The sequence below is a fragment of the Myotis nattereri genome (genome assembly GCF_964212035.1).
Source record: "Myotis nattereri genome assembly, chromosome: 4".
In the NCBI taxonomy this organism is placed as follows: domain Eukaryota; kingdom Metazoa; phylum Chordata; class Mammalia; order Chiroptera; family Vespertilionidae; genus Myotis; species Myotis nattereri.
Window position 1 is genome coordinate 74,081,061 of NC_138079.1, and position 144,179 is coordinate 74,225,239.

Below are 144,179 nucleotides of genomic sequence, written 5' to 3' on the forward strand. Positions count from 1 at the left end.
AACCAGACCCACCGTAACAAACTGAACCAAAGTTTTGAGACAGAGACCCATGGGACGCTGCTACCCAACTCGTCAGGGAGCCAGCTCTGGACGTCTTTACCTTCATTCTAAAGCTAGTGTCAGACCAGAGACATGCTGGAACCTTACCAAGCTGACATTTTAATCTATGTAACTAAATCCATCAGTGGAACACTAATGCTGTCTACATTATTTTTCCTTTCCTAGTCAGTTATTAGCAGCCAGAAAAAGTCTGTCTCCAGGAATTCACTTCCCCCAGGACCTGAGTCATGTGCCACAGGGTGTAGTGAGAAAAATGTGAGGGCCTATCTCTGGGTCCAGAACTGGGTCAGCGACTGTGGACCTATGGCTTCTCCTCTCTGGACCCATCCTTCATCAACGAACCAACTGGCTTGGCTTAATGGATTCCAAATCTCTTCCACCTTTAAAGTTTCTATGGTCATTGTCAGCCTCAGAAAAAAACAAATTATAAGCTTGCCTCAATTCTCATTAATGTGTGCATTCATTCATTTATGTAAGCATATTTTTAAAGTACTGGCTTGCACCCAGGGTTTGGAATAGAGTAGTTGACAAGCACACGTGTAATCAATCAGTTTGCTGTGGCAGGTGCCACCAATGAAACCTATGGGAGATATGAGGGTATGTGATAGGGTCTGATCTCATCCTGTGAGTGAAGGCATGCATTTGAGGGGTCTCAAGGAGAATGTGATCATATCTCATGTGTAGAGAAGTGCTCTGTGGAGACTGGCTGGGAAAGAGGCATGAGAAGGTGTGGGGAGACCCAGTAGAGGTGATTGCAAGTCTGTTTGAGAGGCGAGCGTGACTTGGACTGACATGGTGGTCTGGAGAGGTGTGCAGGAGACAAGAATCCACACAATTTGGTCATGTTTTGGATATGGGAGTGAGGGGGAAGCAATCGTCAAAGGGACCCGTGGGTTTTGGCACAAATAGATCCTTTTACTGGGATGGAAAGACTAGAGAAATGGGCTTGTAAGAAAAAGATAAAGGATTAGGTTTGGGATAGTGTATGTTTTGGGTGCCTGTGAGATATCCCAGTTAGAAGGTACCACAAGGGCTGTGGAAAACATGGGTCTGGAGTTCAGAAGAGAGGTCTGGGCTGAGAAGGAGTCAGTGGTTAGGAAGTGGCAATGTTCTGAGAGGCAAATGTAAGCCTGATGGGTAGGCCCCAAGGGAATAAGCAACCTCCCCTTGAGGGCCTTGATGGGGAAGCCTGGCAACACAGACAGGTTTAATGATGGCGGGAAAGCGAATGAGGTTCATCAGAGAAGACTTTGAGGATGTGGGAGACATTAGGTCAGAGTGGGACAGTTCCAGGTGGCACATGTAAGGATTTGAGGGATGTGAAGACAAGTGGGGGCTGAGTTAAAGGCCAAAGAGAGAATTAGAGGAATTGGGACTGTGAGTGAGAAATGTGCACCTTGGCTTATGGAACTAACCTGAGAAACCTCTGTCTACATTTCTAAGAGACTGACACTGGAGGCCTGACCTTCCTCGGTAGCATAAATTTTATACACATGGTCCTTGGGTACTTTGTAAAAAGAGTGGGTGGCAAAGGTAAAGTCTATTAAGTTTTATTCAAGAAAAATGGGAGCTAAACAGGTACAACCACCCCCTTTAGTACGTGGGTTGGCCCCACCTCCCAGGCTCCAGGGGAACAGCTTGGCTCCTCTCCACTCGGAAGGTAAACGCTTCCCAGGCGTGAAGTGACCCTTGCCCTTCATAAAGCACATAATCCTCCGAAAGTGGGTTCTCAAGTTTGAGGTTGGTTGTGTTTATCAAGTAACCAAAAAAAACCTCAGCTGATTTGGGTTGTGGTCAGTGGCTGCCAGATTCTGCTGAAAAAGGGGGGAGGGGGCGGCGAGAGATCAGGCTCACCTGGCCTTGTTTGTGCCTTAGCAGAAAAGCTGCCCATAATAAACTCTCTCCCGCACACACTAACAGTTTTTGACTTATAAAACCATTTTATTATGGAAGTATTCATAGGCACCTAGTGTAAGCTGAATTGTGCGGCCCTGCCCCAATTCATATATTGAACTCCTAACCTCCAGTGCCTTAGAATGTGGACGGCTTTGGAGATAGGGCCTTTAAGGAGGGAGTTAAGGTTAAATCAGGTGATCTGGGTGAGCGCTAATCCAGGAGGGCTGCTGTGCCTATAAGAAAGGAGGAGACACCTAGAAGAAAGACCGCGTGAAGGTGCAGGAAAAAGGCAGCTTTTTACAAGCTGTGGGGTGAGGCCGCAGACTGCAACCAGCCCTGCTGACAGCTGGGTCTAAGACTTCGACCTTCAGAACTGTAAGCAAATGAATTTCTGTTGTTTGAGCCACTGCGCTGTTTAATCCCCCCGTGGTATTTTGTTGTGGCAGCTCTAGTCAGCTACTCCAGTACCCCAACATGAAAAGCATAGTGTGATGAATCCCGGGTACCCCCCACCTAGCTTCGACAATTGCCAGTCAATAGTTTGCTAAGCGTGTTTCATTTTTACCCTCTCGTGTTTTTCCTGGACATCATCGTTTCACTGGCAAGCATTTCAGTATGCACCTCTGTTGAAGGCTGTTATTTCATGTAAGGAATCCAACTTTCGTTTTTCACCTGGGCCATATTCAAAATTTCCCGCTTGTCTCAAAGATGGTGTAAGTTTGTATGGTTACAGGTAGTTTTAATCAATTCAAGTCCAATTCATGTATTTGGTTGTTGATTCTCTTAACTCTTTTGTTCTATAACCTCAGTCTCTACCCGTTCCTGTGATATAAATTCATGGGAAAAGCTGAATTATCTATCTGTCCTGTAGAATACCTCACATTCTGATTTGGCTGATTGCTTCTTCCTGGTCTAGTTTAACTTGATCCTTTCTCACCGGTATTTTCTGGAACTTGATAACTATATTAGAGGCATAATTAGATTGAGGTTCAATATTTTAAGATTGCTTCATTGGGGCATGCTTTTGAATTTACTAATGCTAGAGAAACTAGTGACGTTCCCTATTTGAAATACTCTGAACAACACAGAAAACTGCAGCCAGCAGAGACGGTGATTTGGCATATTAAACACCAGATAAAGAAAGGAAAACAAAATGAGAGAACTAAGCTAAGAAGATGCAAAGGTCCCCATTTTCACTAAAAATCTGCCCTGGGCCAGACCCTCCTGGCTGCATGGAAAGACCATCATACACCTTCCAAGTCACAGGGAGTCAAGTTATTTTGTTTTTCTCATTTTCTTTATTTTTTTTATCTTTAATTTCTTTATTGGTTAAGGTATTACAAATGTGTCCTCATCCCCCCCCCATTAACCCCCACTCTCCCCCCTACCCCACTCATGCTCTCATCCCCCTGTTGTCTGTGTCCATTGGTTTGGCTTATATGCATGCATACAAGTCCTTTGGTTGATCTCTTCCCCTTACCCTCACCCTCCCCTACTTTCCCTCTGGGGATTAATAGTCTGATGGCTGTTTCTCTGTCTCTGGATCTGTCCCTGTTCATAAGTGTATGTTGTTCTCTATATTCCACAAATGAGTGAGATCATGTGATATTTATCTTTCTCTGACTGGCTTATTTCGCTTAGCATAATGCTTTCCAGTTCCATCCATGCTGTTGCAAATGGCAAGAATTCCTTCTTTTCTCATTTATTTTAAAGCCATGTTGGTGCAGTAGCCGCTTAGCTACAAGCATGAAGCCTGTAAACAAAAGTGTGTCCCCGCCACCTCCTCGCCACTGTCCTTCATCTTTGCGGGCTTCCTCTCCTGTTGCTTTAGTGCTTCGCCCCTGGGTTTCCAGAAGTCTGTCTGCCCCTCCCAGGGAATCGGGCTTCCCTGAAGCTCTGTTTACAACAGCAGAAGACTGGAAATGACCTCCATGTCTATCAAAGGGGGGTTTGTTAACTATATTATGGACCACTGAGCAGCCTGTATGATTGTCTAACCACTAGGCTGAACACCTGAAACTAATACAAAATAATATTGAATGTGAACTGTAATAAAAATAACAACAACATGAGTATTCGAGAGGCATGTCAGTGAGCTAACACAAATATTTTATTTTTCTGAATTTTGCAATGTTAGTGGTATTTGGCAGTTTTTAAAAATTTGTGCCCTGTGATTTATTTTCTCCTTCTAAATAAAAGCTTTGGTGTATTTCTGTAGAGCTATGTGTGCTAACAAGACATCGTCTCCAAAATATGTCGTGCAGTGAAGAAAGCTAGATTTAAAACTGCATATAGAGTAGGCTACCATCTGTGTAATACAATGTTTATGATATGCATGGAGTATTATTGTAAGAATACATAAACTAGGAAGTTGGAGGACCAAGGGGCTAGGGGAAAGATAGATTTGCTTTTAATTGTGGACCAGAGGTGCTTTTTGAGTTTTTAGCGATGTGTATAAATTACTTTTTAGAAAAATAAACTAATTAGATTAATTCCTTGGCTAGCGGGGTGGACGGACTGGCTGTCAGTGACGCTGCAGAGCTGAGCCGTGGCTCTCGGCTCTCGGCCGTGTTTATCGAGCCCGGGGGGATGACAGACAGCAGTGGGTTTTCATTGGAATCGCTTTCAGCTTGCATTTGACCACTTTGAAGAGGGAAACCAAACAGACGTTTGGAACAGTTTTTAAGTATCAAACGTGTTCTGGTTTCAAAGGATTTTAAGTCACAAATAGATCTTTCTCTGCACTGACATTCCCCACTTTGAGAAACTCAAACAAGTAGCTGTACACCTCCCCTGCCCGCCCCCCCCCCCAAAAAAGGGTATAAATTATGATTACTTCTGATCCTACATGTAATGTCAAGTCTGGAAGAAAGAAAAAGAAACTTCCAAAATAGTCTGTGTTAGTGTTTCCATAAAACATGCCATGCACTATACATTGCAGGGCACCCGCCAAGGAAGTCTATAAATAGAACTGTGAAAACAATAACGGGGGCCCACAGGGCCTGGTCATTTTTAAAGATATGAGAATGAGCTCTTGGCTCTATAATTGTAGAGCTGTTAAGGAACCTGCCAGCAGAACTTCTTATTTGTGTGGATTTTTTTTTTTTCCATTACAGTGTGTGTGGAAAGACATTTTCAAACAAAGTGTAAAAGCCATTCAAGAAAACGCAAAGCCCCAGCTATGAAGCCTGGTAAAGTGGTCCAGAAAATCTGTATTTACGAATTTGAAAATAGTCACTGAGAGCTTTTATTAACCCACCAGCTCCCATGCTGTGGGGAAGCCTCACTGTGGAGGTGGGCTCTATAGGAAGGATGCCATAAGTAAGACAGAGGAGAAAACAGGTAGACTTCAAATAGTCATCACAGATCAGAGGCTTAACTTACCAGGGCCCTGAACGTCCTCCATTAGGGGGGACAAGAGCCTGTAGCCACGGAAGGAGATGCTTGCTGTCTCTGGGCCTCTGGGGTCTCCACGATTGTAGGTACCACAGCCCAGGATGACGCTGGAGGAACTGCCTTCCTCCTTGTCTGGCCCTTCATTTAACAGTGAAACCTGCCAGGTCAGCGAGGCTCAGTGGGTGAGTGTGGACCTATGAACCAGGAGATCACAGTTCGATTCCCGGTCTGGGCACATGCCTGGGTTGTGGGCTCGATCCCCAGTGTTGGGTGTGCAGGAGGCAGCCGATCAATGATTCTCTCTCATCATTGATGTTTCTCTCTCTCCCTCTTCCTTCCTCTCTGAAATCAATAAAAATATATTTTAAAAATAACACACACAAAAAATTCAGTGAAACCTGTTCTATACCCAGCCCAAGTATGGGAACTACTGAGTGCTGAGACCTGGGATTCTTCCTGCAGTTCTTTTCCCTACTAGTTAAGCAAGTTCCTCATTCATTCTTTTGGGTTAAGGAATTGACACTGGGTATACCAAAATGTTATGACAAGACAAGCACAGTGTGGTGATCGAAGGCCCCTGTCATGGAACCAGAGGACCTGGGTGTAAATCTTGGCACCACCACCTGTTAATTGTGACACGCATCTCAGAAGCTGGAGGGAGGGTTGGAAACTATACAGGCATACCTCGTTTTATTGTGCTTTGCTTTATTACATTTCACAGATGTTGTGTTTTTTACAAATTGAAGGCCAGTCTCTCTGCCAGCAAACATATTATAACTTGCCTTATTGCAGTGGTCTGGAACTGAACCCACAGTATCGCCAAGGCATGCCTGTAATGCCATCACCTGTAGCCAAAGATCCCTCACCCCAGAACTGGCCCGCCCCCTTCCAGGGCTCCTGGATCCAGTGGGAGGTCAGGCACAGGAATGATCAGAACGTATGGGAAATGTGACCTATTTCCGAAGAAGACCAAATGGGAGATCAGGTGGCTCACTTAGGGAGGGGAGGGCTTCAGAAGAGGAACATAGTAAGGGAAGAGCATTGCAGTCAAAGAGGAAGCACCACGTGGAAGGTTTGGAATGCTTGCACTCCTAGCTCACGATGTGACAGTGACTTATCGATCACCTTGCATGAGGTTGCTACTTTTTCCTTGGAGAGTCCCAGGAGGGCTGTGATGTATGCAGTGCTTCCTTTAGCCAGGGCCTGCCACACTGTGGTGGTAGCAGGGCTGCATTCTCAGCCCTCTTTCTCGATGCCGGGACCCTGTCAGCTCTTTCCTTCTCTGCCCTTCTGCTTCATCTTTTCCCAAGAGGAGGAACTACTAACCTGGACAGCTTGCAGGGTATTTTTATAGAAGTAAATGTATTGGGGTAATATTGGTTAACTAGTGGCCTGGTGCATGAAATTCGTGCACATTGAAAGGGAACTAATTAGAGGATGTGAGCATGAGGCAGTCCACGTTTCTGAAATTCAATGGCATGAATTTTAGCTATTACTTTGCCAAATAAATGGAATTTACAGATACCATTTAAAAGAGCATTCAGCTTAATATTAAAAACTCTGGCTACCAAGTCAGGTCTGTTTTCAACTTTTTGCCAGCATTGTAAATTGTTTGCAATATCTGTCCATTTGGGGTTGCATGTCATGGTTATGAATAAATCGGGCTTGCCATACTTTGTTACAGTTGCCATAGCATCCTGATATCACTGCTGCATATTTCTGGGACTACTCTCAAAAGATGATGGAAGTATTATCATTTTACTAATCAGCACATTGTCATTTTCAGATCTAGATTTGAGATAATCCATCAAACCACTATATTTTTCAACTCTCAACTTAGATTGGTTTGCTTTGATGAAATTTATCCAATTGGCCTCCATTTTTTAATATGAATCCACAATAAATTGTTGAGTTAATTTTCCTGCATTCAAAATAGGATTGAACATGTCCCACACAGAGAGATGAAATCCGTAATACTGCATTTGTGTGACTCATGTCCTTACATTTTGTCTAGTATTATTGTTGATTACACTGTTGTCTCTGAGTCTTAATGCAATATCTGTTCCCCAGCCTTTTTCACCATGTGGAAAAAGAATAGGATATGTCATTGCACCTAATGTAGGAAACAGGATATTGATTTGTTTTATTTTAGTGGCATTTGGATTATTGGGATCTGGTTTACAGTGAATGAGCAAGTCCCTTTCAAAAGGAGGTTCTGCATCTTCGTTTCTGAATATGACAGCAACCTTTGTTACATGGGGAGAATTATATCTACCTGGATCACTGTTACAATCATATTTAGACCGCTCGGCCACGCTACCACCTGCCTACTGTTACGATCATATTTAATTGCCATTGTTACTTCTGTGGGAGCAATACCTTTTGCTGCTGCTTCAGATTGGGCTTCCTTTTCTACCTCATGTAGCATCTTGTACGATTTTGTTAATTCATTTATTTCATGCATGAGGTGGTTGATGTTCATCATGAGTCTCTCTGAGCAGCCCTGGTTTTCTGGTATTGCTAATCTTTTATTTATAGCTTCGGCTGTATACAAAATATAGAGTTGAGCAAACTTCTGAGAAACACCATCTGAAGGATGTAAAGTTCCAGTACGGTGATAAACTTGTCCGTGTATTCTAAAACAGTATGGTCCATATCCTGATGGTGATACAATATTTGCACCCATGGAAGCAAAAGCAAAAGAACTATTTATGGAACAAATATTTTCCATGAAATTTTTACTTTCAGAATCTTCGTTTGTCATTAATCTTTTTAAATATGCCGGGTAATCTGGAAAATGTATATCATTTGGACAGACTTTTCCTTTGCTACAACATCGAGTAAATTTCCCATCAGATGGTTTTTCATCAGAGAAATTTAGTGATAGGCAAAATTCACATCTAACAGTCATTCCACCACAACTATGTTTGAGAATTGCATCCTCATGTACTCCATTTTTGCTGAGAAGGCAGTTCCTACCAGAATTGGTAGTACTTGTTGATGACTGTTCTCTAGACATATTCTGTCGTCACCACCACCTTCTTTCAACTTCAAAGGCACATTGGTCTTTAGACATTTTCTGTCAATGACACCGGTGTTTTTTGGCATCAGAGCAACGTTTTTCCAGTACCTGATCTTCAGATACATTCTGTCGCAGGAGCCGCCTTCTTTCAAGATCAGATGCATGTTGCTCTTCAGACATTTTCTGTCAATAACGCCAGCATCTTTAGGCTGCAGAGCTACAATGTATCAACAGTTATTCTTTAGACACAGTCCCACCTCTTTCCTGTCACGGTCTGAAATGCAGGTGAATGAGAGTCCTGGCTGTCAAGCCGCTGAGAGCTGTCTGACCAACTGCTGATTCTGTGGGGGTGGGAATTCCTCCTCCCTGCTGTCAGTTTCCACAGGTGTGATGAGGAAGCTGGGGGGACAGAGGGAGCCACACCCTCCAAACTGCCCTTTCTCTTGCTCGGCTCTATGCCCAGCGGCCTCCTACTCTGCTCTCCATTGGCGAAGGTCCCGGGAGCCCGCGGGTGTGGCTAGGCACGGTCGGCCTTGTCTCCTGGGGCCAGCAAAGGTCCCAGGAGCACGTGGCTGCCATTGCCTCCCAGGGCGCTTGACACCTGCATATGCAAATTAACCCGCCATCTTTGCCAGGTTAATTTGCATGCTCACTCCTGATTGGCTGGTGAGTGTGGCTTGTGGGCATCATGGAGGGATGGTCAATTTGCATCTTTCTCTTTTATTAGTATAGAAAACATTATATAAGTTTCAAGTACAGTTTACAACAGGGGTGGGCAAACTTTTTGACTCGAGGGCCACAATGGGTTCTTAAACTGGACCGGAGGGCCGGAACAAAAGCATGGATGGAGTGTTTGTGTGAATTAATATAAATTCAAAGTAAACATCATTACATAAAAGGGTACGGTCTTTTTTTTTTTTTTAGTTTTATTCATTTCAAACGGGCCGGATCCGGCCCACGGGCCATAGTTTGCCCACGGCTGGGTTACAGTGTATCATCTGTGCATGACATTCTGTGCTCAAAATCTAGTCTCCTTCCATCACCATATATGTGAACCCTTTACCCTCTTCTGTCTCCCCCTCACCCTCCTTCCCTTCTGTTGTCTGTGTCTAGGAGTTTGTTTTATTTGTTTCATTGTTGCTTTCTGTTTTATATCCCACATTTGAGTGATATCATATGGTTATTGTCCTTTTCCATCTGACTTATTTCATGTAACCTGATACTCTCAACATCCATCCATAATGTTGTACATGGCAGTATTTTATCCTTTTTATGGCTGAGTAGTATTCCATTGTGTGTGTGTGTGTGTGTGTGTGTGCCTGGTACACAGTAGGCAATAAATACTTGCTAGTTAAAAGAATGAGTACTAGCTAACAATTAGTAAGCCCCTCATCAGCTGTCTGCAGGATATTGTGGGAAAATTAATGCAGCTTTTAAGATACTGCTGCAAGTCAGACTTTGAGCTCATGGGTGTTGGCACTGTTCTTTCTCTTACGGAAACCAGGCTTTCTGTGGGCTCATATGTGTGACACCATCATGACAACCCACAGCATCTTAAAAGAGCTCACAATGGCTTCACTGGTTCCATGGTGTTCTAAATAAAGGAGAAAAGAATGCTTATCTAAAAAGGCAGTGCAAACTTATGAAGTAAGCATTTATTCTGGGTTTATGTATTAAGGTTTTTGAGGCAATGTGGGAACAGAATTGTATTTACCCTTCATATTAGAAAAAATGTAAGAATAATTTCACTCCTTCTCTCCAGGAAACCTAGTCTTTGGGCTACTCCTTTTCAGTCCCTACCCATCACCGCCTCCTAGTGAAACCATGACCTGGGCTTGCTTCATGCTATGTCCACAGACATATGGGCGGGCGCTCCCTCCAAAAAGCCAACTCTTACTCATTAGGGGTCAGGCACTAACTACTTAAGCATTACGTATGTGTTTCATCTTTGCAACCATTCTCTGAGGCTGGTTCTTTTATCAGCCCATTTTGCAGAGGAGGAGACTGAGGGAAAGAGAAGTGTTGCCCACGCCCTTTAGCTGAGAAGTGGCGGAGTCAGGATTCAAACCCAGGCAGCCTGAAGCCAGAGCCTGCCCAGCTCTAAATCTTAGCACATCCTCTTACTTCATCATTATCTGTCCATAGAGGGGACACATACTCCCAGGCAACCAAATCTCCCCACCTCACCACCCACTCATACTGTTAATTTTCTTTTTGTTGGAAGTAAACTTAAGGATGACATCAACTTGGATATTTCACTTCAACTCAGACCAAAAAAAGTCACATCTTTTTACTCTGTTTAAAACCATCTTAGATTTTTGTGTAACTCGATACCTTAACAAAGAACCATGAAGAAGAAAAAAAAATCAAAGCTATGTGTTACTGTTGCATTACCCTCGTGGCCGCTTTGGTTCTACTTAAGAGCTTATCATTTTCCCCCATAAACCAGGCTAGGGAGGAGGCGATACGTCTTTTGGCTCTTGAACACTGCTCGCCTCCAAGCCTCATTATGGCAAGTCACTTTCTGAAGCTGGGCTGTAGCTCTGGACAAATGATTGTATGACGCTTTGAATAAACATACATTTAGGTTATGCTGTTTCTTGAAATGATTTATCGTCATTTTCTTCTTTTAGTCCTGTTCTCTGAACATAAAAGACATGAGATTTGCTGTATATACAAACCAAATCCCCTGTTTGCTCTGATTAAGCATTCATGGGCCTTTAATACAGCACAGGCTTGAGATTTGGGATTATTTCCTTTGGGAGTGGTGAAATTAAAGACATTAGCCAACAGAGATAAGCAGGGGCACCAGAGTTGAATTGCCATTAAAGTAGATCTGGTGGGCAACAAAAATAGAAGGGAGGAGAGCTGTCTGCATGCTCTTTTCCAGCCACGGTGGAGCAAGGTCTCTGGTCCTGTGACTCACAGCCTCTCAGAGTCTCCAGAGCTAATGGCCTGGAAGATAGAGGGACAAGGGGAAAGTTGTGCTAGGAGATGAGTCCATCCCTGAGTTCCTAAGAATCTTTGTACCGAGGAGGGCTTTGCTGGGAAAGGAGGGCGCCTCGGTGTGGAGAGACTCGGTACTGCTGGGCTGGGCACAGCTGGTGATGCGGACTACCATTAAATTAGCCCAGAACCCCAGAAATGTGGAGAGAGAAACCACCGTCTTCTGTGGTCCCCACCGGTAACTGTACAAAGAGGAAATATTCACAGGTAACTCCAATTAGCAGCTTTTTATTTTTCACTATTTCATAATTGGCTGATCTGTCTGCATTTTCATCCTATTTGTGGATGTTGTGAATGGATCTTGTCACGTTCTCCCAGAAGCCAATGCCTGCAGTCAGCTAGGGCCATGGGGCTGGGCAATGTATCCTGTTAACTCATGTGGACCAGATATGATGGAGCGTTTTTTTTGTTGTTGTTAATCCTCACCCAAGGATATTTTTCCATTGATTTTTAGAGAGTGCAAGTGAGGGGGAGAGACAGAGAGAGAGAAACATTGATGAGAGAGAGAGAGAGAGAGAGAGAGAGACACATCAATTGGTTGCCTCCCACACGTGCCCAGAACAGGGCAAGGGGTCGAGCCTGCAGCAGAGGTACATGCCCTTGACCAGAATCGAACCCAGGACCCTTCTGTCCTCGGGCCGATGCTCTATCCACTGAGCCAAACCTGCCAGGGCAATGTTTTCTTTTTTTATTTCATTTTTCTTTAAGAATTTGCTTCTTTTAAAAAAATAAATATATATACATATATATGTGTGTGTGTGTATATATATATATATACACATATATATATATATATATATATATATATATAGAGAGAGAGAGAGAGAGAGAGAGAGAGAGAGAGGGAGAGAAAGAGAGAGAGAGATATTTCAGAGAGGAAGGGAGAGAGAAACATCAATAATGAGAGGGAATCATTGATTGGCTGCCTCCTGCACACCCCTTACTGGGGGTCAAGCCCACAACCCTGCATGTACTCTTGACCAGAATCGAACCCAGGACCCTTCAGTCCACAGTCCCAACATTCTACCCACTGAGCCAAACCGGAGAGAAAAAAATGTTTTCTTTTTTAATATCTGAGTCATACGCATTGTCACTTCAAGTTAGAAATATTTAACTTTTCTGGTTCTTTCATTTAAAACCAGACCAGGAATGTTGCCTTCTGGGGCACATGCACATGCATTAAAGCTGGAAAAGCCAGCAGCCGGGGAGTGGGGGGCAAGACAAAGCGGCCTTGCCCTTGTGAGCCATGAGAATCGGGAGAAACCCCGATTGGGGGAAGCCTTGCATTTAAAATTTATGACTGATTCCATTATTTGAAATGCTTTAAAGAGCAAAACTAATCCATAGTGATAGCCAGCAGATCAGAGATAGCCTGAGCCAGGGACACGGGGAACAGGAGGACGGACTGGGAAGGGGGCAGGGTGTGTGTGTGTGTGGGGGGGGGGGGGGTGTAGAAATGTTCTACATTTAATTATAGCAGTTGCACAAATTAAATTTATAAAAACTGTACACTTAACTTGAGTGCATTTTATTGTACGTAATTTACACCTCAGAGTTGATTTAAAACATGTAGACTGGCCTAAGTTACTGAGAAGCCATGAGAAGCCTTTCTAAGTCATCTTTTCTTTTAATATAAAAGAAAATAGTTGAGCTAACACTCCAGGAGTCATTAATGGTAGAATGGATCCCCCCCCCCCCCACCCCCCAAAAGAAAAATAATATATATCCATCAGCTCTAAGTGCCGCGGCTGACAGGCCGGGCTGCTGCTGCCAGCTGCTATCGGAGGAGTCTGGGCTGGCTCGGCCGCGCTGCCTGCCCTCCCCCAGGCTGCACATCGCTTCCCTTGCGCACGGTGGTGTGGGTGGTTTGTTTCATTCTCCGTGATGGATCGCAAGGCACCCGAAAGAATTGCAAGATGTGCTTTATCCTCCCCCATGAACATGGAAGAAAGTATCCATCAACTTCGTGCCCAGGGTGTCTTTCTTTTCCATTCCCAACTGGCAGTGAGGCGGTTAGATATGGAGCAGGAAGGTGCCCGGAATCCAGGCTGGGTGGGCAGGTCCGAGGAGCCGCTGCAGTCTGATCCCTAGCTGGGGCCCTCCCAGACCCCAGGACCCAAGGCCACACTGGTGTTGCCCCCCACCCTTCCCTGCTGCCCTCTCCCTGCACCCGATGGTCGCCCCACCGCAGGGGCACACAGCACCCTCGCCCCTGACCCCTCATAGAAGTGGAGAGTTTGGGTTTTGTGATTCAACAGTTGATAGTGAGCATTCCCCCAGAGGAGAAGTAGCCAGAGCCAAGCCATTTCTCTCTCTCTGTGGTCCCTCAGGCTCTGGGGTGTTTACACTGAGCTCCAGGCTGGGGAAGAGAATTTACAGCCTTATCACGGAGGGAAGGGCTGTCGGCTGGCTGGGGGATGTGCGTCTGGCTGGCTGGTTTTCCAAGGGAGATTTTTGGCTTCGTATAGGCGGCTGGTTAATTTATTCTCTCTCCTCCTCTGCCCCAAGTTCCTCTTTGATGCGTTCTCTGTCATGTTTATTGGGATAACGAGGATTTATTTTTTTCTTCCATTCCAATATTAATGTCAGGAAGTTATTTCTATAGGAAAGTATTCTCTTAAAAACCACAAATTTAATCAATGTAAAGATTGCTTGCTATAGGTCAGTATTTCTTTTTAAAAATGTATTGGCAATTAAGATGAGACACGAGAATATTTAAAATAATGTACATACAAGGCATCAAGAAAAGGATACGGTGAATACACAGTGTAAGTAAAGAACGCGACTGCTTCCTGTATAAGATCTGTGAGCTCCTCTGGGACCCAGGGTCTCTCCCTGATCCCACCTTCTCCCATCCTGAGGTTTCAACGAGTCCCTCACTGTTTCAGTATGTAATTTTACTTTGTGTTTCCATCTGTAAAAATGTACTTTATAGAATCATGTACAAATTCTTTGTTTTCAAGGAGCATTATGTTCATCCATTTGGCTGCATGTAGCATGTTATAATTCATTCATGCTCACTGTGTGTTTATCTTGTCTATGGTGGGTGGACATTTGGGTTATTTCCAATTTCTCCTGTCACTGATGGTGCTGCTGTGAATATTTTTATATATTTCTCCTGGTATTCACTCTAGAATTCTCTAGGCCTAGGGTAGAGAGCTGGGAGTGGAATTACTGAGTCATCCGGTGCCCATAAGTCACACAAAGTAGGCGAATCTTCACTCACCGATAATGCCAAGGGGTTTTCCATACTGATGTACAGATCTATTCTCTTGCTAGCAGTATATGTAAAAATTGTGCATAACTTCACGTATTTGATATTGTCAGATTTTTATTTTTTTTGTGTGTGACAATTTAGTGGTAACAAAATGGATCCTTCTTGTGAGCTTGTGATTGCATTTCTCCAATTACTGATGAGGTTGCACATCTCTTCCTTGGCCTTCTGGATTTCCTCTTCTGGGAAGGGTGTGTTTTCCCCTTGTGAGTTATATGCTTTGCAAATATCTTCTCTTGAAAATATTGTCATGTACTTTCACTGTCTTAATGGTAAATTTTGATGAACAGAGTTTCTTAGTTTTAATGTGGTTTAATTTATCAATCTTTGCCTATATAGTTTGTGGAGTATTTTGCATGTTACTTAAGAAGCCCTTCCCTGACCCTAAGTTATAAAGGTAGTATCCTATAATGTCTCCTAAGGGTTTTATAATTTTACCTTGCACAGTTAAGTATTCAGTCTACCTGGAATTGATTTTCGTAAGATACAGACCCAATTTTATTTTTTATCATATGGATGTCCAGTGTCTCAGCATCATTTATTGGAAAGTCTCTGAAATACAATGGCCATGATCACACACTAAGTGTGGATGTGTTTTCTGAGCTCTCTGTTCTGCTCCTTTGATCCATTTATCTATCCCTATTTCATTACCATAGTGAATCAGTCATTATATCTTCATTGTAAATGCTGATATTGATTAAGTTCAATTACCCCCTGGCCTTTTTATTTCCTATACTAGAGGCTGGTGCACGAAATTCATGCATGGGTGGGTGGGGGGCAGAGAGGGGAGCCCTCAGCCCAGCCTGCACCCTCTCCAATCCGGGACCCTTTGGGGGATGTCCGACTGCCTCTCGCAATCCAGGACCGCTAGCTCCTAACCACTCACCTGCCTGCCTGCCTGATCGCCCCTAACCCCTCTGCCTGCCTGTCTGATCACCCCTAATCACCTCTGACTGCCTGCCTGCCTAATTGCCCCTAACTGCTCCCCTGCTGGCCTGATTGCCCCTAACCACATCTGCCTCATCCAGCACCTGGGACCCAGGATTCCCTCCTCCAGCCGGTCACAGGCACCCTGAACCCGGGCTTCCCTCCCTCTGGCCGGCCGCAGGCACCCAGGACCTGGGCCAGCTTTGCCCAGGCCGGTCTCAGCTGCAGGGGACCGTGGGCAGGCAGCTTTGCCTGGGGCCACAGCCGCAGGTACCTGGGACCACTGGCGGGCAGCTTGTCCGTCTCCTAGGCCACAGCCACAACCACTGGTGCCTAGGACCACGGGGCTGGTGGCTTGTCCCTCTCCTGGGCCACAGACAACAGCCGCTGGTGCCCGGGACCGCAGGGCGGGCAGCTGGTTTCTCTCCTGGGCCATAGCCCGGCTGGTTCCCATTCCTCTCTCCCCAATGTTGAGTGTCTGAGCCATTATGGTGTGAGGGCTTGAGGGTGTGACGGCCTGAGGGTGTGATGATCATTTGCATATTAGCTCATTATTATATAGGATAAATATTAGAATTAGTCAGTTTCATAGGAAAAAAACTTTGAGGACTTATATGGGAGTCATATTGAATCTAAGTAGCAATCAGGTGAACACTGATACCTCAATGATGTTGAACTTTTCAGTTAATGAACATAATATGTGATTTGATATAAAGTTTCTCTAATGTATTTCAAAAAGCTTTATCATTTTCTTCATAGGAGTTTTACACATTTTTTCTTAAATGTATTACTGGAATCTTTATACTTTTAATGATATATTAATGGCATCCTTTAAAAAGTTCTATTTAACTATTTAGTGTTGGAGTATAGAAATGCAGTTGATTTTTGTATGTTGATTTTTTTTTAATCCAACAACTTGTAATTCTTTATCAATTATATTTTCTACACAGTGGTTTTTATCTGGGCGTATGGATAGTTTTATTACTTGCCAATTTTTATACCTTTTATGTATTTTTCTTTCCTCATCTTTATTGGAGCAAGGATGAAAAGAATTAATAATAGCAGGCAACTTTATCTGACTCTTATAATCATATGGTGTTTCTCCATTACTGTGATGAATTTCTATAATTGATTTTCTAATGTTAAATTAACCCTGAAATCTAGGCAAAAAAACAACAACAAAACAAACAAACACCAACCCTCAACTTGATCATATTATATATCTTACATTCTGGCTTTGGTCTGCTAATATTTTTCTCAGGATTTTTCCATCTAATGTTCCAAGCCTTTTATTTCTTAGAAGCAAAAAAAAATGTCACCAGTCTTTACCCAGTCTCAATAGTATTGGACTTTAGAAGCATTATTAAAACTATATCCTACTTTGTGACTTCAAACATGCTTCCTAATAAATCTTTCATGAGCATCCTGGGAGCACCATAGCCGGTTGGCATTTCACTCCCCTCGTATATTTCACATCTTTTGAATGTTATGCCTTCAATTTATTATTTGAACAACTTTTTAAGCAGCATGAGAAAAATCTAAATTTCTTGGACTGCACAAAGGTGATCTATGGACTTACAGTATTCTCACCAAGTTCCCAAATACCTTTAGTCATAAAGAAGTTTCCAAATTTTGTATCCGCATAGATGATGGTCAGTTTATTTGTGTGCACCCAAATAACTGTCCTCATTAGATTGCCCTGCTTCCCTGGCATTTCCTCGTAATTGAGCCACGCGCCTTTTAGGACAGCCTGCTCTCTCTAGTCTGCCGGGTTTCATGTCCCAGCGTCAAGAAGGGTTCAAGAATCTGGAAAAGGGGCTGCGCGTAGATGACATAGGAATCCAGAGACTAATAAGAGTCCAGAGTTGAGTTATAATTTTGAAAGGCATTGGGGGTCAGAGGACATTCAGCTAAAGGAACTGAAGACTCCCTCCTTGTCTAGGACCCTTGCTTTTATTAACACAATTTGTCCTAAGGCAAGGTGGAGATAATACACTTCAAAGGGTAAGGTTTTAAAGGGTACAGAGGCATTGTCAGCTTGGGGGAATTAGCCTACGGCTGTTCAGGTGTTTGGCCAACAGGAGGCAATAGCAGGTAGATTAAGATGCCCTTTAACTGTCTGGCAGCCACAATCAGTTTCCTATTCAGGTTTGGGGAAATGCCTTTAGCCATTCCCAACAGGTGACTGACTACATGTGTGACTCAACCCTGTCGAGTCCCCAAAATCTCATCAACCTTTTGATGAAACTCTTGAAATCATGACATGCTGGAATGGGTCACCAGCACTCATCCTCATCGGTCCTGTCCACAGAGCAGGGTGTGCTGCAGAAACAGGGACCATTCCCTGCTCCTGGAGAAAGATGCAGCGTGGGCAGTGTCTCACTCGGGCCTTCATGCTTCTCAATTCTCACTGCAGAATTCAAAAACACTTGCTTAGCTTTGCCGTCAGACTCCCCACAAGGGAGAAAACAACACTGGGCTAAAGCTCCATGCTCTGGACAACAAAGCAAGCAGCAGACCCCTCATGTGAATTCATGAGATGGCGCGTCCTTCAGGAGATGCGTTTGATCTGACCTTCTCCCTGGTGTCTGTTTCTTCCCCTTCCAGTTCACTCGGAGAAGAATCGGACCTTTCATTTTGTTAGTGATCCCTTTGGGTCTGGGATCCCTTGTATGGCATTGGGACTGAGACCCTCCATTTTATTAGACGTGTCAGTGGACATGGCTGTTTGGAAATGAGAATGATTGAATGGGGCCATTATGTAGAAGAATTTTTGAAAAGTGAAGGCATAGCTAAAACAAACACTATTTTTAAACTGGGATCTACTGACCTTGGGAACCAAAAGTCATTATTTTCCAAGTAATTCTGCACAACTTGCCATTGTTCATCTCAACACTGGTGGCAAAAAACATACTGTTCACCTGGGACCCCTAATTGGCTTGGCTGGTAATGGGGACCCTGGGACCAAGTGCTCCCAGTCTAACTCTTCTTGGTTTCCTGCTACAGGGTGAAAGGGGGGGCAGGTGAGAACTCCTGGCCAGAAGGTGTCTCTTGAGGGCGATAGGAGAAGCCCTTGAAATGAACTCATAGAGCTGGGGTGGGGAGATGGGCGGCTATATGTTGATATTGTGATTTAAACTATTTTAATAAATTAAAATCTCTTAATATTAGAGCCACATGTGGACACCCTAGCTTATGCTGAGTTTAATAGACCATACGTGATTATTATATTATTTTGAGTTTGCTTTAAAATCATCCAGCAGAGAGAGAAAAGTAGAGGTGAGGAATCCATGACACCAGAATGACAGAATGGGGGCCATTATTGAGGCTGGAGGATGGGTAGATGGGAGTCCATGATACAATTCTCTCTACTTTTAAGAAGGTTTGAAAATTTTCCTACTGAAAATTTTTTAATTTCATGGATTAAAATGGGAAAAGACGAGATCAATCTTGTCTTGTTGATCTAGGTCAGCATTGACGCTGTGGTGCATATTCAGGTCCCTTCAGGAATGACAGCAGGTCCTCTAGTTGCTGGGAGCCCTCTGTCACCAGCCCTTTACATGGGTTGTCTTTGCTGGAGAGAGAGAGACACTCCATAGTGGCTCCCTGATGTGGGGTCAGAAGGCCTGGCCCCCTCACTCCACCATCCCAGCTTCAGCTTCCAGTGAAATTGCACTATGGCTCCTTTTCTCCCTCTGGCCAATCCTGCACCTGTCCCACCCCCTCCACAGGGGATAATCCCAAAAGCACTTCCTAATAAACCTCCATGCATATCTCCGATTCACAGTCTGCTTCCTGGGGGAACTCAGCTGTTGACTGCTATAAACACAGAATCAGAGAGTGCTGATGAAAGGGACCTTAGTGCTTCCTCAACGCAAATCCCTCATTTTACAGGTAATGAAATTACACACAAAATTACCTATTCAGTACCAATTACTTCAATGGTTGATACCAGGACTGAAATGGTGGAACCCACAATTTCTAACTCCCACAGGCGAATCCACTGCCCTGTTCTAAAGATTTCACTGGCTCATGTGGGCCCAGTTTGAAAATGAGGTGAGTTGCTTAGCTGATACTGTTTGGACTTACAGTGCTATTGATGGCTGAGAGAAACTGATATGTCATATAGTTTTAACTGCTTGTAACAGAATAGTCCGCTAAAGGTCATTAGCAACAAGCATAGTTATTTTCATTCATTCATTAATTCATTAATTCATTTCTTTATTTAACTAGAGGCCCGGTGCATGAAATTCATGTACGGGTAGGGTACCTAGGCCTGGCCAGTGATCAGGGCCCATCGGAGCCTTTCAGATGCTGGCTGGGGCCTTCCTTTGTTCCGTGCCGCCCCCTGGTGGTCAGCGCACGTCATAGTGAGCAATGGAACTCTCGGTCTCCCGGTCAAACTCCAGAAGGGACAATTTGCATATTAGGCATATATATATATATATATATATATATATATATATATATACACACACACACACACACATATACACACACATACACACACATACACACACACATATATATATATATATATATACACACACACACACACATATACACACATATATATATTATTTAAAGTATTACATATGAATTCTTTTCCCCCCATTGACCTCTTTCCACTCATTCCCATCCCCCTCCAGCACATGCCCTCACCACCCCCTACTGTGTCCATGGGTTATGCTTATATGCATGCATACTAGTCCTTTGATTGATATCTCTCTCTCTCTCTCTCTCTCTCTCTCTCTCACACACACACACACACAAACACACACACACACACACACACACATACATACATACACATACATCTCTGCAGCCTCTTCCCTGCCTTCCCTCTGAGGTTGGATGGTCTATTTGATGCTTCTATGTCTCTGGATCTATTTTAGTTCATCAGTTTATGTTGTTCATTATATTCCACAAATGAGTGAAATCATGTGATGTTTATCTTTCTCCGACTGGCTTATTTCGCTTAGCATAATACTCTTACCATTTGCAACAGCATGGATGGACCTGGAGAGCCCATTTATTTCCTTGTCCACCTGGAAGGTGAGTGCAACAGTTAGAGATGTCATCAGAAGCCCAGCTTCTTTGTATCTTCCTGCTATAATATGCTCAGGATGTTGGATTTTACCCTCAAATCCCCATCAAGCTGCTGTAGCTCCAGGTATCACATTCACCCACACAACATCAAGGCAGGAAAAGTGTATATTAATTGTTATTACTGTAATTAGGGAGAAAAACCTTTCCCAGAGCTCTCAGCGAACTCCTTCTCAGACCCCCCTGGTTTATCTGTTACTCAGAATGCCTAGCAGAGTTCTTTCTAGCCTGGTAAATGTTCATGATTATACTAGTACACAGTGTCCCAAAAATGTACACACACTTTAAATGATTATAAAGTCAGTGTTTATTAACATACAGTTCATTTTCAAAATTTAAAAGAACCTACAGAAATGAGTGATTTATTTTATTTTTTTGTCAATGCTCCAGGCACTGCTGATAATGGGAAGCAATGGAATAGCAAACATCAAGAATTATTTCTTTTGGTATTTGTGCACCCTCAATTCATTGACTGTACCATAAACTTTATCTCTTATGTATCCCCGTAAAAAAAAAAATCTAGTGACACTTTAGGATAAATTTTCTTTGTTCAAAGCTTAGCTTGGCTTCACCTATTATTTCAAATTTGTTCACCCTAAAGAGGAGTGAAACATGAGTTATCAGCTGTTAAAGTGTGTATATATATTTCGGGGTACCCTATATTTTTAGACACCACAGATAACTCACTAGGCAGGACCCAATTGAATGAAAGTTCATGATGTATACAAATAGTCACCAGTCATTTTCCTGCATTTAGGGGAAATTCTTCTCCCAAAGGTTTGGTTTTAAACCATCTGCTTTTTATCAGTTACATGACTTAATGTAACACGGATATTGGAATAGAAATGATCCCAACATTTTAAGATGAGAACGGTGTTAGAATTTAGATCCATAAAGTCACGTATTTATTATTACATTCAACAAATCTTTAGGAAGCCCTTATTCTAAGCCAGGCCCTATGCTTGCACATAAAAGCCAAGGCACGTGAAAGAAGCCCCTGATGGAGCCTGCATGCTGGGGAGGCGATGAGGTGACACTGCTCTCCATGGTGGCAGCCAGCCCCCTCTGGTGCTGACTATGCACCGGGTACCGTTTGAAGCGCAGAATATGCACCGACCCAGTTAGTTCGCCCCACAGCCCTACGTGGTAGGCACTGCAAATGTCTTCCGTTTACAGATGCAGAATCTCAGGCACAGAGGTGGGTTTATCATATGCCCAACATTATACAGCTGGTAAGGATCAGCCAGGATCCGAATCCATGCCCTCTGCTTCCCGAGCTACCCTTTCAATAATCAGATAATCTTGTAGATCACTGAACATGATAACTCTTCTAGGAAATCAGGAGGAAAGGTCCATGGCACTGTTAAGCATAATTTAAGAGGAACTTACCCACGTAAGAGGTTAGGGAGGCTTCCCAGGGTAGGGATGGTTAGGAGGCATCTGAAGGCAGAGTGGGCATCATCTAGGTGAAAAGGGACTGGAGGAGTGTGTGTGTGTCTGTGTGTGTGTGTGTGTGTGTGTGTGTATTATTGATTTCAGAGAGGGAGGGAAAAAGATAGAAACATCAATGATGAGAGAGAATCATTGATCGGCTGCCTCCTGCATACCCCATACTGGGGATCAAGCCCACAACCCAAGCATGTGCCCTGACCAGGAATGGAACTGTGACATCCTAGTTCATAGGTCAACACTCAACCACTGAGCAACACCAGCCAGCTAGAGAAGTATTTTTAATTATTATTTTTTTTTAATTTCAATTATAATTGGCAAGCAATACTATTTTAGTTTCAGGAGTACAACATAGTGATTAGACATTTATATAACTTATGAAGTGATCAACCCATTAAGTCTAGTACCACACATAGTTATAACATTACTGACTGTACTCCTTATGCTGTACTTTATAACCCGTGAGTGCTTTAACTGGCAATTTATACATGATAACTTCTCCCCTTTTCCACCCAGTTTCCCAGCCTTCCCTCCCCCCAATCTGGCAACCATCAAAATGTTCTCTGTATTTATGAGTTTGTTTCTGTTTTGTTTATTCATTTATTTTATTTTTTTAGATTCCACATATAAGTGAGATCATAAGGCATTGGTCTTTTCTTTGAACTTATTTCACTTAGCATTAATACCTGCTACATCCATTCATGTCACGAATCGTAAGATTTTACTCTTTTTATGGCTGAGTAATATTCCATTGTATGTGCGTACCAGATTTTCTCTATCTAGTCATCTGTTGATGGTCACATTCATCTATTGATGACATTGCTTCCATATTTTGGCTATCTATACTAGTATATATAAAAGCCAAGCGACCAGAATGACTGGTCACTATGACATGCACTGCGGCCGGCCAACGTCCCATGGCCCCTCCCCCTGGCTGGCCAGCCCCAATTGGTTGATCTCTCCTCCTAACCCCCACCTCCCCTACCTTCCCTCTGAGAATTGATAGTCTGATCAATGCTTCTCTGTCTCTAGATCTGTTTTTGTTCATGAGTTTATGTTGTTCATTAGGTTCCACAAATGAGTGAGACCATGTGATATTTATCTTTCTCTTACTGACTTATTTCGCTTAGCATAATGCTCTCCAGGTCCATCCATGCTGTTGCAAATGGTAGGAGTTCCTTCTTTTTTACAGCAGTGTAGTATTTCATTGTGTAAATGTACCACAGTTTTATAGCCACTCATCTGCTGATGGGCACTTAGGCTGTTTCCAAATCTTAGCTATTGTAAATTGTGCTGCTATGAACATAGGGGTGCATATATCCTTTCTGATTGGTGTTTCTTGTTTCTTGGGATATATTCCTAGAAGTGGGATTATTAGGTCAAATGGGAGTTCCATTTTTAGTTTTTTGAGGAAACTCCATACTGTTCTCCACAGTGGCTGCACCAGTCTGCATTCCCACCAGCAGTGCACGAGGGTTCCTTTTTCTCTGCTTCCTCTCCAGCACTTGTCATTTGTTGATTTGTTGATGATAGCCATTCTGACAGGTGTGAGATGGTACCTCATTGTCGTTTTGATCTGCATTTCTTGAATGATTAGTGACTTTGAGCATGTTTTCATATCTCTTGGCCTTCCTTATGTTCTCTTTCGAAAAGTATTTAGGTCTGTTGCCCATTTCTCTTTAATAAATTGTGTTGGGAAAATTGGACAGATACATGCAAAAAAGAATGAAACTAGACTACCAAATTACACCATACACAAAAATGAACTCAAAATGGATAAAGGACTTAAATGTAAGATGGGAAACCATAAAAATCTTAGAGGAATCCACAGGCAGCAAAATCTCAGACATATACCAAAGCAATAACTTCACCAATACAATTCCTAGGGCAATGGAAACTAAAGAGAAAATAAAGAAATGGGACTACATCAAAATAAAAAAGCTTCTGCACAGCAAAAGAAACCATCAACAAAACAACAAGAAAGCCCACTGCATGGGGGAGCATATTTGCCAATGTTATCTCCAATAAGGGTTTAATCTCCAACATTTACAGGGAACTCATACAACTTAACAAAAGGAAGGTAAACAACCCAATCAAAAAAATGGGCAACGGACCTAAATAGAGGAATATTTTAAATGAAGAAAATGCCTTTTTATGGGAAAGAGCAAAGGGAGATCCAAGAAACTACTTGCTTCCCTCCCCCCTCCTCCCCCCAAAGAAGTGTAACAGAGTCTTTATATTTCTGATTCCTGTTTGCAAAGCATTCTCATATTTGCTCTTGTGTTTAATGCTTACAACCTAAAGTGGGTTTCAAGATTTAATTTAACCAAGGCCAATGAAATAAGGCAGTAAGTCTTCTTTCAGTTCCCATATCACCAAACTTCAGTGGCTTAAGATCTCAGAGTAGGGAGAAACCACCCTTGAAGGACAGCAGGAAGCACGGGGCACACAGCAACGGGGCAGGTAGATCAGCAGTGACTGGTAACACTGGTGCCTGAAGAGCGATGTTTTATCTGGATGTAAAAATGAGGTACTAGTACCGTCAAAATCAGAGCCAAGACACAGTTAGTATGAGAACCACCAGAACTCAAACATTGCTCATCATGCTGTTAGGACAGGGCCACACAGCTTCAGGAAGGTGTGAAGAACCAACAAATAGGAGGTAAAAATCAAAGAAAGTCAAGTTCTTTTGAAGAAAACTATCAGTGCTTATTATCAAAAACATTCTGTGACAGACAATAAGCTTCTAAGTTTTTACCATCCCGCAGAAAGCAGGAAGGTTTTATTTTACACCGACCTTGCAAACAGCTCTCTGCTTCCTAGGGAGGAAGAGGAATACCCTGGGACCTCAAACAACAAAACTGTAAATCATGGAGGCTTGGCTCTAGAATCCTAATGTGCTTCTCTTTCCGATTCCACATTTACATGTTTATCTTTCCCCTAATCCACTCTTAAAGTTATTTTGAAATCTTCCAAACATGTGTCATAATTGGGCTCAGGAAAAGCTAGTCAAGGATTAAAATGAGACAAAAAGACACCATCACCCTGGCTGGGTAGCTCAGTTGGTTGGAGCGTTGTCCTGCTGTGCCAAGGTTGTGGGTTCAGTCCCAGTCAGGACACATACAAGAATCAAGCAATGAATGCATAAATAAGTGGAACAACAACAGTCTCCTCTCTCTCTCTCTTCTCTCTCTCTCTCTCTCTCTCTCTCTCTCTCTCTCTCTCTCTCTCACCAATAAGTAATTTTTTTTAAAAAACAACACTATTCAATAAAATAAAGCTGCAGATAGTGCATGCAGGGGGATACTCCATAGAAGGATAATTGAAAGTAGTCGGACATTTTTTCAATATCCAAATGGTGTAATTACATTTAGCTGTCTGGCATGCATCCCCAGTAGCTACTAATAAACAGGATGCCTATCGTGAATGCCTGCTGGCATTATGAGAGGACATAGGTGTGAACATTAGACCGGGAGCTCCCCTGCTATGCTATGAACTCCTCCAGGCAGGGACTCTGCTACAATCACCTTTAAGCAAACTGTCACAGGCTGCATTAGCACATAAAGAGGGTCAGTACATGTTTGCCACTTGTCTTCCTTGTTTCCTCTCCCCTCTCTCTCTCCTTACCTTTTTTTCAGTGTCATTATCCCGTCACTGTAAAAAATGTCTCCCTCCTGTTTTTTCTTGGCTTCAACACATGCCTTCCTGCCTGACTGTGAATCCACAGGCACCATTTAACCTTAGCAGTGGCAAGGGGACCGAGCCAAAGAGAAATATTTCTTCACTCTAAATCCTGACGCAGGTTGATGAGAAAGATTGTAAAATCATTTCCCCAGGAGGTCTTTGAAAACATAGAATGTCTGAAATGATTCAGGGGTAAAGATCTACCTCAAATATTCTTTTTAACATATACGTTTGCACACACACGTTTTCTGTATTATAAAAGTTATCCACGTTGATTGCAGAAAACTTTTACAATCTAGGGCAGTATCAAGAAGAAAATAATAGTCACCATCCATAATCATACCATCTAAAAATAGCTACAGTTTGTGCTTTGGTGTATTTTCCTCTATTTTTTAATGTATCTACCCATATACGATCATTCTTTCATACAGCAAATCCTCATTAGGTTTCTACCAACATTCTGTGGAGAAACAGATAATAAATAATCATCATAAAAGGGAAATTACGCAGCCCTGGTTGGTGTGGCTCAATTGGTTAGGCATTGTCCCATCTGAGGGTGGCTGGTTCCACTCCCAATCAGGGCACATGCTCCGGTTGTGGGCTCCATCCCTGGTAGGGGACATGCAGAGGACAGCCGATTGATGTTTCTCTCTCTCCCCCTCTCCCTTCCTTGCTCTAAAAATCAATTTTTTAAAAGTCTAACAAAAATACGTGTTTTTAAAGAAAAGAAAACTACGCACTATGGTAGAAGGTGTTAAGTGTATGGAAAAAATTGTGCTGTTTGAGTAAGATAGTTGATGATGAGGCAGAGTAGAGGGTATTGCAATTTTTAAAAATAGGGTAGAGAAATAGCTTTATTTTGTCAATGAGATCCTTTATTTTCTCCTTTAAAATTTTTTTATTGACATTAAACATATTCAGGTGCACAGTGTAGTATTTGATATTTGCATATATTGTGAAATGATCATAAGTCTAGTTCACATTCATCACTATACTCAACTGCAAACTTTTTTCTTGTAATGAAAACTTTTAAGAGTTACTCTTTTAGCAACTTTAAAATATGCAAGACAGTATTATGAGCTACTAGAGGCCCTCTGGTGGGGCACGTGGCCTGCAGGGATTGGCCCGCTGTGGGAGCACCGCTCATCCTGGTCACCCCAGCAGCTGTGGACCCGCCCTCTGAGTGGCTGCTCCCTGGTCTGGCATCTTCCATGGACCTGGTTGCCTCTCCAGGGGGCCTGGTTGAGGCCGGGCCCAGGGACAGTAGCACTGAGAGGCGGCAGAGTAGGCCTCAGTCCTGCGGTGGCCGCAAACCCGCCTCCCAGCCTCTGGGGTCAGCTCTGCAAGCTGGGTGGCGGCGCTGCACGGCCTGTGGGCGTCCAGAGGAGGCGGCAGGGAGTGAGGAGGAGGAGCCTGGGGTGAGGAGGCAATCATCACAGCCTGGATTCCTGCCTGCTGGCCCCGGGTTTGCAGCGGGGGCAGCCGCTCATCCTGGTCAGCAGCACTCCCACTGTGGTGGTGCACTGACCACCAGGGGGCAGCGCCTGCATTGAGCGTCTGCCCCCTGGTGGTCAGTACACATCACAGCGACTGGTCGACCAGTCGTCTGGTGGTTCTGCCATTCGGTCACTGGACTTTTATTATATAGGATAGTCACCATGTTGTATATTATATCCCCATGACTTATTTATTTTATAATTGGCAATTTGTACCTTTTGCCTCTTTTCACTTATTTTGCCCACCCCCAAACCCAGGCTTTTGGCAAACACCAATCTGCTCTCTGTATGATTTTGGGCTTTTGTTTCGTTTTGTTTTTTATTCCATGTGTAAATGAGATCATATGGTATTTGTCTCTGACTTATTTTACTTAGCATAATGCCCTCAAGGACTATCCATGTTGTTGCAAATGGCAGCATTTCATTTTTAAAAAAATATTTTTAATTATTTTTAGAGAGAGCAGAAAGGAGAAGAAAGAGAAACATCAATCTGCTGCCTCCTGCATGCCCCCTGCAGGGGATCGAGCCTGCAATCTGGGCATGTGCCCTGATCAGGAATCAAACCAGCACCCTTTGGTGCACAGGATGATATCCAACCAACTGAGCCACATTGGCCAGGGCTAGATTTCATTTCTTATGGCTGAATAATATTTCATTATTAATATATATATGCCAAATTTTTCATTATTTCATTATTACATATCAATAATATTTAATTATATATATATATGTGCCAAGTTTTCTTTATCCATTCATCCATTGGTAGACACTTAGGTTGTTTGCATATCTTGGCTGTTGTAAATAATGCTGCAGTGAACTGGGGTGCATATGCTTTTTGAGTTAATGTTTGCATTTTCTTAAGGTAAACACTTGGAAGCAGGATTGCTGGGTCATATGGTAGTTCTAGTTTTATTTTTTTGTGAAACCTCCATACTGTTTTCTGTGGTGGTTGCACCAATTTATATTGTCACCAATGGGATGCGAGGATCCCTTTCTCCACATTCTCACCAACACTTGTTCTTGTCTTTTTGAAAACAGCCATTCTAATAGGTGTGCAGTGACATCTCATTGTGGTCTTGATTTGCATTTCCCTGATGATTAGTGATGTTAAGCGTCTTTTCAAGTACCCGTTGGCCATCTGTATGTCTTCTTTGGAAAAATATCTATTCAGATCCTCTGCCCATTGTTAAAATCAGATTATTGTTGTTTTTTTGCTATCAAGTTGTGTGAGTTTTTTATATATTTTGGATATTAGCCCATTATCAGATAGGATTTGAAAATATTTTCTCTCAGTAGGTTGCCTTTTTATTTCACTGATGGTTTTCTTTGCAGTGCAGAAGTTTTTAGTTTGATGTAGTAACCCTTGTTTAGTTTGACTTTTGTTGCCTTTGCTTTTGGAGTTAAATTTTTTAAAACTATCTCTAAGACCATTGTCAAGGAGCTTACCCCTATATTTTCTTCTGGTTTTATAGTTGCAGATCTTTATACCCAGTTCTTTAAATCATTTTTGAGTTAATTTTTGTGTATGGTATAAAAAAGTGGTCCAGTTTGATTTTTTTTTTCTTGCATATGGCTGTCCAGTTTTCCCAAATACCATTTATTAAAGAGAGTGTCTTTACACCATTGTGTATTACTGACTCCTTTGTTATAAATTAACTATATATACATAGGTATATTTCTGAGCTCTCTATTCTGTTCCACTGATCTGTGTGTCTGTTTTATGCCAATACCCTACTGTTTTGATTACTAGAGCTTTTAATATAGTTTGAAACCAGGGAGCAAGATGCCTCCATTTTTGTTCTTCTTTCTCAAGATTGCTTTGGCTATTTGGGGTTGTTTGTGGTTTCATACAAATTTTAGGATTGGTTTTTCTCTTTCTATAGGAAAAGCCATTGGAATTTTGATAGGTATTGCATTAAATCTGTAGATTACTTTGGGTAGTATGGACTTTTTAACAATATCAATTCTTCCAATCCACAAGCATGGGATATCTTTTCATTTATTTTTATGTTCTTCCATTTCTTTCATTAATGTCTTATAGTTTTCAATGTACTGGTCTTTCATCTCCTTGGTTAAATTTATTCCTAGGTCTGTCTTTCTTTCTTTCTTTCTTTCTTTCTTTCTTTCTTTCTTTCTTTCTTTCTTTCTTTCCTTCTTTCCTTCTTTCCTTCTTTCCTTCTTTCCTTCTTTCCTTCTTTCCTTCTTTCCTTCTTTCCTTCTTTCCTTCTTTCCTTCTTTCCTTCTTTCCTTCTTTCCTTCTTTCCTTCTTTCCTTCTTTCCTTCTTTCCTTCTTTCCTTCCTTCCTTCCTTCCTTCCTTCCTTCCTTCCTTCCTTCCTTCCTTATTTATTTTTATTATTTTTTTAAATCCTCACCCAAGGATATTTTCCATTGATTTTTAAGGAGAGTGAAAGAGAGAGAGAAAGACAGAGAGAAACATCGATGTGAGAGAAACACATCAATTGCTTGCCTCCTGCATGTTCCCTGACCAGGGCCTGGGTCAGGAGAGGAGCCTGCAACCGAGGTACATGCCCTTGACTGGAATCGAACCTGGGACCTTTTGGGCAGGCCAACGCTCTATCCACTGAGCAAAACCAGCTAGAGCGGTATTTTATTCTTTTAGATGCAATCGCAAATAGAATTGTTTTCTTATTTTCTATTTCTGATTGTTTAGTATTAGTGTATAGAAACACTACAACTTTTTGTATATTGATTTTGTATCTAGCACCTTTACTGAATTTGTTTATTGATTTTAAACGTTTTTTTGTTGAGGTCTTTAGGGTTTGCTCTATATAATATATCATCTGCAAATAGTGGCAGTTTTATTCATGCCTTTCTGATTTAGATGATTCTCATTTCTTTTCTTGCCTAAAAGCTTTGGCTAGGACTTTCAATACTATATTGAATAAAAGTGGTGAGAGTATACATCTTTTTCTGATTCCTGATCTTAGAGAAAAGGCTTTCAGCTTTTTGCCATTAAGTATGAAGCTGGCTGTGGGTTTGTCATATCTAGTTTTATTATGTTGAGGTATGTTTCCTCTATACCCACTTTGTTGAGAGTTTTTATTATGAAATAAGGTTGAATTTTATCAAGTGTTTTCTCTGTATCCGAGAAGATTGTATGATGGTTACCCTTCATTTTTGTTAAGGTGGTGTATCACATTGATCCTTGCATCCCTGGAATAAAACCCACTTGATTGTGGTATATGACCCTTTGAAAGTATTGTTAAATTTGTTCTGCTAATGCTTTATTGAAGATTTTTACATCTATGTTCATTGGGGATATTGAACTATAACTTTCTTTTCTTGGGGCATCCTGGTCTGGATTGGGTAGCAGGGTAATGCTGGCCTTATAAAATGAGTATGGAAGTGTTTTCCCCTCTTTTATTTTTTTGGAGAAGTTTCAGAAGTATTAATATTAATTCTTTGAATGTTTGCCAGGATTCACCAGTGACGCTGTCTTGTCCTGGAAATTGGTTTGTTGGGAGGTTTTTGATTACCAGTTGAATTTTCTTACAAGTAATTGATCTGTTCAGATTTTCTTTTTCTTCGTGATTTAGTCTTGGAAAGTTATATGTTTCTAAGAATTTACCCATTTCTTCTATGCTGTCAAATTTTTGGTGTTTTCTAGTTCATCGTAATCTCTTATTTTCCTTTGTGTTTCTGTGACGTCTCTTCTTTCATTTCTGAATTTATTTGAGTCCTTTCTCTTTTTTTCTTGGCGAGTATAGCTAAAGGTTTGTTAATTTTGATTACTTTTTCAAAAACAATTCTTAGTTTCATTGATCTTTACCATTGACTTTCTAGTCTCAATTTCATTTATTTCTGTTCTGATCTTTATTTCCTTCCTTCTGTTAACTTTGGCCTCCATTTGTTCTTTATCTTGGTGTAAAGTTAGGCTGTTCATTTGAGATATTTCTTGTTTCTTGAAGGAAGCTATGAACTTCCTTCTTAGAGCTGTTTTTGCTGCGTTCTGTAAGTTTCCCTTCTTTGTATTTCAATTTTGATTTGTCTTAAGGTATTTTAAATTTCTTTCAGTTTTTTCTTTCACCCATGTTTAGTAGGTAGCATATTGTTTGATCGCCACATTATTTTCCAGTTTGCTTCGTGTAACTGATTTCTAGTATCATAACTTTGTAATCAGAAAAGATGCTTGTCAATGATTTTAACCTACTTGAGCTTATTAAGACTTGTTTTGCGGCCTAGCAGGTGAGCTACCTGCAGAATGTTTCATGTGTGCTTGAGAAGAATATGGGAAATGTTGCACTGGATGGAATGTTCTGTAGACGTTTGTTAAATCAATCTCTTCTGATGTGTAGTTTAAGACCAATGTTTCCTTATTGATTATTCAGGGGTGGGGAACATTTTTTTCCGCCAAGGGCCATTTGGATATTTATAACATCATACACGGGCCATACAAAATTATCAACTTAAAAATTAGCCTTCTCTGTATGGTCAAACATTTAATTAACCCCTAATGCCCTGGCAGGGCCAGATCAAATCATTTTGAGGGCCATATATGGCCCATGGGCTGGAGGCTCCCCACCTCTGATTCTAGATGATCTGTCCGTTGATGTAAGTGGGTACTAAAGTCCCCTACAATTATTTTTTTTAATATATTTTATTGATTTTTTACAGAGAGGAAGGGAGAGAGAGAGAGAGTCAGAAATATCGATGAGAGAGAAACATCTATCAGCCGCCTCCTGCACATCCCCCACCGGGGATGTGCCCACAACCCAGGTATATGCCCTTGACCGGAATCGAACCTGGGACCCTTCAGTCTGCAGGCTGACGCTCTATCCACTGAGCCAAACCGGTTTCGGCCCCTACAATTATTGTACTGCTATCTGCTTTTTTCTTTAGGTCTGTTAATACTGGCTTTACATATTCAGGTGCTCCTATGTTAGGTGCATAAATATTTACAACAAGTTATAATATGTTATAAAATTCACATATGCCCTTGTACAACTCTTATTATCTTCTTGTTGGATTGACCTCTTGATCATTATGCAGAGCCCTTCTCTCTCTCCTATTACAGTGCTTCTTTTAAAGTCTGTTTCTTTCTCATCGTCATATAGCTGCCCCAGCTTTCTTTTGATTCTCATTTGCGTGAAATATCTTTTTTCATCCCTTCACTTTCAGTCTCTGTGTGTCCTTACATAGATGAATCAGGATTGCAATTTTAAATGGAGTGGGCGGGGGGGTGCCTTATTGAAAAAATGATATTTGAACAAAGATGTAATTGGGGATAATTTCAGACTGGTAACGTAATTTGCTTTGATATTAATATTATTATTTTAAACATGCTTACTTAACAGGTACACATCATTCTTATGAATGAGTATAATTTTATTTAATCTTATGGTTGGACATTTATATCAACTCCACTTATTTATTCTATAGTAGAAATTCTTACATATAATATTTGTGGCAAGTATTGCAAATAATAAGATAAAGGTAAGATTTAGCTCAGAAAAGATGAGGCAATACCAAGACAAGAATGTTAACTTTCTGTTAAATATGTTGCAATAGTTTTCCCAATCCTCATTTAACTTTAATCAGTTTGTATGTGTTTTTAAAAGAACATTTGTTAAGATTTGGGTTAAAATCTATATATTAATTTAAAAATTTTAAAACACAGGAAAGCAAAAGAAAAATTTAAATACCTATAATTACATCTTTCAGAGTTAACTTATTTTGTCAAACTATACACTTAAAGTTTGTTATAATTTTCATTGAATTAGAAGTGGATGTTTTCTAAGTATTTAAGTATTTAATTTATAAGTATATTTTGAGGATGGTATTTTTAAAGTATTAATTCACAACCTAATTTTGTAATAAGTGTATGCTATTCGTTTTTTGTCATTCCATAAGCTTTCCCCGTTTTATAAACTGAATTGTCTAACATCACTATTATAAAATTCACATTCGCCCTGGCACACAACTCTTATTTCTTTTTATAATAAAGACCTAAATCTGTCATTTGTGTTGCAAATATTTTCCCTAATTTGTTGCTTTCATTTTAATTTTACTTACGTTGTTTTTTGACATAAAGAAATTAAATTTATCAATCCTTTCCTTAAGGGATTCTTCCTTCACCTTTATGTTTTAGAAGACCGTTAGCACCCTGAGTTACTGTTTTTAAACTCTTTTCCCCGGTGGGAATTCTTTTGGCCTAAGGTATGACATTTACTGAACCAACTTTATTTCTTTTGGAATAGTTAGGGTTTAGCTAACCTTTTCTAGGCCTTTTTTTCTTTATTATTCTGTCAGTCAGGACTGATTTTAATACTACTTCAAACCATGTGTAAAAGCATAAGTGGTGCTTCTATTGACATTCCAAGTGTTGACATATTGAGCATAGGAAATGGATGGGTTGGAAAAGGCCAAGGCACTGTAGCAGGCTCTTCACATGTGGTATGTTATTTACTCCTCACAAGGCTCCAGAAGGGAGGTGCCATTAGGATCCCTCCTTTACAGATGGGGAAATGGAGGCCTAGCAAAGTAGAAGAAACATCCGTGGTTGCGTAAGAGGACTTCTCAACATTTTCCCAGCGAAATTCAGTCAGTGCGGTAGAAAATAAGGATAAGGCCCTAGCTGGGTTGGCTCAGTGGATAGAGCATTGGCCGTTGAAATGAAGGGTCCTGGGTTCAATTCTGGTCAAAGGCACATACTTCGGTTGCAGGCTTGATCCCCAGCCCCAGTTGGGGCACGTGCGGCAGGCAACCAATCCATGTGTCTCTCTCACATGGATGTTTCTCTCTGTCTCTCCCCCTCCCTTCCACTCTCTAAAAATCAATGAAAAAGTATCTTCAGGTGAGGATTAACCAATAATAATAATAAGAAGAAGAATACTTATTGGATATATCATATGGCATCTTTAACTTCTCTTCTCTAAGCTAGTTTAAGTCACAACTGACCAGTAACAACCACATTTTATGATGATACTAGTGACCCAGGGCACGGATTCATGCACAATGAAAGGAAATTAATTAGAAGATGGCTGGTGGGGCAGGACTGGACGAGATGGGCTGGACATGCCTTATAGCCAACCTCCTGCAGCCCCTCCCTGGCTTCTATGGAGTGAGCAAGGTCCCTCTGGCAGGTGGGGTCCATCGGCCTGGCCTGCGGGATTGGGCCCAAACTGGCTCTCCGACATCCCCTGAGGGGTCCTGGAGTGCAAGAGGGCACTCTACAAAGTTGCTGTCATACAAGATATGGAACACAAACACAGGTGTGCAGTAAACTAGATTCGGGGCCGACAGTAAACAACATAATCCATGGCCGAAGGTGGAATTGCACAGCTCTGTGAAGAATAAGGCTCCTTCCTCTCTGGTTTCAGGGTGGGTCACCAGAGAACTGCTGCTGCCAAGTCACTGCAGCTCAGCAGCTCCTGCATTGAGCATCTGCCCCCTGGTGGTCAGTGCGCATCATAGCGACCAGTTGGATGGGCAGAGGGACACTTAGCATATTAGCCTTTTATATATATAGATGTATTGTATAAATCACATTCACCCAACAACTGATGCTTGCTTACAGCATAATCCTTTGAGAGAGGCACGGTCCAGGTCATTGCCATTGGGACAGCTGAGAAAGCAGAGGTGCTGAGGTTAAGTAAGTGGCAGAACTGGGATTTAAAACCACAACTTCTATCTCTGCCATCAGTGCCTCCCCTGAGCTACACGTTGCAAGTTTGGTGTTTCTCTTTGGGATTGTATTTTATTCAAACCTCAAAGTATGATGACGTTGTTATTACTGCTGCTATCTGACCATCTCTGACCTTTTCAGCAATGAATATGCTACATTTTAAATTCTCATTACTGTAATGATCTGGGCCATCTGATACTTTATTACACATATTGAACATGAAATATGATAGGTGTTCTTTCATCTAGTAGTCCATCTTTTAGTGAGTGAGTTATATAGTTTGGACTCTTCCATTTAATGTGTCCCTTGAGAAGACATAAAATTATATTATGGCAATAAATGTATCATTACAGATATGATTCTTTAACACTTCATTAAAACTACCTTCATCTTTTGGTAGTACATATAATTACCCCAAAATGGCTTCTCTTTATGTAGAAAAATAGAATAATTTCAACAACGGCATTAAAAACAACTCCTGAGCATTTCCCAGGGAAGAGCAGTAATTTTAAGGGGAATAATTAATAAAGGGCAGTTTTACAGTTTTCATCTTTCATGTCCTATTCAAATGCTGCCTCTCCTTTGACCTTCCACTCTGAAACAGTTTTCTCCTCTGAGCACCATGGTAAGAGTCTTTAACGTTCTGTTAGAGCACTATCCCACAATGTACCGTATATAGCAGCTATTTGTGCGCACGTCTATTTAGATTACAACCCCCTTCAGGGGGGGATCCATATCTTAGTCTTCTTTCTCCCGTCATATTTAGTCAGTTGCCTGGTACACAATGTTGAATTGAATAAGAGGTCATCAAAGTTAAAATAGTGAATAAACATTAATTTAAGGGCTTTGGGTGGATACAGGCAGTCCTCCGGTTACGTCGGACTCTAGTATGTCATTTCGTGGTTATGTCGCCACCTCCCATTTATTTATTTTAAAAAAAATGTTCCGTCATTTCGACGTATGTACATATGTGCTTTATGTTTTTTATTATTTATTTGCCACAAGTAAAGGTCAGGAATTGTTATCTTTCTTTTAAATTTTTTTACTGTTTCACTTCATTACTGCTGTGTATGTGCTCCATGTGAGGGACTAGGTGCTTATGTAGGTGGGTTCCGACTTATGGCGAAAATCGCGTTCCGTCGCACCGTAGGAACGGGTCTCCCACGTAACCTGAGGGCCTACTGTATGTAGTTAATGTACGGAGCATGCCAATTCAGATGCAAGCTAACCTGAAAGCTAGTTCTGAAATAGAAAGGATACTTTAAGTATTTTTAAATAAACAAAATATTAAGAACAGAATATTAAATATGTTATGGTAGAAACAGGATATGTGTAATAACATGAAATATCTGTAAGTAAATTAATACACATTTTCCACTATTTTAAGATTTCTGTGATACCAAAGTATCTACAGAATCCAATGCAATGGCAACAAAATGCGTATTTTTTCATATTCAGTAACTTTAAAATTGACTGTTAATACAGGCATAATGCTGGTTAAAGGGTCAAGGTGATATTTATGCTTCTCCCTTCAGGTAATTTTAATAAAATGTTACAAGTGAAAATATGTGTGATGCAAAATTGTGTCTTCAAACCTTAGAAGAAAGTCCTTCCAGAAAGCTCTATCTTATGATAGCATATCAAACCTGTGAATACCTTAGAGATCACATCATCTAAGCGACTCATTTAATTATATTATTAATAAATAACACTGAAAGGAAATATTTATTACCAAAGGTTAGACAGTGAAGTTAGGTTCTTTCCTATTCTAGAGGCAATGATGAATAACAGTTTCTTGAGTGTTCTAAAATTTTTCTATTCACAAACACCCGGTTAAGCTATTTAATAACACCAAAGCAAACAAGCTATAAAATTATGATGGCTTGCAGTAAGTCTTTGAGATAATTTTCTGTTAATATATAAAGACCTATATCACTTTGCTTTCTAATATGAAATATTTTAGACAATGGTAACAGCATAAACATATAATAAACACTCTTAAATAAGGGTAAATCAACCCCATAGATTTAACAAGTATTAACATTTAAAAAAATATTTGTCTTTTAAGAAAAAAATAAAGTTGAAGACCTTTGTTATTCCTCTTAATCCCATTGGCCACCCCCCTCCTTTCCTTTCCCTTTCTGACCATTCTCCTAAATGTTTACTACATTGTTCACATTCCTGTTCTTTTTTAAAAAAAAAAAAAACTTTTATTACATATGTATGTTCCATAAGCAACTTGCAGTACCATTTGATGTGTAACTGAATGTCACATAATGAAATTGTAACTGGTTTGTTGATCTGTCTCTATTCCAGAAGATATAAGCACAACTTCATTTCATTTTTCTTCACTCACTTCTTTTACTCTGTTAAATCATTCCTAGACTTAATTATATTCTGGACAGATGTCAGAACTTTTCAGTCATTTCAGCTTATTAAAAATTCTTTTAAAAATCTTAATTTTACCCTTTTTAAATCATAGCTCTTATATTTTATGGTACTTTATTAAGATATAATTTATATATAGTAAAATCCACAAGTATTAAGAATAATACTAAGGATATTAAGAATTCCACTGCAATGGAATACACAATACAGTGTGTAAATTATAAAAGTATATTTCTACATATGTATCCATCTATGTGATCACCACTCAGGTCAAGACAAAAAGCATTCTGACCACTCCCAGAAGGTCGCTTGTGTATCTTATGTGGTACTATCCGCTGCCCTCCCCACAAACAGAAAGTAAACACTATTCTTACTTTGGTCATCATAGCGTAGTTTTGCGTATTCTTACATTTCAGATAAATGGACTCCAGTCCATATAATGTCTGACTTCTTTCACTCACATAATGTTTTTGAAATTCATCCATGTTGTTATATATGTCAGCAGTTCTTTTTCTTTTTAGTATTATTTCGTGGTATTTTGTGGTGTAAATTTCACGTGTAGAATAGAGTATTAAATATAGTCACCATACTGTGCATTAGATCCCCAGAATTTATTCATCTTATAACTAAAATTTTGTACACATTGACCAACATCTCCCTGTGTCCCCACCCTTAGCAATCACTATTTTACTCTCTGAGTTCAGTTGTTGTTGTTTTTAAGATCTTACATATAAGTGATGCCATACAGTGTTGTGCTTCCTATGGCTGAATAATATTCTGTTATATTCATACTAGTGCCCCAGTGCATGGATTTGTGCACATTGAAAGGAAATTAATTAGAAGGTGGCTGGTGGGGCGGGACTGAGCAAGATGGGCCAGACACACTCTGGAGCCAACCTCCCACAATCCCTCTTGGCCAGCTGCACCTGGGGGGTGCCGCAGCTCGAAGGGTGTTTTTGGAGTGAGCGGGGTCCCTCTGGCAGGTGGGGTCCTTCGGCCTGACCTCTGGGGATTGGGCCGAAACCGGCTCTTTGACATCCCCCGAGGGGTCCTAGATTGCAAGAGAGTGGTTCTCAGGTGACGCACCCTGGAATTGGGCTCCCTCCTCTCTGGTTCCGGGGTGCATCACCCAAACACCGCCACTGCCAAGTCACCACAGATCAGCAGCTCCTGTGTTGAGCATCTTCTCCCTGGTGGTCAGTGCACGTCATAGCTACCAGTCAGATGGTCAGATGGTCGCTTAGCCTTTTATATATCTAGATATCCCATTTACTTTATCCATTCATCTGTTGACAGACACTTAGGTTGTCTTGGCTAATGTGAAGAATGATGCAATGCACATGGGAATGCAGATATCTCTTCAGGATACTGATTTTGTTCCCTTTGGTTATATACTCAGAAGTGGGATTGCTAGATCATATGGTAGTTCTATTTTTAAAGACTATTGTGATGATCATATGAGTTTTAGCCTTCATTCTGGTAATGTAGTATATCACATTTATTGACTTGCGTGTGTTGAACCATCCTTGCATTCAGGGGATAAATCCCACTTGATATTGGTATATGATCCTTTTAATGTGCTCTTAATTTGGTTTGCCAGTGTTTTGTTGAGGATTTTTGCATCTATGTTCATCAGGGATATTGGCCCGTAGTTTCTTGTAGTGCCCTTCTTTGACTTCGGTATCAGGATACATGCTGGACTCATAAAATGAGTTTAGAAGTGTTCCATTATTAATTTTTTGGAAGAATTTAAAAAGGATTAGTGTTGATTCTTCTTTCAATGTTTGGTAGCATTCACTAGTGAAATCATCTGGCCTTGGACTTTGTTTTTTTGGGAGGCTTTTGGTTACTAATTTAGTCTCCCTTGGTAGGAACCAGTCTGTTCAGATTTTCTATTTCCTCCTGAACCAATATTAGAAGGTTATATTCTTCCTAGAAATTTATCAGTTTTCTCAAGGTTGTCCTATTTGTTGGCATATATTTGTTCATAGCAGTCTTTTATGATCCTTTGCATGTGTTTAGTATCAGTTGCAATGTCTTCTTCTTCATTCTGATTTTATTTGTGTTTTCTCTCTTGTTTTCCTTACTCTAAGGATTGGTCAGTTTCATCGTTTAAAAACCAGCGCTTAGTTTCACTGAGTGTTTCTTTTGTCCTTTTAGCCTCTATTACACTTACTTCTACTCTGATCTTCATTTCCTTCCTTCTGCTAACTCTGGGCGAGTTTGCTCTTATCTTTTTAGTTTCTTCAGATGTCAGTTAGGTTGTTTACTTTAGATGTTCTTTTTTTTCTTTCTTTTTTTTTTAAATATATTTTATTGATTTTTTACAGAGAGGAAGGGAGAGAGATAGAGAGTTAGAAACATCGATGAGAGAGAAACATCGATCAGCCGCCTCCTGCACATCTCCTACTGGGGATGTGCCCGCAACCCAGGTACATGCCTTTGACCGGAATCGAACCCGGGACCTTTCAGTCCGCAGGCCAACGCTCTATCCACTGAGCCAAACCGGTTTCAGCAGATGTTCTTTTTTTTTCTTAATGTACATATTTATCACTATAAATTTTCCTCTTAGAAATACATTTGCTGGTACCATAACTTTTGATATGTTGTATTTCCATTTTTTGTGTGTCTCATAATATTTTTTATTTCCCTTTTTATTTTTTATTTCTTCTTTGACCCATTGGTTGTTCAAAAGTGTGTTGTTTAATTTCTATATACTTGTGAATTTTCCAGCTTTCTTCATGATACTTGATTTTTGGTTTCATATTATTGAGGTCAGAAAAGATACTTGATATGATTTCAGACTTCATAAATTTATTGACTTATTTTGTGACCTAACATATGACATCCTAGAGAATGTTCCACATATACTTGAGAAGAATGTATATTCAGCTGTTGTTGATGGAATGTCTATAATATCTGTTAGATACATTTGCTCTAAGGTGCAGTTCAAGTGCAATGTTTCCTTATTCATTTTCTGCCTGGGTGATTCATCCATTGCTGAAAGTGGAATATTGAAGTCCCCTACAATTATTCTGTTGCTGTCTATTTCTGCCTTTATATCTGTTAATATTTGCTTAATATATTTATTTAGCTGAACTAATGATGGTGCTTATATGTACTACTGTTATATCCTCTTGATTAATTGACCCCTGTATCATTATACAGTGACCTTCTTTGTACCTTGTTGCAGTATTTAACTTACAGTCTGGGGGTTTTTTTTTGTTTTGTTTTTTGCTTTTTTCTGATATACGTTAGGTACCCCTGTTCTCTTTTGGTTTACTTTTGAATACAATATCTTCTTCTATCCCTTCATTTTCAGCCTCTGTGTATCCTTAAAACTGCTGAGCCTTTTGACAGCAGCATATAATTGGGTCTTGTTTCTTTTTTTTTTTCCATTTAGTTATGTCTTTTGATCAGAAAATTTAATCCATTTACCTTTAAAGTAATTATTGATAGGTAAGAACTTACTATTGCCATCTTGTTAATTTTTTCTGACTCTTTTATAGTTCCCTTGTTCCTTTGTTGCCCTTTGGTTGTCTTCCTTTGTAATTTGAAAGTTTTCTGTAGTGATATCCCTCCAGTCCTTTCTCTGTATCTTTTATGTATCACCTGAAGGTTTGTGCTTGGTGGTTATGATGAGGCCTACATAAAATATCTTATAAGTCTATAATCAGTTGATAACAACTTTAATTACATACAAATACTCTGCCCTTCTACTCCCCCATTTTGTTTTTGATGTTATGATTTATATCTTTTAACATTGTATATACATTAACCAATTATTGTAGCTACAATTATTTTTAACACTTTTGTCTAGTGTTCAGTGATTTATACACCACCATTATAATATTAGAATATTTCGAATTTGATTGTGTATTTACCTGTACCAGTGAGTTTTATACTTTAATATGTTCTCATGTTACTAGTGTCCTCTTGTTTCAGTGTGAAAACTCACTGTAGATTTCTTGTAAGACAGGAATCCTTACAAGATTCCTTGTTATAATGAATCCTCAGCTTTTGTTTCCTTGGGAAAGTATCTCTTTCGCTTTCATTTCTGAAGGATAACTTTATTAAATATTCTTGGTTGGCAGTTTTGTTTTGTTTTTTTCTTTCAGCACTTTGAATATCTTATCCAACTTTCTCTTGAGCAATCTGCTTATAGCTTTAGGGGACGGGAGTTGGGGGGGGGGGCACGACATTCCACTGTATGAAATGACTTTTTCTTTTCTATTTTCAAAATTCTCTCTGATTTTTGAGATTCTATTATAATATGTTTTGGTGAAATCCTCTTTGGATTGAATCTGTGTGGGAACCTGTGAGCTTCATGTACCTGGATGTCCATTTATCTTCCCCGATTTGGGAACTTTACAACCATTATTCCTTTAAATAAACTTCCTGCCTTTCTCTCTTCTTTCTCTGGATTCCTGTAATGCAAATATTGTTTCACTTGATGGTGTCCCTTAATTCACATAAGCTTTATCCATTCTTTTTCATTCTTTTTTCTCCATTGATTGGATAATTTCCAATAGCCTATCTTATAGTTCACAGATTCCTTTTTCTATATGATCAAATCTATTGATACTCTCTATTGCATTTTTTAAATTTCTATTATTATGATCTTAAACTCCAGAATATGTTTCCTTTTTTAAAATGCTTTATATATCTTGGTTGAACTTTTCATTTTGTTCATGTACTGTTTTTCTGATTTTGTGTTATCTGTGTTCTCTTGTAACTCATTAGATTGCCTTAAAAACAATTATTTTGAATTCTCTGTCATTTAATAGTTCTTTATTTCTTTGATGTAAATTACTGGAAAATTATTGCATTTCTTTGACAGAGTCATGTTTGTTTTTTAATTTTTCATGTTACTTGTAGCTTTGTGTTGATGTGTGTGCATTTGATGGAGCAGTCACCTCTTCCAGATCATAGACTGGTTTGGGGAAGAACAGTTATTGTGGGTGGGTGCCAGGGTGCTGGCTGAGTGGGGTGTGGTGGTTCCAGGGAAGTCCGAGTGGTAGAGTCTCCGTGCAGCTCTGTCAGCTCAGATCCTCAGAGGTCAAGACAGTGGTTGTCAAGACTATTGGTGAGGTCTGTGGGGTCTTTGGTGGTAAAAGCCCCTGAGGACCTCCTGATCTTTTTGTCTCCCACTGGCAATGTCATGGCTGAGGGGATCCTCTTGGCTTCAGGTCTGCTCACAGGTGCCCTTGTGGTGGAGGTGGCATTGTGTCTGGTGCACAGGTGCCCATCAACTGGCCATGGAGTGAGCTCTAGAGCATGGGTGCTTGCAGAGCAACAGTAGCTCTGGGGTCTGGGGCACTGGCTGGCTCACAGCAGTAGTTGCTCTGGTGTCTGAGATGCAGGGTCATGCCAAGCAGCCATGAAGCTGGGGGCTAGAATGAGGCACATTCATAGAGAGCAGTTCTGAAGTCCGGGGCCCTCCCTTGCTCTTAGTGGCATTGGCTCTGGTGTCTGATACGTGGATGCATGCAAAGCAGCTATAGTCAGGTCTGAGGTTTGGGTGCATGTGGAGCAGCTGTGGCTCTGGGGTGTGGAGCATGTGTGGGCTCTGGTCCCAGCGTGTGAAACAACAGTTCCTTCTGGAAGGAAGCAGACCCTGTCTGAAGGGTCCTTGTGATGATGACCATTGGCTACCTCAGTGGAGAAAGCTGCCCATGTCTTCTGTGGAGGCCTCTGGGGATCCTACCCATGAACACTACATAATAGGAAGATGATTAACTTTATAAATAACTATGTACAATTTTATACTGAACAAAGTACTGCCACATAGTTGGGGTGTGTGTGTGTGTGTGTGTTTGTGTGTGTGTGTGTGTGTGTGTGGTGTAGTGTGTGTGTGTGTGTGTGTGTGTGTGTGTTTGTGGTGTAGTGTGTGTGTGGTGTAGTGTGTATACAGCTATGTGCTGCTTCCTGATGGAGATCTGAGAGATGCGTTGCTAGGTGAGTTCATCATTGTGTGAATGTCATGGAGGGCACTCACACACACCTAGACGGCACAGCCTATTGCCCCTAGGCTGCAAGCCTGTACAGCATGTTACTGTACAAAACAACACAAGATAAGGCAAGTGCAAAAGAAAGTGATACAGTTAAGAGACGCAATAAACAAAGATGTATGAGGCTGTTGCCAACACGGCACACTGTTTCACCCCAAACTTGTTTTTTAGGTAGAAAGAGTACACTCTACAATTATAAAAAAAATACAACATAGTAAATACATGAACGAGTAACATAGACATTTATTATCCTTATCAAGCATTGTGTACTGGACATAACTGTATGTGCTATACTTTTATCCAGCTGGCAGCATGATGAGTTTGTTCACCCAACATCATCACAAACGTATATGTGCTGTGCTGACATCTCTCGGTGATATGAATTTTTCAGTTCATTACAGTATACATAGGGTGTCCCAAAAAATGTATAAACAACTTTGAATGATTATAAAGTCAGTATTTAGTAACATACAGGTTCATTCTCAAAATTTAAAAGAATCTACAGAAATGCATAATCATTTTTGTCAACACCTGTTTTCAAACTGATGACCGTCGGGTCCAGGCACTGCTGATAATGCGAAGCCATGGAATTGCAAACATCAAGAATCATTTTGTTCTGTGTTTGTGCACCCTCAATTCCTCAACTGTTGCCAGTTTTGTACCATAAGCTTTATCTTATGTATCCCTATACAATTCTGGTGGATACATTTTCTTTGTTCAAAGCTTAGTTTGGTTTCATCCATTATTTCAAATAAATTAAACCTGAAAAGGATGAAAACTAAGCAAGATATCAGCTGTTAAAGTGTGGGAACAAGTGTTCCCCCCAAATGTACACACACTGCGAATAACTATAAAGGTAGCATTTGTATTTCAACTGCATTTTCAAAATTCCAGTAGCACTTTAAGGTGAATTTCCTTTGTTCAAAGCTTAGTCTGGCTAAAAAGAAACATCAGCCCTGACCGGTTTGGCTCAGTGGATAGAGCGTCGGCCTGTGGATGCAAGGGTCCCAGGTTTGATTCCAGTTAAGGGCATGTACCTTGGTTGCGTGTGTGGTGTAGTGTGTATACAGCTATGTGCTGCTTACTAGTGGGGCGTGTGCAGGAGGCAGCTGATCGATGTTTCTCTCTCATCGATGTTTCTAGCTCTCTATCCCTCTCCCTTCCTCTCTGTAAAAAACCAATAAAATGTATTTTAAAAAAAAGAAACATCAATTGAGCTATCTGCTATTAAAGTGTGTATACATGTTTTTGGGGACACTCTGTAAGTGTGTGTGTGTGTGTGTGTGTGTGTGTGTGTGTATGATTAATTTCTTAATTTAAACTCCTTCATTTAGTAGAAGGGCACACCATTGGGAATTGCGACATGTGTACATTTAAAGTTTGGATTTGTGCCAAACATACCAGATTGACATTGCTTCTCCTGTGTATGTACACTGCTGCAATCATAGACATGTTCAGATAGATCCACACAGTAACACTGAAGTTCAAGTGGTAATATAAGAGGCAAAGGATAATAGCAGAGCCAGTGAAACCACCTGGCAACTCTACAAACCTTAGTAAGTAAACGGTAGCCCTAGCCGATTTTTCTCAGTGGTGAGAGCATCGGCCTTCGGACTGAAGGGTTGCAGGTTCGATTCTGGTCAGGGCGCATGCAGGAAGCAACCAATTGACGTGTCTCTCTCACATTGATGTTTCTCTCTGTCTCTCCCTCTCCCTGAAAATCAATGGGGAAAAATACTATCAAGTGAGGATTAACAGAGAGAGAGAGAGAGAGAGAGAGAGAGAGAGAGAGAGAGAGAGAGCAGAAAAAGGTAGACCAAAGGAAAATCGGGGTATGAGCTCTTCTCTCCACACTTTTCCTTTATCTTCTTTTTTTGAAGTTTTTCTAAAGAATCTTTCAAAGACAAATTGTAGATGTCATTTGTTCCAGGCAAACATCCATTCACAGGGAGGTAAAAGAAAGGGGTGTGCATTGATAATAGAGGAAGAGATGGTAGGCCAAATGTGGACCGGCAAATACAACTTTCATTGGTGAAAAAAAGACTGTGGGCTAAATTATTTCTGAAGACTATTTATAAAATTAATATCCTTTATGCAAATTTATCAAATTTCAGTTAGTTACCTAAAAATCTTGTTAGTAACCAAGGCAAGACCATTAACCTCATCTGCCAACAATGAAGCTAACTCGGGAATTGAAATTTCCTTCTTCAAGGCAATGATCAAATGAATACACAGTCAGCTATACCATCTCATTCAGTCTAAACAGGATGACAGTGATATATGCTGGACAATGCCTCTAATTCACTAATTGACATACCACCTCAGGGCATCACTTTCAAACGCACTCATACATTCTGAACTGAATTCAAGTAATGCAAATATAGTCCTGCTTGAAATTCAGAATTTCTCAAAAACAAAACAAAAAACCCTGAAATGTTTAGTAAGCAAATCTTTCTCCATTTTTCAGATTACAGAAAGAAGGTGTAGAAATGAAACCAGTTCTTTAATGCCTAATCCTGCTCAATCTATTCACTAATCTGGTAATTTGCTAAAGAATTGAGTAATGCATTGCAAACCTATAAGGCACAGACCAGTGATGGCGAACCTATGACACGTGTGTCAGAGGTGACACGCGAACTCATTTTTTTGGTTGATTTTTCTTTGTTAAATGGCATTTAAATGTATAAAATAAATATCAAAAATATAAATCTTTGTTTTACTATGGTTGCAAATATCAAAAAATTTCTATATGTGACACGGCACCAGAGTTAAGTTAGGGTTTTTCAAAATACTGACACGCCGAGCTCAAAAGTTTCGCCATCACTGGCATAGACTCTCTATTAGGCTGGCATTCACTAAAATTTACAATAATGTGAAAGTAGGATTTTGCAGTAATACTTCATTTGCTCTAGCCAAGTTTTACTCTAAAATATTGAGGAAAATTCAGCACTTGTCTAACATGTCTGTATGCTTTTGACTGGTTAACATGTTAATCAAGAAAAGGGCTGTGCTGTCCAACTATTAGATAAGCTATTTGGAAAAGAAAAAATATTTGTCTATGAATTTGTGGATGAAATGTTTCCAAGAAGAAATTACAAATGGGCCCTATTTTAGTTCTTTCCTATTTTGAATGACAGACCTAACATTCTCAGGAACCTTAAGAATATAATGACTATATCTTTCAAAGCCTCCAGGGATTATTGTACATTAACGTATCAGAGTCAGCAAATTATTTATCTATAGGTTAATCTAATTTCCACCCCCTTCCATTTGAAAGCTAAACTTCTGAGTCTCCACTTCAGCAACTTTATATCTGAAGCGCCTACATCTGTAAAAACATTTGTAATGAAAACACAAAGACAACCCCCCGAGAAGCAAATAAAATGAGATTTAAGTATATAGCAGCCTTCCTACAATTACATTCCTAACAGTGGATTCTAATTGGATGCCAAATAGAGGTTATATAACAGAATCAGTGGGCACTCTAGTTCTTTTGGTTTCAGTGAAAAAATGTAGATGCTCACACAAATCTGCATTTCCCCATTCACACCAGGCTAGGCATGACATCTTTCTCTGAGTAATGGAAGTGGAGGGCCCACTGGATAGGAAGAAGCGTGATTTGTGCTCTAGGGCAGGCGGCAGGAAAGTCCATGCTGAGAAGTCCGGGCTCCAAGGCCTATGTCACAGTTGCCAAAACACAAATATCAAAGACAGATTGAAATTTCAAGTCATAACATATTAAAATTATTCAACCAGACTTTATTCAGCATCCCCACACAAATCATTTTATCAGTTAATAAGACCATCAGACAACAATAAGATGATAGCCAACAAAAAGATACTAAGCCTATGTTAGGGAACTAGTAATTCATTGTGAAAAAGTCTAATTTCTATGCATGGTCTGGGCCAGAGGTCCTCAAACTTTTTAAACAGGGGGCCAGTTCACTGTCCCTCAGACATTCCACGCATGCGCACTGCGGGCCCGGGACGAGTCGGCTGCTAAGCAGGACAGGCAGCGGCGGCAAAAACACCCGGCGGGCCGGATAAATGTTTTCGGCGGGCCGCAGTTTGAGGACCCCTGGTCTGGGCTATCTGCTATATTAAACAATCAGTGGTTTTGTTCTTTTTTGAAAGGTTAACAAGACCTTGATTTTATAAACCTGAAGGCAGTACAGTTCCACATTTCAAGGTCCTCCAGTTTCCTTTAGAGGACAGCATGAAAATGTCGCCATTAGTTTTCACTTATTTCATACTTTGTTCACAAAGGTGCTACAGACATATAACGAAGTGTCTAAGCCATTCATTCCTACATTGAGGACTGAGAAGATACTATCTTCAAAAATGGATTGACAGGCAACTCGTCACAGAAAACTTTTAGCATAAGAATAGTGGGTAGCAGATTTGAGGCAGAGTTTGAAGCAAACTTTTCTTTTTGTGGTGAAAGAATATATATGACATAAAATGTTAACCATTTTAAGTGAATAATTTATTCACTTAAATATATTTACAATGCTGCAGAACTATTTCCACTATCCAGACAATATACAAGCTTTTGTTCATTTAATTTTTCCATCACCATTTATCCCCTCTATGTCCTCTTCTACCTCCACCCACCCTTCTCCCCTCACAATCCCCACACTGTTGTCCATGCCCATGAGTTCTTTTTTTTCTCAATCCCTACACCCGCACCTCCACCCCCAGACCTGCCTGCCTGCTATCTATGAGTCTGTCTCTTATTTTCCTTGGCAGCTCAATTTGTTCATTAAATTCCACATATGAGTGAAATCATATGGTACTTGTTCTTTATGAATGCAGCAAATAATGAGTGCCTACACGAGGCAGGCACTATTTTATTTTAGTCTTGGCATATAGCAGAAAGTAAGAGAGACCTCACTTCTGTCCTCATGAACCTTCTGTTCTGGTCAACTATGCTTCTCAGTATCCCCAACCTCTATGAAACATGTGGGAAAGTGTACCATTTTGATAAGAAACCAATGGCGCATATCTGGTGTCAGTAACCCATTTTCAACATTACAGGATTGCTCAGAGATGTTGCAGCAGAACATTATCTTCTTTCACTATTATTTTTGGTCTCTGCTTTATTAGGTAGCAGATGGTAGAAGAGTTGGGCTATATTCTTACCTGATGGACAAACGTTATATCCTTATGTCAGCCTCCTGCATCTCTATTATTTATTTCAACATCTGATAAAATGTTGTATACCACAGAAACTTGTCATAAAAATACTTTGTTTTCTAATATTTCCAATTTTAAATACCAATTTGAGATTTCATATATATGAAATGTCTGGAATAAGCAAATCCATGGAGTCATGAAGTAGATTAGTGGTTGTTGGGGGTGGGAAGGGGGAGAATGGGGAGTGATTGCTAATGAGTATGGGGCTTATTTTGGGGATGATGACAATGTTCCCGAATTAGATAATAGTGATGGTTGTACAACTGTATGAATATACTAAAAACTACTGAACTGTGTATTTTAAAATGGTGAATTTTATTTTTGGTATGTGACTTTATTTTTAAAAAATCAAGTATTCAGTCAAGCTGGACATAATAGTAGTGAGAGGTCAAATTTCAAAAGTCCACACATCCTAGCAGAGGACCCTTCTTATAGAATGCAAGAACCAGAGCAGTCCATTCTGAGGTGGCCGAGGACATGCAGTATGTATTGGGATTATCTGAGAACTCAGATTCAGGCAGGGCAGTATCTGGACAGAGCGGTGAGTGAACAAGAAAGTCATCTGATCACAGTAGATGATCTACTCTTAAGATGTTCTGGGCCCCAATACATCCTTAAGTCATCCTCAAACTCCCACATCTGCTAGAAGCAACAGGAATCGGCTGTCGATAGAAAGTCCTGGATATACTTATATAGGAACTCTTCAAGTTTATACAGACATGGCACCACGCATACCTGGTAGACATGGTACACCCCTCCCATACAGTGTGTGCCAACCTTAGACGTGGAAACTAGACTTTCTCCATGAAAAGGGAATCATATTTTAAAGATGAATTTTATTTCACATTAAAATAGTTGATGAAAGATCTGCAGTTATATGTAGTAATGAGGAAATTTATACATTCACCACTCACTTGCTCAATTCATTCATCTGCTGTGGTCATACTCGACTCCCAGGGAGTCACTACTTTTAAAGCAATCAGTATAAATATGTTCAATACCACATCCAAATGAAGTGGCTGTTGCTGAAGGTGTTAAAATTTCACACTTCCAATTTTTAAAAAGACTTAAAAAAACATATACAATGTAAGCACTTACAAACCAAAGGTACAAAATGACTTGATAGGGGAAGTGTCAAGCACTGGCCCACTTGGTTTAGAACAAAAGTAACAGACTGCTCAGAAACTCAAACATGCATACGATTACCATTTTATTTGTTAAAATACATAGCCAAAGGATAGCTTTACAGCAGGCAAAATAAACCACACATCCATTTTAGCAAAGTCCTTTTTGTTTCTTTAAATCTAAGGCCCCCTCTAGTGTTTGAGAAAAGTCACACACAGTACACAATGCAATTGAAGGCAGTCACTGTATTTCACCCGAGACTTTCCGAAACAAAAAGAATACTCTGTTCAATTCACGTGGCACGGAATTCGGTAAGAGATAATGTCTAACCATAATTAATGTTTCAAATTCTTGTTATGATTCACATATTCATTATTTTCTCATTCAGTAATTTCTTTCTCTGTTATTTACTGCTGGGTTGTTTTCAGATTAATACTTTGTTAATAAAGAAAAAAAAACATATAATGCATGCAGGGACTTTAATTTCCCAAACAAGAAACATACCTCCTTGGAAAGCAACAGAAAATTAATTTAGTGTTACCAAATGGCCTATTCTGCTTTTACAGAAGTTATCAGTAAATAGTATGTATCCCACCTGAAGTACATACTTAAATTTATTATATTTGGGAATCAGAAATTTCAAACTATATATATTTAAAGACTCACCAAATTGGGAAATTTCTAATAAGCCTTTTCAGTACCCTTTAAAAGGACGTGGGAAGTGCTCTGAGGACAAATGTTGGCTCTGAAGAATATGTAAAGGAATTCTTAAGTTTATACAAACATGGCACTATGTAAATCCAATGATTTAATCTCATGTACTTTTTAAAAAGACTGATTAAAATTAGAGGGAGAAAAAAAATTTTTCATTCTACTTTCCCAGCTCAAGTCTTTTTTTAAAAAGTACCTATTTCTATATTACAGAGTTAACTAGTCATACTATTACTGAAAAACAAAAAGAAATCTCTATTTTCAACAAAAGAAAATGATGCAATCTTGAGCAAGAGGCTGACAAAGACCTTATTAAGCTGCTACTTCACATTCTTAAAAGTTAAGAGCACACTGAAAATTCAATAGGGCTTGAAACAAGTTTAATCTGTATGAACTTTAAATAAAGGACTAACTTGTCTCTCAATATTACCATATGGCTTCTTTGCATTTATCCTGTTTCCTGTTTTCAAACGTGTCACTTGCTAATGTTAGAAGTAAAAAAGACAGGACATCTAAAACAAGTTAAATAAAATTGTTTACATTTGCAATTGGTCTAAACAATTAAGATATCTATATTCAAAATGAATAGGACACATTTTTAAAGTGCAACATGTACTCTTTTGGCTCAACATGAAAATATATAACTGCAGTCATTTCTCCTAGGACAAATTTATGAAAAGCTGTTTTGAAATCTCAGCCATGAAATTATAAATTACAAGGAACACTGAAAAGGCATTTAAAATGAGTATATAAAATGCAATTACAAATAAAACCAGAATGGGAGAGGTAGCACAAAGTAAATAAAATCAAATAAATACTATACAATAGCATATACAATTTTTGCTTATAAAAAAACTGAAAATTGCATCTTAAAACATCCATTTTGCCCTTCATTTAAGGGTTTTACAATGAAATTAAAATTTAGACCTGAAGTCTGTAAAGATTTTCCAAATGTTATTAATTACTGGTATTGCTTTTTGCCAAAACCTCTCTGATCTGTCGGTCAAGTTCACTTATTATTCGATCCTCGTGATTATACACACCCGTCCTCATCAAAGTATCCCTCTCTTCTATTAGGCGAGTCAAATAATCATCCAAACCTTCTTCCAGGGCATCGCCATGTGGACCATCCACTTTTCCACTTGCAATCTCTCTGGAATCCTGGCACTGTTTTTGTTCTTGTTGCCTTAACCTGAGAAGTCAAGAACAAACACTACTCTAGTAGGCAACAAATATTGTTTTGGTTTTCTTAACAATGCCATTTAAAACAAAATGATTTAATGGTAAAACACGTTTTTAGTCATATTTTCAGGAAGAAAACGAAAACCAGTGTTACACTTGGCAAGTCAGAGTTAGCACACTTATAAAAGACAGTTTTAAAAACAATACTTGTTTTTCTAATAATAAAATACATGAAAACTGTAGGAATTTTGGAAATGTTAAAAAGAAAATAAAAATCATCATAATCTTATCCAGGGATAACCAATCTGAGCAATAATTTTTTTTCAATAAAAAAATGCATATATATTTTAAATACATATTTTTCTGAAAAAAATATTACATGCAGTGCTGTACACTATTTTTTTTCACTTATTAATATAATGAATGTTTTTGCCAGGGCATCATTAAGTGTTCTTCTAAATGGCTTCATAACATCCCATCATTTAGATGCCCCATTATTTAACCATCCTTTATTGTTGACCTTTAGCTTGTTAAACCTCTGATATTATTACTATTCTGACATAACATTTCCTTCTAAATTCACTCAAGAAAACTTTTATATGTACCAAACAGTGCTGGTTTTGGGGGATACTGCAATGAATCAAGAAAAGACCTTACTATTATAAAGTTTATTTCACTAATTACTATAGGAAGTGAAATTCTATAGATGTGAATGCCTGATTCAAAGGGATTGTACATTTTAAGACTTTTACAGTTATCTTCAAATAATGTTTGTGATGGCACAATTTGTAAAGGCCAGGATCATGTTCTAATTAATTTGTAACATCTTCCAAGTCTGCAACATAGCAAATAAATATTTGCTGAGTTAAAAAGCCTTATAGCATGACCCTGTAGACCTTGACCTTTTCCAACTGGTACTTATATATTAATACTAGAGGCCCGGTGCACAAAATTTGTGCACTCAGGGGGGCCCTCAGCCTGGCCTGCTCCCACTCGCAGTTCGGAACCCCTCAGGGGATGTCTGACTGACTGTTCAACTGCTGGTTTAGGCCCGCTCCTCCTAAGCCAGCAGTTGGACATCCTTAGCGCTGCTGTGGAGGTGGGAGGCTCCCGCCACCGCTGCTGCGCTCGCCAGCCATGAGCCCACTTCTGGCTAAACGGTGCTCCCCCTGTGGGAATACACTGACCACCAGGGGGCAGCTCCTGTGTTGTCTGCTCCCTGGTGGTCAGTGCACATCATAGCGACCAGTCATTCTGCCATTCAGTCAATTTGCATATTAGTCTTTTATTATATAGGATACTAAATGTAGCTATTCAGCTATAAACCTACCTAATATAGGCCTGAGTTTTCCCTGCATCATGGAGATGTCATGGGATATTTCACCAAATTTGGAGGAATACAAATGAACTCAATTGTATTCCCCCCAATTAATATGCCAAGCCCTATTCCCCAATGTGATGGTCTCTGGCTTTGGAAGATGATCAGAATGATCAGGTTTAGATGAGATGATGATGATGGGATTAGTGCCACTGTGAAAAGAAGCACCACAGAGCTTGCTCACTCCCTTCCCACCAGGTGAGGACAGTGGGAAAGCAGTTGCTTACAAGGCAGGGAGAGTCCTCACCAGAAAACAACCATGCTGACCTTGAACTCTGTCCTCCAGAACTGCGAGACAATACATTACTGTTGTTTAAGCCACTCAATCTATGGTACTGTATGGCACCCCAAGCTAAGACAGTATGCTTTCCTGAAACAAAAATACTATCTCTTGAAAAACTAAGTTAAAATGTCTTCCCCCAAACTCATCTCCAAAAAGATTATAATTTGTTCTTATGCTGCTTCCTAAAGATGATTTTTCTAACATGAAATACCACTGAAATTCAAACTCAGATGAGCAGGCCTCAGAGAGAAGAGCAGTGTAACATAGTATTTAAAAATACTACCTCTGGAATCAGATTTGAACTCTGGCTCCAATGATTTACTAGCTGTGTGACCTTGGAAAGGGTACTTAACTTTCTTTAATTCTTGGGTGTCCTAATCTCTAGAATGGGGATAATATCTTTCTCAGAAAGTTACACTGAAGATCAAAGAAAATGAGACAGGCATGTGAGGCATTTAAAATAGCTGCTGCCATATGGTTAGGGCTCAATAAATAAGAGCTATTACTTACATTAATACTATAAATCTGGAATGTCATATACTTTTGTAATTAAAAAATCAGTATAATCAATTACCTTGAAATAGTAGCAATAATCCTGAACTAGCGACACAAAAATAAAATTTAAGACACCAATTCTATGAATGTAAATGAAAAAGCTCAATAGATTTAGTATAGCTTTATTTGTGACAAAAATTTTGAGTATAATAATGGTCTTTGGCATAAGTGTTCTATTGTACAAATCAGCTACATTTCATAGTATATGATCTACTTTATTCTTGAAAGACCTGACATAATTTCCCTGGACCAATGACCAATTAAAAGGTTGCTATTAGAACTTTCCTTTTGTATGAAAAAGCAATGTAATGTTCTAGTTACTATACCTGTTTAATTCATTTCTTATATCCAACAATTCTTGTCGCTCGGTTTTTACTGTATCTTTTTCCTCAGAAGCCAAGTAACGCAGTCTCATCTGTTCCAATTCTTCTTGCTGTTTTTTAAGACGAGCCATTTGACTTTCTTGCTCCCGCTGGAAAGAAACAAACAAGCCAGAACCCAAATATTAGGAATAAATATACATCATATGACTTTAACTTGTGATTATAATCCTACTTGACAGTACCCATGATATAGCCACACACTGACAATTCTATGACACACATATTATCCAGAAATGACCAGTTTTAAAAAAAAAAACCCCACCTCTTTCCATTCCTTTTCTTTCTGTTATAAGCCATAATCTTTAAAGGCCCAATCAATGAAGTTAGCTGAAAGATAAAAGAAGTTGAAGGCAAGAAAAGAGTCTGCTGACAACACAATAAATTGCTACAAGGATCAGTGGCAAGAGCAGCATCTAAGAAATGGTTAATTATACAAAGATGTACCAAGAAAAATTCAGTAACTGTCACTATTTCCACTGTCACTAATTCCACTCCTATCTTAGGTAACAATACGCCTTTTCACTCTTTTCTCCAGGCTCATACAAAAACCTATGCATTTGACATAATTTCTTTAAAATACATGTGTAACATTCCACAGAATGAATATTCCATGATTTTTTTCAACCACGCTCTCAGTAACAGACTTTTGGTACAATAAGCAATGCTGGAATAAAACACCCTATCATCTAGTATCACTCACAAATATTTCTATATATATATATTTTTTAGGGATGGGTGCTTTTCTTTCTTTAGGACACAACCCCAAAATGGGAGAGGTATGTGTCAAAGTAAACATTAAAACCAACCACTCAACTACCATCCAGATAAGAAACAAAAAATTATCAGAATCTCAGATGTCCCTGTTTCCATCCTTTCGCAAACATAACCACTACCTACTTTCTAACACCACACATTTTGACTGCTTCGAACTTATATAAATGGAATTGGACAGTATGTACTACTTTATGTCTGGCTTCTTTCACTTAACATTGTTTTTAAATTCATTACTATTACGTGTAGTTGATGATTCATATTACTATTTGGCATTCCGCTGGATGAATATACAAATTATCCATTCTACTGCTGAGGAACATTTTGGTTAGTTTCCGGTTTTGTATAATAAAGCTGATAGAAACAATATTATACATGCCCTTTGGCGCATATTTGTATGCAGTTCTATTGGGTATATAATCTAGGATTCAAACAAAGGGTATGAAAATTTCAGTAGTAGTATATACTGTCAAACAGTTTTCAAAGTAGTAGTACAAATTAATACTTCTATGTGAGCATTTCAGTGTTCAATGTTCTTGCCAACACTTGGTACTATCAATTTTTTTTTTTTTCATTTAAGCCGTTCTTTTAGATTATGTAGTAGTATCTCATTGTGATTTTATTTTGCATTTTTCAAAGACAACTGAGGCTGAACATGTTTTAATATTTTTATTTTATTTTATATATTTTATTGATTTTTTTTACAGAGGGAAGGGAGATAGAGAGTTAGAAACATCGATCAGCTGCCTCCTGCACACTGTCTACTGGGGATGTGCCCGCAACCAAGGTACATGCCCTTGACTGGAATCGAACCTGGGACCCTTGAGTCTGCAGGCTGACGCTTTATCCACTGAGCCAACCGGTTAGGGCATGTTTTAATATTTTTGATTGTCATTTGGGTATCTTCTTTTACAAAGTTCCTGTTCAACCATTTGGCACTTTGCTCTACTTTGCTATCCATCTTTCTTTATTAATATGTTTGTAGTTCTTTATATACAGGGTAGGGGAAAAATAGGTTGTTTGTGTGGGAAATAGTACAATAACTAATAAATAATATAAGAATAAACTCTATGTCCAGTACTTACAACTGTAAACCTACTTTTGTCCCACCCTGTAAACTAGATAAGTCCTTTGTCATTTACTTAAATTCCAGATAGTTTCCACTAGTGTTTGTCTTGTCTTTTCACTGCTGTAATGGTATTTTTGACTTAATTTTAATACAGCCCAAATTTATCTATTTTATTTTGACTAGTGCCTCTATGTCCAAGTTTTTGCCTGCCTCAGTCTTAAAAATACTCTTATGTTACCCTTTTAAGTATTCATTTAGATCAGTAATTCATATGCAATTGGTTTTGTGTGTGGTATCAGATCAAGTTTCCTCTTCTACCCATATAGAGCTCAAAATGACCTAGCAATATTTACTAAAAGACACCCCTTGCTTGGCAATATCACCTGCCATAAGTCATCTCTGTCCATTATATGTATAGGTTTGTTTCTGGACCCTGTAACCTGATTTATTTCTCCATCTTTCATTAAAAGTACACTGTCTGTTACTATAACTCATATAATAATAAATCTTGATATCTGAAAAAGTCTTCTACCTTTGGCTATTCTTTAAAATTCTTAGTTATTGTTGACTCCTGCATTTTCATATAAATATGTTTCTAGGCCTGGAGGAAAAAAAAACTCCTGCTGGGATTTGATTATGCTGAATCTACAGATCAATTTGGCCAAAACCATTGATTCTTTAATCATTGAACACGGTTTATTACCTCTCCCATTATTTAGGTCTTCTTTAATTTTGTTTAATACTTTATCCTTTTCTATAAACTAAGAGTAATTGTGTTTCAAGATGCTATGGAAGAGTTTTAAAAATTTCCTTCTCTAATTGTGTCTGTATAAAGAACTGAAATTGATCTTTTCATATGGACCTTGTTTCCGACAAACTTACTAATAAATTCATTAATTTTGGTAGGTCATAGACCCTTGGTTTTCTGAGTATATAACAATGTCATCTGTAAATAGTAGCACCTTTACTTTTTCCTTTGCAACTGATACGCCCTTTCTTTCTCTTGTCTTATTATACTGGCTAGAACCTCTAGTACAGTGTTGCTAATGGTGATAGAGGGCATCTTTCTCTCATTCCTGATCTCAAGGAAAAACTTTCCTTAATTTAGTTGGAGAAAGATAAATATCACATGATCTCACTCATTTGTGGAATATAATGAACAACATAAACTGATGAACAAAAACAGATCCAGAGATAGAGACCCATCGATCAGATCGTCAAACCTCAGAGGGAAGGCAGGGGAGGGTGGGGGGAAGGGAGAGAGATCAACCAAAGGACTTGTATGCATGCATATAAGCCTAACCAATGGACACAGACACTAGGGGGTGAGGGCATGAGCGGGGAGGTGGGGGAGCAATGGGGGGGATAAAGACACATGTAATACCTTAATCGATAAAGAAAAAATTAAATTAAAAAGATAGGTTTTATGTAAATATCCTTTATTAGATTAAGAAATTTCCCTTACATTCTTAGTTTGCTAAGAATTGTTATTATGAATGGACACTGACTTTTTCTACATTTTTATATGATTACTTAATTTTCCTCCCCTTTAAAGGTGGTAAATACCCAACTTTGCCTTTGTTTAATAAATAAAGTTGATTGTGATGTTTACAAGTTTTATATCTATGTTCTTGAGACTGATCATATTTTTGTTCTTATAATACTCTTATCAGGTTTTGGGATCAAAGTTATGCTGGTCTCATTAAAAAAAAAAAAAAGAGAGAGAAGTGTTCTCTCTTCCTAATTTCCAAAACAGTTTGTATAAGATTAGTGTTATTTATAAAATGTTTACTAAAATTCAAATGTGAAGCCATCTGGGTCTGAAGACTTCTTTGTGTGAAGGTTTTTTCACTACAGTTTTAATTTTTCTGATAACTATATAACTACTTATATTTTCTGTTTCTTCTTATGTCAGTTTTGTAAGTTGTTTTTTCAAATTCAAATAAAAATTTTTGTACCATCCTCTTATCTCTAATCTGAAGAATGTGTAGCCCAGTCCCCCTTTTTTATTCCTGTATTAGGACCTAGTAATTATTCTCCTTTTGTCTTTGAACACTTTTTGCCAAGGGGGAGGTTCCTTTAAAAAAAACATTTTCCTCCTATTTCATTAAGTTCTACTTGTCTTCATTATTTTCTATCTTCTTATTTCCTTTACTGACTGTTTGAAAGGGATATTTAGAGAAAACTTTATGCTTTTCTTGTTTTCTAAGTGAACTTGAGGTTACAAATGTCCCCTAAGCAGAGCTTTCATTAAGTCTCGTGTCTTATGTCTATTTCATTATGAAAAACATTTTCACTGGGTACAGAATTTTAGGTTGGTATTTTCTTTCAGTACTTTGGGGCAGTGGTCGGCAAACTGCAGCTCGTGAGCCACATGTGGCTCTTTGGCCCCTTGAGTGTGGCCACGAAGTTTCAATAGCACTGTACGTGCACACCCGCACGTGGTATTTTGTGGAAGAGCCACACTCAAGGGGCCGCAGTTTGCTAACCACTGCTTTAGGGCTATTATTCCACTGTCTTATGAATTCCTTCACTTTCGTTGAAAAGTCATCTGTCAGTCTTATTGCTGCTCCTATGAAGGTAATGTCTCCCTCCACCCCCACAGCTTTTTGAGAATTTTACTGTGATTCATCTAAGATATGATTTACTTTAAACTCTCCTGCTGAGAGTTAATTGATATTCTTAAGACAATATCTTTTTCATTTTTACTAGTATAGACTTCTCAGCCATTATCTCTTCAAATATTGCTTCCTTCCCCCATTTTCTATTTTCTCTTAAGTGTTGCTATAGGCTGAATATTTGCATCTTCCCAAAATTCTTATGTTGAAACCTAATTCCCAACATGATGTTGTTAGGGGATGGGGCCTTTGGAAATTGCTTAGGTCATGAAGGCAAGCCCTTATGAATGAGATTAATGTCCTTATAAAACAGGTCTGACAAAGCTCCCTAGCTCCTTCTGCCATATGAAGACACAGTAAAAAGATGGCCATTTATGAACTGGGAAGCAGACCCTCACCAGCCATAGAACCTGACAAGTTGTGTACCTGATCTTAGAGTTTCAGCCTTCAGAAGAATAAGAAACAAATTTTCGTTTATAAGCTATGGAGTCTGTGGTATTTTGTTATAGCAGCCCACATAGACTAAAACAGGGGTCTATAGTTAACAAAAGGTCGTCAGTCTCACATACTCTATCCCCGTGGTCGGCAAACTTCAGCTCGCGAGCCACATGCGGCTTTTTGGCCCCTTGAGTGTGGCTCTTCCTAAGCCTTAGGAGTACCCTAATTAAGTAAATAACAGTGTACCTACCTATATAGTTTAAGTTTAAAAAATTTGGCTCTCAAAAGAAATTTCAATCGTTGTATTGTTGATATTTGGCTCTGTTGACTAATGAGTTTGCTGACCACTGTTCTATCCCATGTTTTTTGATGTTTTCCTTTTTTTTTTTTCATTTCTGCTTCAGCTTACACATCTTTGCTTCTGCTATGCCTACTCTCAATTCATCTACTGAATTCTTACATTTCACTCACAATACTTTTCAGTTCCAGAATTTCTACACGATTCAAAAGATTCCACTTCATTAATAGATTTCTCTGTCATCATCTACTTTCTAGAACATAGTGATAGTAGATACAAACTTTGTATCTGGTGATGCCAAAATCCAGATAAATCAACAAGTAATTTCTTTTGAGCAAAAGCCATAAGAATGGACTCCACAATAAGGACATGTAAGTGGTTAATAAACATGAAAAGATGCTCAAAGTCGGGGAAATGAAAATTTAAGCCACAACATACTATTTTCACACTCACCAAACTGGAAAAAATTAATACATCTAAATAGCCATTAGACATGTTGTGAAGAATAACAATTATACACACTTTTGGGAACTGCAAATCTGCACAACCACTTTAGAAAGTAATTTGACAATATTTAGAGTAGGAGAAGAGATGAGCAAACCCTACTAACAAAAATTCTACTTTTAGATATAAACACTACAGAAATTCTTACATGTTTCTACATGTCCAAAATTTTAGTGTTGTTTACCAATACTTTAAATATATCTTATAAAGAAAATATGGTAAGGGACCCACATCCTACCCAAATGAATAATAAATACTAAATTCAGAAAAGTAATTACCTTAAGAAAGGATGTAGTTAAGAAAGGTACACAGGCTTCCAAAGCATCAATAATGCTCTGTTTCTTAACCTAGGAGGTGGGTGTTGTAGTGCATAAGAACTTTTGTTCCTTTTTGGAATGTACAATATATTTTGTTAGGAAAAGTACACCAAATTTTTATATCTGGCTGAGGAGGGGTTAAGGTTACTGGTGATTTTTATTTCCTATGTTATATGGTGCTGTCAAATTTTCAAGCAGAAAAAAATAATAAAAGGTTGATTATTTTTAGGTTCCTTTATAAAATTTTAGCTTTATAAAACCTGAAACATTTTAGTTCTAAAACGCAAGAAAAACCTTGAATTTTTAATCAAGGATCCCAGCATTTAAAATAATCACACATGCACACATAAAAATTAGAGGTTAGTGAAAGAAATCCTCTCTGCTGCCAGGTGCTCTGGGTTAAAGGCTCCTCAATCAAGTGAGTATAATCTTTATTTTGCCTTGGCTGCCTATAAATCCAGAGAGGAGATGTAAACATACATACACTAGACTAAACAGCGGCTAAAAAGTGGCCACTACATACTCTCCCACTCACACATACCATGTAAGTCTGTGGGAAAAAAGCTTACAACTAAACTAAGGAACTCAAGTAAAGTTTTCTGAAAATAACCCAGAGCTGACAAGTCAGGAGGAGGGCCTGGATGGTTTCAAGACACAGTTTTTAACCAAGACTTGGACCTCCAACTGTTTTCTTAAACAAAGATTTACATCCTATCCTTGGCTAAATTACTTATAAATTAATCAAATTAATTACTCTGAGTGGATAAGCAGGAGGCTGGACAAGATAGTGCTGATGTCAGCCAATGAAGTCTGTGTTGTTTTAACTAAATATATCAGCTTAGTTTTAAACAGATCTACTGTGCACAAATATGGTAAGGGACCCACATCTTACCCAAAATCTTAGTTCTTAGTCCTGTACCCAAGGAGTAAAAGGTTAATCTTAATTTGAATATTTTTAGTACAATTTAAGTATTTGTTTTGATTTAAAAATATTTCTGTACTATATCTTCCTGGAGGTGGCAGAAAAAAGAAAACTAAGTTACCCCTTAAATACCTCACAACTAGAACTTCTTAGAGTCAGTGTTACACAGTATACCAGAGGTGTCAAATCCTGAATGTATGGGTATCACTTTCTTGTTTTCTAAGTTATGAACCATTTTATGTGACATTTACTTATTTTTACAGCTGTCAATTACCCATTTACTAAAAAAAAAAAAAAAAAAAAAAAAAAAAATTACAACTTGGAAACACAGACTTTAGTGAATGTGAAGGAAATATATTTTTTCTAAATAATTAGAAGATTATGATTTTTTAATTCACAGATTGACTACACTAGATCACCTCTGAGTAATGGAAATCTCTGTTTAAACATTTTTTTGGCAATAGGCACTAAGCATTAGATCTTATTTCCAAGCTTTACCAGCTGGGTTTTGTCATTAACATTTATTAACAATCTAAGATATGGCTTTTGCTGTCTAATCCGTTCTACACAAATGTTTTGTATGGCCCTCCAGAGGATTTTGCTGTGACAAATTACTGGCAGAGATTATAGTCCCGTGGCTATTCACCAGAGACAATGTAAAATTAACATGGTACTAATCCAATTTAAACAAAAAGTTGCACAAACAAGTCTCTGATCAAAAGCAGAGAATTCAATTTTTACATTCAAACACCATAATGTTTTTAATAAAACATTTTAGAAAAAACTGAAGTAATTTTCACATATATGAATTGTGCCTATTTGGTAAAGTTATTAATGTTAACCTTCCAAAAACAGTTTGTGGCAGAGCACAATTCACTATGGTAATCTCAAGGTCTATTACATTTCTTCTTAAAGTATTGCGTCTCAAATGTGGTCTGTAGAACATCAATGATTCCCAGTGAACCTGAAATCTGTTTACAGAGTTGTTTCTAAAGCAGAAAGTTAGTGGGACAAGGAATAGAATTGGTTTGTAATGAAGATCACTGCACTCAAAGAATGAGACTATAAATGATTCTATTCAGAACATTATTTGTTTACTTTCTTTTATTTTAAAAACTACCTCAGTGAAAACAATGCCATTTGTCAATATACACCTATGAGCGTAACTTAATCAGCTTACTCAAACTAAAAAGGTCTTACATGGATATTTCTTAATAAGAAACATGACACTCTGATGAAATTATCTCGTTTAATAATTATTGATTACTCATTTCTATAAAGGAGATGCCCTAATCAGCAACTGACACATTTCAATCTTTTCATTACTAGCTTTGGTAATGCCTTACAATTACCATTACATTAGTTTCTTCTCCTTCACTCTGCAACTTCAATAAAAGGCACTATGTTCCATATCTTCTCCATCTACTCTCTATTTTACAACTTTACGTATTTCAAATTTGATACTTGAAGCATTATCTTTGAAACATTTCTCCTTTAGCCTTGAGTGACAAAATGGAACAAGCAGTTGTCTTCTTGTTTTTCTAATATTTTATCTTCATTTGCATTTCTCACCAACCTGCTATGTTCTTGTTAAATATCAGATGAACTTGAAGTTCCCAGGGGAGAAAACTGCTGTATCTAGAGCATCTACCAGTGTGCAAGGTACAGACTCGGCTCTCAATAAGTACTTGCTGATGAATGAAATATCTATAGATGTTTCTTTAGACTCAATGCACTCTGCACTCTCATCTCTCTATACCCAAACTTTAGGGAGCATACCTACCAACTCTTGCATATCTGCACATTGAACCCTTACATGTGGGGGTGTTTTTTCCCCTTCTGTGCTATTTTCTACAGAACATCTATTAAAACTACCATCTAAATACAAAGTAGTTATTATTCAAACTATATCCTATCTGACTCCCTTACTATTCAAACTACCAATATATCCTATCCAACTCGCTTACTGCTATCTATAATAATAAAAGGGTAATATACTAATTAGACCAGACATCATTCCAGACGTCCTTCCTGACAAAGCCAGGGCTGGAGGGAAGCCAGCCTGGGTCCCGGGTGCCGGAGGGAAGTTGGTGCCAGCAGCTGGGGGAAGGAAGGCCTACTCTTGCATGAATTTCCGTGCATCGGGCCTCTAGTTACTATATAATATCCTCCTGTTCTCTAAACTTAAAACTGTTGGTGCCCATCATTTCTTTGAATAGCTAGTCAAAAATATCTCCATTATTTGTTCATCAATATCCAAAACTACCATCTAAATCAGTGATGGCGAACCTTTTGAGCTCGGCCTGTCGGCATTTTGAAAAATCCTAACTTAACTCTGGTGCCGTGTCACATATAGCAATTTTTTGATATTTGCAACCATAGTCAAAGACTTATATTTTTGATATTTATTTTACATATTTAAATGCCATTTAACAAAGAAAAATCAACCAAAAAAATGAGTTCGCGTGTCACCTGACATGCGTATCATAGGTTCGCCATCACTGATCTAAATTATGTGCCCATCAACTAAAATCAAGAACACTACACAATAGCTTTATGGCTCATCTTCTTTCAACAATTATCATTTATTGAGCATGTACTACTTACCAAACATTGTATTAAATGCTTTTAAATCCACTTATTTAATTCTCAGAACAACCTGTGAGGAAAAATTTCACTGAACAAATAAGACTAATCAGAGAAGTTAAATTACCCAAGTTGGAGAAGTAGTTAAGAGCTAAGCCAAGACCTAGCTCTCTTGACTCATATTCTAAACTACTATATATGCTTCCTCTGATAGAATGTGTATTCTGTTATTTTTAACATCTATTCTCATCACATTATTTCATTGCTCCTAACTCCACAGACTTCTCCCTATTATACAATATATAACCTAAATATCTTGGCATCATGACTCTATATTAGCTTCTTCTCTCTCAAAATCACTTTCTCATTATCAGAACTAGTTTATCTAATAGCCAACAATACCGTTTGGCTAGGATATGCCAAAGCATGACTTCTTCTGCGTCAATATTCTGTCAGCAATCCCTAATGTCTTCCATGGCTCTTTCTTCTCTGGGAAATTTGTTCATTATTTAGCTTCTATGGAATAAAGCTGTAACATTATAAAGGGGGAAAAAAAACTCAAGCCTGGACTCTCGTCAAATGGTTCTAATCCTAAGCTCTATCACTTGGTATCTGTGTGATTGTGTGCAACTAACTTTTCCATGTCTCAGTTTCTTTCATGTATAACATCTACACTAATAAAAGATAAAGATGCAAATTGACCATACCTTTGTGACACCCACCAATCAGGATTATGCAAATTAACCCAACAAAGATGGCGGGTTAATTTGCATGTGCAGGCAACCAGTGCCGGGGTAGTGTGGAACACCTGCCTTGTTGCCATGGTGACAATGCAGGCGTTCTGCACCACCCCAGCTGCTCAGGGCCTCTGGGCAGTGTAGGAAGGCGGAAAGGTGGCTGTAGCAAAAGCGGTGCCAGCTGCCAGAGGAAGGAAGGCCCATTCTTGCACTAATCTTCGTGCATCAGGCCTCTAGTGGAAATAATAATATTACTTACTACATAGGGATCTTGGTTACGATGAAATGAAAAGACATGAAGCACAACACCTGGCATGTAGTGAGACTAAATTTAATGCTAACTGCTCTATCAGCATTATTGTAATTATCCTCCTCTTTTTCTCTAGTTGTTATTTCCTTTACCCGTTTCCCTTTCTCTTTCTTAAACATAAGAATTCTAAATACCATCAGTCACAGCAATCACCTCTGTAAAAGATTCTTTCATCTGTTTTTAAGCCCAATCACCCTCCCAACATCAGATTCACAATTCAGTTTGCTGAATTTTTCTGTAAAAATTAAAATGTCCAGACTTGCAAGTCCTATCCCTTTCCCACCAATTCTTTGTCTTAATAACCACATTTGTAATACTCTGCAGCCCAATCAGGTATATTGTGTTACACAAAATCTACCAAAACATGTCTTTTAAAATAATCTCTCATCCTGTTTCCACCGTTAACACTAAAGTGCCTGTCCTTACTTCCTGAAATGACTCTAAAATGGCCCTCCTCTGATCTCCAAGTAGAGTCTAGCATACTGAATTCATGTCTGTTATAAAATCATTCTAGCCATTGTATTTATAACACCCCCATCTCCAACCTGCTACATTCCTAAATCACAACCAGTTCCCTAGAGGCCATCTCAAATATCTTCTCTCCTATAACACCTTTTCTAAGTCCCATTAAACCAGTGGTTCTCAACCTTCCTAATGCCATGACCCTTTAATACAGTTCCTCATGTTATGGTGACCCCCAATTTCATTGTTACAAATTGAACATAATTAAAGCATAGTGATTAATCACAAAAACAATATGTAATTATATATGTGTTTTCCGATGGTCTCAGGCGACCCCAGTGAAAGGGTCGTTCGACCCCCAAAGGGGTCACGACCCAGAGGTTGAGAACCACGGCATTAAACAGATGTACTCTTATGGCTCTTTTCAGGGCTCCTAATATTAGGCAGTAAATATTATATTTATACTTTTCTTCTCTATTACTAAATTGTAAGTTCCCCGAGGGAAAGACTTTTGTTTTATTTATGTCTATAAATTTGGGGCAGTGCCTTGAATATAGGAGACTCTCAATACAAAATATTATTCACTTATCTACCCTCAGTCTTGTGAACATATAAAAATTTACTATTGTTAACAGAGTAGTCCCTCCCTTCTCTGTGGTTTGTTTTCAGTGATTTCAGTTATTCATGGTCAGGGTCCAAAAACATTAAATGGAAAATTCCAGAAGAAAAAAAAAACACACCACAATTCATACATTTAAACTGCCCACCATTCTGAGTAATGTGATGAAATCTCATCTGTCCTAACTCTACCTCACCCAGAACGTGAATCATCCCTTTGTCTAGCATATCACACTGTATACAGTGCCTACTCACTAGTCACTTAGTTATCAGGTCAACGGTTATGGTATTGCAGTCTTGTGTTTAAGTAATCCTAATACTATAGCATAGTACCTACTCATTCACTTTACTTCCTCTCATCACATAAGCACTGTATCTCCTCACATCACCACAAAGTGAATAAAATACAGTAAGATATTTTGAGAGAGACCACATTCACATAACTTTTATTACAGTATATTGTTATAAGTGTTCTATTTTATTATTAGTTATTGCTGTTAATCTCTTACTATGCCTAATTTATAGGTATGTAGGTATAGGGGAAAAAATAGTATACAGGGGTGGGCAAAAATAGGTTTATGGTTGTGAATATGCAAAACACAAAGCTTATTCTTGCATTATTAATTATTGTATTATTTTCCATATTAACAATTATAAACCTATTTTTGCCCATCCCTGTATATAGGGCTCAGTACTATCTGTGGCTTCAGGCATCCACTAGGCGTCTTGGAATGTAGCCCCCATGATTAAGGGAGGACTACTATATTATTTTATACTTATAATCACAACTTACCTACAAGCTATGTTAGCATAATTTTCTTTATTCTCATGCAGTTTAGTACATACTCCTTTATGAAGGTTATAAGCATTTAGTACAATATCACAAAGATATTTAATAGCATTTGATGTTTATGGAGATATATAAATCTGAAAGACCTTCTTTAGCTAAAGCTAACCATTATTGATCCTTATGAGTTTTAGGTCAAAGTAGATTAGATTAAAAAAATCTTGCTAATGATTTATTTGGTCTTAATCACTTGAAGAAATTATACCTAACATTAAGATATATTTCTCATGAAGCTAATAGCATATGCTATCTAGCAACAGGAGGGGTAAAAATTCAATTAAGAATTCAGAGAACTATCACTTTTAAACTCATAAAATTATGCAAATATTCCCTGTGATTCCTTCCTTAATTGAATAAGTTACCTGTGTCTTCCTAGGAATAACATTTAAAGTATGTTCTTAAATTTGAGAATGTTAAATTTAAGTTATCCTGAAATTTCTCCCCTCAAACGTACTCACAATAGAAAGAAATTAATGCTGAAGAAAAGAATGGTAGTTGTATAAGTAAAATAAATTATCCAATTTCTTTTAGGAAAGAGGACAGTTGGCAATTAAAGAAAATAACCTAAAAGTTTCAATTTTTAATTAAAAGAAGGAGGATCTTATATATAACACACACACAGCCCAATCTCAAAAATAGCACTGGAGATTCAAATGCAGACATTTATCTGACATAACAGGTACTGCCAAATATGCAAACTTGTAAAGAATCAAGGGAAAAAGACATAAAAAGAATAATCCATCATTAATTATAAACTACATACCTGTTTAAGTCTGGCAAGTTCTTTCAAAGCTCGTCCCCATTGCTGCTTGTAATGCAGTTTAGATTTAGTTGCAGATTCCAACTTTCTTTCAAGTTCAACCTAACAGTGATTAAAATCATATCAAGTGAAACACTATACCACTGTGTACAATCACTGAAAGATAATATATACAAAGAGTCTGGCTTAAGAAAAGAGTTTATGTAGTGTAACATACGACATCATCTAAAACTGTTATATAATTTACTATAAATATTATGGCACATGAACATTTTCTTGTTTAAAATATAGTCGTATTTTTACTGCCTAACAGCCCATACTAAAAGGAACTGAATTAGTCTTAACCTCCAGACAGTTACTATAAATGTATTTAAAACATGTATATTGCATAAAGATGATAGAATGAAAAAAAAATTTTTTTTTTTTTAACAAAAAGCAGTTCTGTTAGCATTCCAATTTACTTGGTACTCTAAATCTTAGAAAACAAATTATTCCTTTTGGAGGCCTTTCCTTATGTGGAATTTTGTCTTATAACAAAGAAAGCTATTAGATTCTTTTATAACTATATTTTGGCAAAAATCATAGAATGTCGAAAACAGTGAAATGTTTAATCAGAAAGCAGTTTACTAAGAAAGAACAAAGTAAAAAAATATTTTAAGAATGATAAACCAAATGAAAGACAAATAATGCTCCTACTAACACTTACCTAACATTTATTTTCTATTTTTCCTCAAATATATAAATAAAAACATGAAAGTGATTCAATTAAAAAAATAAGGTTACTTATACTTGCAGCAGGCAGTGTGTTGTGCATGAACTGAAGCCAACTTGGCTATGTTTTGGAATGTCCTCTCTCAGTGTTCCAACCCAAGTACCAAACAAATTGATGTTGCCAACAGACAGTTTTACTAGTTAAATGATAATGTAATAATGGGCCTGAATTAGAGTAAAATACTGTTACTCTAAACTGGTCTAATTTTTTTATATGAAGTCGACTTTTTCCCATACTCACAATTTCCAATGTTTTGCAGAAAAATAAAACTAAAGACACTATCCAAAAATTCAAACTTCAAAAAACTCATGAAAATAAAATGAAAGGAAGAGCAGATTGCCAAATTCCCTTCACAAGAGCCCAGAACATTCTCTGCAGAAATATACAACTTAATGGAGTCAAGGTCTTTACTGCTTTACAAATCCCTAGTGCTTGGATTTAAATGTGTTGACATTTCACAACTAGACTCATGCCTCTTAAATTGAATAATACGCTAAGATTGTCAAAGATGATCTCTTCCACTTACACCTAAAGATTTATACATATTAGCTGGTAATTTAACAAGGACATAGGACATAGGTCAGGAACAGGAAAAATCATTTTATAGCTGTGAGGTAAAAAAGTAGCCTTTAGCAATAAAAGTGATCATGTCCATTGGTCTTAGGTGGGCCCAAAGCTGAGGGTTAGAACAGGGATGAACCTAGAGGGAATACTTACACCCAATGGACTGACTTCATCAGAAAAAAGCTGTCTGGGTAGGTTACATTGGCTTTGCCATGATTATCAAAATAATTCAGATTTGCATACCGGTAGTTATTCAAACTAATTTAAAACACATGTATAGTCAATACATATAATTTCTTTACTTTTAACAAATAAAAAGACTAAAGTTAGCAAATTTGAGACACACACCTCGCTTTTCTGATTTATTCCTATTACCAAATCAATGATTATGAACTTACGAACACAGATGCTTCTGTAATTCTAAATAGATGGACCCAAGTCCCAGAAAAATGCACACAATCAAAGACCTAGTTAAGGGCCCTATTGTGAGTAGATTTGAGGCTTGGGGAAGCATTTGCACTGATATGTCATATATATTTCTCCCTTAAAATATTTCCAGCTTTATCCTTTTTTATGCCATTTCCTTAGCTCAGGCTCTTTTCTCCTCGGCCTCAAATCTATTCACAAATCTTGCAAACCACTATTAGATCAATTCACTCTCCACTAAATAATCTACAATAGCTACTTCTTGCCCACAATATTGAGCCTAGACTCTTCTGCTAGGTTTCAAGGCACTCCAAAATATCACTTCCATCCTACTTGCTCAACCTACTTTCTTGGTATTCCTCAAGGAAATACCAAGGAAATACCAATTCCACAAGAAACCCTTTACTCCAACCACCAGGTTGGGGTCCCCTACACACCCCTTTTCTTTGCCCAAATTACTTCCTGAGCCTATCAAGTCTTTCTTTTTCTTCTCTGCTAACTTAAACTTCAGGTTCAGTTCAAATACTACCTTGACCCAGAGCTTTCTTAAAATTACTGTATTCTGAACACCAAATAATTTCTCTTTTCTGAACTGCAAAGTGTTTCTATTACATTCCTGGTGTTTTATTATACACATTTGTTTAAGGCTCTCTGAGCCATTTCTCCAATTATATTACAAACTTTTTCTCTCATTTTCCCCTTTGTCCTAAGGGGTAAATACACAGCAGATACTCATCAAATACTCTTAAATTTTAGCTTCTGTCTTACTTATGTATCTCCTACTGAATTATAATGCTTTCCACATTTTATTTTTAAAAGTCCCAATTATTTGTAAGCAATCTAAAAGACATTTCCTAGCTAAAAGCAAATCAAACTATTCATTTCTTATATAATAAAGGGAATCAAGAATTAAATGTACCTTAATTTCTTTTTAGGCCATTTCAGTCAAAATGGGAAAATCTGTGTTATACTGAAGAGCACAGGTAATCACAAGATTATAGACTTAATCAGATACTTTTTCACTATGTCTTCCTTTTTGTACTTTTATGTCTTTGTTACTACTTAAGAAATAAGATTCTGCCCTCTTCTGGCTCCAATAAAATTTACAAAGAACTTTCAGAACAGCGGGGAGGCAGGGCGGGGGAGTAACCTTGTTTTACTAGGCAATGAAATATGCTGAATGAAATCATTAGGTCTGATATAGAGGCAGTTAAATTATGCATTTTTTCTCTCTCAAATTTACGGTGCTGTTTATATTTTTAATGTGTAGTGACCTTTACTTTTTTGTAGAAGTGTAGTTGGAAGAAGGAATTTAAAAAATCACTTAAAATTTATTTCTATATTATCTAGTCTATATTCAGAAAAGATTAAAAGTTAATGCTTCTCGCTGAAACCGGTTTGGCTCAGTGGATAGAGCGTCAGCCTGAGGACTGAAAGGTCCCAGGTTCGATTCCGGTCAAGGGCATGTACCTGGGTTGCGGGCACATCCCCAGTAGGAGATGTGCAGGAGGCAGCTGATCAATGTTTCTTTCTCATCGATGTTTCTAACTCTCTATCTCTCGCCCTTCCTCTCTGTAAAAAAATCAATAAAATATATTTAAAAAAAAAAAAAGTTAATGCTTCTCCAATTTTGTGATATTTGGTCTCTGAATTTCCCAAGTAAAATGGAAATATTCTTTGACATCTACTTAACAGCTCGAGAGAATTGATGAGATACTATCTGAGTGCTTCAAATATCTCTGGTAAATACCACAGAATTCATATTTATAAATACAGAAATACTTTAATAGTTATTTTTTTCATAATAGGGGTGGGAAATGGCTAACTGGATTCAAGTTCATTGGTAGAGAAATGAGAAGGCCAAAAATGGAGAAATGAAGAAATCGCCTATCTATGTAAAAAGCAGAATCAACAACACTTTGCAATCAAGAAGAGCAAGGCAACTGATAGGCTGCAGAAACACTAGAAGAAACCAGTTACAAGGCTTCTTAACTCAAAAGATTTATTTTACCGCTTATTCCTAGCTCCACATCTTCTAGGCATTCATGCGTTTTGCCTCTTGCTGTTTCTTTTTCAAAGACTAACAACCATCAGTTTCTCCTTGCTATTAATTCCTTATCCATAAGCTTTTCTCAACATCGGCAGTCCCGTGGGCTCATTTTCTTTCAATGCCACATTTAACACTCTGTAATTGGGCTTATTACAAGGTAGTGACTTAAACTGTCAAACCCATGACCTTTCCTCAACCATTCCTAACTTTCCTTCCATTCATAAGAGATTACTGTTACTTCCTCATTTTTAAAACTCTTTTTTTTTGGGGGGGGGGGGTGCCACACTAGACTACATTTATTACTTCTCTAAATCATTTTAGCCATCTTCCCTGACTCTTGCTTTTTGTCTATGAAGCTGAACTTTCCCTTTAAAGTTATATGTTCAGTTTTCCTTACTAAACGCTCCTTGAACAATTTCATCTAATTCTAAGGATGTTACTTTATTCAAATGACTCCCAAGTCTGTATGTCTAACCCATTTCTCTCTTCCTACTATATTTTCTGATTTTTAATGAACTTCTCCACTTAATCGGCTAACATCTCAAATATAATATGTCTAAAATCAGAATTCTCTATAACTTCCACCAAAAGTTCATTAAAATTCATTTCTATTAATATTTATTAAGCCAATCTTACAAATGTGAGCATAATTTCTGACTTCTATTTACAGATAAAATACAAATTCTTTAACTTAGCATCTAAGGTCTTCCCGCATTTTCTTATCAGTCTTGTTTTTATTTTGAAACCACTACTATATTGATTACTGATTAAACTCTAGGTTCTAGTCAAGCTATTTTACAAGTATGCAAAAGACTTTTTAACCTAAGTACAATACCTCTCCTTGGGATACCCTTACCCACATATTTACCTATTTAAAATTTCACCTATCCTTTGGGTTCCTTTTCATTTCTTTGTTATACTTAAATTGCAGAGTTGACTTTGTTTTCCTTTTGCATTCATAACATTTATTAAGAGAAAGTTAGATGATACTTGCTACCATTTGCCTTTCACTATAATTATTTGGGTAAGTTCCTTGTTTCCTTTTGTAACCTCCTTGACTCTATTCTGAACATTTTTGAATCATTCATAATAGCATTTAGCATGGTGTCATAAAGAGTTCACATCTTTGCTGGTAAATGAAAAATCAATTATATCAATCAGTATCCTGCCAAGAAACCAGAAATCACTTTAGGCCAGGGGTCCTCAAACTTTTTTAACAGGGGGCCAGTTCACTGTCCCTCAGACCATTGGAGGGCCGGACTATAGTTTAAAAAAAAACTATGAACAAATTCCTATGCACACTGCACATATCTTATTTTGAAGTAAAAAAACAAAACGGGAACAAATACAATATTTGTATTTGCATGTGGCCCGCAGGCCGTAGTTTGAGGACCCCTGCTTTAGGCCATTTAATATAGGCATCTGGTTATACTTTTAATGAAAGACACTAGAACCAGGGAAACAGAATCTAGCACCTTCAGTAGACTTTTGTGATAGAGCAGGCCTTGCCTTGCTCACCCTGGTTCCTGCCCATATTTTGAAACTGCTTCTTCAGCCTTGAATTCTCTGATGTGTTATCTGGTGTCAGAATACTTCAGTGAAATGTTACAGTGTATATGTAAGTGTCACTACTGACTTCGTAAGTTGATCGTTAGGACTAGTTAAGTGGGTATAAATTGACATGGGCACCTTTTCCAAGGTGAGAAGGTTTATTTCAGACTGTAGGCGGATTTCTGGTTTGTTGCTTTGCTGATCCTTGAACTGCTGGAACTCTTTTTCCAAAATCTTATACTTATTTTCAGCATCATTAAGCTGTATTAAAAAAAAAAAAAGTATTACAGCCATTAAAAAAAAAAGATGTAAAGTTTAATATTACAGAATTTAATTCAACAATCTCATTTTTTCTTATTCGAAACATGTTTACAGTACAAAGATCTCTAGTAATCCTAAAAATTTAATAAATCAACTGACAATATACAAAACTTTTTAAGAGTGGAATTTCTTATAAAACCAGTATCATGAGACCATTTTTGTTAAGTTACCTTATAAAAATACTGATACTTAAGATGTTACATGTAAGAAATGATGACAGATATAGCAGATTATTATCAATGAAAAGTTTAATTTTAATACAGTATTTATTCTTAAAATTAGATACTATATGAATTTCATAATTCAAACACTCTTACAACTTAAGGTAATTTAAAGATTATAACTATGAAGGGGTTGGGTCAAATATTTTTTCCTACCATTCAGGGACATTATTATACACCATTACTGTGGTTACAATCAGGTTGTAAAGCAATAAGCTATTAGGCATAGTGGGCTTTTTTTCCTTTGCTAAGTGGTCCATAAACTACATTGATTTTTTGAGTACTGGTAACTACTATCAGTCCTTCTACCTGTCTAGTTAGAATTATACATATAATACATGAAAGCTGGTTCAGAGTAAGGGCCTAAAAATTTTGTTTTCATACGAAGAAAATATAATATGTGTTACAGTCATGAGCTTAGCAACATGGGCATCTCAGAAATTTCTGCAGTCCCCACAGTTTTTCCCCAGGTCTTTAGATTATGTTTTAAGAGTTCCCTGGGTAATTCTTCTAAAATACCAGTTCTTCCCATAAGCTCATTATAGCAGTCTGGGACAAGGTAGAGACCGAGGTTTTTTTCAAGAACTCCGCTGGTGATTAACATGTTAGGAGCGATGGTTCTAGATGGCTGAATCTTCCTGACAAGTGGGAAAAGCATTTGGTAAATCCCATCATGCATGCCTACTTTTGCAACTTTATCTTAAATGAGATCTCGATAATAACAATCAAATTCATATTTACAACCACTAAATAATGTGACCTGAACTGCTATGGAAGCTATTCTTCATGTCAGAATTTACTGAAGACTTTGGAGGCATTCATCATACATATCTAATCTACAATGAAATTTTTCAAGAAAGATAAGCTTAATATTTAACATTTAACAGCTTGATTCCTTTTTTTTTTTTTTTTTTTTTAGCAAATATTTATTAAGCCCCAATTATTCGATCAAGACTAGCTGGGCTCTAGGTATACAGATTGTTAACTCCATAAAACTGTTTTGATTTATAATTGACACTGATTGAATTATCACACTAATGAAAATAATAAAACTGCTCTAACATGTCATAGAGAAAAAGAATGAGAGAATAATATCCTATGAAAATATATAACAAAAACTTAGGGAAATTGTCCCTGATCCCTGCTCCCCGAGTAATTGATGCTTCAGCTGAAAACTGAAGGATGAGTGTAGCACACACAAAGATCCTATGGTGAAGCTCAGCATGCTTGAGAACCTGAAGGGAAACCAGTGTGGCTGGAGAGCACAGGACAAAGGTGAGAGAGATAGGCTGGTTCCAAGCTCTGCAGAGGCTTGTAGGGCAAGGTAATTATTCTGAGCAGTGAGATGACATTGAAAGGTTTTACAAGAGCCCTAACTGGTTTGGCTCAATGGATAGAGCGTCGGCTTGGGGACTCAAGGGTCCCAGGTTCGATTCCGGTCAAGGGCATGTACCTTGGTTGCAGGCACATACCCAATAGGGATTGTGCAGGAGGCAGCTGATCGATGTTTCTCTCTCATCGATGTTTCTAACTCTCTATCCCTCTCCCTTCTTCTCTGTAAGAAATCAATAAAAAATATATTTTTTTTTAAAAAAAGAAAGGTTTTACAGGAGGGTGTCATGATTCCCAAATTTTAAAAATATCACTCTGGTTGCAATGGGAAGAACAGAAATAAAGAACACTTACAGCAAGCATGTCAAACTCAAAGTCTAACATGGGCCAAATAAACAAGGCATGCGGCTCGTGAGTCTGACATGCTTGACTTACAGAAAGCTCAGACATGGATGGGAGGATCATGTTGAGTTTTAAATGACTTTAGACATCCAATTAGAGATATCAAAAAAGCAGATTTATTGGTCTACAGTGCAAAGGAAAGGTCTGGGATATATATCTGAAAGTCCAAGAGGTACAGATTGTCTCCGTTCCCATGGACATTAATAAGATTGTTTAGTACAAAGTAAGTTTTGAACTTAAAGGAGGTCTAACATTTACTAAAGGAAAATAAACCTGCAAAGGAGCCTGAGGGGTGGCCAGAAAAGTAGAGGAAAGCAAGGAGAGTGGTGTTAGAGAAGTCAAGAGAAGAGAATATACAAAAACAAGGACAACAGTGTTGATGTTGTCAATAAGTCTGAGTAAGATAAGAATGAAACATGCCCACTGAATGTAGTGACTTCTTTGACAACTGGCTGGCTGGAGCAATGGGGATGGGTTGTGAGGTGAGTATAAGGTGAGGAAATGAAGAGCAGAGACAATTCTCTCATGAAATTTGATTCTTAACTGAATTCAGTCCAGTGATATGAAGTTTATGCATGTTTGCTAAAAGGTGATTTATCAGAAAATAATTTTAAGCTGAGATTTATCTGAAATATAGTACAATTTCATGCAAATAATTGTAAGGGAAGAAAAATTATTCCAATATGGTCCTTAGCTTTGACTTAGGAAAAGAAGATCCAACTTAAAGTATATTTGAAGCTCTGCAATAAATATTAATCATCCAAATTACTGTGAGTTTTTATAACTTTTTAGTGAATTATACCAATTATTTCTAGATGCAAATAAACTCTAAGTGTAAAGAGATGATAGGTATTTCATCCAACCTGCTGCTGAAGTCGGTGTTTGTCCTCTTCTAGCTGCTTGATCTTTAACCTTTCCAGTTCTACTTGGTGAACACAATCTTCCTTGGCCCTACGGATAGAGTTCTGAAGTTCTTGCAGGTTCTGTTCACGTTCTGATTTCAGTTCCCTTCTTTCTCGTTGAAGCTTAAAACAAGTGCATCTTTAAGAGGTTGGCCTATTATGAGCTACATTATACTGTTTAATATTCTATTATCCATATATATATAAAGTCAAATGTTCAGAATACTTACATTATTTTCAATCATTTAATTCTTATACAAAGTATACACAAAAATCCATATATGACCTCTATAAATTCAACTGAAAATGCCCTAATCACTTAAAATTCCTATTTAAATAAACCCATTTTAATATATAAGCAAAAGTTCCTTTTCTTCTTTTAGAAATGTTTTATTTTTATTTTCCACCCATTCACACAGAAGATAACAGATTCTAAGTATTAGGAACAAATATACAAGTTTAAACGTCTAACTCAAATCCCAGAAAATGAATAAAGATAAGGTTAGGGTGATATGCTGAGGAAACTTTAAGAAACAAATTTGGGTAGGGAAGGAGCATATAAATTGAATGTGGAAGAATATTAATTATTTTGAAACAACTTTTACAATAATTTTAAAAAGTATTTAGGTTAAAATTTAATAGGACCTAACAAAAATGTTAACTAAGCCTAGTACTCATTTATTTTTGGATCTAATCTTTAATAGGCAAGAATGTGGGATATTTCCTTCTTACTGAAAACCAAATCAGGATTCTAGACCCCTGAACCTATGCTACATTTTCTCTCTTCTCTAGGTAAGGTAACTATCCATTTAAAGTTTACATAATGGGAAAGTTAACCAAATATCTCCACTATTGTAGGAGTTAACCAAACTGGGTAAATAATAGTTAACCATTTCAAACAATAAGCACTTTCTATTCCTCACCTTCTAAAACATTAAACATTCTTTACCCAGTTGTTCTCCATAATGTCTGGAAGACAACTTCTAAGAAATACATTTTATATATAAGTACAAAGAAAAAAGAAATGAAGCCCCGCCTATGTGGCTCAGTGGTTGAGCGTTGACCCATGCACCAAGAGGTAGCTGGAATGATTGCCAGTCAGTGCACATGCTTGAGTTGTGGGGGCATGCAGGAGGGAGCTGATTAACAGTTCTCTCTCACTGATATTTCTACCTCTCCCTCTCCCTTCTTCTCTAAAATAAATTCAATAAAAATATATATTTTTTTAAAAAGGAATGAATGGTATTAACCTAACATGGATTCTGTGAAATAAAGGTATTTGACAAATACAGTACCTCTGATTCTGTAATGGCCAGCTGGTGCTCTCTCTTCTCTAAATCAATTAGGGTTTTTTGAAGTTTTCCTTCCAGAAGAGTATATTCAGCCACCTAAAATAATAAAAGCTACCTTATCTTTTTCCCAAACTCAAAACACAATTTCAAAAATACATATACAAGACACTATAATTTTATTCCTTTCCCCTTCAATTTCTATACATGTTACTACCTTTTTCTTTACTAGTGATTCTCTCTCTCGATCCCTTTTCTTCCATTCCTCCGCAAGAGCTTGCATATGAGCTAGTTCTTTCTGCTTTAGCTACAAAAGGAAGAAAAATAAAGTCAGACAAAAATCCTAAATATTTCAAATAAACAAATCAGTTGTTATCAGTTAAAAATTAAATGATCACTGATATGTTTATGTCAGGTGTTCTATTTTATTTTTTAAAAGATGCCTGAGGCAAGTAGTACCCATATAATTCAGGGGAGTACATGGTAAGTTGTGTTTTCTAACTCTCTTGTTCAGAGACTGATAATTCCATGTTCCAGGAGGGTACACTAAATGAGGACCGGAATGAAAAGAAACCTTCAAGTCAATCTCTGATCTCTAACCTTCAGTTCTAATTTGCTTAAGATCAGAGACAAAGTTGAGGGAATCCTTCTTAGTGGCTTCTGTTTTTTGTTTTTTTATTCTCAATTTTTCTTTAGGAGTAAGGTATTCTTGATATTCAAAGGGACTAGTAGGGGACCATGGAACATAGTAAAAGCCTAGTATGGAGAAGGAAAAACATACTAAGTAGATAAAAATAGAGGCTTAAAGTAATGTTTAAAAAGTAACCTGATTTTCAAAAATGTCTTCTTGCCTCTCCTTCCACATTTCTAGCTCAAGTGCTGCTTTGTATTCTAAGGTTTCACGAGGCTCTGTCTGGACTTCTGAAGGACAAGGTGCGGGAGGAAGACAAGATGAGTTCTGTTGTACAGCAGTTAAACCCTAACATATGAATAGAAAAAAGCATATTGAAACAAATACACTCACACACATACACATTAGATCCGTTTTTAAAGAGTAATTTGATAACATTCAATGATATTTACCTGAGATGAATCAGAGACAAAAATCTCACGTGTTTTTAATATTCCATAATCTTCTAGAGTCATGGTGTAAGAAAGATTTATTATCCTGTTATTTGACCTACAAATGAAATCAGAAATATACTGAAACTCATGGAAACATTTTATGTTATTCTTCCTCTTATGTCTCCAACACTATAGCATTGAGTAGACAACATTTCCTGCATCTGGCACTTGCTACTGAAACTGCAGCAGCTTCTAAGGGCTTCAAGACCTTCCATATACATGATTTCATTTGATAACTAACACCCTATTAAATACATACCTTTGTTTACTATAAAAGGACCTACAGATTACTTGGAAAAATTGAAAAGTACAAAATAAAGAATTTTAATCTCCCTGCCCATAGCTTATTACTGCTGAAATTTACTTACGTCCCTTCCTCTGTTTTATGTATATGTAGATACACATGTAATCATGCACATTAAGACCATACCGTTTTGTCCTCTTTTCCTATTTTTTTAAAATATATTTTTATTGATTTCAGAGAGGAAGTGAGAGGAGGAGAAAGATAGAAACATCAATGATGAGACAGAATCATTGATTGGCTGCCTCCTGCACATCCCCCACTGGGGATCGAGCCCACAACCTGGGCATATGCCCTCCACCAGAATCGAACCTGGGGCCCTTCAGTCTGCAGGCTGATGCTCTATCCACTGAGCCAAACCGGCCAGGGTCTCTTTTCCTATTTATATCAAAATCATTTTCTCTGTCATAAACATTAATTCAAAAACATAACTTTTAATGCCTATAAAATGTACTAAAGAATTTATGTAGTAAAATAAACTTAATTCCCCTATTCTTGACTATATACAGGTTATTGTGAGTTGTTTTTCTACTTTTGAACACACTTGTACATAAATCTTCTACTGGATATGAGCATTGCCTCAGGCTAATTTCTATAAGTAGGTTACTATATTTTTATTGATATGAGTACCTCTCTGTAGTATTAATTAAATAAATAAATAAACAAAATGTTAGAAAAAAATAAAACCTTGGCAATAAAAAACCCATGGCTTTGTCTAAGTCAAATATATTCTATAAACACTTGGTCAAACAAAACTTTAAGAGTTCTAATTGTGTAGGATCCTTTTAGTAATCAACTAATCTCACAGGTTTTAAAAGAAATTAAAGTGTAATGAAGCACTGCCACATCTGAAGTTTTCACTTAGGTAAATCCAAAACTTCTCAGTCTACAGAGCAGGGCAATAAAAGTTAACATTCACAACAAACAGAATTAAAATAACTTCAAATAGTAAGAATTTGATTATTTTCATATTATTCTACTTATGACAGTGTTAATTTTTAAAAGAGATTTTCAATAACAGGAGTTGAAACACAAAGAATTTTCATTTACCTGGAATATCTGGTTCTCTAAAACACCTGTTCCCAGATCTTCCAAGTAAATAAAAATTTTAATAACCTTCATTCTCTGGAAGTGGCTATTGATGGGGAAGCGTAAGGGAAGAAATTTCAATACAACTTTTAGATTTCAGCTTTCTAATGAGCCTTTTTTCCTTCTACTTTCTTAGTATGCTTTAAAAATAAAGGCATGTTGTATAAAATATCAAACTGAATTTAAATTTCTATTGTTAAATTTTTAAAAATCACGCAACAAATATATTATTTGTCTGAAATATGTGAACTCCAGCTTTTCACTATGACAATGAATTTTAGGACCAAAAAAAAACAATTGTGCCCTAGCCGATTTGGCTCAGTGGACAGAGCATCGGCCTGTGGACTGAAGGGTCCCAGGTTCGATTCCGGTCAAGGGCATGTACCTTGGTTGCAGGCACATCCCCAGTCGGGGGTGTACGGGAGGCAGCTGGTCGATGTTTCTCTCTCATCGATGTTTCTAGCTCTCTATCCCTCTCCTTTCCTCTCTGTAAAAAATAAATAAAATATATTTAAAAACAAAAACAACAACAACAACAAAACAATTGTCTTTGAAAGTGCAAAGCATCCTCAGACTTCAACAATAAGGTAAAAGTTAAAACATTTTTTAAGTAGAAAAATAGTCATTCCCAATGCAACATAATGTAAAAATACATTGTAATTTTGAGATTAAATTAGGAAAGCCAAGAGTGGGTGGGTAGGAAGAGATAACCCACTTGTTTGCATTTATGCATAACCCATGGACACAGACAACAGGGTGGTGGAGGGTGGGCCAGGCTAGGAGTCAATGGGGTGAAAAAGGGGGCACATGAAATACTTTCAACAATAAAGTTTAAAAAAATTCTGAATTTAAAATTGTCAGGCTAAACAGAGGAGAGGGAAATATTCACCAGTCTGAGTAAATATTGCAGTACTGTAGCAACACAGACTCTTAACTTTGTGAGGGTATAATGGGTATCAGAAAGCTAAAGAGCAAACTAGGATACAGTTCCCACAGGTCATGAAAGATCAGAGAAAAAATGATATGAAAAGATAAGGTTATAACTAATGAGAATAAAAAGCAAAGCTAAGATTAATTTTGCAAAATGCATTACCCTTGTGCTGCTATAAAAGGCACACTTTCACTGTAAGTTTGACGCCAACACTGTTCACCATTAGAACCTAAAAAGCGAGTTTTTTCTGAAGATAAGATGTTTGAAAGCTGGATTCTAGCGATTCCCAGAAGTAAATCTTTACTCATTTTATCCTTGTGCCATAATTCAATCAGCAATGGAATCCTGAGGAAGAGAGACACATATATTCATACCTATCAGCTCTGAACAAAGTCTTTTTTGGACTAAAATCTTTGAATTTCCTTAATGTAGTCAAAGATTACAGTGTTTGTTACTGGAATGTAAATGCTCAGTTCCATACATAACAATCAGAAAATTCAATTACATCTTCTACACCTCTTTCTATGTAATAAAGAAACTCTTTAAACCAGTGGTTCTCAACCTTCCTAATGCCGCAACCCTTTAATACAGTTCCTCATGTTGTGGTGGTCCCCAATTTCATTGTTACAAATTGAACATAATTAAAGCATAGTGATTAATCACAAAAACAGTATGTAATTATATATGTGTTTTCCGATGGTCTTAGGCGACCTCTGTGAAAGGGTCATTTGACCCCCAAAGGGGTCGCGACCCACAGGTTGAGAACTGCTGCTTTAAAACCTATTATTCCCACAAATAAATTTTAATTTTCCTTCATTCTTCCTTTTAAAATATACATCTTGAATTTTGATACTCTGAGCATGTAAAGTGACACTTCACAGATCTCACTTTCCTTCACAAGTCTATTTCAGATAGCTGAGCTAACACCTCCACTTCATATAAATAAAAAAATAGAAATAAAATAATATACTACAGTCATTCAGTGAATCAGCAATAAAAACTAGTAAGACAAACTACTTTTCAAAGTTCCTTCATTACTTACATTGTTTTAACAACGTTCTAATAACTAAGTTAAGATAAAACTTTGTGGCGGAAGCACAAATGTCACAGACTTTGTTAGTATATTTGTTTCTAGATTCTCAAATGCATAAACTGCTATGGATTTAAACCTATAGAAATTCCTCTTGTTTATAAGATAGAAAATTTTAAGAGCTGACTTGAGAAGATAATATCATACACATAGTGTAGTGCATATATTACCTTAAGAAGGTATCTTGCAGCTGATGAGGCATAGTTGCGAAATCAAATGCACAGTAAGATTGGGGAAGAAAAACTTCCATGTTTTTCCGAACTTCAACAGGAGGATTAGTCATAATAGGAGCTGCACTTCCAAAGAATGGATATGAGTACCTAGAATTTCAGAAAAACAAAATCTTAGATAAAACTACAGATAAAACTTATAGTATGTTAAAATGAATGTTACTATGAATATTATGGGCAAACAGAATTTTTAAATAGATAAATGATACAAACACATTATGATTTTGCTCTTGTCACCAACAAAAATTATACAAATGTTTTCAGTGTGGATATGAAAATTATAGAAATTATAGAGCAAATGCATTAATAGCATAGAACTATTTCCCAAGTTGCTTTACAGATCATTTCTTAATGAGGCTCTGGGGGAGAAAGAGAATTCTGGTATTTTGAAGGCAATGACAAAAATAAGAAAGAGTCATTTTGAAGCACTCCAAATAAGACTCCATTAAACAAAGACTGGGTTCCCATTTTAGATCGTCCCTGTTTCTCTTCTCCTGCCACAGTCCTCAGTAGGTATTCTGAGATCAGATTCCCTCTAGCGGCAGCAGAGAGATCTCAGTTAAAGGAGTAAAGACAAAAAACAGAGGTAAAAAATAAGTAATAATTCTATTTCTAAAAATAATTTTAAGAGATGTTATACAAACTCTGAGAAAAGCTATGGCCATGAGAGAAAACCTTTTTCTTGCCTTCAATTTTCAAATAAAAACAACACTTTAGCAATTACTCTCAGCCTCTAACATGGTAAAATGCACAACTTAAGCTGCGATGAAAGATTTCCATTCTATGAATTCACCATCACACTACACGCTGGGTCCCTTTAATTCTGTCCATTATTCACACCAAAGCTCAGAGGATTTTGGAAACAGCTTCATGAGAAGTCAAAGAGTTGAAAAATTACAAACAAGTATGAGTTGATTTATGCATCTGAAAAGCAGGTCTGCTTCAAATCGCGGCAGGAAGCAATGTGCATTTGCTGACTTCCTGGGAATGGCAATCCAGGGGACAGAAAGACTTCCTCACTTTAATCACATAAAGACCAACACCTTTATTACAAATGCCACTGCTTGCTCCAAAAAAAGTATGAGGAGAAATTACTCCAAACTAAAACACAGTATTGTATATTTAATTTATATCTTAGCCACAAGAATCTACGAAAATGTAATATTACTAAAAACAAAATACTGTATAAAGCCATTTAACTGACTGAAATGTACATTTTCAATTTTTTATATTGAAAAGAATGGACACATTCCACTTACAGTTCACAAAGTATGTTTTTTAGATTCACAGCTATAAAATGTAGTTTTGAGGAATATAACCTCACATTATGATAAAGTTTTTACAGAAAAATCAGATGCCTTCCATTATTTTGACTTGTGGCACTATTTCCAGGAACAACACACTTTAAGTTCAAGAGTCACCGTATTTTAATAGAACCATTAATAAATTACTATAAGTTCTTTCAATTATTACACTAGCATAGTGAAGACTGTTACCTCTCACACCACCAATACCAGCCTGGTTTAACTCTGAGGTCACTGGGACACAGCCTTACCCGCTTCTAATACTCTGATTCAACAAATGTTATAACTTCTCTGGTGGTATTTCTTTCTCTGCAACTTCCCCAATAGAGAAAAGGCATTTCTCCTTGGAAAATACTTTGAAACCAAACCAAATCATACCTTAAAATACAGTTGATTGGAAAACCAACTTCCAAGTCATGGATACTCCGTAGGTCTATCGAAAAGCAAAAATGGTGTGATGTGGCTGGAACAGCAATCTTCTGTCCTGAAGCTGTTTCCGGAGCACTGGATGCTGTCACCGGCTGGGCCGGCAAAGCAGGTACAGAAGAACTGATGGCTAAAATAAAGGTAAAAATGTTTGGTTTGGTTTGGTTTTAAATTCAATTTGCTAACACTTTCTCTTAAGTTATCTAAATAATTTAAAGATATCTCGACCTTCAAGCAAGGAACTTGACTATTTGGTTTTATAAACATAGGAATTGAGGCATAAATATCTTAAAGTGACTTGTCCCAAATTATGCAAGCTTTAATTCCCATTGTAGAACTGTATAGGAAAAAAATGTCCTCTTTATGTGCATCTATACCAGGGGTCCTCAAACTTTTTAAACAGGGGGCCAGTTCACTGTCCCTCAGACTGTTGGAGGGCCGGACTATAGTTAAAAAAAAAAACTATGAACAAATTCCTATGCACACAGAGGCTGCAAAAACACCCGGTGGGCCGGATAAATGTTTTCGGTGGGCCGCATGTGGCCCGCGGACCGTAGTTTGAGGACCCCTGATCTATACTAATAAAAGGGTAATATGCTAATTAGACCAGGTCAACTGGACATTTTCCAGACGTCCAACTTCCTTCCAGAAAGTTAGGGGGCGACCAGGCAGACAGGTAGAGTGGTTGGAGTGATCAGGCCTACCGGGGGGGCAGTTAGGGGACAACCAGACCAGCAGGGGTGTAGTTAGGGGGCAACCAGGCTGGCAGGGGACCAGTTAGGGGGCAATCAGGCTGGCAAGAAGAGGCAGTTGGGGGTTATCAGGCAGGCAGGTAGAGTGGTTAGGGGCAATCAGGCAGGCCAGCAGGGGAGCAGTTAGAAGGCGGCCAGGCTGGCAGGGGGGCAGTTAATGGGCAACCAGGCCAGCAGGGGAGCAGTTAGGGGACAACCAGGCCAGCAGGGGACCAATTAAGGGGCGATCAGGCTGGCAAGCAGTGGCAGTTAGGGGCGATCAGGCAGGCAGGTAGAGTGGTTAGGGGCGATCAGGCAGGCCAGCAGGGCAGAAGTTAGGGGGCAGCCAAGCCAGCAGGGGGGGGCAGTTAGGGATGGCCAGGCCGACAGGGGACCAGTTAGGGGGCAATCAGGTAGGCAAGCAGAGGTAGTTAGGGGCGATCAGGCAGGCAGACAGACAGGTGAGCAGTTAAGAGCCAGCAGTCCTAGATTGGGAGAGGGATGTCCGACTGCCAGTTTAGGCCCCATCCCTACTTTTTAACACATTGTTTGCGGGTAATTTTTATCGCGCGGTAACAGGTGGCGTGGGCCATTTTTACAGTTGAATAGATTACCTACCATTATACCTGGAAGTACATACATAATTCACCATTGTATGTGTTAAAGACCCAAATTTTGTCTTTTGGAATTCGTATATCTGCATGTTAGCATCCCTTTAGAGCAATAAAAAAGTATAAAAATAAACGTATTTATACGTTACCCGCATTCTACCGCTAGTCTATAAAAAACGTATTAATACGTGTCCCGCGCTCTACTACCAGTCAACGTAAAACGTATAAATACGTTTCCCGCATACAATGTGTTAAAGTAGTTTTAGTTATTTTAGGTATATATGACATAGTTTAACAAAGATCTAAAACTTGAAAAGACAGAACTATCTAGTTTAATCCTGTTATAGGCCAGAGATGTTTTAGTGAGTGGCCCAAGTTGTAGTTGCTCAGTGACAGAGCTACAACTCACTCCCAAATTTCTAACTCATAATCCAGCACTACGTTACTTATTTACGCTACTAAATATGATTGTGGATCTTTATGTAATGGGTGGAAAATTTTTATAAAGCCAGATAAATATGCTTTCTCAGACTCTCTCTTAACTGTTAGAATAAAAACTTATTACAACAAGGTTACTTTAAGAAACAGCAACTCTTTCGTCTAAAATTCCAATGTATTCAAGATATTTGAGAATTTGCTAGTTAAAACTATCTGAAAGAACTATATTCTTTAATTTCTTTTGAACAGGCTACTATTTCTAGTGCAAAAGTAAAAGAAAAATTTTTCTTACCTTTTTGCAAGTTACATAGTGAAGTTAAATAAATTGCAATTACTTTAAATTGATTTTTTTTACATTGCCACACATTATTGGTTCTTTAAAAAACTAAATTTTTACGTAGATCCCATGAAAAGTCTCAAAGTCATTTATTAGATGGCTACAAAGTCTATATTTAAAAGGTCTGTAAAAAAGAATCTTACCCTTTGGGTTTGGTTTTGTGTCCTTATCATACTGTAAGCTTTCCACTTCACTTTCTGTTGCATCATCTTTTGTTGGAGGTGACTGGTTGTGAGGCATAACAGGGGACACACTTGGTGACTTTGGCTCAGTAAGTTTCTCCTTTATGGGAGTTAAAACTCTCTTCTTTGAATGCTGTGACTCATGTTCATTCTGGGTCTTTAATTCAATTAAAGACTAAAAACAATTTTTAAATAAAGTATAATTTGCAAAGAACTTTCCTTCATAATTAAGCAAAAAAATGATGTTGTTTTTTAAAAATATAAGCTTCCTTTCCCAGTCTGGATATTCCTAGTCTATTTTTCTTCATAATTTGCAAATATCCTTATAGCATCTAGGACCAGAAAAAGGAAGATGAACAGGAAGGAAATATATCCAGAGCTAAGAACCAAAATGTATCCTAATGGGTAAGAGGAATACCGGATAAAAGAAGTCAGACATAGGTGTCCCTGGGAATGGTTATTTCTACTAAGGCCTAAAGTCCTTTAAAAAACACACATCAAATGTCTACTAGGATTTTCTTCCTCTCCTTTGGTCTACTATCCTCTAAAATATATATATATATATTAAGCTCTCACTTTAGTTTTTCAATCTTTAATTCATAAACTATATAAAGATCAGTTCTTTAAAAGAACAGGATTCTAAACTTGGTTGGGGGATGTATACAATAAAAAACCATATATGTTCAAATAAATGCCCATCTCTGTTGCCTAAAGAAGAGTATAGGAACTATAAACCCCAATTCATCAAGAACATTATGTTAGCTCAGGTGAATCAACCCAAATAAATACCATTAATGCAAATTTCCAGAAAACGTTCTCTTTTACTGGAGCTCCTTTTCTGCCATAGTCATTGACTATGAGTTGGGGGCAGGGGAATGGTTTCCACTCCATGAGAAGACTATACCCAAAGGCTCTGGATACAGTCGCTATACTACAGCAGTGGAAGCAACAGTGCTTTTCAGAAATGTCTTTTCCGAGAGGACCTATCATAAAGTGTAGGCTACCAATTAAGAGTAGTAAACACTTTAATGCTGGGAAACTCTTCTGAAGTTCGACTTGTGTGAAGAATCATGAGTGAAACCGGAGAAGCTGCCGTAGGGGAAGGAGGGTTACTACTTGCCTGTGCGTCTACGCCTTCTCTCTGCAGAGCCACAGACACTCCCACAGTTGGGGCCAGCTCCACAGGAATAGGTGCAAGCTTTTGTTTGGCTCGGTTTGGAGGGTCAAGGGTAAAAGCACCCTCAACTGTGACTGGGCGCTGGTTGATTTCTGTACTACCCCTTTTCAGTAATCCTGCTAAAGGTATTTCTGTACTTCCAAGTGACTGGTCTCCACAGCAGAGATGGATCTAATATGAAAGGGAAAATCAACACAGGGTTTTACGTTTTCTTCTTTCTCCTAAAATACAAACTTAAAAAGTTATAAAACTTAACAAAAACTTACCTTCCATAGAAGGCAAGTATAGCGCAGGTTATACTAACCTGCAGCAACTAAGAAATAGATTCCCATGAGATTGTTAAAACTACTGATCAGGCACACAGTTTACCAAGAACTCAATAATAAAACTATTACTTCCTTTTCATTTTTTTTTCTTTCAGTACTGTACACATCTGATACAACCTTTTCTTTTTTTCTGTCTCTTTCGTGAGTTATGGTAACTTTAATATTTTACTATGCTATTTTACATACGCAAATTGTATCCTGTGTACATGAATTTAAATAAAAAACAAATACCTCAACATTTTTTTCTATTTCTATTTCAACATTAATTTAAACACAGCTCTAAAAAATAAGTTAGTAGATCCAGCCACATTTGAAAATTAAAGAACCTCAAATAATTTTGTTTCATTCACCCATAAAATACATGGAATGTTTTTTTCTCTCTTTTCTTGCTTTTCAGACTTTATTTTTAAAGCAAGTGCTTAACAGTAAAAGGTAAAAGAGAATAGCCCTGGATGAAATGTACTGTTAATCACTAATAACCACTAATAGCTAATTAAAACTTCAACATTACCACCTTTTGCAACAGCAAAAAGGCAATTTCAGGTAAATGTTACATAACTATATTCTTTTCCCTTACTATATCAAAGCCTTGGCAAGCTTACCATTCATATTGAACAATAAGCAATCACAACATGAAAATATTTTTAGTTCTAATATCAGAAATTACCTGTAACTTAGTCTTAATGTTGCTAGGTGTGATGATTTTAATGAGCTAAAAAGAATGAATTTTTATGACTTCAATGTCCATGAGAATCAAACTAACAAGTCAGTACTTTAGATAAGGATTGATATGTTAGATACAGAATAAAATTATATGTGCTTTTTCCTGCATTTTATCATTTCATAAAGCCTTCAGCTTTCTAAATATCTTGGATTTAGCAGAACAACCTCTAAAATTTAGTTCTAAAATTCCTTAATGTCTCTTTTCACCTCCCACCCAAAACACACACCTGATCACTTCACTATAAACAAATGACTATCTAACCCTATAGATGGCCACCCCATGTCAGTCTGCTTTAAAGCAATTGTAATAAAAATAAAACAGTAGTTTTCACTAAGTAGGTTCACTTTTAGAGTCTACTTTGAAATTCGTTTAAAAAATAATACTCAATTCAGGGGCAGATTTTTAAAAATTGTTATCTCTTTGCTTTTAATAGCTATAGGAATATAAATTCTGAACTCTAAAGTGGGATCTGTGTGCCTATGGCTACTATCTCCATCAACAGTAACAAAACCTTCACTGTGCTCACAGCTTTAGGCTCCAGGTATAATTTTTTATTATAAAGGACTGATAATTGACACAATTCTTTTCACAATAACTAGGAAAGAGGCATATCTCTTAAAATTCTAAAGTAACTACTATGCTATGCTATGACTTTACAAGTCAGGATAATTACTAAAAAGTTTAAAGATGTAGCAGAAAAATGACCTTCACCACTGAAATAATATGGTTGAAGTACCTCTCTAGTGCTTAAAAAACTCATCTTAATAAAAAAACAATTTTTTGCAGTACGTACCTGTAGTTTAGATTGAAAAGCCAAGTAAACACGAAGAATTTCTACACTGCTTCGTATTCGAACGGACGCTCTCTCTGGCTCAAAGTTTGGGTTGATCAAATCATTGAAGGGTTCATTTGTAACATCATTTCCCAGTAAAGAATAGTAAAAGAAAAACTCAGGCTGTCTTTCTGGAAGTTTCATGGTACATGGAATTAACTAAACATTTAAGAATAAAAATAAAAAGGATTACTTCTTAAACTACCAAACATGCTCAGTATGTCTGATAAACTCCAAAAATATTTGCAAAAATGTTACTGCTTTTTTTAATTTCACGTCTTAAATTAATCACTCAAGGCATTTAAATCTCTGCCAAATTGCATCCAGATTATTAATTTACTTAATTTTGAGAAGTTTATCTGAGAAAAGAACAGAGACAAAAATAATTTTATAGATTTATATTGTCTTACATTTCATTTAACTGATCCGTGAATACATTCAAGTTCTTTTAAAAGAAAATGATTAAGTGTCTTAAATTAAGCTTTCCTTATTTCCACATATCCTATTTCATCTTTTCCTTACTCTGTCATCCTCTTCATAAATGAGAGGAGGTTTTAAAAAATTATTAACCCAGGCTATTCAATATAACACCTTGGTCCAGGCTTTTGATTAAAAACATAAAAGCTTTTTAGCTACTATATCAAAATTTGGAGACCTATAAATTAATAATTGCCAATGGATGCCTTCTGTACTAGGAGTGTTCTCAAAGTTGGTAGTTTCATGGACACATAGGATGAAGAAATAGGATTTTTGTCCCATAAAATATAAAATATCTCCTATCAGACCTTTAATTGTTCACTAGAACATTGTTGAAAATAACAATAAACTATAAACAATTGATATGTCTATTATTAGGAGATGGCTTAAATGTATTATAGCAATCATACAGAGTGTCTGCTAAATGATGATACAGTAACATGAAAAGTACCTGAAATATACCGTTAAGTATAAAAAAGTTATAGGACAGTTTGGACAGTTTATATGAAAGTACTATAACCATTTAGATTAAAATGAATAATAGTAAATATTCAGTAGTTGTTTATTTTTTTTTATTTCATACTAGAGGCCCAGTGCACAAAATTCATGCATGGGTAGGGTCCCTAGGCCTGGCTGGCGATCAGGATGGATCGGGGCCTTCCAGCTGCTGACCGGGGCCTTCCTTCGTTCCACGCCACCCCATTGGTCAGTGCACATCATAGCAAGCGATCGAACTCCCGGTCTCCCGGTCAAACTCCTGAGGGGACACTTTGCATATTAGCCTTTTATATATATAGAAGATTTTTGAAAATATTAATTTCTTTCAGCTGCTCTAGGTCAACATAATTTCATAAAACACTGGGCTTGATCCTGAGAAGGACAATGTATGGAATAACACAGAATTTCATGTGGAGCCATTTGGGCCGAGGCAATCTGCCATGGGCCCCAAGCACCACTGCACATTTTTTCTGACTGTGCCAAGACTGCAAGGCCCTGACCACCCTCGCCCATTTCCTAGGGCTGTTTATGCAGCTAGTAACCTTGAGCTGAGGTAACATGTCTTCCGGACAAAGACCAAGATTACAAAAAATAAAAGTGGTGTATTCCCCAAGTTCTATGTCCCTCAGCTGTGATGCAAACTGTGTTCACAGAGCAACCTGGGCCCCTGTGTCACCTACATGGGACTGAAGAAAGTATACAATATTCAGGTTGCTTGCTGTGCTGCATCCAAGACACACTAACAGGCTAATCTGTAAATACTGGACCCAACAATTATTAAGCTATGACTAAGAAAAAGTGTCACCTGCTCCAACTGGGTGGCAAACGCTATGGTTACTGACATAAGGAAGAAGTCAGTGCAAGACTCTGCTGGTCCGATCTGATGGTAGCCTCCTTCCTCATTCAGCACGGCCACAATGTCCTTGGGGTCAAGTCCAGGCAGGCTAGCAGGTACTTTATGGAGAAAGACACAATTAAATTACATTGTAGTTTGCCATAAACCATTAAAAGATTCTGAAAGCCGAGCATACTGTTTTATTTGCTTGCTAGTTTTCTGGATACAGTTCACATCTCAGTAAGGTTTCCATTGATTTTTATATATAACCACCATTTTCTTTCTGCACATAAAGTCCTATTTTGAAATAAGGCAACATTTTTTTAAAATGTACTTTTATTGATTTCAGAGAGGAAGGGAGAGGGAGAGAGAGAGATGGAAACATCAATGATGAGAGAAAAATCATTGGTTGGCTGCCTCTTGCACGCCCCACACAGGGGATCGAGCCCACAACCCAGGCACGTGCCCCTGACGGTAACTGAACCTGGGACCCTTCAGTCTGCAGGCCGATGCTCCATCCACTGAACCAAACCAGCTAGGGCAAGGCAACCTTTTTAAAACTTCAATTTAATAATCCACACAGAAAAGGCATTGCAGGTTTTCTGACAGAAGTGAATCTACAGTGGAACTGAAAAATAAGCAAAATTTGGCTAAAAAGAGACAGGTGACTGGATAGAGAATGAGGAAATGAAAAGTGTTCTAGGCAGAAGGAGCAATATGTCCACTCAGAAGCAAGAGAAAGCATGTGGTTACAGACTGATGTGCTGGAGGACTGACATGAAAGAGGTGAGGCTGGGGGGATACATAGAGGCCATATCAGGGTCTTCTGCAATGCCATGTTTAAAAAAACATCTGGATAGTTTTCTAAGAATAAGAGAAAAACATGGAATAATTTTGAGAAGAAAACCGATATAATCAAGTAGGTTTCAGTATGGAGAGGGCCACCTATATGCAGATTCAAACTCATGTTGTTCAACTGTCAACTATATTTTAGATCCACAACTGGGAATCCAACTATGCTGAAGACCAACTATGCTGAAGACCAACTTAGGTAAAACACAGATTTTCTATGGCATGGAGGTCAGTGTCCTATCCCCAACAGCATTGATTTTCAACCAGAGTGCCACAAGAATTTTTTATAACATGCAATACCTGACTACTTAGTCAGAGGCACTGATCTTTTCCCTTAGACGGTAAAAAAAAAAAAAAAAAAAAAAAATGATAACAGCCAACACAATAATAACTGCCCAGTATGAATAAATAAAAAATTTGCCAATTTTTTTTGTCAGATCAGCAAAAAATACATTTTTTGGTGTGCCACATAAGTTTAGTAATTAGTTTATGTGTGCCATGGGATGAAAAAGGTTGAAAATTGCTGCCCCAGATTGTTAAAGCATCAACTAGATACCAACTGTCTACAATCTTTTTCAAAAAATATAAGCAGAGGGAATACTTTCTATCATTGAAACCAGAAAAACATTACAAGAAAACAACAGACCAGTATCTCTCATAGACGCAAAAATCCTTAACAAAATATTAGCCAATCGAGTCCAGCAATGTATAAAAAAAAATATACACCACCACCACAAGGAATTTCAAAAATCTATTAATGTAATCCATCACATCAACATGCTAAAAAAGATAAACCACATGATCATGTCTATAGATGCAGAAAAGCATTTGATAAAGTTCAATGATCATTCATGATAAAACACTCTCAGAAAACTACAAATAGTGACTTCTTCAACTTGACAGAGAACATCTATAAAACTTCTACAGCTACCATACTCAATGGTGAGAACCTTTCCCACTAAGATCAGGAAAAAGGAAAGGAAGTCCCCTTTCACTGCAACTTTTCAGTATTATAAAAGAAGTCATAGCTAATGTGCATGCAAAAGAAATAAAAGGCATGCAGATTGGAAAGGGAGACATAAAACTGTCTTTATCTACAGATGATATGACTATGTAGATTATTCTTCTATGGAAAGACTCAACAAAAAACTCCTGGAACCAAAAATAAGCTATTAAAAAGGCTGCAGGATACAAGATTAATATACAAAAGCCTACTGCTTTCCTATAAACCAATAATGAACAAGTGGAATTTGAAAAAAAACTAAAAAACCACCATTTACTTCAACATCCAAAACAAATAAATTTAACAAAATATGTACATAATCTATATGAGGAAAACTACAAAACTCTAATGAACAAAATGAAAAAAGAGCTAAATAAATGAAGGGATATTCCATGCTCATACACAAGACAACTCAACATTGTCAAGATGTCAGTTTTTCCCAACTTGATCTATAGATTCAATGCAATCCCAATACAAATCCCAGCAAGTTATTTTGTGGACATTGATAAATTGATCTCCAGCTTATATGACAAGCAAAAGACCCAGATAGCAAACTTAATACTGAAGGAGAACAACAAAAGCTGGAGGATTCATACATACTCAAATTCAAGACTTACTCTAAAGCTACAGTAATCAAGACTGTGGTAGTCAAATAATATTTGACAAAGGAGCAAAGGCAATATGAGCAAAGACAGTCTTTTCAACAAATGGTGCTGGAAAAACTGAACATCCACATGTAAAAAAAATGAATCTAGACCCAAACCTTGCAGCCTTCACAAAGATTAATTCAAAAAGGATCATAGTCCTAAATGTAAAACAAAATCCTGCAAGACTCCTCCTGAAAGAAAACACAGGAGAAAACTAGATGACTTTGGATATTGTGATGACTTTTTAGATATAATACCAAAGGCACGATCCATGAAAGAAGTGATGAGCTGGACTTCATTAACATTTAAAAAAACTTCTGCTCTACTAAAGACAGTATCAAGAGAATGAGAAAACAAGGCACAGACTGGGAAAAATATTTGCAAAAGAGATATATGATAATGGCCGAAACCGGTTTGGCTCAGTGGATAGAGCGTCGGCTTGCGGACTGAAAGGTCCCAGGTTCGATTCCGGTCAAGGGCATGTACCTGGGTTGCGGGCACATCCCCAGTGGGAAGTGTGCAGGAGGCAGCTGGTCGATGTTTCTCTCTCATCGATGTTTCTAGCTCTCTATCTCTCTCCCTTCCTCTCTGTAAAAAATCAATAAAATATATTTAAAAAAAAAAGAAGAGATATATGATAATGAACTATAAATTAAGAACTCTTAAAATATAACAACAACAAAATAAACTGATTAAAATTGGGCAAAAGACCTGAAGAGACACCTCACCAAAAAAGATACACAGATGGCAAGTAACCATATTAAAAGATATTAACACTATATATCATTACAGAATTCCAAATTAAAACAATGAGATACCACTACCCATCTATGGCCAAAATTCAAAACACCAAAACACAAAATGCTGACATGATGTGTAGCAACAGAAACTCTTCTCATTCACTGCTAATGGGAATGCAAAATGGTACATCCACTTTGGAAGATAGTTTGGCAATTTCTTATAAAACTAAACATACTTGCCCTGGCTGGGTGGCTCAGTGGGTTGGAGCCTTGTCCCCTACAGCAAAAGGTGGCTGGTTTGATTCCTGGTCAGGGCACATACCTAGGTTGCAGTTTGATCCCCAGTTGAGGTGCTTACAGGAGGCAACCAATCACTGTTTCTCCCTCACATCGATGTTTCTCTTTCCCTTCCTCCCTCTCTAAAAACCAATAAAAACATATCCTCGGGTAAGGATTTAAAAAACAACAACACATACTCTAATTATATGATTCAGTAATCATACTCCTTGGTATTTACTCAAATTAAATGAAAACTTATATCCACACAAAAACCTTCACAGGGTTATGAATAACAACTTTATTTCTAATTGCCAAGAAGATTAAAAATGGTGGCAGAGTAGGTGGATGCTGCACGGACATGCTCTAGGAACAAGCTGGAATTACAACTGAAATACGGAAAGGCTTCCTGAATAACCAACGGAAAACTCACAGGAGAACCCAGATACCCAAGGACCGAAGGTGGAGGCCACACAGAGACTGGTAGAAGGGGCAGAGACTCGAAAGGCATGGCACCCACAGACGGCAACTGAAATCCCGGAGATATCTCAGTTGGGGGGGGCAGGGGGGGGTGCCAATGAGAACTCTGGGATCTAATCCTGAAGCTGGGCTTCCCAGCAGAGAGCACCAAACTGAGGAGGGTACCCACATAACATCTAGCTGTGAAGAGCAGTGGGGTTAATAAAAAAATAAAAAAAAAAATAAAATAAATAAATAAATAAATAAAAATTATGCTAAGTGAAATAAGCCAGTCAGAGAAAGATAAATACCACATGATCTCACTCATTTGTGGATTATAGAGAACAACATAGACTGATGAAAAGGGACAGACCCAAAGACTGAGAAATAGCGATCAGGCTATCAATCCCCAGAAGGAAAGTAGGGGAGGGCGGGGGGTAAGGGGAAGAGATCAACCGAAGGACTTGTATACATGTATATAAGCCAAACCAATGGACATGGACAACAGGAGGATGGGAGCATGAGTGTGCGGAGTGGGGGGGGAAGGGAGGTTGGGGGTTAATGGGGGGGATGTGGACACATTTGTAATACCTTAACTAATAATAATAAAAAAAAAAAAGAGCAGTGGGGTACTGTCTGCCAGGCAGTGGCAGCTGAAAGGTCAAGCACCCTCTTGAACAGTGATGCGAACCTATGACACGCGTATCAGAGGTGACACGCTAACTCATTTTTTTGGTTGATTTTTCTTTGTTAAATGGCATTTAAATATATAAAATAAATATCAAAAATATAAATCTTTGTTTTACTATGGTTGCAAATATCAAAAAATTTCTATATGTGACACAGCACCAGAGTTAAGTTAGGGTTTTTCAAAATGCTTACACGCCGAGCTCAAAAGGTTCGCCATCACTGCTCTTGAAGAACCAATGCACAAAAATTCCCTGTGGAGCCACCCACCTTGTGCTCTGGCAGAGGGAGGGTGAAGGTGACAGGAGCTGTGAGAGCAGAACCCAGGACGGGACTCGGGGGATAGAGCTCAGAAAGCAGATGCCCCAAGTTTTCTGGGCTAAGTCATTCCCTCACTCAGAGGAGGACATCTTTCCCACATAGACATCTGCCTTGCCTGGCGGGAAGACAGTGGACACACCCTATTGGAAAACACCTTGTCCTGAGGCCACTTAAGAGATTAAAGTAACAATTAGCCTCCAGGCAGAAGCAACTGCCCACCCTCTTGAAAAAATTCTCACCTGAGTACAACTGCGTGGGGGCAATTGAAGTGGGAATCCTATTAGTCTGTAGACAGAGGTGGTCTCTGGAGGCTTTGAGTCTTTGCCTGATCCAATTAGTCAGAAACAGCCTTTAATACTGTCCTGCACTAGAGATTGAGAGGTGTAGAGGATCTACCTAAAACATAGTCACAAACCCAGACAGACAACCAAAATGGCAATCCTCAAATGAAAGAACTAGAGAATTCTCCAGAAGAAGAGATAAATGAAGCAGAGACAAGAAATTTAACTGAAACAGAGTTCAGGTAAAAATGCTCAACAGTATGAAAAAAGATATAGTAACTATGAAAAAAGAACAGTCTGAGATAAAGAATGACATAACACAAATAAAGAACACATTGGAAGGAATACACAGCAGATTAGGGGAAGCTGAGGATTGAATCAGTGAATTAGAAGACAGAGTAGAAAATATCACTCAATTAGAAAACCAAAAAGAAAAAAAGTTAAAAAACAGGAAGACAGCTAGTTAAAAAATAGGAGGACAGCTTAAGGGAGCTGTGGGACAATGTGAAATGTAACAATATTAGATGCCAGATGAGGCAGAAGGGAGAAAGGAATAGAGAAGGTGTTTGAAGAAATAATGGTAGAAAACTTCCCTAACCTAGTAAAGGAAAAAGTTACATAAGGAGGCACAGAGAACCCCAAACAAGAAGAACCCAAACAGACCCACGCCCAGACACATCATAATTAAAATGCCATAAATTAAAGACAAAAAGAGAATCTTAAAAGGCAGCAAGAGAAAAGAAAACTGTTACCTACAAAGGAGTTCCTATAAGGCTGCCACCTGATTTCTCATCAGAAACTCTACAGGCCAGAAGGGAATGGCATGAAGTACTCAAGGTAATGGAAAGCAAGGATCTGAGACCAAGATTACTATATCCAGCAAGGCTATCATTCAAAATAGATGGTCAACTAAAGAGCTTCCAGACAAAAAAAAAAGGCTAAAGAAGTTCATCACTACCAAGCCAGCATTACAAGAAATGCTAAAGGGACTGCTGTAAGGGATTGCTGAGAAGAAACAGAGAGAGAAACCTAGCCATACAGAATTAAAATGTCTATAAATAAGTACCTCTCAATAATAACCCTAAATGTAAATGGAGTAAATGCTCCAATCAAAAGGCATAGGATAGCTGAATGGATATTCCTAATTGCCAAAACTTGGAAGCAACCAAGATGTTCTTCAGTGAGTGAACAAATAAACTGTGGTACATCCAAATAAAGCAATATTATTCAGTGCTAAAAAGAAGTGAGCTATCAAGGCATGAATAGACATGGAAGAACCTTAAATGTGTATTACTAAGTGAAAGAGTACAATCTGAAAAGGCTAATACAGTAAAATTAACAATGTGACACTATGGAGATAAAAAATATCAGTGGTTGCCCAGGGTCAGAGGGTAGGAAGTGATGAACAAGCAGAGCACAGAGGGTTTTTAGAGCAGTGAAACTATTCTGTTAGATACTATAATCTAACAGAATAGTTATGTCATTACACATCTGTCAAAACATATAGAATGTACAACACGAAGAATGAACCCTAGCATAAACTATGAACTCTGGGTGATAATGATGTGTCAATGTAGATTCATCAATTATAATGAACGTATCACTCTGGTGAGGGATGCTGATAATGTGGGAGGTGTTTTGTGTGAGGACAGAATTATATGGGAACACTCTATACTTTGCAATTTTTCTGTGCACCTAAAACTGCTCTAAAAAATAAAATTTAGTAATTAAAAAAGAAACAAAAATGAAAGTTTTGTTAAACTATAGTTAATAGAGAAGAGCATAACTATTTTTGGCTTTCCTGCACTCATCCCAGGAAGAAAATTTCCCAATTTTTAAAAACAATGCAAAATTCTACTTTGTTCTGTTATATATCAAATTTAAAAAAAGAAAATACTTCCTAATTTCTAAGCTATGTGAACAAGAGCTAAAAACAACAACAGCTGCTTGTGTAACAATGTCACAACATTTGCCTGATAGACTAAAATCAGTTTACACTCCTGCAAATATCTTCCTGCACATACCCCCACCACCCTTCCTAAAGTTCTAATCCACAGATGTGACTTCTCAGAGAATGTCCTTAGAAATAATGCACAAACCTCTTCCATCTCGAGGGGGAGCTCCCTTTGCCTTAAAACTATCCACTGGTGCCTTTGAATCTGTTTCCAAAGCAATGCTTATCTGTATCTCAGACTTGAACCTGGTGTATTTATTGCTCAGCAACTGGTACCATTTTGGTGCCTGGAGAATTATAGCAAAACAAAACAATAAAAAACATTAATAGGGAGTAAACAGTAGTGGGAAATATTCTATAAGGTTCTAAATATATTTCCTGTCATTTCTCAGTACTTCCTCCTCTTTTAAAATATTTTTTTCCACATTTTCTTCAAAAGAAATTAATCCTGCTTATGAAGCTAACAGAATTTCCTCTTGAAGTAAAGTTTAGGGTGTCTTTCTTGCTCCTATTCCTATGCTTCAACAGGTAATATATTGAAGGAAACTATATTTCTTTCTATCTTTACTCTTATGTCCCCAATCTCCCATCCCTTAAACAATAAAAAAAAGACTACCAATTTTGCATTTCCCTAAACCATAATTTCTCACTTTTTGTATTATACCTTTTCTGCCTGGCACATTTCTGCTTTGTTCTGTTTATATCAAACAAGGAAAAGAAAGTTTAGTATTAACAATAACAAAAAATTAACAAAATACTAAAAGTCTAATATACTATTCAGAGTTCTGAATTTTGAACCATGTATTTGACTGACATTAACACATTGCGCACCAGAAGTTTTATTGCTAGCTTTACCCAGTGGTCAGATAAGTTTCTACTGAATGAGTACAAAAAACGTTTTACGAAGTATCATACTTTAAAAAGACATTAGCTTGTAAGAGCATGTAATAAATAACTTCAAAATGCAATGGGTATGTAATTTTAAGATGTGCCTTTCACATTTATGTAAAACACTGTGTAATATGAAAACATGAGAATGTCCGTGATCTGCCCGCAATGTGTTAACATATAAAGTCTTTCTCACAAGATGAGGTATCTTAAATTACCTGAGTAAACCCCCAAAGTAACCTCAGAAATTCTAGTACCAACACCAGCCTTCAAAATTTCATGGTCCAGGACCACGTGTATCATCAGTGCAGGAACCACTGGTCAGCAGGGCACCATCTCAATACCTAGAAACAGCATTCTTACTCTGACCACTGTTCTATCAAGGCATAGTCTGGTGCTTACACTGACCAAAACCAAAAACTGCTGTTTTGGTTCAGTAAGTTGTTTGTAAGCAAAATAGGATTAACTAGGCCACAGATTTTTAAAAATTCACAACCAAGTTGAGTTTTTGGTTTTTTTTAAGACAAAAATACCTGTTTGTTGAGGTACTTTCATGTGGTACTTTTTAAGAAAAAATTTGTTTGTTATTATCCTTATGATAAATATTTTCTAATTTTTAGTACAAGCCTGAAAAATAATATTTTTAACTACTTGCATACTTTATGATCTATTTTTATTATGTAACTCAGAAAAACAAATCTGGATTTCTCTGTTTACTAGAGGCCAGTGCATGAATTCATGCAAGGGTGGTGTAGGCCAGCCCGCCCCGATGGGGGCCAATTGGGAGCGGGGCCATTGGGGGGAAGGGCTGCGGAAGGTTGGGAGGGTCGATCGGGGCCAGGATCAGCCAATTGGCTGCCGCACTGCGCGTCACAGCGACCGGTTGTTCTGGTCATTCCACCGCTGGGCTTTTATGTATATGGATATTTATTTACAGAAAATAACATTACTTTTAATTTCAAATATTTTACTGGCCAACTTCATATATTTCTGCTGGCAAACAAAAGAGTAAGCAAGACAACAATTGGTTTTCCTAAAAATAATATAATTTTAAAACACTTCTCCTTAACTTGCAATCACTAATATGATGACGAACTATCCTCAAGAATGAAATAAGGTGCCCTAGCTGGTGTGGCTCAGTGGATAGAGCATCAGCCTGCAGACTGAAGGGTCCTCTAGGTTCAATTATGGTCAAGGGCACATGCCCGGGTTGTGGGCTCAATCCCCAATAGAAGGTGTGCAGGAGGCAGCTGATCAATGATTCTCTCTTTTTTTTTAATATATTTTTTATTGATTTTTTACAGAGAGGAAGGGAGAGAGACAGAGAGTCAGAAACATCGATGAGAGAGAAACATCGATCAGCTGCCTCCTGCAAATCTCCCACTGGGAATGTGCCCGCAACCCAGGTACATGCCCTTAACAGGAATCGAACCTGGGACCCCCCAGTCCGCAGGCCGACGCTCTAGTCACTGAGCCAAACCGGTTTTGGCCAATGATTCTCTTTTATCATTGATGTTTCTATGTCTCTCTACCTCTCCCTTCCTCTCTGAAATCAATAAAAATATATTTAAAAAAAAAAACACGAGATGAGAAAAGAAATGCCAAGAGGATTCAGAAGCTCTTCTGAATGACCTCCTCTCAGATACCCTCCTCCTAAAAGGAATTACAGTGGGGACTTGACTTAAGAGTTTAATTCATTCTGAGACCGAGCTCGTTAACTCAAATTACTCTGTCAACTCAATGCAAAAAATCGGCCGAGAGACAGCTGGTATCTCAAAACACTCGTTAGTCGGGACACTCGTAAGTCAAGGCCCCACTGTACCTTCTCTTTAACCAAAGTGATTATAGAAGTGTCTTCTGGACACTTGCAAGTTGCAACAGAGAAGTTGGGTAAGAGAAACGTTGGGGCACAAGCATGGCCCCTGGTTCTGAGTTCAAGACTAAAATAGGAAAACCTTTTTAGGACCGAAGAGCAGATTGGTAATGAGTAAGGATCAAGGATAAACAAGTCCTCTTTTAAAGCACTTTAAAAATTCAGGTTTTTTTTTAATGATCCTGAATTTGGGCCAGGTTGACTGGCTCATTTGCAAATATCAATGCTATCAGTAGCAAAAATGTTAGTAACAGATAAATTTTTCTTCACAGAATCCTAATTTAAGATTCAAATCAAGAATAGAGAACTTTAAAATAAAATAGATATTAATTTTTACTTTACTTTCTTTAAAAAATTGTGACAAAACAAAGACATTAAGAAAAACTAAAAATAAATATATTTAAAGTCAATAATGTACAAAAAAGCTAAAAGATAAATAGACATAAGAAAAAATATTTTCAAAAACAAAAAGCACTAACACAGAAATAAGGACCCAGAGTTCTCTTTATTTCTTTTTATTTTTTTTAGTGGGGTGGGAGGAGGCTGCTGTTTACATTGCATTAAGTGGGCTACCATAAGTTCACTCTATTATGTAGGGAAGGCAAGGAGCAAAAAGCAGGGAAACCAATTAGAAGGCTAGTATGACAGCCAACTTAAGAAACGATGGTGGCTTAGGTTCAGCAGGGAAAATGCAGAATAGTAGGTGAATCGGGAGGGAAAAAACTTACTGGAAAGAGGCAGAAAACTAGGGTGACAAGGAAGACGTCTATATTTCTAGCTTATAGAACTGGAAGGAGATGGTGACCATTCACTGAAGCAAGGGACAGTGGAAGAAGACCACTGCTGAAAGCAAAGCCCAGGAGTTGCAGATGTCAAGCTCAAGGTAACATAGGTTTGAGCTCAAAGACAAGTTTCTTTGAGAATGATAGCGCTAGGGCAATGAAATTATTAGAAGATCAGGATTTTCTAAACCAAATTCACAAACTAGAACATAAGAACTGCCTTTCAAACCCATAATCCATCAGGCCCAGTATTCCTGCCCTTTTCATCAATCTGACTGATACATTTTGAAAAATAAACAACTGCCTAACATAATCAGTAATAAACATCAAAAGGGCAATACCTGCTTTGTTTCTTGAGCAGTTCTTAAGTCTAGAAGAACGTAACCTATAGTTTCCTTGGCTGAAGTCAAAGCATCCAAGGCAAAACACTGGAGTTTGATAGGAGTACGCTGTAGCCTGTAACATAACAATTCAGGTGATAAGTAAAACAGCTTTCACTTAATATTGAACTGATTTTGCATTACCCCTGACAAAGCTGCCTACTACTATCAAGATTCCATAGTTTGTGAAAAACTTTTCAACTGGCAAGAACTATTAATTTTATCTACTTACCTATATACCAACTATTTACAAAACATGTCAAAATCTTAGTGTCTCATCTAAGAGGCTGCCCTAGGTCAATGTGTTTCACACTTCTGTAATGTACAGAAATCTTTTAAAGTAAAAAATTACCACTATTCATTAAGATTGATTTTAAATTGTTTTTCTTATATTGTCACACACATACCACTACAAATATACATATAGGCTTACAGTTCTTTTGATAGCTAAAAACCAAAATAAAGGAATTAGATACCATAAAATCATAAGCTATTAAAATCAACAGTAACGTAATGTAATACATGACAATGTCCTGTAAGCATGGCCCTGACTGGTACAGCATGGGCTTTTTGCATCTGGAATCTCTATACTGGCTCTTGGGGTAAGCTGATTAAATTTTGTCATCATTTTTATCTAGTGAGATGACTGTGAAATCTGCACTTGGCACAAAAATCATCATTAATATATTCATTTTATCTGTATTTTTTTCTTACCCTATACATTCATTCAGAGTGGTACTGGTGAGCACTAACAAAAATGTAAAAGCAATCACCAATGTAGGCACGAATATCTTATATCAGGACTCTCTCTAGGTAAATATTCCAGAAGTCACTGAAAGCAAATACAAAATTTTGATATCCTCTAAGAATTTAATTCCCTTATAAATAAACCCATGGACTGATCTAGCAAAAAAAGGGAGTAAATTTCTTATTGCTCTAATTTTTAACTTTGAATTTTGTTCTGATTTAGTACCAAGTACTAAAGTGACTGTGTGGTTCCCAGAGGGAAATATATTTTAAATCCTTTTAAAAATAAAAGTATCTGTGTTCTTGCCTGCTTCTGTTCATCAGAGTTCATGAAATAAATAAGAGACTATTAACTTATAGTCTGCTTTATATACTAATAAAGTGTTCAAGTGTCTAAAATTAAGTATAAAATTAATTAGAGAGTCCTTTATATAATTATACTATATACATATCTATATGTCCTTGGAAAGCCAGGTAAAATATACCATAAACGAATAGAAAATGCAATGAATTCCAAAGCATATTTAATATTGGGTAGGCATTATTATAGCACTTCTAAAGTATCTATTCTCTCAGACATTAGCAAAAAAAAAAAAAAAAAAAAAAAAAAAAAAAAAAAAAGCCAGGTATAGTGGTTAAAAACTTAGGCTCTGGAGCTGGATTGCCTGGGCTCTACCACTATCCAGCTGACTCAGGACAAGTTACTTCACCTCTTAGGCCTCAGGTTTCTCATCTGTAATGTGGGGGATATAATATCTACTTCATAGAGTTGTTCTGATTTTTATTATTTTATTTATTTTTGAGAAAGAGCTCGCTTTATTGGGAATGGAGCGCTGCACATTGGGCTCCTACACGTGGTGCTCAGGGCACAGAATGTGTTGCTAATGAAGAACAACTGAACGGGCTCCTCTGGGCAACTTCCCACCACCTCTCCCCGGGGTTGGCATTCCTGACCATTTCCTTGAAGGCAACTGAGGTTCCCTTCTTGTTTTTTATACAGAACATTTTCTTTTGATTTTCTGAAGTCTTCATTTGTGACTTTCATTCTACATTGTCTCAAGGCCATGAGACCAGCTTCTGTACAGATTGCCTTGATGTCAGCACCAGAGAGGTCATCCTTAGTCATGACCAAGTTGTCCAGTGTCACGTCATCAGCCAGCGTCATTCTGCCTGTGTGGATCTGAAAGATGCACTTCTTGGTCTTTTCATCAGGCAGGGGGAACTCAATCTTCCGTCGACATTGCCTGGTCTGATTAGTGCTGGATCCAGAGTTCCTATTCAGTTTGTGGCCATGGTAACTTTTACGCCTCCCCTTGAATCAAATCCATCCAACTGGTTCAACAGTTCCAACACTGTTTGCTGAATTTCTCTCTCACCACCGGAGTCTGAGTCTTATCTTTTTGTCCCAATGCCTTCAGTTTCATCAATAAACACGATGGATGGTGCATGTTCTTCAGCAACTCAAAACAATTCCCGAACGAGCTTACGCCCGTCGCCTAGGTACTTCTGAAGTTCAGAGCCAACCACTTTCAAGAAAGTGGCTGAGGTTTGGTTTGCTACTGCTTTAGCCAGTAAGGTTTTACCTGTGCCAGGTGGCCCATAGAGAATGACCCCCTTACGGGGCTTTATACCCATCTCTTCATAATACTCAGGATGAGTGAGAGGAAGTTCCACAGATTGCTTAATTTCCTGGATTTGGTTATCCAACCCCCCCAATGTCGGCATAGGTCTCCTGCGGGGCCTTTACCACCTTCATCACCATGACCAAGGGATCCGTATCATCCATCGGTACCCCAATTACAGCACACACCTGATTGAGCAGGATGGAGCAGCCTGATTCCACCAAGTCCTTGTCCACAAAGGAAAGAATGCTGACGTAGTGTTCTGAGCCCACAGATGTAGACATGATGATGTGATTGTCATCAATGATCTCTTCCAAAGTCCCCACTGACTCTGGGGTTCCCCTCAGGTCATCCACCTTTGATCTTTTCTCCTCTTGCTTTTCTTCTAAAAGCTTCATTTGTTCCTGATTTCTAATGAATTCTTCCTCCATCAGAAGACAGTCTTTAATTCTTTCTAACTTCAATAATTTTAACCGGCACTGAGTGTGAGGTGTCACCGGTGGCAGTTTGCTGGCAGCATCTGGTCCCTTTGTTTTCTTCTTCTTTTTCCCCACTCTAATTGGTGTGGGAGGTTCATATTTCTTCTTCTTGTCCTTGTCATCCTTCTTGCCACCTCCAGGACCATGACCACCACTCTGACTTTTACCCATCTTCCCTCGGCAGCACAAGCCGCCACTGCCGGAAGTGTGTTCTGATTTTTAAATGAATTACTGTTGCAAAGTACTTTCAAAATTTCCTGGCACATTAATAATAATATTTGAGGGTTGTTGTTTTTTATTACTATAATTTATACATATATAAATTTATTTACAATAGCCTGAAAAAGAACAGAACAAATTGAAAATAACAGCCACCTGTGCTGATGGAGTGCTTTCCTGTCAATTTCCCAGGCTAACTCTGTAGCAAATTCTGGCTGGTCAATGTGGTCCACGGGATCAGTAGCCAATTGTTCTCCATCAAACTTTGCTTCTACTACAAGCATATGCTTTGGACGTTTGGGGAAATGGCGACCTGGGAAAAAAAGAGTATATAGATTAATCAAAAGTATACAAAACTCAGCCCTGGCTGGTTGGCTGCTCAGTGGTTAGAGGAATGGCCTGCGCCCCCAAAGGGTCCTGGGTTTGATTCCTGGGCGCGTGCAGGAGGCAACCAATTGACATGTCTCGCTCACACCCATGTTTCTCCCTCTCTCTCTCTCTCTCTCTCTCTCTCTATATATATATACATATATATATATATATATATAACCCCCTCCCTCCCACTCTCTAAAAAAAAATATATATATATATATATATCCTCAGGTGAGGATTAACAAAACTAAAAAAGCATACGAAAATCAAATATTATTATTTAGCATGTACTTTAAAAAGTGATATATAAAGAGTAGCTGACTTTTCATATATTCAATAAACTACCTTGCTAACACACATATTCACATATGCACTCAAAATCAGTGTTCATAAAAAACATTAATCAAGTTTAAAGCTATAATTTATAAACTAGTGCTTCTCAAACACTATGAATGTACCTACGAATCATCTGGGACCCTGTAAAACTGCAGACACAGGTTCAATAGGTATAGGGAAGGCCTGAGAGTCTGCATTCTAACAAGATCACAGTTAATGTCAATGCTGTTGCCCTTTGTTCACACCTTGAGCAGCAATAATCTCAACATTTAGAAATAAAGAATTAAAAAATGTCATTACACCAATTTCAAATATTACTATACCAGTACTTAATATAGAACAAAGTCATCTGGAGAGTTAGGAAATAATCAAATTGGCAAATAAAACAAATTTATCTGTATATTGAGATTTTTGTTAACAGTTAAGAAAATTTTGCAAATTAGCTAAGGAAAATAGACGCATGTATTCATTCATTTTGTTCTCAAGGACAATGTTGTATATTTGCAAGAAATATTAAGTATTCTATCTGTGTACACATCACATTTCATTTGTACTGCCTGACCCTGTTTCTTCACTGTTTACCAAAGGCATATTCAGACACAGGTATTATGTCAGATGATGGGATGCAAAAAAAAGTAAAACAGAGTACTTGCCCTCAAGGAATGGAAGGTCTCGTGGAAAGACATAAAACACTAAAAGCAGGAAGCTAAAGAACTAAGGAAGCAGCAGCAAGAATCTACAGTCAACCTGTTTGTAGGTCTGGTGAGGCAGATCTTGGTTAAGGGTCTTTTAGTCACTGTGAGGAAATTCATCCCTGCTGCTGCTCACCCTGGTACAAGCTTAGTTAGCAATTAAGCTAAGACCTTGATTGAAAACCTGTGAATTTCACCTGCGACCCTCACTGAAACTCCCCCATTAGGAATCTTGCTACATATGGCCTGGCTCTCCCAATTAGCACTCACAGAAGTTTCTCTCTGGACCTCATTTTCAGTTGCTCTAAAATATCACTAGGTTCCCCAAATGAATTTCACATGTCAAAAAACCTATACTTTCAGACTATCATGAGGATGACCTCCAATAAGCTTGCGAACAGAGGCTATGTAGTACAATAACTAGGTGCCTGCCTCATCCCAAAGACAAGGAACACCTTGAGAACAGAAACCCTGTCTTTTTCATCCTTAAAATTCGGTACATGGCCCAAATTCTGCTCGTGGTAGAAACCCAATCATTTTCTTTTAAAGAAAGGGCATTTCCAGAAGTGTAGTCAAGAAATTGCAAGCAGTTCAATCCATATAGTTGAAGGGCTGGGAACGCATGAATAGGTGGCAGGAAGGGAGAAAGGCTGAAAGGCATGCAAGTGGTCTCCCATAAAGGGTATGCTATTCTAAGAAATACAGACATTATCCTTTAGGACACCGGAGGATTTTAAGAAAATGGGATGTGCATTTCAGAAAGAGCATCCCCAGATAGTAACGTGGATGGGAGGTATTTTCTAGAAAGGAAGAAAACACTTATGAAATGTTATTACAATAGATTAGGTAGATAATGAGGACCCCAAAGCAGGGCACTCACAATGGAAGCTCATTCATATAAAGTTTCTCTGAACCATCTGCTATTACTTTAAAAATGAAAGCAACAACTCTTGGTGACAATTTGGAAGTTGGGGATAGAAAGGAAGAGGACGACTCCCAGGTTCCGGGCTTGAGGCAACGGCGTGGTTATGATGAATAGAAATACAAACACCAGAGGAGGGACAGTTTGGAGGGAGGACCAAATGCCAGCTTCAGGTTTGTTTGTGGCAACACCTAACTGCCATCCCTGATTCCAGGTTCTCCACCCTGCACGCTGCTACCAAACTTGCAAAAATACTTTATCCTGCCTGGGAATGTATCTCGCCTCTCCGTTATTTAGCACATTAAACTATTTGTCTTTCAAGATCCTCCAAGGCCTGTTCACTCTAGTTACACAAGCTTATGTCTCACCACATTCCTAAATATCCACCTTCCCCTACCTACCCTGCTCGTCTGCTACCTCTTCACCGTCCCACCTACCCTGTTCCTTTGCCCACCTCGCCCTCGTCGTCCATCGCCTGGAATGACTCCCTTCTGTCCACCTATCTAAAGCTTACTTACCATTCAGAGCACTTCCCACCCATCCCCAAAACCTACGTTTACAGCTCATATCCTACATGTTCCACATAGTCTACCCCAACAGTGTGTGCTGCCCGCACGCTGATTTGATACTCCCAAGTGGACGAGACCCCCACATCCTTGAATGGAAAGGGGGTGCCTCCTATTCCCATTTCCTCACAGCATGGGATATGGCGCCAAGTCCAAAAGCTTTCCTTAACAAAATGACAATGGGCTTTCAGCCCTGTGACTTCCAACAATTAGTGACCTGACGGTTAACGCCATCACAACTCTTGCAGTGGCTCTCAACCTTCCTAATGCCGCGACCCTTTAATACATCTCCTCATGTTGTGGTGACCCCCAACCATAAAATGATTTTCGTTGCTACTTCATCACTGTATTGCTGCTACTGTTATGAATCGTAATGTAAATATCTGATACGCAGGATGTATTTTCATTGTTCACGACCCACAGGTTGAGAACCGGTGCTCTATGGGTTCTTGTCATTCAACTGTTCCAAAACTCAAAAAAACAGGGGTTCACCGTGTTTACTTCCCTCTCGCCGCACAAAAAAAAAAAAAAAAAAATCACAGAACATGCCTTGCTTTTCGACACCTTACGTGCACTTGGCGCTTCCCTTTGCCCGGAAGGCCCCCTCCTCCCTTTTGTCACCTGACAAGTCCCTAACCAGCCTTTGGGACCCAAATAAACGTCACCTGCTCCAGGCAGCCTCCCCCCGCTTCCCCCAAAGGGGGTCACCCCTCTGCCTGACCCATGAACTGTTTGTGGACACATCCGCCATGCCCAGCTGTTAGAACCAGCACCGGGGTACCCTCCATTCCCGGCCCAGAGCCTGACCCTCCAGGGCTCTCCCACAAACCCCAACGCGGGGACGTGCGGAACCGGCCCTCCTGACAGCCCCCCCGCCCTCCGTGCAGCCTTGCAAAGGCCGTGGCCTCCGCACGCCGCCGAACCGGCAGCAACACGTATTCGAGTGCAAGGAGAGTTCTTGCAAAAACGCCTTTGCCGGGAGGCGGCTGAACAGAACGGGCGGAGCAGGCACAGCCTCGGCTCCTAGCGAGTGTCGTCGACAGGCTGCGGCTGGAAATCGTTTCTCCGCACCCCCCCCCCCACCCCCACCCCTGGGGCTGCGCTAAATGCCACCTCTCCTTGCCGGCGCCCCGACTCCCGGGAGACGTTCAAATCAATTGCCCAGCAGGCCTCCCCGCGCACGGCTCTGAGCCGGTCTTTGGGGACCACGGAGGCGGCGATGACAAGGTCCTCGGGGTCCGCACAACCCCGGTGAACACTCAGGAAGCAGCACTTGCAAAAGGAAGTCCCGGGCCGCTCACCTTCCAGGATGGACACGACGATGAGCAGCTGGTCGGACTTGGAGACCATGGTCGCGGGCTGCGGCCCGCAGGCGGGGTCTGCTGGCGGGAAGGGGCCCGGGTGAGTTTCGGGGGACCCGCGACCCCCGGCGGGGCCCCCACCGCTCGCTCCCGACCCCGCCGCCCGCCCCCCGCTCCGCGGCCCGGCCCCGCCGCCGCCGCCTGCAGCGCGCCCGGCTCCCCGACCCCGGGCCGCCAGCCCGGCTCCTCCTAACCCTGCCCGACTCAAGGCAAATGGCGGCTCTGCCACCTGCCGGGCCAGTCGGCAACACGGGGCGACCCGCGCCTGAGGACCTTTTGCCGCCTGCGAAGCCGCTTTTCAAACGCCCGGGCCGCCGCCGCGGCCGCCGCCGCGCCCCGCTTCCGCCTAGCAACCAGGCCCGCAGGCCCAGTGCCCCCGGGAGGCTGGAGGACAAAGGGTGATAGAGACCAGCGCTCTCGGGGATAGAACGCCCCTCAGCCCGTCTCGCCTCCTGCCCTTTTGCACTCGGTTCCGGAGCCCTAGGGCGAGGCCTGGTCCATTGCGTCACAGCGCCCCCTGCTAGCCGGACGGGGAATGGCGGGCGAGTTGGTGGGAACCAGCTGCGCAGGCGCACTGCGGCCGTAAACGCTGCCAGTGGTTCCCCTACCGGGGGTGTGAGTGTAGCGCGTGCTCTGCTTTATGCCCGGGACACAACCTGGGAAATAGATCAACTGGGATCTAAAAAAAGAAATCCAGCTCTTTTCAGGGCTCCAGGGTCAACGCTGCCCGAAGATCAAATCACAGAAAAATAATGACTTAAGTCTGAACTCTGAAACTGTCCTGACGCGGCACCGCAACCTTGTAAGCTTTGAAAACAAGTAGCGTCAATACAGTAATTACTGTAACCGGGGGTGGTGACGTCAGCTCTCCGGGAATTTCCTGTACAGCAAAAAGGACCCTAAAACAAAAACATTGTCACGTGAGCAGAAAAATTAAAGGTATACGTTCGTTTGCTCTGTGACCACAAAGTGATTAACTAGCAAAATCAAGACCAAAGATTAAACAATGCTGTCAACCGACATTTTCCCCTATACATATACCCCCTCTCCCGCCCCCTAATTCAGGCTTTAGTTTAGGAAAGATTAGAAATCTTTTGGAGGTTATCCAGCTTGCAGCTGGACCCTGGAAGGGGGAGGAGGAGAGAACAACCCCCCTCCCCCACCCCCATCAACACTCCCTCACCTCCCACTCTGTGCCCAAAAGTAAAGGAAGGGGACGTGGAGATTGGATAGATTATTTCTAGTGCCCTTCAGAGGCATTCTTGAAATGAGGCATTATACCATTTAAAATCAAAGGAATGTTCTACTCTGGGGTCATAGTTGAACAATACATTCTTTTAAAAAAATATTTTATATGTTTTTATTGATTTCAGAGAGGAAAAGAGAGGGGGAGAGAGAGATAGAAACATCAGTGATGAGAATCATTGATCGGCCGCCTCCTGCACGCCCCCTACTGGGGATGAGCCTGCAACCAGGCATGTGCCCTGACCAGAATTAAACCCCTGACCTGGTTCATGGGTCCACTATCAACCACTGAACCACACCGGTGGGGCTACAATACATTCTTTTGTGGAAGATGTGAAACAGACTCAAAAGTAGGCAGGATAATATAATGAACCCTCAGGTGCCCCAAGCACAGCTTCAACAATTACCAACTAAAGACCAATCAGCTCCACCTGTTGCACTGTTTTGAAGGAACTCTCTAACAGCATATTCATTTATCTCTTTCAGCATGTACTTCTAATAAATAACGATTTTTAAAAATATCTTTACATATTAGATACTTAACAACACACAATACCAGCATTACATGTAAAAGTTAACAATTCCTTAATACCATTAAATATCTATTGTTTAAATTTTCCTGATTGGTTAATAATGTTTTTTTTTTCAGTTGCTTTATTTGAATCAGGATTCAAACAAGTTTCAAAACACAAAGCATTTGGTTGGTCTGTCTCTTGTCTCTTTTAATCTATAGGTACTCACTCCCATTTAGTTTCCTTAAAATTTATTAAAGCAACTGGTCATGTAGAATTTATCACAGTCTAAATTTTGTTGATGCCGTACTAGTGTCGTTATTTAACATGTCCTTTGTTGAGAGGTCTGATAAATATGTCCACATTGACAACACTAAAGATTAGCAATAAGCAGAATACAAGGATATCAGTGGGTGTAAAACATTAGTTGGCAGAAGCCAAAGCAATGAGACCAGTGTCTCCAATGGAAAGAATACTCCAGGAGATCAGGGTTTGGGACCGACCTCAGCCAGTTACATGCTGGGTGACGTTAGGCAAGTCATTTTACCTCTCTGAGCCTCAGTTTCTAGTATGCAATGGTAATATACACGAATCCTTAGTTCAGGACATTAATGTAGTAAATGCCATTTAATTATTATCCTATATAATAAAAGGCTAATATGCAAATTGACTGAATGGAAGAACAACTGGTTGCTATGACGTGCACTGACCACCAGAGGACAGATGCTCAATGCAGGAGCTGCCCCCTGGTGATCAGTGCGCTCCCATAGGGGGAGTGCTGCTCAGCCAGAAGCCGGGCTCATGGCTGGTGAGCACAGTGGTGGTGGTGGGAGCCTCTCCCGCCTCCACAGCAGCACTAAGGATGTCCGACTGCTGGCTTAGGCCCACTCCCCATCGGCTTTCAGACATCCCCCGACGGCTCCCAGACTGCGAGAGGGCACAGGCTGGGCTGAGGGACCCCTAGAGTGCACGAATTTCGTGCACCAGGCCTCTAGTCTTTTTATATGAGCAATATTAGACCTTAAGTAGTAGTTGTAAAAGAACTAGGAACTGCCATCAGTAGACCTTGTTGTTTGGCTTTAGGATATCTGGCAGGGTTTAAAATCTAAATTCGCTGAATACCAGAGAATAACCTCAGTCAGAAAAAACAACAACTGACAAATCATTAAAATTAACTAAGGAACTGTTTCACATAGTAAAATTTCACAGTTTTTTTTCTGGGTCCCCCAACCCCCAAAAGGAAACACTATTACTGTGTTTCTAAAATCAACTCATTATAGCTACTGAAAAATCAATCTAGTTGTCAGGGTGTTGTTAGGTTGTTGTTGTTTTTTACAGACTGTACAAAATTAATTGCGTGAAGTTTCCCATCTATCTTATCTAGAAATGGAATTATAATTCCATCAGCATCTATAGCCTCCTTATCTGTTATTCAATAATCTAATTTTCTTTCATGTGTGATACTAAACAGTTGCACTGTTTTGAAGGAACTCCCTCACAGCATATCAATTTATTTCTTTCAATATGTACCTCTAAAAAAAAAACCAATTTAAAAAATATTTTAAAATATTACTTAACCACAACATAGATCATTATATTTTTAGCTTAAATTCATGAGAGAAAATTTCATTATAAGTTTATGAAGCATCAATTATTGTTTCAAAATATATAACTAAATGCTAATAAAATATAAATTTTTACTCTATTAGACAATGTGAAATTCATTACACTATAAATATGCAAATTCAAACCTACAAGTTTGATTAAATGCTTGATTCTGAATTCATTAGTTTGTCAACCTTAAAGTTTATCATATTCGGTAGTATTCTACTTCTATGAATTTACACACACACCAAAAAACAAATTAAAAATCTCAAAGCTTTTTGTTGTTGTTAACTCTCACTCTCTATCCCTCTCCCTTCCTCTCTGTAAAAAATCAATAAAACATATTTTAAATAAATAAAAAATAAAATTAACACATCTATTGAATAACTGCTGCTCTTCAAGAGATGTTTAGAAAATAGCCTCCTTCTGGAGGGAGCAGGAGTGGAGGAAGGCACTGGTTTTCACTTAGTGCCAAGGTGATTTCACCTCTGATTCAGGCTGATCTCATTAAACTTGGCAGTTAATTTCGGTGCCTTTAATCCCTTGAAGAATGGCCACAGATGTCCATGGACCGAAAGGCCATATAACCCAGTAGCAGAGTCACCTATACTTGCATTTCAAGGTCTACTATTTATTAGTTTTGTGACTTGGCCCAGTCATTTTTCTCAGAACCTCAGTCTTCCCATCCGTAAAATGGGATTAATAGTCCTTCTGTCACATGGTTTCTGCAAGGATTAAATGGCATTGCTTCTGGGAGGGGCCTAGGCTTCCAGGCAATCCCTGAATGTGGTAGCTATTTTTTATTGTGAATGTGGAGCAAAGATAACCAGATTTTATACTCCCTCATCTTGGCCTATACATACTAGTATGTTCTAGGGTCAATATCCTCCCAAACAGCCCCTCCCCCTGGCTTTTGTGAAAGACCACAGCCTAGCACCCCAAAGTCAATGCTCTTCAGGTCAGGCAGGTGCTGTTAACTAATTGGTGAAGTGGGCAGGGCTGGGCCTGAGCAGAGACAGAGCCCCTGGTGGGACAGCCCTTCTCTGCCCCAACTGGTAATTGCCATGCAGTAGAAGCCCGTTTTTGCCTAATTTCCACAGGAAATTAGGATTATAGATTTTTATGTGAACTCATCCAATTTTTAAGTGCTGGTAACTAATTTCATTTAAACAAACAAAAAATACTGCATGAGTCAACCCAAAACTTCTGCCAGCCACAGGTTAGTGAGTCTGGCCTAAATTCATTAAAGTGGTTCTAACAGATGTCCTTGAAGGGTAAAGAAATGAGAGTAGTAAGGAACGAAGTAGAGAATGCCTAAAACTGGGGAGGAGCGGGATAAAGGAGAGGGATGAGGACCCACATTTCACTCCCTGGCAGAACATTTGGGAGGGGACAGAAATAGGTACTGGCCCCATGGGATCCCTAGGAAAGTGAGATTTTAGATAGGTTCTTATGCCCCTAATTTGACACAGAATTCACAGACGCACTAGACTTCAGGGGACCATGGTGGCTCGGATGATGGGCAGCTTATCAGTGACAAGCCTGGGCAGAAACTTGTAAGGCCTCCCCAAATATTGGCTCCACATTAGACCCCAGCACCTTGGAACAGCGCTTTGTGTGTGGAGGAGGGAGTCCCGTTGATGAGTGAGAAGCCTGGCAGAAGAAGCTTGGAGTTGAATTTAAGAGTGAAAAGAAAACCAGCATTTATATATACTGAGTGGCCAGATTATTGTGACCACCCCATCAGTACTTCGTTGGGCCACCTTTGCCTTCAATACCGTGGCGATTCTTCTTGGCATTGACTCCACGAGATGTTGAAAGGTGACGTGAGGAATCTGACACCATGAATAGCACTGTCCAGTTCTGTGAGATTTGATGGTTGTGGAACCAGCTGCCTGATGGTTCTTTTAACTTCGTCCCACAAATGCTCAATTGGATTGAGATCTGGTGATTGTGGCGGCCACCTAAGCAAGGTAAAGTCTCCCTCATGTTCTTGAAACCACTCCTGCACAATATGAGCACCGTGGCATGGCGCATTGTCTTGTTGGGAGAAGCCATCTCTATTGGGATGCGCCATCAACATGATAGGATGAACTTGATCAGCAATGATACTTAGGTATGTTTTGCTATTCAGATGTTGTTCCACATGAATTAAAGGGCCCAAATCATGCCAGGAAAACATGCCCAAACCATAACACTGCCCCCACCAGCTTGAAGGGTTGTACTCATGCATGTGGGGTGCATGCTTTCATGCTGCTTCTGCCAAATTCTCACTCTGCCATCTGCATGATGCAACTGGAAACATGATTCATCGGACCACATGATTTTTTTCCAATGCTCGACCCTCCAATCCTTGTGTTCCTGTGTGAATTGGAGACATTTTATCTTGGTAACTGCAGACAGCAAAGGTGTTCGAACAGGCCTTCGGCTTCCATACGATGCAGTGTACGGCTACTTTGCCTACAAACGTCAGGTGGTCATAATAATCTGGCCACGCAGTACGTGTGTGTGTGTGTGTGTGTGTGTGTGTGTGTGTGTATTAGAGAAAGGTAGGGAGAGGGAGAGATAGAAACATCAATGAGAGAGAAACATCAATTGGCTTCCTCCTGCACTCCTCCCACTAGGGATAGAGCCAAAACCCAGGCCAGGAATTAAACTGTGACCTCCTGGCTCAAAAGGTCAATGCTCAGCCACTGAACCACACCAACCAGGCAAAAAAGCAGCATTTCTTGCACTCCCTCCTCTGTGGCCTAAGCTTCATGGGGTTACCTTAGACTGGGATGAGCTCTTAGCTGCCCTATCAGTGTGTCACAGTGGCTCTCCCTGAGGCCAAGTACAGAGTAGAGGGTGTGAGAATGCCTCCACTCCACAGAGAACAGACAGGGTTGGGGACAATTCTGGAGCTGTGGCAAAGGGCTGCAGGCCATCAGAAAAGGCTGCTTTGCTGCTTTGGAAAGACTAGGCCGTGGGTGCAGGACCTGCAAACTAGAGGCAGGGGCTTTTGAGAGGGCTTCATTTTAGGGGTAGAAGATAGAACTGACAGCAGATGCTAAAACAGATGACCTGTCACTGTGACACTGAGAAACACTGTGTGACATTGTGGGACTTTGATTCACCTGTTATGTAATGTCTGAAGTGTGTCGATTTTTCCCGCCTTTAAAAAGCTTCCCTCTGAAATACTGAAGCCAATGGTGGAGGGAGAGCTGGTGCCCGCCTACTCAGCTGTCTGCCGGGGAAATTCCCCAGCGTCCGGGTGAGCGTTTGGTGCATGGAGGTCCGACCCCACAAAATGGAAACAGAGAGTTCGCTGTAAGACAGGATACCTCTGGTTCTGTTTAATGCTGATATTCCAAGTACATCCAAAGGGCATAAAACGCTTCCCTACCCGTATGTGATAACAAGAAAAGTTACCACAACAGGCAATAAATAAAACAAACAACTTCCCTTGAATTCAAAGACAGGCTCTAAATATATGGCCCAGACTCAGAGAAGACAGAGACCTCTCTCAAATTCTCACTCACTTCCCCTCAGTGATAGCACTACCCGCTCCCCTGCCAGCACCCAGCAAGCTTAGTTGCACGTTTGGACGAGTGGTACAAGGAAGCCAAGCCGTTACACCTTGAGGGTGGCGTACATCACAAAACTGTCTTTCCCAAATAATTGCATGTGTTTGTGCTGCCAACATAATACTTTTTATTTACATAAATGTGTACACTTCCAAGTGGGTTTTAGCAAGTGTTAACAGGCAACAGGATGTTGGATGTGGACTTTGTTGCCTTGGAGTCATCACCCGTGACCCAAAGGATGAAAAAGAGGTGTCATGTCTTCCTCATTAGGAAGAACACCCATGGCCACTAAGGCCCAGACACACCGCCCAGGATTTGTAAAAGATGACCACACTGGCTTTGCTGCCTACAACCAGCAGCCCAGTACTCACTTAACACTATATAAGGTGATAAGCCTGAGGTTCTTCCTGTTCCTGTTACATGTGTAGAGGACTCAGGTGAAGACATAATTTGGTACAGATCAGGAAATGTAGCTTCAAGATCGGCTTGTTCAGACCCACCAGCCATTCTCTGATACATTAAGAAGTACCTTGTAATCTATTTGATTTTAGAAACTTCTTAACAATAGGAAAATAAATGATTTATTGGATTAAAGGGGAAAAGGACGGTTTATGGTGATGCTTTGGGAAAAGGCTCCAAGATTTAGATGACTATAAACAAATGGTTTTGTATTGGATATCAGAGAAGAGAGTGAGTAGGTTAATCTTCAAAAACATGATTATCCTACAAGAGTTAAAGGGAGAAAGAGGGAAAAATTAAAGAAAAGAAAAAGAAGAGAGTTATAGTATTAAGTTTCTATGTTTCATTAGTGTTCTCATTGACTGTGCCACAAGTAGCCTGACAAAGAGGGTTACTCCATAGGGAGTGAGAAGAAAAAAGTAACTATTTAAAAATCTAGACATCTGAAGAATTTAAATCAATACTCATAGACACAATGCGAGGTTTTTTAACAAATAGGATTTTTTATTTGTCACCATTAAAAGTCTGAATTTTAAACAGATTCTTGGACCGGAGGTGTATATCTTTCAGCTCATTTAACTTTTAGTACCTGTCTCATCCCCAGGAGCTTTTCCAGAACTGCTGCCTTCACCATGAAGCTCCATGAGTTTTCCCAGTTCAATGTTGGGCTTCTCCAACATTTTGACTTCTAACAAAAAAGAGTGGGGTAAATATATTGATTGGCAAAACTTTTCTATGTCTCTTCCAATGCAATCCGGAATCAGGTTATTGATCACTTCTTGCAAGTCATTTGTCTGCACCTCTAGGATCATGATTTCCATCATCTTCTGGATTCAGTGGACCTGTTAATGCTGAGCATAAGACGTCTTCCTAATCTGATTGTTGCATTTTTTTAGTAAAACCAACACAAAATAGATGACACAAATAATCATCGATAATCGGCATCCACATGAGCTTCAGTCATGGTCTGCCATTTTTTGACCATGGAGCACATTTTGTCAGGGGTAAGATCCAGGCCATGGAAATTAGTCAATTTTTGTCCTGAACCTTCTCAGTAATTCGCTTGGATTTTCTAAATGCAACTTTATTATTCTGCAGTTAAGGTAGGCTCATTTCAAAAACATGGCTCTTGCCTGGCTGGCATGGCTCAGTGATTGAGCATTGACCTATGAACCAAGAGGTCTCAGTTTGATTCCTGGTCAGGGCACATGCCTGGGTTGTGGGCTCAATTCTTAGTAGGGGATTCTTTCTCATTATTGATGTTTCTATCTCTCTCTCCCTCTCCTTCCCTTTCTGAAATCAATAAGAATAAAGTTTAAAAACAAAAACAAAAACAAAAAAAACCCACACCACCTTTGAGACCTTGAGTCCTCATGACTAATGTTTTTCCAATATTGCTTATATTGAACATAGCTGGTGCTTTCACATTATACCAATCTTCCTTAGGAAATGGATTAACCACTCAGGCGGTATTTATTAACAAACTGGTTTTTGTTATCTCTAATGGGGAATATCAACACACCAAAATGAAGTCTACTCAGCAGGATGAAATTAAAAATACATTTTAATACTTGTTTGTTATTATTTTCTTATTGGAAATTTTAACATTGTTTTGATCCAAAATTCTTGTTTAAATTAACCAGTCATTATGTTAATAGCACAAGTCCAATGAAGTACAATCCATTAATTAAGTTCCATGAGATAGGGGCCTTTTTTGTTCAACTCTATCCCCAGGGTCTATAGTGCTTGGTACAATAGGCATTCAATAAATATTTGCCTAATAAATGGATGAAACTATAATGGATTTTAGCCAGTAGATGTACTCTAAACCTAACATGATTTGATATGTTTGACTAACATACTCTATTATTGAGTAGATTTATCAAAATATTAAATAATTTCTTGGAATATTCATTTCTTTAAAATAAAATGCTATAATATTATTTTGTTATATTTGGCTAGTAGCTTTCTACTTTTGTCAAACTCTATACTTCAATTTTTTTAAAATGTAGAAATCAGAAGTTTTCAAGGACTTTCTCCTGTTTCTTACCTGGACCAAAATAGAACCATAAATTCCTAGGAGTTTCTTTAAATTTCAAATACCCAAATTAGCCTTCCTATCTACCTTGGAAAATTTACCTCCAAACTTAATAAAAGGAATTGAATAAATTTATCATATATCTATGTTCAGTCAAGTTCACTGGTGATTTTTCTTTTCTTTTTTAAATTAAAGTAAGCTTCAAAGTTTAGGACAACTGAGCAGACATTCCAGGACTTAAGTTTGCTTCCATTTAAAAAGTATTAAATGATATAACAAATGCATTGAACCCAATTATCATCCCATCTAAATAGGTAACTTGCCACTTCTAAGAGCAGAGCTTAGGGAGTGCTCATTTTTCATACATGGTCAGGTTTCTTTTCTTCTTGTCCTTTTCCCTAAAGTGTTTCTACCTAGATCAATTAGCTTTCTCCCTACCAAACCTGGTTCTCAAGAGTATGGGTGCCTAATGTTATCATTTTGATATGGAAAGGTGGAACCTCATAGCAGTTTCTTTGAATTCATTAACTTTAAATCCATTTAAATCAAAGAACATACTTCAATCTGGTACCCAGTAATCAGACAGTTATTTCATGCTCCTTTTTCTCCCAGTCCCCTCAAACCAACCATGGCTATATTCAAAAATATGTCATTTATTTTGGTCAAAATTTCACTCATTAATATATTTTGTTTATGAGTCCTCTTCCCCTCAAAACATTCATATTGGATTAAAATGTTTTAAATTTTTGAAAATAGAACCTACAAATTGTCTCATATTGTTTGTTTGGACCTTATCACATACTAGTACTCCTTTTCCATTCTAAAATCTCAAACATAAACATCCACACACACAAAAAAGAAGAGAGTTATTTTAATACATTTTCCCTTAATTTAAGAGCTTTCTACTTTGGTATATCTATTTCTCTTTCCTATTTTCCTATGGAAGAGAAATAGAAATCGCTTTAAATTTAAATGACCAATTATTTTCTCAGTGGCCACATGCTATTATAATGTGTAGGACTGTATGAAAAAAGCAAATTAAATATAAGTAAATAATGGAGGATGGGTAGCAAAGTGCCTACGGATCTGCAGTCTGCAAAATAAATACTGCTGAATTTAATGGAGAAAAAGTAGAAACCCCAAAATAAACATCTTTGAAGGGCAGCAGATTTTCTATCAAAATGTAACACAGGTTTTCCAAAATTATTTTGGTACCTAAGTAATCTTCAGAAACATTCACTTCCAATACAGTTACATTTCTCCTAGAAAATAATCATGTGGATTATCTTGCATCTGTTTTTATATCCAGCCCCTCTCCCTACACACTTAAATGTATTGATTTCCTAGACATACCAGCTACAAAACAAAATATGAAATGATTTCACCAGAGAAGAAAGAAGATGAGTTTTTTTCAAAGTTGACCTTCTTTTATTTTTATAATTTTTAATGTTGTGATTTTAAAATTATTCAATTTATTTAAAGGAATGAATTGTCTGAAAAGGCACCACTTTTAAAAAGTATTGGGATTATTTTTATGATACTGTAAATAGTTATTGAAATCTCTCTTCAATGTCATTCTTCAACCTGATGATATGATACATAAATTATTCACAAAGAAATGTATCTTGATTACATTTTATCAGCATTGATATTTTAAGATTAGATCTCAAGGACATTACAGGTAAAACAGTTTAAGCACAAATTCTCTTATTGAAATTTGCTTTAAGGTCATTGGCATTTTTGATTGCTGAAAGCCTTCAACTCTTGTAACCAACCATATTATTATGCTGTATTCAATGGAAACTTTAGAATTCATATTTAAGATGCTATTTGAGGCAATTCACTTAAATCAACAGTTACAGAGACTAAAGCAACTTTTTCCCCCCTATTCATTCCAACCTATGAAGTGAAACTCAGTTCACACTGAGATCATGAATTTGTATTTTGAGAAAATCTTTAATATAACACATGTTGTGTCAGTATTAGTATGCTTTCAGCTGCAACAAATGGAAAACTTTACCCCAGCTGATTTACTGAATAAGGAAATGTATGCACTTGGCCCTTTAGAAGTAGGAAGGGTTTCAGGGTTGGTGCAGTCTCTGCAAAGCCCCCATTTATATGCTATACTTGGAGCTGTTTCATCCTCAGGTCAGCTTCCCTCACTGGGGAGAGGCTGTGACAGTCCCAGGCTTCCCAACAGTACAAAGTGACTTACAGAGAAAAAGTGTGTCTCTTGGGGGAGGGGGGGGGGCGCGGGAGGGGGGGAGTGGATGGGGGAGACTTACCCAAGAAGCAAGGACTTTTCTTTCTAAGCAGCTGGCATCTCATTGGCTCCCATAGATGCTCATGCTCATTTCTGAACAATCCTATGGCCAGGGGAATGCTAGGGCCGATTTGCCTGGGCCCTGTTCCAAAACCAGTCATTGCTGCAAGGGGTTGAGATAACCTGTACCTAGCTCCGAAGCTGAAGAGGAAATATCTTCCTCTGAAGCACATGGGTTTTAAAAACAAAAGAAAGTTAGGGTATGTGTAGGAAGGGAAAAGGGAGAATGGAGAAGGGAGAAGGAAGTAGCTCTATCAATGTTTAGCAGAATATAGTAAAGCTGTTTTGTTTAAGTACATAATTGTCTATGATGTTGATCTAAATATTCAATAAAAAGCAATAAAATATTATAGAGCAGTAATTAGCAAAGTGTGTGTGGGAGGGTACTGGAAGCATTGAGGAGTATTTTTATCCAAGTAAAATTCCCTTCCCCCTTCTGATTTGCACCTGCATGAGGCTAGCTTTCTCATCCCTTTGAAAATTAGTTCTTTTAGGAGCCATGCTGGATCTGATGGGTGATGGGGTTAAAAAGATTGAGAACCACTGCCATACAGAAAGCTTTATAATTGAGGAGCCAAAATAAAGGGCTGGAAAGGAATAAAATAAAGTATCCGGTTATTGAAATTCCAACCTGGTGTCAGCCTCTTTTCACTTGCTGTTTTGGTTTCACAATCCTGTGAGAAGAACTATTGTTTTTCAATCTCTTCAAGGTGGGGGCAGAAGGGGCGGGGGTCACTACTCTAGAACTAAGGAAATCAGCCAAACTTGTTTTGTTGGCCCTGTATCTCACCTAGGACTGTGTCCCTTGGTAGAGAATGGTTCAGGAATAATGTAGCATTTCTATTCCTTTCTCAGCACCTCTGCTGAGGACAAAAGGAATTTCTCTAAGAGTCCTGGGCAGCAGTGTTCACTATTTTATTTATTTACTTATTTTATTTTATATTTTTATTGACTTTTTTACAGAGAGGAAGGGAGAGGGATAGAGAGTTAGAAACATCGATGAGAGAGAAATATCGATCAGCTGCCTTCTGCACACCCCCCACCGGGGATGTGCCCGCAACCAAGGTACATGCCTTTGACCGGAATCGAATCTGGGACCCTTCAGTCCGCAGGCCAACGCTCTATCCACTGAGCCAAACTGGTCAGGGCAGGGGTCACTATTTTAGATGGCAGAGACACATCTTGGAAACATTTGAAGAGAACTTTTTTTTAAAAAACATGAGCTCTATTTTAAATTTTATTTATTTATTTATTTTCTTAATTAAATCTTTATTGTTCAGATTATTACATTTGTTCCTCTTTTTTCCCCCCATAACTCCCCTCCTCCCAGTTCCCGCCCCACCATCCGCCCTCACTCCCCACCCACTGTCCTCATCCATAGGTGCACAATTTTTGTCCAGTCTCTTCCTGCATCTCCCACACCCCTTTCCCCCCCAAGAATAGTCAGTCCATTCCCTTTCTATGTCCCTGATTCTATTATGATCACCAGATTATTTATTCACTTGATTCTTAGATTCACTTGTTGATAGATGCATGTTTGTTGTTCATAATTTGTATCTTTACCTTTTTCTTCTTCTTCCTCTTCTTAAAGGATACCTTTCAGCATTTCATAAATACTGGTTTGGTGGTGATGACATCCTTTAGCTTTTCCTTATCTGTGAAGCTCTTTATCTGACCTTCAGTTCTGAATGATAGTTTTGCTGGGTAAAGTAATCTTGGTTGTAGGTTCTTGGTATTCATCACTTTGAATATTTCTTGCCATTCCCGTCTGGCCTGCAAAGTTTCTGTTGAGAAATCAGCTGACAGTTGTATGGGTACTCCCTTGTAGGTAACTGAGTTTCTTTCTCTTGCTGCTCTTAAGAGTCTCTCTTTGTCTTTTGCTCTTGGCATTTTAATTATGATGTGTCTTGGTGTGGTCCTCTTTGGACTCCTTTTGTTTGGGGTTCTCCGTGCTTCCTGGACTTGTAAGTCTATTTCTTTCACCAGGTAGGGGAAGTTTTCTGTCATTATTTCTTCAAATAGGTTTTCAATATCTTGGTCTCTCTCATCTTCTGGCACCCCTATAATTCTGATGTTTGTACGCTTGAAGCTGTCCCAGAGGCTCCTTACACTATCTTCGTATTTTTGGATTCTTTTTTCATTTTGCTTTTCTGGTTGGGTGTTTTTAGCTTCTTCGCATTTCAAATCTTTGCCTTGATTCTTGCGCTCCTCTGGTCTGCTGTTGGGAGTCTGTATAATATTCGTTATTTCAGTCCATGTATGTTTAATTTCTAGTTGGTTCTTTATCATAACATCGAGGGTCTCATTGGATTTGTTGAGGATCTCAATAACTTTATCGGCGGCTTCTAGACAGTTCTTGAGAGACCTTAAAAGTGTGGTTCTGAACTGAATATCCTCCATTGACAGTTTTGTCCTGTTTCTTTTTTTTTTTTTTTAAATATATTTTATTGATTTTTTACAGAGAGGAAGGGAGAGAGATAGTTAGAAACATCGATGGGAGAGAAACATTGATCAGCCGCCTCCCGCACATCTCCTACCGGGGATGTGCCCGCAACCGAGGTACATGCCCCTGACCGGAATCGAACCCGGGACCTTTCAGTCTGCAGGCCGACGCTCTATCCACTGAGCCAAACCGGTTTCGGCTGTCCTGTTTCTTTGTCTCTGCATTTTTTATGCTTTCTTGGTGCACCCCCTAGTGGTCTTTGTGTGCAGTCCTCCTATAGTTAAGCCTTGATTGTTGTAGTTAATACTGGGGGGATTTGACCTCCAGGTCAGCTGGCTGTGAGAATCAGCTATGTCTGCAGTGGGAAAACTTCTGTCCTCTAGGGAGGTGCTAATCTAGCCTTTGCCTGAGGCTATCTGGCAAATGGCTCTGCACAGGACTTGGGCGGGGCGGGTGGGTCGCTCGGGCTCGGGATCAACAGGGTGGGCCGGATAGAGCAGTTATGGCAGCTCTCAGTTCCGTCCCTAGGGGCTCTGCCTCACAGAGTCCCAGCAACCGCTGCAAACCTCAGAGAGAAAGCTGCCTTCGAGTTCCGACTGAAGCCAGACAGTCCCGCTTCTCCCGTTTGAGTCTGGGTCCCTAGAGACTCGCCCGGATCTGGAGCTCAGAATCTGAGACTCCCTCCGGATTGAAAGCACCAACCGCACCCTCCGCCGCCAGCCTGCTCCGCGCGCACTCCATACCTGAGTATTTCACTTCAGCACTTCGCCTCCTCTGAGTCTGGGTATGATATTCTCTTTCCTCCTAATTGTAGAATTTCCACTCAGCCAGCCTTCCTGTGGTTCTGGATGATGTCTGTTCCGTCTTTTCGGTGTGTTTTGATTTGGTTGTTCAAGGCAGCAATCTCCGGCATTAACCTATGCCACCATCTTGGTTCTCCACCTTTAAATTTTAAACAAAATAAAAAGTAAATGTAGACTATTAAGAGCATATAGAAAAGTATAAAGCCTAAATTAAAAATGTTTATAATCTCTCCAGCTAAAGAACCATTGATAACATTATAGCATAACTTCCAATTATATATGAATCAATTGCAATGCTCTTAAAAAGTAGTACTTTACTAGAATGCTGTCTTTTAAACTGCTTTCTTTGTTTAATATTAATATGTATTAATAATTTTTCTAAAACCACCATGTAGTGGTACAATAGATTATTTAACCGATTTTGATTGGGGATATATTTTACTCTTGGGGATAAAACATCTTACAAAGTTAGAATGTCCAACACAAAGATAAGCCTAGCATCTTATTGAGCTACCTGAGTCCTAAAGTTAGCATTAAATCAGAAATTCAGTAGGGAAGCAAGGAATAAAACCTTAAATTATAAAACTGTGACAAAGATAGAGAACAAGACTGGGAAGTAGCTATGAGTCAGATATGCGCTGGGATTTCCTGGAAGTTTTCAGGTCCAAGTCAGAAATGTTGTTTTGTCTACGAGTGCCTGGACTAAACTTCTGTTAAGCTGCTCCTTTATTAAGATGAAAGCCTTACTCATGTCAAGGTTGGAACTGAAATAAAAGGGAAAGGACCCAAAGAGTGAGCCCCTTCCCTGTGGATTGTAGATACTTTATCTGGCATTTTTCAGGAGAACGAAAAGGGAAGGCAGCTCTGCCCCACTCTTCTCATAGTGGAGAAGGCCTGCCACTCTGGGAGTGAACCAGGTTCCTGGAAGCAAGGTTGACCACAATAGTACTAGAGCCTGGCCAGTGTGCTCAGTGGTTGAGCTTCAACCTATGAACCAGGAGGTCATGGTTTGATTCCCTGCCAGGTACATGCCAGGTTTCAGGCTCAATCCCCAGTAGGGGGCGTGCAGGAATCAGCTGATCAATGATTCTCTCTCATCATTGATGTTTCTATCTCTTTCACCCTCTCCCTTCCTCTCTGAAATCAATAAAAATATATTTGAAAAAATAGTACTGAGAGTGATGGCTCAGGTTAGACTTTGAAGTGTTATTGCTCTGAGGAGTGAACAGCTCAGAGTCCATAAGACCAGTATTTCTGCTTATCTTACACTCAAGAGCAGTATTTCTAAGACTTCAGATCCCTTGTAGACCACCTTCATGATTTTTCCATATCTGCCTACCACTCATGCTATCATTAATACTTTTCTTTCAACTTATTTTTTCTTAACCTAAATATTTCATTTTAAATTAAAAAAGAAAACATATCACAATTTTAATTGACAAACAGAATCACCGCAAATGGAAATAGTGGGTGCCCTCGTGAATTCAATGATAACAAACATGCAACAAAAATAGTATTTAGTTGGGACTAGATGCTGTTGCTTACCAAAGGCTCTTGAGCATGGGGCCTGGTTGCTGTTTGCTTAGCAAAACGGGGGCGGGGGGGAGGGGGGGAGTGGGTAGGGAGGAATTAGCAAGTGTTAAAAACATTACCAGCGAATCCAGACTGCCCAAGGACTTCCTCTGAAGAACGGCAAGGGAATTAAATCACTTTCACTATGAGACTCAATGTTATTTATACCACCTAGCTTCCTGTCCAGTGGTGTACACCCCTCGCTAGCAAACACTGTGCTAGAGGAAGCTGCCGTCTGTAAAGGGGTGGGGAGAAGAGCCCAGTCAGGCCAACCTTAGTAGCTATTAGGAGTTGAGACGTTACCATAAACCTTTATACTCTATAAATGAGTGATAAACTGGACAGGGAGGGCTCTCATATGTTGTAAACGCTCCTGTTATGGGGCATATTGTGCTCCCCCTCCTCATTCCCAAATTCATATGTTGAAGTCTTAATTCCCAGTTCCTCAAATGTGACTATTTGACTATTTTTGGAGATAGGGATTTTAAAGAGGTGATTAAGTGAAAGTGAAGTAACTATGGTGGATCCAAATTCAATATGTGTCCTTATAAGAAGAGAAAAGTAGGACACACACACACACACACACACACACACACACACACACACGGAGATGACAGTCAGTCTACAAGCCAGGACAGTTGCCTTAGAAGAAACCAATAGTACCGACACCTTGCTCTTGGATTCCAGCTACCCAGTCTGTGGCACTTCGTTTGGCAGCCCTAGCAAACTAATGCATCTCCTAAGTGGGAGAAAATTCAAAAGAGACAGATTTTGTACGACTGTTTTGACTTGTTTCCTGGAATATTACAAAGGAACTAATGTCTAGAGCACATGTAGAAACCATTTAAATTTGGTTTCTCAGTGGTAATGGTGATTTTAAAGCTACGAATGGAGACACTCTTATATACACATATGGGCACCTGATCAAGTCAAGTGATTAAAAACAATCCCATGTATCTGATGTGTACTTCAAGGGAAGAAACAGCCTAACAGTTTAGGTTAAAATGGAGCCATGAGTCTGATCGACAGTGTTCTGAGGGGTATGGGCCTGCCACAAGATGCAATTGGATCTTTTTCCAAAATGAGCCCCTCCACCCAAAAAATCATAAAATAAGCAATAAATAATAAATTAATCAAGTTGTCCTCACCAACTGATAGCCATCTGTCCTGGTGTACAAATTTCAAACTCTGACCCTGTCCTCCAGGTGGGTCTGAGACCCAGTCTGGCCACTTGGAGGAGTAGCTTGACTCCGGAGGCTGACAGCAAGCTTCCCTTATGGAATGTGGATCATCCCTCCAGGCATGTCTTCCTCTGCCTTCTTTTAGGGTTGGAGGGATGATCCAGCTGATAGATTTGTTGGTAATACAAATAAAAAACTTTTCTATGTTCTGTTACTTCAAACTCCTTGAGACTGGGGCAGTGCTGGGCTGCAGAATATCAGTTAGTACTGCATGAACTAGATGACCCAGTGGTGTGAGGGAGAACCATCTGACTCAGTAATGTCCCGTTCCCAGGAGGTATGCTAGTATACCTGTGCTATGGTGCTTCCCACAAATGTAATGACTTTTGTCACTTGTCTTTTTAATTTTTTGCTATTAGTCTCTCTTGCTAAGTCCCATGGAAAGCAGAAATTTTCTAGTTGACTACTTTATTTTTGGCATCTAGCAGGGTGGCTGACATATGGCATATGCCCAATAAGTATTTTTTTTTTTTTGCAGTGATGAGTAAGAACCACAGGCATAAGCTTTGAAGCTAGAGCAGCTAGAGCTGAATCTCAGCTAGGCATTCACTAGCTCTGTGACCTTGGCCAAGTTACTCAACCTCCCTAAGTCTCGGTTTCTTCATCTGCAAAATGGCTGTAATCATGCCTACGTCATATTATTGTCAGGATTCGATGAACTAGCATAGCACCTGGCACATACGTATTTAGCAAATAATGTAATTATCTTAAGAGAACTGAAAAACTGAATTTGTTTACTTAATTGACAGAGAATGGACTGTTTGGGCCAAAATAGGTCATGCAATTCATTGGTTTTATTAGTACATATTTTTTCTGTATACCATGTAGATTGCCATTAAAAGAATTCTGACCACCAAAAATATGTTTGGAAATAATCATATTATACTATAGTAGTAATAAGAGTCACAGTCTATTTTTTTTATTTTAGAATTTTTGTACTCAAATCTGGTCAACCTATTTTATGCATAATTGACTCACAACTCATTTTGTAAATGAATGCAGTCATTTATTAAAAATAGTCTATTATAGAATAAAAATGTATTAAATGTATTTAACATTATTATGTATTTAACAGAGCATTCCACATCTTCATCCATTATTAAATGTCCATAAAGGCTAATACATTAGGGCAAGTCATTATGAAAACTTCAGATTATAACTGATTTATATAACCATCTGCATGAAACACTTCTGTAAAAAAAAAATGCATGTAGGTAATGTTTTTAATCACCTGGTATCTAGAAGCTAGTATAGGTGTGTGGGTGTGTATTTCAGGAACACAGCTGCACCTGAGTCCTCTGAGTATAAAGAATTGCAGTTAAAAAGGGAGGATAACAAAACTTGAAGTTCCAGTTTAGCCTTAAAGATATGTCTAATGACAGCCTGTTGTTGAAGAACAAAGAGCCGATGGCCAATTTTCCATTTCAATTGTTATTTTTGCAGGAAAAATACAGGTTTCTAAAAGTGTATTCTTATCTAGGAATCAGCCTTATAAAATGCCGTGTTTCTAGTTTTGATTATTTACTATTTCTGGGACTAAAATTGATTTTCCATGGTAGGTAATTCACACACGCAGTACATGCAGAATATGCATATAATGGTCTATTTTCAGTGGAGATTCTACACTCTGTGAAAACCCTGAGACATGTCTTCATTTAATTATTTTGAAGTAAACCCTGTCTAGCACAATTTTTTAATAGCGTTTATAAGGCCCTGTTTTATTATGAATCCATTGTGTGACACAATTGTAGATACGTTAAGCTCATTTTCCCAAAGCCTTGCAAAGCAATCTATAAACAAACACTCATTGTATATGCGGTAAGGGAATACAAAAATATGAGATGAAGTCCCTGCCCCAAAGGAGTTCAAAATCTAATTGGGAAACAAGATATCCTCGTAAAACCAGTAGTGAACATATGAACAAGACAGGATTTTAGACACACACGCAAATCACATTTTATTCTGATTTTATACAAATGTTTGGTATGTCCCACCCTTCCTCTCAGAAATGACTACAGTTAGAGGAAGAAGAGATTTACAGTTTTATTTTCATCCTGCATTAAAATGGATAACTGATCCCATTCCTTTCATGAGCAGAGTACTGTGTCACCGATATACACATTGAGTGCTGAGCTCATGCTTCCTTTGGAAGGAGTGAAGGGGGAGCCAGATTAAATACGATGCTTCCTCTCTCCTTGAGAGGCGTTCTTTCTGCAGTTAATAAAAGCTAAGAAATTCTGTTGTGGATCTGTTTCTTGATGACCTAGAATTTAAGCCGAAGTCTCTACTCGTTGTTTCCATACATACAGGAAATCTGCACATATTGTATTACATCCTTGATAACTTAAAAAAATTTAGCCAAAACAATCTATACAATGGCAACAAACGCACATGTGACATACTTTCGCTCTCTGATTTTTTACTCTTCTCTGCAAACCTGAGCAGGTGGCACCTACTTATTTTCTAGACTCAGAAAGAGTAAGAAAAGCTATCATCTGCCTGTACATCACATTCTTTAGAACCCCTGGAATAATGCGAAACCTGGGAACTTAGTTGAAAGTCTGAAATTTGCCACGTTCCTAAGGAAACAATGGAAAAGCATTCATTTAGGGTGACTTACTCTCCCCAGTGTGATGTGGAATACCTAATTAAAGCATAACGGGGACACAGGTGGCTACATGATTTTCACAAAGGGAGCCTCTATGTGCCAATTTACTTCCCGAGTTCCAGTTATTTTCTGTAAATGATACAGAGAGCGAACATTGTATACTACCATTTTAGAGGGCACAAGAAGAATTCACGAGAATTATAAACTAAAAGCAGCATGTATACACTCATAGATTAGTTTTGTGTTCTTTGGTTTGCCCTGATTTTCACTGCTAGTGAATAACCAAATTTGTCAGATGACTATTAGAAGTTACTTTTTCAACTGTCATTTGGACTCTCTTTTAAGAGTAGAAAATAGTCCTTTTGTATCATTTTGTCCGAGCAATATGTATTTTTTTCTTAGCAGAATTCTAGTAATTTGCATGTACCTTTAGGGATAAGACTTAAAATTTGAGGCTTCCAAACAGAAATGTGAAAAAAAAGCAGTTTCTTTAGAAATTCAGTAAACTCATCTTGCTTAGTCTAATATATAGTGAGATCTTCATCTAGTAAGAAAAATATTATTTAGTAGAACTATGGGCAAAAGACAAATTTAATACAAATAGCCAATAAATACATGAAAATATTTTAGATGTAAAGAAATATAAGTGGATACAACATTGATATATATTTTCTCACCAAAAATACTTTTTTATAAACCTATCAAATGCCTATGGTTGGTGAGTTGGTGAGAAAATGCCAACTCTTTTGTAATGTTGGTAGGAGTTAGGGTGATACAAACCTTTTGGAGGGCAATTTAGCAAAATATAGTAACCTCAAAAAAGCACATAAGCTTTAATTTTATAATTGTACTACTAATAATTTATTGCAAGAAGATAATAAAAATAAATCCTCAAGAATATTTTCTATAACCTTTACATATTAAGCCAAGAAATTAGAATAACCTAATTGATAATCAATAAAATATTTGTAAAAAAATATAACTATACAATTGAATACTATGCAGCTATAAAAAATGATGGTGATTAATTAGTTCTGTATTTAAAAATGACAGGTATACAGAACATGATGCAGGTTTAAAAAAAAGATTTTTTAAAAACAGTGCCACGTATAGGGGCTGGCAAAAGTAGGCTTACAGTTGTGAGTACACAAAATACAGTTTATTCTTATATTATCACTTATTTATTAACTATTGTATTATTTATTGTTGTTGTTAACCCACTTTTACCCACTTCTGTATATAGTATTATTTTAGTTTTATAAGCCTTCATGTTGAGAAACACCTGAAAGTATATTATTCAAAATATCAATAGTAATTATCTTTGGGTGCTGAAATCTGGGGTGGTTTTAATCATATCATTATATTGTCTTGTGTTCTTAAAGTTATTACACTGACTATGCTTTACTTTTATAGTATGAACAAAAAGCAGTAGATCTTTCCTTACTTTTTTTCCCTAAGATATCATTTATTGGGTAAGTAACAGAAGTGGAAAAAGTAATTCCCTAAAGAAATGGGCTGAGGAAATGAGTTACAGAGGCAAAGGAAAGGCCCTTGGAGCTTGGGAGTGAGGAAGCCAATGGTGAGGTGCCAGGGGCAGGGAGGGGGAGGAAGGTAAAGGGAAGGCAGGGCATACTCCAGGGAGGGAGAGCGCTCTCCTTGTTTTTGAAGTAAAATCTGCGTCTATTAATGGCAATGGTTCTTAAGGAACACTGGGAAACACTCAGTTCCTTTACTCTCGGGAGAGGGACATGCATATTATAATTAGGCGGCATTTTAGTAAGTCAGGGTGAGTCTGTGTGTCTGAAAGCTTTGTCTGACAAAGAGTAACCAGTAAAACAGGTGTGCTAGGCGGGGTAGGCCATCTGTTTCTCTTTGCAGAAGTTTTTTAAAGAGGATGGAAAAGGATTTAAAATCTACCCTCATTGACTGAAAAGCTAGAAGAAAATTAATACCTTCTCTACAATCCAGCATTACCTTCTGTTGTTATTTTCAGTAAACATATATTTAGAAACTACCAACAATATTGTTCACAAAGTTTTGGAAATACAAGCTTTGACTCCAGCCAGAGTCTCAAAGTTCACTTATCAAAAGAATGTTAATTAATAGCTGAGGTTCAGGTGGAAACAGCCATAAATACTAAGTTATTTTCAGAAATTCCAACTTATGATTAAAGCTTTGTTTTGTACTAGAAAGGTTCCAGGATCTCTAGTGCTGAGTAGAGAAAATCTCTACCTGTCCTCCCAGCTTTATTATTTTCTTCTTCTGGCTGAAGGGATAATCACCTTTGGCTCCCTCATAGGGGAGCTGATAAGATTTCACGCAGGTATTATTTTTGCCTTTTAAAGGAGCCACAAAATAGCTGTCTTATAAAAAGAGTTATTAATGTGGTACAACCACTTCCTAAGACATTTTGACAGTTTCATACAAAACTAAACATTCTCTCAACGTGTAATCCAGCATGCACACTTCTTGGCACTTATTCAAGTTTGTGAAAACCTTAAAAACGAATGGTATTGACCCAAATGAGCTAAATAAAAGACGATTACATGAATGTTGATAGCAGCTTTATTCATAATTCCTTAAACTCAGAAGCAACCACGGTGTCCTTCAATAGGTGAATGGGTAAGTTAACTGTGGTATATCCATACAATAAAACAAAGAAATGATCTTTCAATATATGAAGAACATTTAATGTATATTGAAAAGATATGGAGGAAACTTAAATGCATATTCCTAAGTGAAAGAAAGCAATTTGAAAAAGCTACTTACTGTTTGATTCCAACTATGTGATATTCCAGAAAAAGCAAAACTATCAAAATAGTTAAAAGACCAGTCGTAGCCAGGGGGTTGTGGGGAGGGAAGTAGTGGGGATGAATAGGTGGCACGTAGGGGATTTTTATGGCAGTAAAACTATTCTGTATGATATTGTAATGGTAGAGACATGTCTTTATACATTTGTGAAAACCCACAGAATGCACAACACAAAGAGGGGAACCAAAATGTAGACTATGGGCTTTAATTGATGATAATAATGTGCCAATACTGGCTCTTCAAATGTACTATGCTAATGCCAGATATTAATAATAGGGGGAACTTGGAAGGGGTAGTTAGGGAAAGGGGGTATTTGTGAATTCTCTTTACATAAAGTCTATTAATTAAAAACAAACAAGAAAACACGTCATTAATGGCTGTGATGTGCACATCTGGCTCCATCATAGAACGTTGAAAGGTATCTGTACCTTTGCTCCTACAGGCACTACCATACCTGAGTTGTGGCTTTATGTCTGTCAGTGTATAGCATACCATGTGAATAATAGAATCATGAAAGAATTACAATGTATGCATGCAAGCTATTATATTAATTTTTATCACATGATACATTAGAACAGCAACTTTCAACTGGTGTGCCACAAGAATTTTTAAAACTTGCAATGCCTGACTATTTAATCAGGGGCACTTCCCTCCTTCCCCTTAGATTGTCCAATACAAAAATAACAACAGCCAACCCAACAATAGCCATCTGGTGTGAATGAATCAAAATTATACCTATATTTTTTCAGACTGGCAAAAAATAAATTATATTTTTTGGTGTGCTGCAAAATTTTAATAATTAGGTTATGTGTGCCACGAGATGAAAAGGGTTGAAAATTGTTGGGTTAGAATATTCTGGTCTCATATTTTCAAAAATTTCAACACTGAATTCCTTTAAACATCTTAGTTACCATTTGTTGTGTCATTTCAGAGATTTCCAAGTATGAGAAAGATAATTTAGAAGATCTAAAATATGACACCATTATGTCGTGATAGCGACATAGTTTGAATAGGCAGAGCATATACTGTTTTTGTAATTATGTGTTTTATGTTTTGAAATCACTTGGTTTAGAACTCCAGCAGCCATGACAATGCACCCACTCAGATCTCCCACTGCAGGGTGCGTAGCTGGTTGGCGGCCCAGCCCTCTGCGTCCACCTTAGTGCTGAGCTGAGGCTGCACTTCCCCTGGCCTTCTCCCAGCCAGCGACTAAGTACAGAGGGACAGCTAATGCTGGCTTATTGCTGTCAATCATGGGACTAATCAATAAGGCGACTTTTCACTTAAGGACTTCCCCCTTGGAATGGACAAAACTTACTTAGACCCCTGCAGTCTAGGACTTCTTTCTAATTCTCTTTCCTTCCCCCTCACCTTTCACAGGTATTAGACCTACACTGTGGTCTGACAGCTTTCCTGCCGACTCATACTTCCTCCTCTTTACCTTCACCAGCATCCCTGATAAATTTCTTGCATGTCTATTCCTATCTTGGCATCTGCTTCCCAGGGGACCTGAACTACCACAAAGACGTATCTCTAACACGTGGTAATTTTTTTATCCTTTGAAGCATAATTATATCAATGAAGATCTATAAAGCTCATACTTCTACTTTGATGAATTAAGCTCTGATATCCATGAACAACAAAATGCTTTTTGTTAACTCTGAGAACATATTCTGAGTAATTTTTTAATTTGAGGGATATCAACTTAACTACTTATTGTGTTATGCTGTTCCCAAATAGACGTTGTATCTTTGGAACTCATGTGTTTCTCTCTTTCTCTCCCATTGGTAAGAAGAACAAGAGTAAGAGAGAGATTTCAACATGAAACAGGTTGCTTAGTAAGGGTTGTTTCCTTATTTATGTGCCATGAAAACATCTTATCCTTTCCATATAAAAGTAAAATTCTCTTCACTATAAAAATCATACATTTTCAAGTTTTTAATAGAACTTTTTATTTTGAAATAACTATAGATGCACAGCAAGTTATAAAAATAGTAGAGAGGTACCCTGAACCCTTCACCCACTTTCCCCCAATCACAAAGATTAACATCAATTTTTGTACACACACACACACACACACACACACGCACACACACACACAAAGCAGTTCAAGCTCTAGTCAATGGTTAACTTATTTTTAAGTAAGCAAATTGGATATTTTTCAATAATTTTAACAACCACCTGGAATTCACACTAATGATCCAATGGAATGTATCTTTTGTAGTGGCTGTCTGTGTGTTTCAGAATCACCATGAGAGCATGTTAAAACAGAGATTCCTGGGCTTGTCCTGAGAATTTTGGATTCCCTGGATTTGGATCCAAGTCCCAGAAGTTGCAGTTCTACTAAGTTTCCAGGTGATGGATGTCAATGATGTCAGGGGCCTCTCTTTGAGAACCAAAGGATGAAAACCCCATTGACTACAGCTAATTTCACACACGCAGAATGTAAGGTGAAGCAACTCAGAACTATTTGAGAGTGAAAACACAACTCGTGAAACTAATCTGAAAATGTGTGACAGAAGATTTGAAAACAATGAAGTTCAGTCAATGTGGAAAGATTGTATCTTCAAAAAAATTAATTGCTAGAAAGGGATTGTGACACAGAAAATTGAAGCCTAATTAGTTGAATTGCAACCAAGAGAGAGGACTGTATAGATTCTGGGAAAGGAAAGCCTTTAAAGTAAAATTTGCATTTATTCAGAATTACCCAGAAGAGAGAGCATCTTGACTAATTGATATGAATATTCAACCTCAAATATAACCTAAAGTGGTCATGAATGTATCAGACCTGGTGACACTAACCACTGAGAACACTTAATTATCTACTAATAATTATATTTGACTTGCACATGAAAGAGAGATGGCACTTACCTTTACTTTCAGACAAACTTCTGATCTGGTCAAAAATGATATTTTTTAATATAAATAAATCAGATTATGGAATATCTATCAGTCTCATATGAGTTTTGTTAGTACCTCGAGCTGTATCAACTCTAAGGACCCAGGTAATACAGAATTTCTGCATCTGTAAGTACTGGTACCTGTAAGGGATTATGGGCTGGTCAAGTCAGATTCCAAACACACATTTGTATGTCTTCTCTATAAGTCAGTAAAACCACTGTTTACACATCCTTAAAAAATCATCCATTTAAAACCTGGACATGATGTTTTTTTATTCTTACCAAAACTCCAGAGAAGTGACCACCATGTTTCCAAAGTAATTGCAATGTAAGTATTATCAAAAACTATGAAGGTTCTGAAATATTTACCCTAATGGCTAATTCACAAGTTAGCCTGCTATAGTTTCATAGTCAGTGCCTCACTTATGATACTAACAGGAGTGTGAAAGGCCCATGGAGAATTGTCTGCCAAAAGTATCTACTGCAAAAGCTCTCAGTCCTGAAAACATTAACTCAGTGGTTCTCAACCTTCCTAATGCCGCGACCCTTTAATACAGTTCCTCATGTTGTGGTGACCCCCAACCATAAAATTATTTTCGTTGCTACTTCATAACTGTAATTTTGCTACTGTTATGAATCGTAATGTAAATATCTGATATGCAGGATATATTTTCATTGTTACAAATTGAACATAATTAAAGCATAGTGATTAATCACAAAAACAATATGTAATTATATATGTGTTTTCTGATATATGTCTTAGGCGACCCCTGTGAAAGGGTCGTTCGACCCCCAAAGGGGTCGCGACCCACAGGTTGAGAACCGCTGCATTAACTAATAAACTAATGGTTTACGTCTAGAAATGTTGTCCTTCCATGACCCTATTTATATAAATTAGAGCTAGATAAAAGTTATTACCCAACCTAGTCGACTTTGCGATAAAGGCAGATTGGTTATAATATGCAATATACAATGGCATATATATTTTTTCAATTCATGCCCTTTCCAATACTGACTGTTTTCCCCCTTGATATTTCTAATAATTTCTATCATTGCAAGTTTTCATAATGAGTATCTGGTTTCTGTTCTTCTCTCCTTTGAATTGTTAGAAAATATTCTGATTCTGATTTTATCCTGCAAAGCAACTCACTAGTTTAGAGTCATTCCTGAATCCTGGACAGTTTGAAAGGTTTGCAAAATATTATGTTGTTTCACTGTGACAATGGTGGTTGCAGTTTTTCTCTCCCTTCTGCTTTCTGTGCTTTTGTTTGTGTTAGGTTACAAAGAACATTTGATCATCCCTTGATAACTTGCAGGAGAAATAATGTTTCCTATCAGAGATCTGAGATGCAGTAGAAAAGAAAATATCTATTGCTTGTTTATGCTAATTGAAACATACTGTCTTATTTTCTTTTTCTCAATGAGATGTAGGAAATGATCATTTTATCACATTTAATTTATAAAAAGGCATTTAGCATTTTACACAGAATAAGAAAGTGGTTGTCTTTAAAATACTGCAGGTAACCTTGAAGGAATTTCCTGTCACTTATGATTAAATTCTAAGGGAAAAATTATAACAATCATTTCTAATTTTTGCAATAATAATTGTCTATGGCAGATTCATTTGATGTGGATATTAGATTTATAGGCAATGGAACACGCTTAACTTGGAGTCTGCTATCCTTTTATTACAAGCAGGCTGCTCACTATAAGAATAAAAACAGTTTTAGCCTCTTCAGAAGCTCATTATTTTGAGGGGCAGGCTTTGGCTTCATAAGTAGAACCAGTTCTGGCTCATGGCCAGCTTTGTCTGCTTCCTCAGAAACATTCAGGGATGGACTAGAATCACAGAACTGTAGAGTGGAAGATGCATTAGGGATTATCTAGTTCCACTGGTTCTCAACATATTATGTGGTATAAAGCCAAGAGGTCTGGGAGCCCAGGTCTCTGCCCTCTCACATGTGTTTTTCTGTATCTTACCTCCTGGGGTGCTCACCAGGAAGATTCTTAATTGCCTCTGCAGTGATCTAACCCTCTTTGTGCCTACACTCTGGGCAGGACTTCATCTGAGGAGTGAATTAGCCTCAGGCATAAATTAGGCAGTTTTCATTAATGCTTAAAGGTCATTAGGGTACCATTAGCAAATTAGAGTTTTAGTTTAACTAAAAGGCAGACTAATGGCCTAAAATAATGTATGTACCTCTAAGAACATTACATCAGAATTGAGGACATTTAATTTAATAATTTAACAAATACTTCAAAACTTTTGTCCTCTCAAAAATTATTTCAGAATCTACATTTTAACTTGATGAAAATGCTACCATATATTCTTCACACAAACACTTTGGTGGCTACTAATAAATCATTGATTGGTTGTATATTCGTGCATCTGTGTCACATACTTTTATTGAAATGAACTTAAGAATAAAGATAAATCCAATAGTCCCTGAACTCAAGTCACTCAAAATCTAGGAAAGAATAAAAAAGATCTAAACACAAAGTCACTTGGCTTGAACAGTACAAAGTATTATAAGTATTGCAAGCCCTTTACTTTCTAAAGTATGTAGAAAATCCCTGCTTTTGCTACTGATATAGAATCCTATTACAGTTATATAATCAAGACTGTTAATAGAAAATGATAGCATACAAATATTAAATCATATTTTAATAACTGCTTTTTAGTTCAAAACAATATTTTTGTAGTTTTCTAAATAGTATAAACACATCATCTTATTCAATCTTCAAAACAATTCTAGGAAGTAAGTAGGGAATACTAGTATAATGCTATGATCTGTCAAAGATGAGACACTGAGGCTCAGAAATTCGGCATCTGACATGCATTGTGTGTCATCGAGCTTTATCCTCCTTGTGATCTCTGCCCTAGCATAACGTCCTGTGTGCTGGGGCTCAAACTTAATGCAGCTTTTAGTCTCAGACAATGCTCTGCTCCATGAATCCCTTCTCCTTTTGCCCATCATGGGAAGCCAGACAGAAATGTAAATTCACTTTTGCCTCTGTCTCTCAAGCCTGGTGTAAAACTTAAGCAGAATGTAGCCCATTGTGTGTTCTAGGCACCCTCTACAATGATCAGTTCCCTTAATATGCATCGGTTTATTCCCAGGCTCTTTGTTTTGTTCCATTGGTCTATATGTCATCGTTTTGCTGGTCCCATCCTGTTTTCAACAGATAAATGGATAAAGAAAACGTGCTCTATACATACAATGAAATATTAGTGAGCCTTAAAAAAGGAGGAAAACCTGTCATTTGAGACTATGTGGACAAACCTGAAGGACATGATGCTAAGTGATAAAGCAGTCAGTCACAAAAGGACAAATACTGCCTGATTCCACTTATTTGAGGTATTTTAAACAGTCACACTCATAGAAGCAGAGACTACACTAGTGGTTGCTAGAGGCAGGAGGGTAAGAGGAATGAGGAGTTGTTATACAGTGGGTATACAATCTCAGTTCTGCTAGACCAATAAATTCTAGAGATCTGTTGTACAACAAAGTACCTGTAGTTAACAATATGCTATTATACACTTCAAAATTTATTAAGAGAGTAGACCACATGTTAGATATCATGTTAAGTGTATATATATCCACACACACCTACACACAAGCATAACCCACATGAGAAGTTTGAATAAAAAGGTCTTAACATCTGATAGGCTACATTCTCAAAGACCAAAAGTTTTTTTTTATATATATATATATATTTTATTGATTTTTTACAGAGAGGAAGGGAGAGGGATAGAGAGTTAGAAACATCGATCGGCTGCCTCCTGCACACCCCCCACTGGGGATGTGCCTGCAACCAAGGTACATGCCCTTGACCACAATTGAACCTGGGACCCTTGAGTCCGCAGGCCGATGCTCTATACACTGAGCCAAACCGGTCAGGGCCCAAAAGTTTTTTTTTAAACTACATCTAAAAAATGTCTCTAGCATTCCTAATGATCCAGCAGAACTTTCTTTTCTTTCTTTTTTTTTTTTTTTTTTTTTTTGGATACATGACATTTTAGTCTTCTAAGAACTTTCTTTCATTAGATGTGAATACAATGCTCAAGTTTTAACTCTTCTACTTTCTGAAAGTAGAATGTTATTCCCTAGAGTTTGGTATTATTCTACTTCTCTCCATCATTTTCTAACTAGCTTGCTACCCTGAACACTATTGGCATGGTACTGTTGTGCTTTTTGGAGATTTTTCCTTTCTTATCATCTACTAGAACCTCTCATAGAGGAATTTTGAGTGAATATGATAAAAATTGTGGCTAAAAGAGTCAACATGGAACTGTGGGTTTTTTTGGGGTTTTTTTTTGTTTTGTTTTGTTTTTACATTATGTCCATCCCATACATTAAGCTGCCTCAACTAGCCTCTTTATATTTTTAATTTTGCTTCACTGCTTTGGTAGTTATTTGTGAGTATTTAGACACAGTGCTAAAATTAAGAAATAAATACTTCCAGTGTTTTTATATACCGATTAGCCACCCCTAAATTTAGAGCCATTTATCTTTCAAATAAAAATATAATTATAAATCTTTCAATACTAATTAATTTGTAGTAATATAAGCAGTCTCTCTTTTTTAAAATTTATCTTTATTGTTGAAAGTATTACAGATGTCCCCTTTTTTCAGGCCCGCACCTGTTCCCCACCCCAGGCCTCCACCACACTATTGTCTGTGTCCCTGGGTTATGCATACATGCATACAAGTTCTTTGGTTGATCTCTTCCCACCCACAATCTCCGCCTACCCTCAGAGATTGGACATTCTGTTCCATGCTTCTGTGTCTCTGGGTCTATTTGGTTCATCAGTTTATTTTGTTCTTTGGATTCCACATGTGAGTGAGATCATGTGATACTTGACTTTCTCTGACTGGCTTATTTCACATAGCATAATACTCTCCAGTTTACTTAGATTTATGAGGACTAGATGACGTTCCTCAAATTAAATAGAAAGTCACATATGTAACCCGATTGTTCTCAGATCCGTGGGGACAACATGGGAAAACAGTATAGTAAAGTGGCAAAGGGTGGGCTCTGGAGTCAAACTGCCTAGCTGGGTCTTATCTGAGGCTTTACCATTTATGCACTGTGTGATCTTGGGCAGGTCATTTAACATCCTTGTGGCTCAGTTTTCTCATGTAAAAAATATGGGGATTATAATAGTATCTATCTCCTGAGGTTGAGGACTTAGGACATGTAAGATGCTCAGGAGAAATGTTGTCTATGGTCATTATTGCATAAGAGCTAATAATAATAGGAGAAAAGCCCTAGCTGGTTTGGCTCAGTGGATAGAGCATCAGCCTGTGGACTGAAGGGTCCCGGGTTCAATTCCAATCAAGGGCATATGCCTGGGTTGTAGACTCAAACCCCAGTAGGGGGTGTGTAGGAGGCAGCCGATCAATGATTCTCTATCATCATTGACTAGAGGCCCAGTGCACGAATTTGTGCATGGGTGGGGCCCCTCTGGGTGGCCTGTGGGGATCGGGCAGAAACCCGCAGTCCAATGCTGCGTGCAGCTTCTACCTGCCACTCCTGCTCATCTCGGCCCCACTGCGCCTGCTGTGGGCTTGCGCCTGTTAGAGAGAGGCTCATGCTGCTGCTGCCGCGCTCACCAGCCATGAGCCCTGCGTCTGGTGCCCTCCCAAGGGGAGTGGCCTGCAAGATTGGGCTGAAACAGGCTCTCTGACATCCCCCGAGGGGTCCCGGATTGTGAGAGGGCACAGGCCAGGCTGAGGGACCCCACCAGTGCACAATTGGGTGGGGAAGGACCATGGGAGGGCTCCAGGGCGTGTCGCCCCCTCTCGCTCAGTCCTGATGGGCAGGACTCCAGCAACAAGCTCAGAGCATCTGCCCCTTGGTGGTCAGTGCACGTCAGAGTGAGCTGTTGAGCGGCCTTAGCATATCATTAGCATACTATGCCTTGATTGTTTGAACACTTGACCGGTCACTGGAGGACTGAATACTTAGCATATTAGGCTTTTATTATATAGAATGTTTCTATCTCTCTCCCATTCCCTTCCTTTCTAAAATCAATAAAAATATATTTTAAAAAATAATGGTAGCACTGGTTCATTCCTTGTCTATTATGGCAGGAATTCTGCCTCTGCTTGAAGTCTCACCAATTTATTTCTGGGATGTTCCTATTATAGATATCATAAAGTCACACAAAAAATCCACGGACCACCAGTTGGCGACGACTGGAAGCCACCCAAGGGCATCTTTGGACTCTGGTGCTTCTGGCCTTGGCACAAGGTTAATGTCTAGCCACACCAAAGGTGCCATCTTTCATCGCTTCCAACAGCAGATTCCCACTGCACCAGAGCCAAGGTCTGTTCTTCCTGGAAGGAAAAGGAATACTTCTCCTCTTGCTTCCTGAGGTCATGTTCTACCCCCTTGAGGGAGTTGGCTTCTATGCCTCATGCCTAATGCCGCTTCCTTCATAGCCTCCACACTTGGGGCCTTGGCTGGGGGAGCAGTGATACCTTAGGTTAAAAACCGCTGGTTCTCTCTACTACTGTTCAATGCAAAAGTCTCCTGCAAATAGACTCATGAAAGTCCTTCCCAGCAGTTCCTTAGATGGGCTTAGGTTGGCTGGAATAACGCCACAGGCTCAGCCCAGGGACTCTTCCCCTACCTAATAAAATGAAGATGCTAATGAAAGCCTGAAACCTTCTCTGAGCAACCAGTGGAAAGAGTCTCCTCTTAGTACTCCCTTTAGAGAAATTGTACATCCCTATACTGTTTTCAGTAAACATATTTTCTAAACAAAGTAAAGATTTCCATATGGTTTTGTGATTTTTAACATGCCACTGAGTGAGTAAGTACACTAAAAGCCTGAAATACGTGCATTGTTGGTTCGACAGTACAACGTGAATATACTTCCTTAACAGCTTTCCATCAAAAGTCTTAAATTTCTCCACAATGTCAAAAATTAACAATGTTCTCAGCTCAATGTTGTATCAGTTGAGGCTATTAACTGATTTAATGTTACCTGGAAGGCTTTTTCTTGGAGATTCAGAAAGGCAGACAGAAAGGGAAGTTAATATACATATTGCTCTGGGAAAAAATCTGAAGGCTTTTATGATAGGAGGAGTGACAAATTGTTTTTGCTGCAGAGCATTCCTAATGGATAATTTTTAAATGCACAAATATGCATACCCTCTGTCTAAAAGCTTAGCGGAAAAACCATTGGCTGGAGGCAGTAGACAATAATCTGAAGGCTGGTGTAAGCCCCCTCCTCATCTCCCACTAATCTGCAGAGCACTGATGATTAGGAACCACTGGTCCATCGTTAATCCTGTCCACTGTGAGCATAGTGCCATACAATTTGTGATTGCAATTGCTACTATATCCTGAAGTAGATCTAACCTCCAGTTGATGTTCCATCTGATGGTGTTTCCAGTTTGGTGAGTTTTATCTCTGAAACAACTTTAGTAGAAAATGGCAATATCCTGAACATTACTAATAACCTGGTTCTGGAACTCTATTTACCTCTGTACTTCAATAATGCACATTTTTACTTAACTCCAATGAGCTGGAATGTTGAACGCATGCTTTACGTAGGATTCCTAATATCTGCCTGATAGCAGCTTCTATCTGCATGTCAATTCAAGTGTATTTCATAAAAAAGGGGAATGAATTAGTATCATGGAACAATTGGAAACAAAGCAGCTTGCCTGAAACAAAGGCTAAGGAAAGATATGAAGAGCAGAGACACGTGCTTACAACTGTGTAAGCCTGAAAAAAAAATGATATATACAAGTGGAAAGGACTACAGATCATGCACACACTTTTCAAAATTACTACAATCACCCCATCATAATTGTCACTAATATCATCTTGAAAACATTTATGTTTAAAAATAACCTGCATGTAAGAATCAGGATGCTTGTTGTAACATAAAACCAGATTTTGTGATATAGTAAAGTATATATTGTTTATAGGTTTTAAAAGGAAGGAGAGAGCCCCTAAAGCAAATACCTCAGTCTTTCAGGGAATGCAGATGTTCTTGTTTGGGTCATCCATCTGCTCTAACACAGGTCACAGGGATATTGGCAGCTTCAAGTAGCCTTTCTATTGCTAGGAACTAGAGCACATAAACCAACATTCACTTAGCCGCCTTCAAATGACAGTGCTAGCGAGCAGCTTGAAGTTTCACAATTTTAGAAGAAAATAGTCACCACCCTGGAATACCATACTGCATCCGAATATATGCAAGGAATACAATTATAATCATTTTTCAATCTTGTGTAGCTAGAAACAGAGACACCGCACCAGGCTTGCAAACTTCATTATGGTGCCTCTAGGCTGTCCATCAGTGTCAAATTCCTTTTGGCATTTCCATTAAACAGGAAGGAGGGGGAGGGAAGTGCAATAAAGACAAAATTCTTAGCACTTGCAAGGAGGCTCACATTTGTGCACTTAGTATTTCCTACGCATTGGTGATTTGACAGGTGCCATGGGAAAGACTAATGTCAAACTTTCTTTGGAATTTATCTCAGCTCAATCTTTGTCCCCAGACACAAACTCAACTGGAAGCACCAAGAAAAACACTCCATGATGTAAGCACCTTAAACCAATGGGCTATTTTGTATATGAATATGTCCCACCAAATGAATAATTTATTACATATTGAGATTTTTTTTCTCCCCCTAAATGATTAA

At 38.6% G+C, this 144,179-nt stretch overlaps 1 protein-coding gene and 2 pseudogenes across 3 annotated transcripts; all 3 read right to left on the minus strand.

Moving 5' to 3' along the window:
- Window positions 1-49,743: 49,743 nt before the first annotated feature.
- CEP120 (centrosomal protein 120) lies at window positions 49,744-109,400 on the minus strand. The gene is made up of 20 exons (XM_081088894.1): window positions 109,325-109,400; window positions 105,292-105,448; window positions 102,030-102,144; window positions 98,291-98,432; window positions 90,896-91,044; window positions 89,077-89,274; window positions 87,177-87,404; window positions 86,018-86,231; window positions 83,710-83,887; window positions 81,968-82,117; window positions 80,870-81,052; window positions 78,345-78,441; window positions 78,088-78,240; window positions 77,479-77,568; window positions 77,268-77,360; window positions 75,934-76,095; window positions 72,933-73,055; window positions 67,435-67,533; window positions 54,118-54,263; window positions 49,744-51,585 (listed from the first exon to the last, which is right to left on the minus strand). The coding sequence occupies exons 1-20, from the start codon at window positions 109,371-109,373 to the stop codon at window positions 51,351-51,353; spliced, it is 2,961 nt and encodes a 986-aa protein (XP_080945020.1). The 5' UTR covers window positions 109,374-109,400; the 3' UTR covers window positions 49,744-51,350.
- Window positions 103,609-105,087, minus strand: LOC308518073 (26S proteasome regulatory subunit 4-like; annotated as a pseudogene). Its single transcript has one exon. The product of its transcript is annotated as a 26S proteasome regulatory subunit 4-like (transcript).
- Window positions 109,401-117,303: 7,903 nt separating the features above from the next.
- LOC308518478 (small ribosomal subunit protein eS1-like) lies at window positions 117,304-118,227 on the minus strand (annotated as a pseudogene). The gene is made up of 2 exons: window positions 118,122-118,227; window positions 117,304-117,904 (listed from the first exon to the last, which is right to left on the minus strand). The product of its transcript is annotated as a small ribosomal subunit protein eS1-like (transcript).
- Window positions 118,228-144,179: the final 25,952 nt, after the last annotated feature.

Coding starts and splice junctions, on each gene's coding strand:
- CEP120 (XM_081088894.1), bottom strand. CDS start 109,373: ATGGTCTCCAAGTCCGACCAGCTGCTCATCGTCGTGTCCATCCTGGAA. Junction 102,145..105,291: donor AAAGCACTCCATCAGCACAG/GTGGCTGTTATT, acceptor GTTATGTTACAG/GCTACAGCGTACTCCTATCA. Junction 77,569..78,087: donor AAGACATTTTTGAAAATCAG/GTTACTTTTTAA, acceptor TTCCTTTTGTAG/CTAAAGCAGAAAGAACTAGC.